This window comes from Macaca fascicularis, chromosome 3 (assembly GCF_037993035.2).
Source record: "Macaca fascicularis isolate 582-1 chromosome 3, T2T-MFA8v1.1".
Taxonomy (NCBI): domain Eukaryota; kingdom Metazoa; phylum Chordata; class Mammalia; order Primates; family Cercopithecidae; genus Macaca; species Macaca fascicularis.
In genome coordinates, this window is record NC_088377.1 from 107,241,443 (window position 1) to 107,385,621 (window position 144,179).

At 37.6% G+C, this 144,179-nt stretch overlaps 1 protein-coding gene across 3 annotated transcripts; it reads left to right on the plus strand.

Annotated features, from left to right (window-relative positions):
* The first annotated feature begins 31,069 nt into the window (after positions 1-31,069).
* On the plus strand, positions 31,070-104,839 carry HYCC1 (hyccin PI4KA lipid kinase complex subunit 1). 3 transcript variants are annotated; one of them, XM_005549998.5, is made up of 12 exons: positions 31,070-31,233; positions 53,995-54,073; positions 61,350-61,451; positions 67,276-67,455; positions 68,299-68,379; positions 68,906-69,021; positions 69,409-69,504; positions 81,102-81,218; positions 84,327-84,414; positions 85,228-85,387; positions 98,706-99,001; positions 99,790-101,452. In XM_005549998.5, the coding sequence occupies exons 2-11, from the start codon at positions 54,023-54,025 to the stop codon at positions 98,972-98,974; spliced, it is 1,260 nt and encodes a 419-aa protein (XP_005550055.2). In that variant the 5' UTR covers positions 31,070-31,233; positions 53,995-54,022; the 3' UTR covers positions 98,975-99,001; positions 99,790-101,452. The 3 variants fall into 3 exon arrangements, with proteins under 3 accessions (XP_005550055.2, XP_005550053.1, XP_073891461.1); XM_005549996.5 differs by lacking the exon at positions 98,706-99,001 and having other exon boundaries at positions 99,790-104,839; XM_074035360.1 differs by lacking the exons at positions 31,070-31,233; positions 53,995-54,073; positions 61,350-61,451; positions 98,706-99,001 and adding an exon at positions 64,634-64,653 and having other exon boundaries at positions 99,790-104,839.
* Positions 104,840-144,179: the final 39,340 nt, after the last annotated feature.

Below are 144,179 nucleotides of genomic sequence, written 5' to 3' on the forward strand. Positions count from 1 at the left end.
ACCTGGTCAGAAAGAAAGGAAAAAAGAAAGAGAGACAGAGAGAGAGAGAAGGAAAGAGGGAAGGAAGGAAGGAAAATAAACAGTGAAAGCAAGAAAGAAAGAAAGGAAGAAAGGAGGGAGGGAGGGAAGGAAAGAGGGAAGGAGGGAAGGAAGAAAGGAAAGAAGGAAGGAAAGATAGAAAAGAAAAGGAAAGAAAAAAAGAAGCTTGGGTGACAGTGAGACAAAAGAGAAAGAAGGAAAGAAAAGAAAGGCCGGGTGCGGTGGCTCACGCCTGTAATCCCAGCACTTTGGGAGGCCGAGGCGGGCGGATCACAAGGTCAGGAGATCGAGACCATGGTGAAACCCCGTCTCTACTAAAAATAGAAAAAATTAGCCGGGCGCAGTGGCCGGCGCCTGTAGTCCCAGCTACTCGGGAGGCTGAGGCAGGAGAATGGCGTGAACCCGGGAGGCGGAGCTTGCAGCGAGCCAAGATTGCGCCACTGCACTCCAGCCTGGGCGACAGAGCGAGACTCCGTCTCAAAAAAAAAAAAAAAAAAGAAAAAGAGAAAGGAAGAAAGAAAGAGAAAAAGAAAGAAAAGAAAGAAAGGAAGAAGGGAAAGATGGAAAGAGGGAAGGAAGGAAGGAAAGGTAGAAAAGAAAAGAAAGTAGCCTGGGTGACAGAGTGAGACAAAGGAAAAGAGAAAAAGAAAGAAAGAAAACGAAAGAGAAGGCAGTCAAGCCCATTTAAAAAAATGAACAAAATATTTGAACATTTTATGAAATGCAAATGCCACATGAACAATGAAAAGATCATTAGTCATCAGAGAAATGAAAACTAAAACCACAAAGAGGGATCACTACATGTCCATTAGTGCTGATGAGTATGCTGTGCCAATGGAACTCATACATTTTGGGGTGGAATGTAACAATGCAGCAACTTTGAAAAACAGTGTGACAATTTCTTATACAGTTAAACATAGACTTATTAGATGACCCAACTCATCTTTTAGATTTTTACCCAAAAGAAATAAAAACATACACAAAGATCTGCACATGAATATTTATAACAGTTTTCACCAAAAAACTGCAAACAACTTAAATGTTCATCAGCTTGTGAAGGGATAAACCAACTGTGGTACTTCCATACTGCGTACAGGTAGATTCCACATGATAGAATTTCATACAGTGCAGTACTACTAAGCGATAAAACGAACAAATTTCAAATACACCATACTAACTGAAAGAAGGCAATTTTATAAAGCCACATGTGATATGTTTGAATTTATATGACACTCTGGAAAAGTTAAAACCACAGGCAGAGTCTTGGACTGGGGATTAACCACAGGGGACATGTGGGAACTTTCTGGCATGGTAGAAATATTCTATATTTTAATTGTGATGGTAATTGTGTACCTGGATGTGTTTGTCAGGATTCCCAAAATTGTGGTATGTCTAAAAAGGGTGAATTTCACTCTGGAAATTGTATCTCAATAAACCTGACTTTTAAAAATGGCCAAATCAGGGAAAGATTCTGAGTAAAAGTTGAAAACCTCCTTGACTTATATTGGGAGAAAACCCAGAATTTGAGCAATAATTTAGGAGAAATCTAGAAGCCCATACAAACATTTTTATGTTCAAATATTTGTATCCATGAAGTCTCAGGGTATCTACCTTGTGAATATCAAGGGTCTATGGCAGACACAGTGAAACACAAGCATCTAATAAGAATCTATTTTCACGTAGGAGATCTATGGGCTTTTAAGGGAGGAAGTAGGTAATTCTGCCTAAAGGCCCAGGCCAGTCCTAATATCATTACCTACAGAGTAGCATCTTGGTGGATGAACCAAGGATTCAATTGAAGAGAAAATCATTCTAGACAGAAGGAACAATGTAAGGTCCTAAGATTTGAGGTAGTAAAGTGCATTCTAGGAAATATAAGTATTTTCAAAAGATTTAAGCACAGTTATTCATTGTATTATTAACTTTCTTATGCTTAATTTGTTTTCTTTATCATTTCACATATTCTTGAGTGCCTACTTTGTGCCAGGTACTAGGTGAAGCTTAAGGAGGCAAAACTAAGCCTGGGAAATATGACAAGATCCCAACTCTACTGAAGAAAAAAAATTAGCCAAGTGTGATGGTATGCCTGTAGTCCCAGCTACTCACGAGGCTGAGGCAGGAGGGTTGCTTGAGCCTGAAAAATCGAGGCTGCAGTGAGTTATGATCACACCACCACACTCTAGCATGGGTGACATAGTGAGATTCTGCCTCAAAAATAACAACAACAAAATAAAAATAAATAAATTTTAAGTAAGTAAGTAAATAAATAAGTCATTATTTCTGTTCTCCAGGAGATCATGGGCTAGTAGGGGAGTCTGAGCGTGTGCATGCGTGTGTACACATAATAATTACTCTTGAGTATCATAAAATTTTTAAATAAGGTATTTGCATGCACATGCAAGTTGCTCAGAGAATAGAGGGTCTAACTCAATATACTGGTTGTGAGCAACTAGTGACAGGCAAATTTCACAAAAGGACATGTGAGCTGAGTCTTGAAGTATGAGCAAGGTTTGTCAAGTGCACAGGGGACAAATGTCTTGCAAGACAGAGGGAATAGTGTACGCAAAAGCATAGCAGCAGAAGAGAACATGGCACTTAAAAACGACAGGTTGTTTAGTAGTATGACTAGAGGGCACAGGACAAGGTGCATATAAATGCACAAAGAGGAGATGTGATTTAGAAAAGTGGATAAAGGAAAATCATAAGATGTTTATATGACATGCTAAGGAATTGGACTTCCATACAGTTGGAATCTACAGAAATATTTTACTCAGAGTAATGACATGATCAGATTTGCATGTTAAAATGGTCATTTTGCCAGCATTGTTGAATATGATTTGAGGAAGGAAGAGACTAGAGATAGGGAGACTAGTTTAATGATTGCTGCAGAAATTGAAATATAGCATGCTGGGGACCTGACCTGAGGCAGTGACCGTGAAAGTATAGTTTAAGGGGGCCGAGTGCAGTGGCTCATGCGTATAATCCCAGCACTCTGGGAGCCCAGACAGGTGGATCACTTGAGGTCAGGAGTTTGAGACCAGCTTGGCCAACATCGTGAAACCCCATCTCTCCTAAAAATACAAAAATTAGCTGGTGTGGTGGCACACACTGTAGTCCCAGCTACTTGGGAGGCTGAGTTCAAGAGAATCGCTTGAACGTGGGAGGCAGAGGTTGCAGTGAGCTGAGATGGCACCACTGCACTCCAGCCTGGGCAACAGAGGGAGACATCTCAAAACAAAACAAAACAAAACAAACAATGTATAGTTTAAGGGACATTCTTAAGGGATATCTGAGACATGGAACTGATAGACTTGGTAATCAATTGAAAGTGTATGGGAAGAGGCCTACTGAGGGGAATCCAGGGACTGAATATATCTACCAAAGTCCTGATTTGGGTAACTGGATGTTGATTACAGGAGAAGAACTGTTATTGCAGGAGAAAGAGCAGATTTTAAACACAGTTGCCTGATAAGAATCTATTTTTCACATAAGACACCTAAAGCAGCACAAATTTAAATTAGAGAAAGATGTCAATTAAAATATATTATAGATCTATGCTGGGTGCAGTGGCTCACTCCTCTAATCCCAGCACTTTGGGAGGCCGAGGCGGGTGGATCACCTGAGGTCAGGAGTTTGAGACCAGCCTGGTCAACATGGTGAAACTCTGTCTCTACTAAAAATAAAAGATTTAGCCAGGAGTGGTGGCACACACCTGTAGTCCCAGCTACTTGGGAGGCTGAGGCACAAGATCACTTGAACCTGAGAGGTGGAGGTGAGCTGAGATGGCGCCACTGCACTCCAGCCTGGGCGACAGAGCGAGACTCTGTCTTAAAAAAAAAAAAAAAAAAAAATATATATATATATATATATATATATATATAATTTTTTATCTTGTATCTCATACGGATTTTTGAGATATATATACTCATACAGACACACACACACACGCACACACACACACAAGATCTAGATTCCATTCTCCTCTTTCCCAGCCAGAGACATATATAGATATAGATTATAGATATAGATATAGAAGATGTATCTGTCGCCAGGCTGGAGTGCACATATATATTTGCTACTTTTCATTCAAATACAAAACAAAATGGACTCAGAGACCTCTCAGACTGTGTCCAATGTTCGCCTGAACTGATTCACTGGTGATACAATGGTTACCTTAGAAATGAGCTAAATAGAAAGTTGTTTCCTTTTGTGTTTCGAATAATTGCCTTGTTGCCTAGGAAGATACATTCTAACCTCAGGCTGTCTGTGAAAGGTTACCACCTCTTCCTCTCTGTTAGTTTATTTCAATTCTGCTTTGAGATTTCCACTGAAATCTTAAGACATGTTGTTCCAGGTTTGTTTGAAATGCCTCTCTTTAATAGCTTCTACAATTATAACAACAGTTACCAAGTGTCTGCTATGCACCAGGCACTGTGCTAGGTGATTTAGTGATGTGATTTCTTTTCTTTTAATTCTCAAAATCCATATGAGATACAAGTTAGTCTGGTCATTTTGAAGATAAGAAGTAGAAGTTCTGTTAGCTTAGAATCTTGCTCCAGGTCTCCTAACCAGTTAGTGAAAAAAAAAAAACAGTATTTATATATTAGGTCCACCTGACTCCAAAGACCTTGAAATTTCCATAGTCATACTGATTAGAGTCACAGATAAAAAAAATAACAATTTTTAATGAAAAAGTTCAAAAATAAACCAAAGGGGAGGGTGTAGTATAATAAATCCCCACATATGTTCACTTAGCTTCTGCAATTATTTAACTCACAGCCAATCTTGTTTCATCTTTGCCTTCTACAATTTCCTCCTTCCCTCCCCTACTATTAAATTATTTTGAAGCAAATCCTAGGCAGTATATCATTTTATTTGTAAATATTTCTCTATGTAGCTTCAAAAGATAAATTCTTTCTAAAACCCCACTAACCATAATACTATTATTGCACCAAAAGAAGTAGGCAATAAATTCCTTAATATCATCATATATATAGTTAGTGTTCATATTTTCCTGGTTGTCTTATACATTCTTTTTACAGTTGGTTGTTTGAATTAGGATAATTAGAGCTAATTTTTACTTGAGGCACATTGTTTAAATTAGTTAAAACCTCATCTCAGTTCAATCTATTTATCATTGTATCTACATGCATAAGAGCTAGGAAAAACTCAAAGAGAAATTGTGTATAAATTACTGAATCAGTGAGTGACCAGCTGGTCTCTATTTCTGATGTAGACCAGGACAGACAAGGCTGGTAGTCAGTCCCATTGGTGATCTGTGTGAAGTAAATAATCATATTGGTTCCTTAACCAATGTGCAAAGTTTCACAGTGTTTGACCAACTATGACACATCAGATTATTGTGTCTTCCTTGGCTAACTGAGATCAGCAGGGGGACCTGTGGACCACACCCCCAAGCATAAATTTTTTTTTTAAAAAACCTTAAGTTCCTTCAAAAAAATTTCAGGCACCTAGCTAGCCCCCAAAAGTAAAAACAATAAACAACAATAAAAAAAATAACAACAGCTTAAAACAATAGCTCCCAAAATAAAAATCACAGGATGTTTATTTATCTCTAAAAAAAAAAAACCATAACAACTTAATATATGTCCCTGATCGTTTTCAGAAAACCAGACCCCCACCAAACAAATCCACTGGCACATAAACTTCAAATTAAACAAAACAAAACAAACAAAAAGCAAAAACCAAGCAAAACAAAACAAAACCAAAAACAAGAACTGAACTCTGACTGCCATTCTTTGTTCTAAATTTCTTCCTCAGGGCCCTATAAAAAGTCACACCCATGAGCCAGAGCTAACATTCTTTTGTGCTGACCCAAATTTGAAACAGAGCTTCTCTTCCTTAACTAATTACAAATCAGAAAATCTTAAAATCTGCCTAGGACCTGTAAGCCCCCACATCAAGATGTTCTATCCTTTTTAGGTCAAACCATTATATAACCTTCATATATTAATAATTTTTGCCTGTAACTTCTGCTTTCCTAAAATTTACCCCTGCCTTTAAAAACTCTCATTTGCGGCTGGGAGCGGTGGCTCATGCCTGTAATCCCAGCACTTTGGGAGGCCAAGGCAGGCGGATCATGAGGTCCGGAGATCGAGACCATCCTGGCTAACACGGTGAAACCCCGTCTCTACTAAAAATACAAAAATTAGTAGGGCATGGTGATGTGCGCCTGTAATCCCAGCTACTCAGGAGGCTGAGGCAGGAGAATCGCTTGAACTGGGGAGGTGGAGGTTGCAGTGAGCCGAGATTGCACCACTGCACTCCAGCCTGGGTGACAGCGCTAGACTCCATCTCAAAAACAAACAAACAAAAACCCTTACTTGCAAGCCATTGGGGAGACAGGGTCTTAAGTGTGAGTTGCCTGATTCTCCTTGCTTGGTGTCCTGCAAATAAACATCCTTTCTCTGGCTACAAATCTTGGTACAGATTTTTGGCCTTACTGTGCCAGGCTAATGGACCCCAGTTCGTTTCAATTACAACTGCTTCAAAAACAAATTAAAGACTTAATGAGCCCAGAATTTGAATGTAGATCTATGAGATTAAAATGTCACATAGTTAAAAATATAAGAGTTACATATATTTAGTTTCTACACAACACTAAGTCATGCCTAGGTATCAAAATCCATTTAATGGTGCTCAAGTTTTTGAAGTAGCTAATGCTTGTCTCTAATGCCCTCCCTCTCCCTTTACTTCTTTCCCAGCTCCATTGTGGCTGGAGTCCGTATTTCCCTGTCTTCCTAGAGTTCCCTTCTAGAACACTTATTTAGGACTGGTCCGACTCCAAATTCACACCTTCTCCAAAACTGGTCATTCTCTACCTCACCCTCCAACCAAAACCCCTTTCTCTCAGGACAAGCTAACGTGGTGGAAAGCTTACGGGCTCTGGAGTCCAAAAAGCATGAGGTGGAATCTCTTCTCCACCACTGTGTGACCTTGATCAAGTTGGTTAACTTTTCTAAGCATCGGTTTACTGACTTGTAAAATAATAAAATTACCCATCCAGGCATAGTGGCTCATGCCTGTAATCCCAGCACTTTGGGAGGCCAAGGTGGGAGGATCATGAGGTCAAGAGATGGAGACCATCTTGGCCAAACAACATGGTGAAACCCCTTCTCTACTAAAAATACAAAAATTAGCTGGGCATAGTGGCACACAACTGTAGTCCCAGCTACTCGGGAGGCTGAGGTAGGAGAATAGCTTGAACCCAGGAGGTGGAGTTTGCAGTGAGCCGAGATCGCCCCACTGCACTCCAGCCTGGGCGACAGAGCGAGACTCCATCTCAAAAAAAATAAAATTACCCATGAGGTTGTTAAAAGGCATAGAAGCATTTATGCATCCTGCAGCTTTTAGCCACCGGCATCCAAGCTCCCTTTTGTATGATGAATCACAAAGATAAGTCAAAGTTCCAGACCCTGAAGGGTGACCCAGTAGATAAAAAGACTAGTGGTGGAGCCTCAGGGGTGGCCAAAGAGGCAACCAGCTATCAGCCAGCCTTTTCCTCTTTTGTTTTTGTTTTAAACAAGAAACAAGACTCATATGCCAACTGTCCACAACCACTTCCCAAAATCACCAAAGCAAAGTTGTCAAAACTATCCTCCACTCCACACACCCCTTTCAGGCCATAGGTTGCCCTTTCATAACTGGGTGTCCCTTTTCAGATCTCTTGAGATACTTGCTGGAGACAGGGGTATAGTAGATAAGAGAGTGGGAGCACACTGTAAAGTCTGCTTCATTTTCAACCATTAGAAAAGGCTCTGCTTAGGTGGGCGCGGTGGCTTACAGGTGGCTCATGCCTGTAATCCCAGCAATTTGGGAGGCTGAGGCGGGCAGATTGCCTGAGGTCGGGAGTTCAAGACCAGCCTGACCAACATGGAGAAACCTTGTCTCTACTTAAAAAACCTATAAAATTAGCCAGTTGTGCTGGTGCATACCTATAATCCCAGCTACATGGGAGACTGAGGCAGGAGGATCACTTGAACCCAAGAGGCAGAGGTTGCGGTGAGATTGCGCCATCGTACTCTAGCCTGGGCAACAGGAGGGAAACTCCATCACAAAAAAAAAAAAAAAAAAAAAAAAAAAAAAAGGCTCTGCTTAGAATTAGCCATTCTGGGAGTTGGAGGAGAGCCTTCTTCTAAATTTCCACAGTTACTGGTGTTGCACAGCATAGCCATGGGCAAGCGGAGGTAGATCCAGGACTTCCTGGGTGGAGTTGAGTGTTGCATGAATTCAGCATGTTCTGGGGGCCTTTCCATCACGTTTGAAATGTGACGTCTCTTGGCAGCCAATCAGTGAGACAATGACGTTCTCTAGTGTCTGAGAGGCAGATTCAAAATGGTACTTTGGGGCGGGGTGTGGTGGCTCATGCCTGTAATCCCAGCATTTTGGGAGGTTGAGGCAGGTGGATCACTTGAGGTCAGGAGTTTGAGACCAGCCTGGGCAACATGGCAAAACCCCATCTCTACTAAAAAATTACAAAAATAAGCCAGGCTTGGTGGTACACGCCTGTAATTCCAGCTACTTGGGAGACTGAGGCAGGAGAATCACTTGAATTCGGGAGATGGGGGTTGCAGTGAGCCAAGATCACACCACTGACTCCAGCCTGGGCGACAGAGAGAGACTCTGTCTCAATAAAATAAAATAAAATAATAAAATAAAATAAAATAATAAAATAAAATAAAATAGTGCTTTGGGAAGCCTGGGGTTCCAATGATGATGGAGAAGGAATAGGAGAGCAGAGGGTCTTGAGGCCCTCTTCACTCCACTTTAGATCTGTCGGGTTGGCTTTGTTCAGTGTCTTTTGTTATTCTGAAGGAAATTTCATTTGGAAAAAGAACAAAAAGCTTTGCTACTAAACACACACACACACACACACACACACACACACACACCAGCAAACCACTATCTTGGATATTCTGCTCAAGGGGAAGTTAAAGAGGAATCATGGGGAGAGGGAGCAGGTGGGCAGCAAACAGCAAGGCCTTGTGTGTACTATAATACTGTATTACTAGTAATAGTTATTCCCAGTGAAGTTAAAAATATATGTGTTCAAGTGTTGGTAGAACCTTTGGATGAGTGATTCTCAACCCTGGATGCACATTGTAATCACCTAGGGAGTGTTAAAAAAATCCTAGTGCCTACGTTTCATCCCATAGTCTCAAGATCATTGGTTATTAAACCAGCTCTGGTTGCTAGTAATTGAAAACATATATCAATACAGTAGCAATAGAATAATTATATATTATATAAATACACATATAGACATAAAATAAACATACAAAAATTGTAGGGAAGTAGCATAATTATAGAGTTGAATTATTAAGAATGTCTACAAATAATGGCATCTTGGGATATCTTCTCAATTTTATGTTCTTCTTTGAACATAAGAAGACACATAAGAAGGCCATTAGCCTTCCTGGTGTTGTGTCAGAGAAACGGAGATCATAAAACAAACTTTTACAATTATGTCTATATTAACCAGAGAAATAATGACATACATTCATCTTCATGATCTATTAGTGGCTCTTAGTTACAACAAAGAACATTTTAAAGGGTTATCCTTCGGGTAAATTATCTGATGTTAAGTACTTGCTCCAAAATGTGACTATAAGAGGGTATTGGTCGTGGTATTGGAAAACACAAGGCCATAAATGTCCACTCTGCTTGAATGATGCTGCAAGAAAGAATAAGCATTAAATAACTTCAGAAACCACTTATTGTAAATTTAATCCAAAGTGTCTGTTATTCTTCAAGATGACAAAATTTAATAGCCCACAACCAACTATAATATTAAAATGTATATTAGGGCCGGGAGCGGTGGCTCACGCCTGTAATCCCAGCACTTTGGGAGGCCGAAGTGGGTGGATCACCTGAGGTCAGGAGTTCGAGACCAGCCTGGCCAACATGGCGAAACCCTGTCTCTACTAAAAGTACAAATATTAGCCAGGTTTGGTGGTAGGTGCCTGTAATCACAGCTACTCAGGAGGCTGAGGCAGGAGAATCACTTGAACCCGGGATATGGAGGTTGCAGTGAGCTGAGATCATGCCACTGCACTCCAGCCTGAGCAACAAGAGCAAGACTCCATCTCAAAGAAAAAAAAAAGCTATGTATATTTTATATTATATTATATTATATATAAGATATAAGAGTAATATAAATATAAGAGTAATTTTATAACATTAAAATAAAAAAATAGAGCTTCTTACTTTTCTTTTCTTTTCTTTTTTCTTTTTTTTGAGATGGAGTCTCACTCTGTTGCCCAGGTTGGAGTGCAATGGCGCAGTCTCTGCAACCTCTATCTCCCAGGTTCAAGCAACTCTCCTGTCTCTGCCTCCCAAGTAGCTGGGATTAAAGGCACCCACCACCACGCCTGGCTAATATTTTTTGTATTTTTAGGAGAGACGGGGTTTCACCATGTTGGCCAGGCTGGTATCGAACTCCTGACCTCGTGATCCTCCTGCATCAGCCTCCCAAAGTCCTAGGATTACAGGTGTGAGCCACCACACCCGGCTGGAGCTTCTTACTTTTCAAGCATTTGAAATGGATGTTTCCTAATTTTCCTGCTTTTCAGCATTAGAAATGGTATGATGATAGAACCATAAAATAAATTGTCCTAAAAAGTCCATAAAAACTCATGGATGTGAAACATGCAATATTTAGAACACACACCCTTCTGAGTTCATAGGGCAAAATTCTTTCCTCCTTGATGCAACTGCTTTGAATGGAGCATTCTTTCCTTGGGAACCATGGCCTTTTTTGTTATGGACCTAATAGCTTTCCTGAAACTCTGTCTGTAGGTGCTGGTACCCCTCCATCACGGGAGCATGGTCTGTGAAAGTGAAGAGCAGACTCCTTACCCCATACAGATGGTTTCATTTTGAGAGTAACACAGGTTAAGATGGGCACTTTTGAAATTTGAAAATGGTGTTCCAGATTCAAATGTGGACCATGTGTGTCCCACTTGAAAAAGTCTCTAAGAAATGATGGTTGGGAGAGAGTGGCTATGGGGAGGCTGATGGAAGGTACTAGAGTGTTCTTGTCCTGGACAAGGTCATCTGTCTGTATTCTTAGGTCTAGAAAAGCTTTAGCCAAGAAGATTCAGGCAGAATTTTTCCATTCCTAGTGGTACTTAACAAAGTCATTTATAAATGCAAGTATTTATTTTGAGAAATAAATAAATGTTCCAAAATACTTCCCTCTTGTGCATCAAATAACATTTTCTACAGGGCAATAGGCAGGGGAAGAAATGAACATTTATTGAATACCTATTGTGGTACACACACTATGTAAGTTATTTTTATATGTATTAGCTCCTTTAATCCTCCTATAATGCCAGGTAAAAAATGTTATTCTATGGTTTACAAATTAAAGTTTCAGAGAAGCTAACTTAACCCAGAGTCAAAGGTCAGAGGAATAGTGATGCCAAGATTCAAATTATAGCCTGAATTCAAAGTTCACATTCTTTAATTTCACCAAACTGCTTTTTTTCTAAAAAGTATAATGAACTAAACCACATGAAAACAAATGAACGACAGAATCAGAGTTTGATGGGGGTTGGGGAGAGGGCTGCAGTATAGTGTAGTGAGTAAACGGACTTGAGGGTCAGACAGACCTGAATCCCAGATTCTTCACTCAGCAGTCCACTAAGTTTTGGCAAGTTATATCCTTCACAGGAACTATTCTAAGTATTAAATGACAGAGCGATAAATAAAATCTTTGGCAGATACCATCACAAAGAAGACAAGAAAAAAAAAATCTTCAGCAGAGCATGGCACATAGTAAGTGCATGATAAATGCTGGCTATAATTGTTTTCATTTTTAGAAATTTAAACACTGTTCCAACACTCTTAAGAAATAAAAACTGAGGTCCAGAGAGTCTAAGTGAATTTCTCAAAGACACAGGATGAACCACTGACATAACTAGAATTGGAATTCAGCCCTTTTGTGTCCTGGCATATTCTTGTTATCTTTCTAAGATACGTGCTTCACAAGAAGATTTTAAGAGTTTTTGAGATAGTCATCTTTTTTCTTCCTTTTTTTTTTTTTTTTTTTTTTGAGACCGAGTTTCGCTCTTGTTGCCCAGGCTGGAGTGCAGTGGCATGATCTTGGCTCACAGCAACCTCCGCCTCCCAGGTTCAAGCGATTCTCCTGCCTCCTGCCTCAGCCTTCCTGAGTAGCTGGGATTACAGGCATAAGCCACCACGCCCAGCTAATTTTGTATTTTTAGTAGAGACGGGGTGTCTCCATGTTGATCAGGCTGGTCTCGAACTCCTGACCTCGGATGATCTGCCTGCCTCGGCCTCCCAAAGTATTGGAATTACAGGCGTGAGCCACCATGCCCAGCCGAGATAGTCAACTTAATGGCCGTGTTTTGCAAACCACATGAAACAGAATATTTGAAACCAATACTATTCTTGAAAAATCCAGGATGTGAACACTGTTATGAGCTCAATAAACATAACTTCCTTTTCTTCCTTTCTAACAGAACCTCAGTTTTCTCCAGGTATCCACTCCTTCTCCATCTCTAGAAGTAAATTCTGTTTAGTCTAAAACAGTAGTCCTCAGACTATACAATATAAGGAGGACTTGTTAAAACTCAGATTGCTGGATCCCACCCTCAGCATTTCTGATTCCATAGATGTTCATTTCTATCAGATCTCCAGGTTCCCAGCAGCTTAAACTGCTACTCTGAGGATGATGTTTTGAGAATCACGGGTTTAGGACCATCAGTGGCAGCTCCCTGTTCTAGGGACAGGCACGTGTAGTAAGTTGGCCCAATCAGACTAAAGGCAAAGATTCGTGTTCCTCGGTGGGAGGATTTCCTCTCTCCTGTTGTAGATGAATACTGAACAATGTTGCTCCAGTCCTTGCAATTGGCCATCTTATCACCATGAGGAGAGAACTAGCTTCCGTAAAAAGCCAGCACTGTAGATGGAAGAGCAGAGAGATGGATAGAGCCCAAGCGTTTGATGACATCATTGAGCCAGTGAATCAGCTAACCTGGAGGCTTGATCTTCCTCTGTACCTTCTGGTATGAGAGGTTGTGCAAATGTCCTAGTTTAAGCTAGATCAAATCAGAACTTCTGTTATTTTGGCCACACTTAACTACCTAAAGTCAGGTAAATTCCTAAGACAATAAAATGAAAATGTGTATTTGAAAATAAGAAGTATTTTAACTTAATGCCAGCTTTTTTTATCCAAATAGCTGGCAACTGTATCTTTCATTAATGAGATAATACACACTTAAATACAAATCTGTTTCTGTGCTTTACATCACAGAAAGTGCTCAATAAAAGCACAGCCCTATTCTTAATGTTTTCTTGATATACTGTGGGCAGGAAAAACAATTGTCTTTTCAAAGACTCACTGTGATTAGTTAGTAGTTGTCAGTGAGAAACATACTTCAGAATATTACTAAATTAGGAAACACTTGAAATTCTTAGACAAGATAAATACATTTTATGTCAGTTGATCCACATAATCTTAAATATTGCCAGCTTGTTAGAGCCTCTATTCTGTTTTATAAATCTAGGTAGGAGTAAATAAGTTAATCCAACTCCTTTATGTTATTATATTGTTACTGTAAATAGCTGCAACTATGGTAAGGATATTAAAAAGAAAAAAAAAAGCTCAAATAACATACTAGGTCCTCCTCCTAACATCACAGAACTGGAATATATATATATATTTACCCAGTCCATTTCTTTTTCAGAGAAACATGAGATTCATTGTTTATGACTGTAAGCAGACAACATTTTTGTCTACGATTCTGATACAATTCCATTTAAGGCTTCTCTGTGTAAAGGTCATTTTATTGTGGCATAAGTATTTGGTTCTCTTTCAGAAAATATATATTACCTGAGGACAGAGCTTATCTACATCTTTAAGTCATTTGGAACGGGATCAATAACAAAGTTTGAGCTTTTCTGTTTCCCCTACACCAAAGAACAGGGTGAGTAGTAGTAACAGCATTTGTTGCTACTTTGCTCTGCTTCAGATATTGTGCTAAGTGCTTCACGGTGACTTTTGTTTCATTCAATCGTTAATTCACTCACCATACATTTTTGGAACACCTAACATTTGCCAGTCTGATTTGTCAGAATGTTCTATAGAACATTTTCTGCTAGAATGTTCATCAGGGTGACAGAGAAGAGCAGTCTAATTTTGGATTCCAGGGCAAGAATCATATTGCCCAGGATGTAGGAGATGAAGAAGATAGGAATCATGTTTCCCTCCTTTTTATTTCCTGAGTTTCTGCTCCCAGCATGATATACTGTGTTTCTCAATGGGTATTCATTGTAATTGCAACAAGATAATGATAATAGATGTTATTTTAAAAGTTGTCTGGCTAAAATTTTGAGGAAGAAACATGGGAGTTTAAGCATTAAACAGGATTCTTGCTACAGTTCTCAGTGCCTTTAATAAGCTTTGGGGCACTCCAAGAAGGAGGCACATTTTGCACTATTTCCCAAACTTATTTGACCATAACCTCTGCACCCACCGAACCCCATGGGAAGGGCTTACAGTGTTAGGGCTTCATGGTACACACTTCAGGAAAGGGCTCATCCAAGCTATTTTTGCTTTTAAAACTTTGTCATTTCTCCTTCCAGAGCTCCTTCCAGAGCACTTTCATGCTCTGAAATCTCAGGGTTTTATTCTCCACTACTACAAACTCATCACCTTCCTGCCAACCTTTCACATCTTTGACATATCTAGTTTTCAGACCTCACAGACATTTCTAGTCACATTTGGGATATCTATAATAGATATTTAGCTATGAAGCAGGAGATGCAGAGCAACAGAGTGAGGAGGAGAGAATCTCAGGGACCAGAGCAAGTGAGGATCTCAGGAGGAAACGAAGAATAACCAGGCCTCCTTTGCACAGTGGGTAACAACCGGGTAACAACTTTGAACAAGCCCCCTATGCTCAATGAACAGAACATTTTGCTTTCAGATCAGAGTCCAATCCCTTCATTTTACAGATAAGAAAACTGAGAACACACATCTTACAAGAGCTATGTGAGCTTTCAGCTCAAGCCTGGCTTCTGGTTCAAGGCTCTTTCCATTCTCCCACTCTGCATCTTTTATAATCTCTCTGAGTCTCCTCATTATCTTACTTCAGCCTTGAAATTCCACTTGCTCAGATCTCTGGTATCTCCTAGGCAAGGAAAAAGAGGGATGAAGATTTCCTCTGCAGGTACACATATGCTGCCAACACTAGGCTATTAATCTGAATAAGGAAGACATTCTCAGTTTCTGCAAACACAATGCGCAAATTGCACAGGAATAAAAATAAGCTTATATTAAAGCCTGGCTATATCTCTTTGACTGAGCTAGATGAATCTGAAGAACTGGCTCACTGAGAGAGGTCAACTTGATCCATCAAACTATGCCACAGGTATTCTGTGTGGCAATCTCAATAGGTGATGGAGGTGGCCAAAATTAGGTTCTATTAGGGTTAGTGGTGGCTTGGGCCACCTGAGGAATGTAGGGCACTTAAGGTTTCCATGCTTCAGGGCCAGCCTTGGGGAAACTGAGAATTTATTGACCTTTCTTTTAGGTGACCTCATACCCACACCTTCTTCCAAGGTCCCTTTGTCCCCTTCCATCTCTAGGCCCTGGTTTAGCCTGGAGCCACTCTCTTTCCTCTTTGAATGAGGCTTCATTGAATGTGGCCCCACATTTCAGACTGTCCTTGGCCCTCTGCTCAGTTGAGGCTTAACTATCCTCTAGGGTTTCCCTTTCAGTGAGATTTCTGGAAAGGATCTGGTGTCTAACTGTTCAGGGTGGCTACTTAGTGTGTAATGTGTTACCCTTCCCAAGAACTTTCCCCATTTTCTCATTCTTGGCTACTCTCTCCACATTTACAATATCTCAATGTAATAAATAAACTCTGTGATGGAATGTTTATATACTTCAGTCAGCCTGTAATGCAGGCAGCAAGGGAACACCCACCTAGCATCCCCTCTTGGTTAAGATGCACAGGAAGGGGAGCCCACCACAGCTCAAGGAGGCCGACCTGCCTCTGTAGACTCCTCCTCTGGGGACAGGGCATAGCTAAATAAAAAGCAGCAGAAACCTCGGCAGAGGTAAATGCCCCTGTCTGACAGCTTTGAAGAGAGCAGTGGATCTTCCAGCACGGAGGTTGAGATCTGAGAACGGACAGACTGCCTGCTCAAGTGGGTCCTTGACCCCTGAGTAGCCTAACTGGGAGACATCCCCCACTAGGTGCAGACCGACACCTCACACCTCACATGGTGGGGTACACCCCTGAGACGAAGCTTCCAGAGCAAGAATCACACAGCAACACTTGCTGTTCAGCAATATTCTATCTTCTGCAGCCTCTGTTGCTGATACCCAGGCAAACAGGGTCTGGAGTGGACCTCAAGCAAACTCCAACAGACCTACAGCTGAGGGTCCTGACTGTTAGAAGGAAAACTAACAAATAGAAAGGACACCCACACCAAAACCCCATCAGTACGTCAACATCATCAAAGACCAAAGGCAGACAAAACCACAAAGATGGGGAAAAAGCAGTGCAGAAAAGCTGGAAATTAAAAAAATCAGAGCGCCTCTCCCCCTCCAAAGGAGCGCAGCTCATCGCCAGCAATGGAACAAAGCTGGACGGAGAATGACTTTGACGAGTTGAGAGAAGAAGGCTTCAGTCAATCAACTTCTCAGAGCTAAAGGAGGGACTACGTAACCAGAGCAAAGAAACTAAAAATCTTGAAAAAAGAATGGATGAATGGATAACTAGAATAATCAATGCAGAGAAGACCTTAAAAGAACTGATAGAGATGAAAATCATAACACAAGAACTACGTGACAAATGCACAAGCTTCAGTAACCGACTCAATCAACTGGAAGAAAGAGTATTAGTGATTGAAGATAAAATGAATGAAATGAAGCGAGAAGAGAAGTGTAGAGAAAAAAGAGGAAAAAGAAATGAACAAAGCCTCCAAGATATATGGGATTATGTGAAAAGACCAAATCTACGTCTGATTGGTGTGCCTGAAAGTGACGGGGAAAATGGAACCAAGTTGGAAAACAGTGCAGGATACCATCCAGGAGAACTTCCCCAACCTAGTAAGGCAGGCCAACATTCAAATTCAGGAAATACAGAGAACGCCACAAAGATACTCCTTGAGAAGAACAACTCCAAGACATGTAATTGTCAGATTCACCAAAGTTGAAATGAAGGAAAAAATGTTAAGGGCAGCCAGAGAGAAAGATTGGGTTACCCACAAAGGGAAGCCCATCAGACTAACAGCAGATCTCTCGGCAGAAACTCTCCAAGCCAGAAGAGAGTGGGGGCCAATATTCAACATTCTTAAAGAAAAGAATTTTCAACCCAGAATTTCATATCCAGCCAAACTAAGTTTCATAAGTGAAGGAGAAATAAAATCCTTTACAGACAAGCAAATGCTTAGAGATTTTGTCACCACCAGGCCTGCCCTACAAGAGATCCTGAAGGAAGCACTAAACATGGAAAGGAACAACAGGTACCAGTCATTGCAAAAACATGTCAAAATGTAAAGTCCATCGATGCTAGGAAGAAACTACATCAACTAGTGAGCAAAATAACCAGCTAAGATCATAATGACAGGATCAAGTTCACACATAACAATATTAACCTTAAATGTAAATGGACTAAATGGTCCAATAAAAGACACAGACTGGCAAATTGAATAAAGAGTCAAGACCCATCAGTTTGCTGTATTCATAAGACCCATCTTACATGCAGAGACACACATAGGCTCAAAATAAAGGGATGGAGGAAGATCTACCAAGCAAATGGAAAACAAAACAAAGCAGCGGTTGCAATCCTAGTCTCTGATAAAACAGACTTTAAACCATCAAAGATCAAAAGAGACAAAGAAGGTCATTACATAATGGTAAAGGGATCAATTCATCAGGAAGAGCTAACTATCCTAAATATATATGCACCCAATACAGGAGCACCCAGATTCATTAAGCAAGTCCTTAGAGACTTACAAAGAGACTTAGACTCCCATACAATAATAATGGGAGACTTTAACACCCCACTGTCGACATTAGACAGATCAACGAGGCAGAAAGTTAACAAGGATATCCAGGAATTGAACTCAACTCTGCAGCAAGTGGACCTAATAGATATCTACAGAACTCTCCACCCCAAATCAACAGAATATACATTCTTCTCAGCACCACATCACACTTATTCCAAAATTGACCACATAGTTGGAAGTAAAGCACTCCTCAGTAAATGTAAAAGAACAGAAATTATAACAAACTGTCTCTCAGACCACAGTGCAATCAAACTAGAACTCAGGACTAAGAAACTCAATCAAAACCACTCAACTACATGGAAACTGAACAACTTGCTCCTGAATGACTACTGGGTACATAACAAAATAAAGGCAGAAATAAAGATGATCTTTGAAACCAATGAGAACAAAGATACAACATACCAGAATCTCTGGGACACATTTAAAGCAGTGTGTAGAGGGAGATTTATAGCACTAAATGCCCACAAGAGAAAGCAGGAAAGATCTAAAATGGACACCTTAACATCACAATTAAAAGAACTAGAGAAGCAAGAGCAAACACATTCAAAAGCTAGCAGAAGGCAAGAAATAACTAAGATCAGAGCAGAACTGAAGGAGATAGAGACACAAAAAACCCTCCAAAAAATCAATGAATCTAGGAGCTCATTTTTTGAAAACATCAATAAAATTGATAGACTGCTAGCAAGACTAATAAAGAAGAAAAGAGAGAAGAATCAAATAGATGCAATAAAAAAATGATAAAGGGGATATCACCACCAACCCCACAGAAATACAAACTACCATCAGAGAATACTATAAACACCTCTACACAAATAAACTAGAAAACCTAGAAGAAATGGATAATTTCCTGGACACTTACACTCTCCCAAGACTAAACCAGGAAGAAGTTGAATCCCTGAATAGACCAAGAGCAGGCTCTGAAATTGAGGCAATAATTAATAGCCTACCAAAGAAAAAAAGTCCAGGACCATTCTACCAGAGGTCCAAGGAGGAGTTGGTACCATTCCTTTTGAAACTATTCCAATCAATAGAAAGAGAGGGAATCCTCCCTAACTCATTTTATGAGGCCAACATCATCCTGATACCAAAGCCTGACAGAGATACAACAAAAAAAAGAGAATTTTAGACCAATATCCCTGATGAACATCGATGCAAAAATCCTCAATAAAATACTGGCAAACCGAATCCAGCAGCACATTAAAAAACTTATCCACCATAATCAAGTGGGCTTCATCCCTGGGATGCAAGGCTGGTTCAACATACACAAATCTATAAATGTAATCCAGCATATAAACAGAACCAAAGACAAAAACCATGTGATTATCTCAATAGATGCAGAAAAGGCCTTTGACAAAATTCAACAGCCCTTCATGCTAAAAACTCTCAATAAATTTGGTATTGATGGAACATATCTCAAAATAATAAGAGCTATTTATGACAAACCCACAGCCAATATCATACTGAATGGGCAAAAACTGGAAGCATTCCCTTTGAAGACTGGCACAAGACTGGGATGCCCTCTCTCACTACACCTATTCAACATACTGTTGGAAGTTCTGGCTAGGGCAATCAGGCAAGAGAAAGTAAGAAACGGTATTTAATTAGGAAAAGAGGAAGTCAAATTGTCCCTGTTTGCAGATGACATGATTGTATATTTAGAAAACCCCATTGTCTCAGCCCAAAATCTCCTTAAGCTGATAAGCAACTTCAGCAAAGTCTCAGGATACAAAATCAATGTGCAAAAATCACAAGCATTCTTATACACCAGTAACAGACAAACAGAGAGCCAAATCATGAATGAACTCCCATTCACAATAGCTTCAAAGAGAATAAAATACCTAGGAATCCACTTACAAGGGATGTAAAGGATCTCTTCAAGGAGAACTACAAACCATGGCTCAGTGAGATAAAAGAGGACACAAACAAATGGAAGAACATACCATGCTCATGGATAGGAAGAATCAATATTGTGGAAATGGCCATACTGCCCAAGGTAATTTATAGATTCAATGCCATCCCCATTAAGCTGCCAATGACTTTCTTCACAGAATTGGAAAAAACTGCTTTAAAGTTCATATGGAACCAAAAAAGATCCCGTATTGCCAAGACAATCCTAAGCCAAAAGAACAAAGCTGGAGGCATCACGCTACCTGACTTCAAACTATACTACAAGGCTACAGTAACCAAAACAGCATGGTACTGGTACCAAAACAGAGATACAGACCAATGGAACAGATCAGAGCCCTCAGAAATAATACCACACATCTACAGCCATCTTATCTTTGACAAACCTCAGAAAAACAAGAAATGGGGAAAGGATTCCCTATTTAATAAATGGTGCTGGGAAAATTGGCTAGCCATAAGTAGAAAGCTGAAACTGGATCCTTTCCTTACTCCTTATACGAAAATTAATTCAAGATGGATTAGAGACTTCAATGTTAGACTTAAAACCATAAAAACCCTAGAAGAAAACCTAGGTAATACCATTCAGGACATAGGCATGGGCAAGGACTTCATGTCTAAAACACCAGAAGCAACGGCAACAAAAGCCAAAATTGACAAATGGGATCTAATTAAACTAAAGAGCTTCTGCACAGCAAAAGAAACTACCAGCAGAGTGAACAGGCAACCTACAGAATGGGAGACAATTTTTGCAATCTACTCATCTGACAAAGGACTAATATCCATTACCTAAAAAGAACTCAGTCAAATTTACAAGAAAAAAAAAAATCCCATCAAAAAGTGGTCAAACCATATGAACAGACACTTCTCTAAAGAAGACATTCATACAGCCAACAGACACATGAAAAAATGCTCATCATCACTCACCATCAGAGAAATGCAAATCAAAACCACAATGAGATACCATCTCACATCAGTTAGAATGGCAATCATTAAAAAATCAGGAAACAACAGGTGCTGGAGAGGACGTGGAGAAATAGGAACACTTTTACACTGTTGGTGGGACTGTAAACTAGTTCAACCATTGTGGAAAACAGTGTGGCAATTCCTCAAGGATCTAGAACTAAAAATACCATTTGACCCAGCCATCCCATTACTGGGGATATACCCAAAGGATCATAAGTCATGCTGCTGTAAAGACACATGCACATGTATGTTTATTGCAGCACTATTCACAATAGCAAAGACTTGGAATCAACCCAAATGTCCATCAGTGACAGACTGGATTAAGAAAACGTGGCACATATATACCATGGAATACTATGCAGCCATAAAAAAGGATGACTTTGTGTCCTTTGTAGGGACATGGATGCAGCTGGAAACCATCATTCTTAGCAAACTATCACAAGAACAGAAAACTAAATACCGCATGTTCTCACTCATAGGTGGGAATTGAACAATGAGATCACTTGGACACAGGAAGTGGAACATCACACTCCGGGTCCCATTATGGGGAGGGGGAGGGGAGGGATGGCATTAGGAGATATACCTAATGTAAATGATGAGTTAATGGGTGCAGCACACCAACATGGTACATGTATACATATGTAACAAACCTGCACACTGTTCACATGTACCCTAGAACTTAAAGTATGAAAAAAAAATGCACAGGAAGGCAATTCAGGGCCTCTTTTTCTAAAACAGAAGGAGCTTCCCATTGGCCACTGTTGCCATCTTTGGACAAAACTCTGACAGATGGGATTTGAGGTTAAGTAAACCGATCTTTGTCCCTCAATAATCGTCATGTTACCAGAGGTTCATCCACATTTTCAGAGAACCTGTTTTTTCTATGAGTTATTCAGAGAAAGATCTTTCTGGAAGATTTTTATATCATGGTATCATCAAACAACTGTTATAGTTCACTTTCCCTTGTTTATAAGAACTAGTGTTATCTGTAGCAGTATTAAACATTATCCTATTTTATGGCTGATAAGTTAAATTATGTAGTTGTAGAAACTGTCATAAACTATTCTTAAGCCAGAAAACTTGAAAATCTAGCTGGTTTTCATTCTCTACACTCAACCCCATTCCTGCCCTCTGTCCCCAGCCCTGCTGAGACATTCTTTTCCCAGAAATGCTCTCTCCACAATGTCAGTGATAATATATCCTAGAGCGAAACCAGCAGGAGTGACCAGAAACCACTTAGTCCAGAAAAAAACTCTCTCACCACCACCTTCAGACCAAGCACATGGAGGCATCTAATGTATGTAGACTCTGACTCACAGTAGGGACTTAATAAATGGTTGTTGATTTAAAATCTCAATACAGCTGAGGAACGATTTACAATGAAACAGACACGCAGAGTTGCTTTAAAATTGCAGAGCACAAAAAAGTCTGTGTGAGTCATCAGGGAAATGCAAATTAAAGCCACAATGAGATAGCACTACACACACACCAGAATAGCTAGAATTTAAAAGACTGATAATACAAATATTGGCAAGGATGTGGAGCAACTGGAACTCTCATATTCCACTGGTGGGTGTGTAAGTGATACAATTTCTTTGGAAAGTCATTTGGCAGTATTATATAAAGGAGAGCATATGCCTACCTTCTTCCCAACAATACCCCTCCTGGATATATATCACAGAAGAGTATGTAGATGTGCACCAAGAGGCATGTACAAGAATACTCCAAATGGCATTCTTCGTAATAGTCTCAACTGAAAACAACCCAAATACCCATCAGCTGTAGGACTGTCAAACAAATCATGGCATATTCATACAGTAGAATACCTTACAGTAATGAAAATGAACAAACTACAATTCCAATAAGAAATATAGTTGGACTCCACAAAACACAATATTGATAGAAAAAAAACAGACACACAAGCATATATCCCATATGATTCCACTTACATGAAATTTAGCAGGCATAGATAAACTAAAGCATCATGAGTCAGAACTGATGTTGTCTTTGAGAATAAGAGACAGGGTGATGATTGGCAGTGGGTCCAAGGGAGCTTCTGGATTGCATCAATATTCTTTTTCTTGATGTGGTTTGCAGTGTTTGCCTGTAAAAATCCACTGAACGAATCATATTTTTGTTGTCTCTACTTTCCTATATGTATATTATACTTTTTTTTTTTTTTTTTTTTTTTTAACAAAAGTTCCAGTTGCAGAGCTTGTAGGACTGATTCAGGTCAACATAGCCTGCCCTCTTTGACCCTTTAGATTCATCTTATTTCCTTCAATGGTTGCTTTGATTCTTCTCAGGCCTGGTTGTGTCTTACTGTTCATGGTCCCCAGAGCTTGAGTCCTCCCTGGATACTGTTCCAGGCTCAGATATCTACATTCCCTCCCACTGCCCTCCCCATTTTTTTTCCCTAAAGCCCCACACTTTCTTAGGGACCTAACCAATAGCTAAGTTGTTGATGACTAATGTGGCTTCTCCTCCTGGTGTAATTCAACTTCGAAAAACACCCTCAAGAGTGACTTTAAAGGTTAGTATCATGGTCCAACCCACAGGGGTAGACGTTTTTTGGATAATGCCCTTTCAGTGACACAGGGTAGCTGGCCCTGGACATGTCTATGCTGAGGACTTGCTTCAGGTAAGCAGAGAAGATGAGAAAATGTGTGCTTTGCCTCTGCTAGCATAACGGGAGTTTTGATGATGGAATGGGTCACTTCCACGTGGTGGTAGAGGAAATGGAAGCCACGCTTGTTCTTATTGAACATTGGTGGTGTACTCTCTTGCTGAATTTTTTTTTTTTTTTTTTTGGCATAAGTATCAGGGTGTGGTGCTGATGACTAAGTAGATGAGAACAAAATTGAAAAAATGGAAGTATTACTCATATATTGGACTCCCTTAGCACAGAGTTACAAACCAGCGAGAGTCAGCTGGCAAAACTCTTTGGGGGTATGCCTCTTTCTGGCATTTCATCCCTCTTCTTGCAGCTGGGCCGAGTTCCCAAACTCACCCTCCCTTCATCCAGTGCTTGTTGAATTGCTTTGTGGGAACCGCTTAGCAAAGAAACCAAGGAAGTGTGTGCCTTGATTGCTGCCTCTGCTCTCTGGGTGAGGGGTTAACACATGGGAAATGATTTTGGAAAGATAAAAGGTGATACACAATGAAGTGTTAAACTGAATACAACGGAAATTCATTGCATCTAATGAATGCAGCCAGTGGTCAGAAAGGGGAGAAGTCACATTTTCCAGTCCTTGGCCTGTATGCCTGTGGACAGGTGTGCCAACCTGAAAAAGATTCAAACTCAACCAATGTTAAGATGGAGGAGGAAAATGACCATCTTTTCATGTCCTCCTTTAACCTGTTTTTTTGAAGCTCCTCCACTGGCCAAACTTATACTATTGCAGGGGGTCCAAAGATGACAAAAAAAGTTCAACTTCTTCTGAGGGAGTCAGTTTATCACATTTACCTATGTATTTTCCCCGTGTTATTTTCTGTTGTCTTGGCCACCATTTGTCAGAGAAAATCTGTATACAAGTTCATGCTTCTATATTAAATACTCATTAGCAAGGTCTTTTGCTTGTCAGCAATAACCAGAGCTTCTCTGTGGAATTTATGAGAACATTTTAAAGAATTTTGAATAATGCATTAGCTAAAAGTGAAAGGAAAAATGTTTAACTGAGGTTCACTTAGGCAGAATTAACAATAAGCAAGGTACAGTCTGCTGTCTCTTCATCTGAAGAAATAAGGTGTACTTCTGTTTTTTTTTTTGTTTTTTTGTTTTTTTTTTTTTGAGACGGAGTCTTACTCTGTCGCCAGGCTGGAGTGCAGTGGCACGATCTTGGCTCACTGCAACCTCTGCCTCCCAGGTTCAAGCAATTCTCCTGCCTCAGCCTCCTGAGTAGCTACAGGTGCCTGCCACCATGCCCAGCTAGCTTTTTGTACTTTAGTAGAGATGGGGTTTCACCATGTTGGCCAGTATGGTCTTGATCTGACTTCTTGATCTGCCCACCTTGGCCTCCCAAAGTGCTGGGATTACAGGCGTGAGCCACCACGCCTGGCCGCACTTCTGTTTTTGTTTGTTTGTTTGTTTTGAGATGGAGTCTCACTCTGTCGCCCAGGCTGGAGTGCAGTGGCGCGATCTCGGCTCACTGCAAGCTGTGCCCCCCGGGTTCAGGCCATTCTCCTGCCTTAGCCTCCCGTGTAGCTGGGACTGTAGGCACCCACCACCACGTCCGGCTAATTTTTTTTTTTTTGTATTTTTAGTAGAGGCGGGGTTTCACCGTGTTAGCCAGGAGGTCTCGATCTCCTGACCTCGTGATCCGCCCGTCTCGGCCTCCCAAAGTGCTGGGATTACAGGCGTGAGCCACCGCGCCTGGCCTGTTTGTTTTTTTAAATAAAACCAACACTTATTTATTGTAGAACATTTGGTAATTTGAAAACATGTATGAAGAAGAAGATAACATTCACTTATGATTTCTCCATGCTTACATATTGCTGATATATCCTCCTGCCATGAACACTTGACAGACTGTGACCATGTCATATACTATGCAGTTTGTAACCATCTGTTTCATCTAACGTGATGAAAGAAATGTCTTTTTCCCATGTCATCAAATATTTTTCAAAAACATGATGTATAAAAGCTGCATAATAATTCTCTCCTGACAGTAATTCTTCTAGAAGACATTGGTTAATAAAATGTCTTAGAAGATAAATGTGGATATTTTTCATTTCCAATCATGTGAGGGTAGCAGTTAGTCATTATGTTTTCCACCCCTATCTATACGACTTGCTCATAAATATGAACCAGGTTGGTGCAGCTATTAAAAGACAAGAGAAAGGAGACTTTTTTCCCCTTAAAATATAACATTATAAAGTTTTCATTTATGTCTTCTTTTTTAAGATGTGAAGAATGTTTTCTTCTTTCGAGAGATGTTATTCCTAGAAAAACCTATAACCAATCTTAAAGGATGAAATTCTCTTCACAAAATGCAATTGGTCCACCTTCTTTCACTGAATGCATGATTCTGGAAATCTACATATTGGTTTATACGGGGTGAAAGATACAATGATTTACTTAGAATAGGTGATGGAGATGGGAATTTTGGGGACTCTGGGAACAGCTACAGTTGGACCTCACAGATGTTGAATGCAAACACTGGAACTGGAGCGATTCAGTGCAGCTGCAGGAAATGGATTATCTCACTGTCCTTTCAACAACAGGACTTCATTGACCCCCATCTTTGTTACCGTGACTCATTCCACTGCCTCTACTTCTGCCGCTCCTTTGTTACCTATTACTTCACCATCCACTTTATACATCTTGACGCTATCTAATGGCTTCAGTTTACTGAAAACTTGCCCTTTTTATAGCTTCTCAGGGCTTCTTTTTGCTGTCTGATTTTTTAGCTTCTGCTTCCGCCATGTTATTTTCTCTTCCCATTTCCAGTTCAAATTCTTGAAAGAGAGTGGGTGCTCATGTCAGGTTACCTCTTGAGGTTGGCTGCCCTTGGGTTATACAGTTCATGAAGGGGGTTGTATGCTATAGATCATGCCTCAGGTTGCTGCTTCAGCTGGGTCCACTGGCTGGCGTAGTTCCCTCAAAAAGGGAATCTGATACAGCAATCCCTTGAATGACCTCCCAGGCATACTCTTTTTGTTTTTATTGCATTTCTTTGATTTTTTTTTTCTTAAAGTATGTTTAACATACCACAAAAGCAACATTTTGATATATTTTTCATGTTTTTTTAAACAAAATTCTTTTTAATTTAAAATAAACATGATATCTATTTTAACATGTTATCTATTTTAACTATTTTAACAACAGCTGTTGTTCAACTGACTTTAATAGAAATATAAAATATTTGAACTAGGTCGGGCACGGTGGCTCATGCCTATAATCCTAGCGCTTTGGGAGGCCAAAGTGGGCAGATCACTTGAGGCCAAGAGTTCGAGACCAGCCTGGCCAACATGGTGAAACCCTGTTTCTACCAAAAAAATACAAAAATCAACCAGGCACGGTGGCACACGCCTGTAGCCCCAGCAAGTCAGGAGGCTGAGGCGCAAGAATCGCTTGAACCCAGGAGGTGGAGGTTGCAGTGAGCTGAGATGGTGCCACTGCACTCCAACCTGGGTGACAGAATGAGACACTGTCTCAAAAACAAAGCAAAACAAAACAAAACAAAAAAAAAAAAAGAAAGAAAAAAGAAAGAGAAAGATATTTGAACTAAATTTTTCTTAAAGTTCCTGAAATCTAATGTCTTAGGGAAAATGTTTATGTTTATAATGTTCAACTGTCACTTTTATACAGTTACTTGCAAGAAGATAAATGCATTTTAAGAGTTAGTTTAGAATTATGCATGTGGATATCAGAGACTAGCAAAGATGAGCAGAAAAGATCTAGAATATGTTGACTTTTATAAAGTAGGTTAAAAGCATTTTCCTTTTGAAACAGAATGTTCTCTTAGGCATTTTTCTGGTGCTTTGTGATTAAAATATAAATGGTTATGTATAAAACTTAACTGCAGACTGTTATTGTTGGAAATTATTTTTATACACACAAATAGTGATGAAAAGGAAAGTAGACTGGAAACATAATTTGTGCTTTCGTTTTACTCTGACTTAGAGGGAAGACAACTGAAATTGCCTTCTATACTACCTTACCACTGCAAAATGGGAAGTGAAGTCAGACAGTAAACTGCTTCCTGTCTTCTTGCAGGAAGGAAACAAATTATATATAAATACACATAGCCAAACTTCAGTTTCTCTCCACTCAATCTATCCTATGCACGGCCCTGATTTGGCATTAGTAAAATGTTATATTATTTCCCTTTTGTCAACCTTGGGTGTATATTAGAACCACTTGGGAAGCTTTTTAAAAAACCCAATGTCTAGCCTCACACCCCAATTTTTTTTATTTATTTAGTGTGGGGTGTGGTTTGAGTACTGATAATTTTGAAAGGCATCCTAAGTGATTCTAATGAGCAGAGAGGAAGCCACAAGGCAAAAGGAGAAAATCTGAACAACTGAGCTTGCCGTCAAGGTGCTCTATTATCTATCTGCAACCTAGCTTGCCAGGCTTGGCTGACCCAAATTGCCTCCCATGCCCTCTGAACATTGCTTGTACTTCCTCTCTTGTGTTATCTCTCCAGGCATTCTAGGAGTTACTTTCTCACACATTTAATCTGGTTCAAATTCCTCCTCATTTTTCTAGACTCAGCCCATTTTACCTCTTTCATGAAGCCTTCCCTGACTGCGCTTGACTGCAATGCTTGCATCCTCCTCTGAAAACACAGTGGTTATTGCCTAGAAAATCATTTGAACAATGAATCAATTATGTACTGCCTTATGTAATCTCTCCACCGTTGCATTAAATAATTACTTTAATCTTTGCTTAACCTTTCATCTGTTTGTTATCCAGCTACCTGTACTGTAAGCAAGTTTCTAGCATTCATCTATATTCTTGACAAGCCACGTGCCTTGTACAGTACAGGAAGTCAATAATGTTTACCTCTCCCTTCCATCCTGACTTCCACAGGTTTGGTTCAAGATTCTCTCCTGGAATCTTGTCCTGGTCTTGGCTGGCCTTCCTGCCACCAGACACTTTGGCTCTTCAAATCAGGTCAACACATTACTGGCACACATGGCCAATGACCTGTAAAACTGATGGGGTGTGTGTGTGTGCATGTGTGCAAGTGTGCACTCTTTTGCTCACTCTTGTTTCTATCTTATGATTTGGCTGACTGGGTTTCTTTCCTTCCTTGGTCCCTCACTGTCCTACTCAATGGGACTTGATGGCAGAATTCAACTTCTCAGGTTTTGACCTCTTGTTTTCTCTCAGGTGAATAACATGCTGCCTGGATCTTCCTGTTCCTATTCCTTTGAGTAAACACTTGTGCTGAACAGGCTCTGGCCAAGGGGACCTAAGTTAAGTCAATCTGATCTGTCAAGAGTTTCCTCTCTACCCTGTATTTTCTTTTTTTGGATTCTCACAATTTAAAAGAAACCTGATTGTATTGTCCACATGATTAAAAGCTGTTGTTGGTCCCTCATTGCCTTTAGAAGAAAATCTAAACCTGAGCTATCCAATATGGGAGGTGTTAAAGTTAAAATTAAAAATTAATGCCAGACATGGTGGCTCACACCTGTAATCCCAGCACTTTGGGAGGCTGAGGTGTGTGGATCACCTGAGGTCAAGAGTTCAAGACCAGCCTGGCCAACATGGTGAAACCCTGTCTCTACTAAAAATACAAAAATTAGCTGGACGTGGTGGTGGGTGCATGTAACTCCAGCTAGTTGGGAGGCTGAGGCAGGAGAATTGCTTGAACCTGGGAGGTGGAAGTTGCAGTGAGCTGAGATCCCACCACTGCACTCTAGCCTGGGTGACATAGGGAGACTCTGCCAAAAATAAAAAATAAATAAAATAAATAAAAATTGAGTTCCAGCCGTCTATGGTAGTTCATGCCTGTAATCCCAGCACTTTGGGAGGCTAAGGTGGGAGGATCACTTGAGCACTGTACCCCAGTTTAGGTGACAGCGTGAGATCTTGTCTCAAAAATAAATAAATAAATAAATTGAGCTCTTCAGTCACACCATGTTTCAAGTATTTGATAGCCACATGTGGCTAATGGCTACTGTTTTGGACAACACAAATATAGAAGATTTTCACCATTGCAGAAGGCTCTGCTTGACAGTTCTTGTCTGAATATCTTAGTGTAGCTTGTGAGGTCTTTTACAATCTCACCTCAACCTTTTGCTCCAGCCCAATTTTTGGCTGTTCCTCATTGTTTAACCCCATCTACTTTCTCAATGTTCCACAACGGCTCTGTGCCCTTTCATAGCTCCATGCCTTTGAACATGGTGTTCTCTCTTTCTGAAATACCCTTTGACTTTCTTCTCTGGCAAAGTCCTATTTACCTTTTAAGATCCAACTCAAACATCACCTTCCTTGTGGAGTTCGCTGACTTTCCTAAACAGTCATTTCTTGTCCTCTGTTTCCATTGCTCATTGAACCAATCTCTATTGTCCTTATCACAGTAGTTTGTTATTATTTACTTATTAATCTGATCCTCCTTTTGGAGGGAGGATCCTATCTGTTTTAGCAATCTGCCCTAATAATTACCTGAAATTGTTTGCTTGATACCCTTTTGATAATCAAGTAACATATCTTCTTCTTTATGTGCTTGTTATTTATAAGTTCAGCATGTTTGAAAAGTTCACTTAGTGTTTCTGGAGAAATCCTGCCCATTTCTAGTGTAAAGCTAGAATGACTTCCTGTTTTCTAGGGTGGAGGTCAGTTTTTCTTCTAATTAATCTTGACCAGACTTGAGAAGGATGTGGTAGGAGGGGTTTCCAAGGTCAAAAACAGCAGGACTGTCTGCAGGAGCAGGTTCAGGTGTTCTCAGGTTCCAGTTATTATACAAAATATTTAGTATATGTTCAGAGAAAAAGTAGGGAGTAATGATGGAAAAAATAAAAACAACCTCCATGGAAAGAAAACCGGGGTATCGTATTTGACTTTTTCCAGGCTAAGCCCAAAAGCAATGATGTAGTGAGGGGGAAGTTTTTATTTCCATTTTGCAAAAACGTAATTTTTTTTTCCTCCCGGGATTTGGTAAGATTTTCATAAATTCTTGTGAATTCAATTACAGGGAAGTAAATCCTACTTACTAGTAAACTATCAATTTGTTTCTCTTTTCTTACAAAAGAGAAACAAATTGATACACTTCACATCACCCGGTAAAGCTTATTTTTTCTGAGAAGGCCATAAGCCCTAACGGCTCAGAATCTAAGAGACCTTCACTGATTGTCATCGCCTAGCGGCCACCGCAAACCTTACAGTCAATCATCTTCCCCCGGGCCCCGGATCACGCCCATTGCTCAGACCACGCCCACTCAAGTCTCCTCAGAGCTCCGCCCCAGGCCCAGCAGAAGAAGATTCTCATTGGTGGAGAAGTTGTTCTGATCCCGCCCCGGAGGACTGCGATAGGCTGAATCGGCGTGGGGCGGTGGTGGTTGGCTGCTTGAGGACGGGTCCCTGGTCGTGCCTGTCAGAGAGGCTGGCGGCAGTGGCGGCTCTCCGGGCTGGGTTGTCAGTCAGTGAGAGGAGGGGGAAGATGGCTCGCCGGGACCCGTTCTGCTAGGAAGAAGGGGAGCAGGTGGTGCTGCTACTCGGGAGGAAGCAGAGCAGCTGCCGTCGCTGTGGCTGCGAGCCTCACGAATCGAGGTCCTGCAGGTGGAGCTCCGGCAGCCGCTCTGGTGAGTCCAGCCGAGAGACCCACGCCGGGCCCCCAGGGCGTCTGGCGACAGATAACTTTTTTTTTGTCAGGGAGGAGCCGGGGCGAGGCGGCGGCAAGGACAGGACCGAGACTTTGTCCCCCGGGCCGCGGCTCCACTGGGAGTAACGGCTCCCGCGCGAGGCGCCACGGGTGGGCGCGAGGCGGCGCCAGGCGCTGGGGGCTTCTGGCGGGCGGGTGGGCTGCGGCCGGCGAATGTTCGCCCCGAAGTTGGGCGCAGCCCGCCCGCTGCCTGGAGGGCGGCAGCTTTGTGCGCGCGATTCGGGTCTCTCCTTCCCGGCGAGGAGCAGTCCAGCCTTCTGCCGTGACCCGGGTGCTGCCGCCTCGGCCCCACCGGCCGCTCCTCTGCGGGATGGGCCTGGGGCGGGAGCCCCCGGTCCCCTCCCTGCCGCGGCGGATGCTCCGGCCTCTGCCTCCTCTCCCATCCGCGCTCTCCGCTCCCGCGAGGCCGCCGCTGTCCGTCCGGTCTGGTGGCCACAGTGGTCACTATCGACCCCCCGCCCCCGCCCCTTGGGAGGATAGTGTTGGCCTGAGTCGTTCTTGGGTCCCCTGCAGGGCGGAGAGGTTCAGACAGCAGCCACGCTTCCTTCATGGGTTATTACGCTGAAGATCTCTTCTTGAGCCCTTGCCCTTTCTTTCTATGAGTTATTCCTCTCCCGAGGCTCATTTTAACATACTCGGGAATCCTCGGGGGTTTGGCTCCAAATGGTTGCATTAAAACACCCCCAAGTTTGTATGCTTCAGAGCGAAATTTGCTGTCCGCCCGTCAGCTTGCACATGTGTGCTTTGTGAGTTTAGACCTTCCTGAAAGATTTTAATTTTGCCTAAGTGGTTTAGTACTGCACAGAATCTGCTCTCTGAGAAATACACTATCACAAGCCTGACAGCCGCGGCGCTCTTCAGGTAGGGGGAATTCGTTCCACCGGCAGCTACTCCTTATCTCAGAGACTGCGCTACAGGCAGTAGGGCCAAGCTGACCTTTTGCAAATTATTTATCCTTGGGTCACACAGTAGTTTTTTGGAGCAGGTGGGCCACCTCTTTGGTTCATGTAACACTTGACAGTTTGAGGTTTTCAGCTTTCATATCTTATTGGCATACAGTCAGAAAGACTGGGAGGCTTGTTTTCCATGAGAACATTCTTCTGCTAACATCCACAGGCACCCCACCTCCCCCGACATTTCTAAGTATTTTTTTTTTCTTTAGGTGAACACATTTTAAGGTTTACAGGATGAATAGTAGTCTAAACCCCCATATTTTTGAAGTGCAGGCAAAGGCAAGGAAGGAAAAACATTTAAGATCTGCTTGGCCAATAGTAGCTTCAAAGTTAGCTATTCAAATAATCAGTTCAATCAAACCAAGTGGCAAGGGGGAAAAGCATCACATATTTAGGAAACAAATTCTGGATTTGACTCGTTTATCCTTATTCAATTTATTGAAATTACCGTAGAGGGATTAGAAGGATTAGAAACCTTCTTAGTCATCGGCATTAGCAGTACCTGGATACAGACACCCGATGAGGCATTAGCTGGGTCAGCGTTTATCCTTGCTGTGCTTCCTTTCTTTGTTGTATTTCTGTTTTATGAAATTTGCTCTGGGTTGTATTTTTTAGACTGGTGTCTTTTTGACAATGTGTTTAATATATGTACTGTTTTATTCAGCATCCTGTTGCCTAATATTTATTTTATAATGGATCTTAAGAAATTTTAAGAAATCAGTATTCAAGACCTCTTTTGGGGTATCGTTTATATTTTATAAATAATTGCAATTATGTCAAGCATAAATTTATTTTTTTCACTCTTCCAGGCTGAGTAGGTACTAGGGATACAGAAATGAATGTCATAGCTCTTGTCTTCAAGGAATTTACTATCTAATATACAAGGTGTTAGTAACATTACAGTAAATTAACAATTATAATACTATGTAGTCAGTGGGAATGGAGATATGCCTAGTGTAGTAGGAGAGTTTAGAATAGGAGATGGTTAACTTGCCTTGAGTGTAGGTGGAGTTGGGAGCACACAGCCAAGTTGTGAAGGATGATATAATTTTGCCAAGTGCAGGAGGTAAGTAACTTCCCAAGAGGAGGATATAATAAATGAGAAGGCAAGGAGGCCTGAGAAACTGTGGCGATTTAGATAAGTCATTGACAATGACAAGTCAGTGTCAATTGACATTGACAGTTGACAAAGTCAGTAACATTGACATTGATGTGGCTTGAATGCAGGGATTAGTAGGGAAATGGTGCCAGATGAAGATAGTGAGGGTGATAGAGGGCCAGATCAGGGAATGGTATCCTTAGCTAAAGTGATTGGATTGAATGTGATAGATGAGAAGCCATTTATTGGATTTGTATTTTAGACCTTTACTGTGGCAGAGTGAGGGAAAAACTGACAGGTCCTAATCACCTATGAGAAGAAAGGAGGACTCAGGACTCTGAAGGTTTGACTTGGGTTCTGTTGATTGGAAATGAGGAACGCATAAATAGAAGGAAGATAATAAATTCTGTTTTGAATTTGAAGAAGCAGTGGAACTTCAGGTGAATATATAGATAGATGTTTGTATCTATGGATGTGAAAATCAGGATTAAAGAGATGATTGGGGGTTGAATTGAAGCTGTATTGATTTGGTTGTGTTGAAATGACTCAGGGAAAGCCTTTAGCATGATGAAAGTGGCAGCTAGAGAACAGACTCTCATAAATAGCAGAAGTAGGGAGAAGAATTGTCTGAAAGTTAGAGGAACAGTAGCTAGCAAGGTAGGAGGACCATCAGGAAAGATGCCAAGGGTGGGGAGATTTTCCAATGGAGGAGGAACAGGTTAACATTTTTGAATGCTGCAAGGAGGTGTCAAGTTAGGAGAGGGCCCCAGTGACCACTGAATTTGTCAGGACTCCATAGGTAACTTTAACAAGAACAGTTTTAACTGAGTGGTTCAGAAACCAGGCTTCAGAAGATTGAGAAAGAATGGGTGTGATAAAGTAGACATGCTTGATTGAGACTTTTTGAGAGAACTGAAATAAAGAAGGGAGAAAATGATAGCTATAGCTTTCATTGAGCAGTGGTTCTCAATCTTGGCTATGCATTTATTTACAATATTGTAATAATAATTTACAATAATCTTAGGAGCTTTAAAGAATTTTGTTTTCCAGAGAGAACCCCTATACCAATTTGGTGTGGGGGGTGTTGAACCCAGATATCAATATTTATTTCAACAGCTTTTCTGTTGAAGTGTAATTGATATGTAATATACTACATATATTTAAAGTGTACAATTTGATATTTGACATATGTTTATACCTGCAAAACCATCACCATAATCAAAATAATATTCACCTCCAAAAGTTTCCTGTGTCCCTTTATAATCTTTTCCTCTTATCCCCAGGAAACCACTGTCTACTTTCTATCACTATTGATTACTTGCATTGATACTTTTTTATAGTTCCTTAAGTAATTCCAGTGTGCAGCCATGATTGAAAACTATTGCAGAGGAATATTGTTTGAAGGAATGTTATGTTTGTTTGTTTACATGCATAAGGAAAGAGAGAGTAGAGACAAGTGGGAAGAGATTCTTAAGCAATTTAGGAAAGATGAGATAATTATTGGAACTAAGACCCTGAGGAGCTAGAAGTGGATGGAATTCAGAGCTTTGACTAGTAAGAAAGGAAGACATTTCTGGAAGCGACATCTCTAAGAATATAATGTTAAAGACAGTATATTTCTTTGTTATCATCATCAAAGTTGGCATATAGTATCCAAATTGGTTCCCTGAAGTACTTCTGAAGTACTTAAAAAAGTTAGAGAGCATGTTAACATTGTGAAAATGGATACTGCTCAGAAAAATTCCTTAAATGGAGCCTGAGATCCCTGGCATCATCATGTAGTGCTTTGTCATTTTTTTGGAGGGGAGCAGATGGAATTAGCAGTTTGACTATTGCTTATTGTTGAGAGCCAAGTCCTGCCATAGACTTTTTGACCTTCTCAGAGTTAGGCTGCATATCTGCACTAAGGGAAAAGAACATTTAACACTTGAAAATCTCCTATTTAAGGTATCTTTGCTCAGAAGAAATCTTGTTTGCTTGCCCTTTGGATATATGCCTTATAAATACATTTGAGGATAAAATCATTCCTCTGTCTCCTAAATGAGACAGAGAAGAGTTTTGACTAGAAGTTCTCAAAGGCCCACATTTTCTATCTTGAGAAGGGTAATAGCTATCCTCACCTCACCACCTTTTTTTTTTTCTTTTTGAAATTTCTGGCTCAGGATTTGGATATAGGTAAAATTGAGTCCTGCTGGTTCTGAGGTCCAGGGCTTGTTCCTCAGCCTTGACTCTAAGCTTTCATAGGGGGCTGAAAACAGAATAGCTTATCCAAATATTATTTGGCCTTGTAACTTGGTCATAAATAAAGAAGAAGTGAAAAGTTTTGTCTGATTGTATTCTAGAGTTCTGAAAATTTCTTTCATTGTGATTAAATAATTAAAGTATGATTCTTTTCTAGAGAGGAAAGTCATCCCTAATTTTGGTGCAGCCTAAAAGAGTGGAAATATTGATGTTAGCATGATTTTGGACATTATTATTATAGTCACAGCCATATTGTAAACATTCTATATTTTCTTAATTACTATTATAATAATCATTGTAGGAAATTTGAAAAATTCAGGAAAGCATAAATGGTAAATAACACTTATAATGTCTCCACCCAGAGATCCTTATTTCTTTTGTGAATTACCTATTAGTGTCCTTTGTCTATTACAACACTGGAGATTTTTAAATACTAAGTTATGAGAGCTCTTTGTATATACAAACTATTAGGTCTTTGTCAAATTACATTGCAGATAATTTCCCTAGTTTGTCATTTTTATCTTAATTTTGTTTTTGATGTGAATTTTCTTTTTAAACAGATTGCTAACATTTTAATATGTTTAAACTTATCAAATTTTTATTTTATGATACCTTGCTACTTAGAAAGGGCTTGTATTCCCAAATTATATGACTGTTCACCTCTATTTCCTTATATTAATTTCACAGTTTTTAAACAAATTTACATCTTTAGTCTGTTTGCAGTGTATTTTAACAGTGATGGTTCAGTTATTTTAATGCTACTTATTGAACAATTATCTTCTTCAGAGGTTTTAAATACCAAATCATGTGTATATACTCTATAGATATGGATATATGACTTTTTCTATTTAGTTTAATTGGGCTATTTATTTTTGCTCTAGTGATTCCAAACTGTCTTAATTATTGTGAGTTTTTAATGTATTTCACTAAATGGTTGTGTGAATACCTACTATTGTCTTTGTTAAAACATTTTCAGCATTTCTCATATATTTCTTTATTCATGTTACATGAAAGGCAGTAAAGATTCTAAAAGAACCTCACTGGAATATCTGAGTGAATTTTCTAGAGAAAGTTGTACTATCTCTATTAATACAATGTTATCATTTATTGAAGTCATCTTTTATGACTCAAAGATGTAGTTTTGAGTTTACTTCTTGTATTTTATAGTTTGTAGTTTTCTTCATGTGAGTTCTGCCTATTTTTCAAGTGGTATTTTTGATATTTTAAAACTTACTGATTCTATTGGGAATGGAACTTTTAAAATTATTTTATAAAGAGGATTCTATGTACCTGATGGAACATAGAAAGATGACTAATTCTCGTATACTGTTTTCTAACTGGTCATTTTATGAAACTCTTAATTCTGATAGTTTTTATTGTGTTTTGTAGTAACTCAATTATAGCACGTGTAAATGGTGATGATTTTGTCTTCTTGCCAACACTTAATCCTTATTTCTTTTTCTTAGGACGTTGATCAGAATTTCTAGAATAATGTTCAGTTATAGCAGTGAACAGTGAGGATCCTTGGCTTATTTCTCATTTAAATGGAAACGCCTTTAGGGTTTCACAGTTGTGTATTCAAAATTTTTATTTGTGGTATGTTAAGGAAAGAGTCTTCTATGCCTTTTCAGGAGGAGCCAAGACAGATACTTAGTTTGCTCACATGCCCTCTTAATGTACCTTGAGATGATCATATAGTTTTCCTTCTTTTACCTATTGGTTGATGAATTGTGTTACATTTCCAAGTAGCTTTCATCAAACAATTGCTGTCTTAGGGATAAAGGCAACTTGATAATAGCATATCTCTTTAAAATAGTGCTATATTTAATTTGCTATATGAGACTGATCTTTAGTGTTCCTTTTATATTACCTTTTTAAGGTTTTGATTTCTGAATATGCCAGCTTTGTGAAAAGAGAGACTGAGAGAGAAGCTTTCCATCTTTGCATGTGCTCTGGCAATTAATCTCTTCCTTGGAAGATTTGAAATAGATTGGCTCTAAAAATGTCTAGGTCTTTTTGGACTGAATACAATTATAAAGATCTTAATATGTGCTTAAGTACTAAGTATTTTGCATAATTAATTTCATTTAGTCCCTATATAACTTTATGAGGTAAAAATTGTTTATTCTACAGACAAACATAGACTCAGAGGTTAAGACAGTTGTTCACGACGGGCGCGGTGGCTCAAGCCTGTAATCCCAGCACTTTGGGAGGCCGAGACGGGCGGATCACGAGGTCAGGAGATCGAGACCATCCTGGCTAACACGGTGAAACCCCGTCTCTACTAAAAAATACAAAAAACTAGCCGGGCGAGGTGGCGGGCGCCTGTAGTCTCAGTTACACAGGAGGCTGAGGCAGGAGAATGGCGTGAACCCGGGAGGCGGAGCTTGCAGTGAGCTGAGATCCGGCCACTGCACTCCAGCCCGGGCGACAGAGCGAGACTCCGTCACGAAAAAAAAAAAAAAAAAAAAAAAAAAAAAGACAGTTGTTCACCATCAATAAAGTACACAAAGTTTAAACTCAATTCCTATCTGATGTAATGCCCATGTTTTCTAATCAGTACCCTAATGTTTTTCTTAATTTCTTCACCCCATATTACTGAGAAGTAAATTTGATCATTTTATTTGAGCATCTTATTAAGTATTTTTCCTCTTTGCACACTGAGTTTTAATTTTTGGTAACCCTATTATAATTATCACTGGTCTGTTCTGTGCTGATGTGTCATATCTTTTGCTATTTTAATAAATACTGTGATCTTGGAGTGAGGTGGGATAGCGTGGGTGAACTTAAAATTGTTGTTCATATAATGCACTTAATATAATTTACATTTTAATTTGTTGAGTGTTCAAGATCAGTTTGCATTATTGAATCCTGTTTGTACCTTGTAAAGAATGTTAAGTGTACCACATACAAGAGATCAAAGAGTTTTGGAAACACAGTACTTTTCCATTTTAGTTTGAATTATTTTTGTTGTGAGCCTTGCATCAGGGTAGCTTTTTAGTAGTAATGTTAAGGGATATTTGTTTGGTGTTTTCTTGAACAAAGAGTCTTTTGCTAGTTGACAAAGAGTTGCTTTCTCATATAAATACATAGAATTCATTCAGTCACTTAAGAATTCATTCAGTCATTTATACTTGACTTAATGAAAACATATATGAATTATTAAACTGTACCATGCAAATTAGGTTCTAGCCTATTAGAATGTTTATATTTACTCTTATGTTGAGTGATGTATAGGCTTGGAAATTTAAGAGAATAGTGTAAGCCTTAAAAGTGCTTAAATTGGGAAAGCAATTGTAAACTTTTTATTTATCTTTTTGAACTCTTATGTTCCCCCCCTTTAAATGTAAATTAACGTTTAATTAATTCAGTTAGGGTTTTGGTTATAATCAACACACCCAGACTGCATTCCCCATGCCCTTCCTACGGGGACAATCTGAACCTCTCAAACCTGCCAGACACATACATGCTCTTTTGTTCTAAATTTCAAGGTTCCTGCTGATTTGTTAATCAGTAGATGTCACAGTTGTGGACAAGGTGACAAATAGCCCCCGCAACAGTGCACCCATTAGTAGTTAAGAAAAGGGAGAGACTATTTTGGGAAATCATGAAACTTCAAGTGAGTCCTGATAGGGAAATGGAGAGGAAGGTGAAAATATTATAGAAATGGATGGGGGAAGAAGGGAAGACAAAAATGTGTAAATCGAATAGATTGTTGGAGAAATATAGAAAATTGGTTACATAGGTGATAGAACCAGAATATTCAAGTCAGTGAGGTCAAGAAGCAGAGTTTCAGAAAGAAAGACTCTTGCTTCAGGTTACAGAAAAATAAAGACCATAGAGAAAGAACTGATAGAGTTGTCATTTATAAGGTCATGGAGAGTGGATGATGAGACCCAAATTTATACTGTAAAAGGGATTAAGGAATAAATTGATGGTGAGCAATTGGAAGTGGTGGTAGTAGATTAAGCTACTAAATCAGAAAGTTAATCAGTGAAGAGTAAATAAGGATGGAGTAACTAGGGCATTAGAATCTGATGAAGCCTTACTCTTGTGCCCCCTCTTTTCAGAACTGTAAGATCATGAAATACATTCTTAATTGTCCAAATGATAAATACTTTGTTAGTGATACCTAGAGGTATAATTCATTGAGTACCTTTTGTTTGCCAATGCTTTATTTGCATTATTTTTAATCCTTAAAACATTCCTAAAAGATAGGTGTTATTATCTGTCATTCACAGTTGAGGAAACTGAGACTTAGAAAGTTTAAGTAACTTGTTGAAAATTGGTATGAGTTTTTTGGACTCCAGAGTCAGCATTCTTTTCATTATGCCATGTTGTTTCCTTTATGTATTGAGCTGTGTTAAAACACTGGGGGCTTATAAGAGGAATATAGGTGGGATTCCTCTGCTTGTAGAAAGTAGTAGAAGAGGCCGGCATGGTGGCTCTTGCCTGTAATCCCAGCACTTTGAGAGGCTGAGGCGGGTGGATAGCGAGGTCAGGAGATCGAGACCATCCTGACTAACATGGTGAAACCCTGTCTGTACTAAAAACACAAAAAATGAGCCGGGCATGGTGGCACGCCCTTGTAGTCCCAGTTACTCGGGAGGCTGAGGCAGGCGAATCGCTTGAACCCAGGAGGCAGTGGTTGCAGTGAGCTGAGATTGCACCATTGCACTCCAGCCTGGGTGACACAGCAAGACTCTGTCTCAAAAACAAAACAAAACGAAAAAAGCAGTAGAAGAGAAATCCTAATTATGCTTGCCATAATTTGTGTTGACTATATTTTTATTTAAAATGTTTTTATAAAGGGAATCCTGGTAAGCTCCCCTACTATATTTATAATATCTGATTTTTAACAATTTTTTACCCATGATAATGATGGGTTGAGAGGAAAGGAAGAACAGGTCAAGAAAAAGCATGTAAAGAAAAGTAAGACTAAAACTTGTTATTTTCACTATGAGAACTTCTAATATGTCATACAATTTTAGGTAGCACCTCAGAAAGGCCAACTCTTCATGGAAATTGTATCGAGCTAGTCACAAGATGGTAATTAGAGCAGATATTCTTCATGTCACCAGATTATAGAGCTCCAAAGAATTTATTGTAATATAGTGTGATTTATTGAATTTAGATTTCATCAATCAGGAATTAGTTATTGGTGAAAGGGTCTAAGCAGATGTTTGATTTTTCTGTAATAAACCTTTCTTCAAAAACAATGTGTAATTGAAAAAGAAATGCTTAAAATACTTTAGGGATTAAACATTCTTATAGGACTTTGAAGTACTTTGGGAGGAACCAGGATAGAAATTTTTGCTGTGCTAATTTTAGCCTCATATTCAGCTACGAAACAACATCTAGGTTACATTCTGCTGTACTAGTATAAGACAGTATTATTGAAAACTTTATTTTAAAAATAATTTTATAATTCAGCCTCTGCTAAAACAAATTGACTCTTAGCCCAGTTAATATGAATCAGCGTGGTCATACTGAACTATTTATTTCTCCTTTGGTTACTATAATATTTTTAAACCAAGAAAAACAACTATATTCATGATATCCACATAGTTTCTGATTGGGGAGAATCAAATAGAATTTTGTACAGTCAAGATCTGTTGTTTTTATTATTATGGCCCTATTAGCACACATGACTACCATTAACTGTGTTTACTTACATTTTCTTATTGCACTTCCCTCTTTGCCCTACTATTTTCTATTGAACACCCGAGCCTCTATTGGCAGACCTCTTTAAAGATTGAAAGTCTCATTCCAACATATTAAAGGGCAGCGACTTCCTCTAAGACTTTAACTCCCAAGTTAATTGGAATTTGATTCTCTTAACATTTCTGTCTTTCTTTGTCCCCAACATTGCAAAAAGGAAAGCACTTAGAATGCAAAAAACTTTAAGGAGTCAAAGTAGAGCTGTGCTTTGGAAACCACATTTCCATATGCTATTATGTTTTGGAGAGAGGAAAGAGGGGTTATTGATAGTAAAATGATTGAAATATAATGTTTACATTGGGCTTTCTTTTACATTCCTCCTTATTTTTTCTCATAGCATTCATTTATTTTATTTTATTGCTTATATTCTGATTTACCTTGGTTTGTTTTTAAAAGAGCTTAAGACACACCCATTTCTGCTGTTTTAGGTTTATTTGTCTCTCCTAATAGTCTGTGAATCCCCTAAGTCAGCCATGTCATATTCATTTTTGTAAATCTAGTATCTAAGACATAGTTGGCATTTAATAGTTTATGAATAAATGGATGATATTTAACCACCTTAATATAAGAAAAAAAAGAGCCAGGTTGGTTGCTGAACCCTAGATTACTGCAGCTTTAGTGGTATTATGGGCTGCACTGTGTCCCATCCAAAATTCATAAGTTGAAGGCCTAACCCCCAGTACCTCAGAATGTAGCATCATTTGGAAATAGGGTCTCTAGAGAGGTAATTAAGTTAAATGGGGTAATTAGGGTGGGCCCTAATTCAGTATGATTGGTGTCCTAGTAAAAACAGGAAATTTGGATAGGCCGTACAGAGGGAGGACAATGTGAAGGCACAGGGAGAAGACCACCATCTACAAGCCAGGGGGAAAGGCCTGAAACTATTCTCAGAGCTCTGAGAAGGAACCAACCCTCCTGAATCTTGATCTTAGACTCCTATGAATCTTGATCTTAGACTCCTAGCCTAGAGAACTGTGAGAAAATAAATTTCTGTTGTTTAAGCCACCCAGTCTGTGGTACTTTGTTACGGCAGCCCTAGCAAACGAATATAGATGGCTTTTATACTTGGATGTAGCAAAATCTCAAATACCCTTAATTTGCCTATTCCCAAGGAACAGTTTGCCAAGGCGAATGTCAAAACCTCAAAAATTTATATACTTCTCCTAGGTAAAACATGGAAGAGAAAGATTTGGATAGCTTAATGAAGAAAGTAATAACTATTTGCTCCTCCTTCATCTTTCCCAATACAGCCAATCGCAAGCAACTGGCTAATTCCTTAATTTAATTGAATTTGTTTAGTTCGGCAAGGAGAAAGTGTTTACAGGGTATTTGTGTTCCTAAGTGTTCAAGAGCCTCTCCCAATAAACCTGGTTCCTTTTTCATGGTAGAAAATGGAAGAGGAAGACTAAATAAAATACTTTTTAATATGATGTTAATTTGAGCTAATGGCTTGTGTATAATCTTAGTCACATTATTTTACTTGAGTTATAGTCAACAGGGGCAAAACAGTATGTCTTTTACATGCCCATTGCTGTGGTAGTTGCTGTACCCTTTGATCATCAACTAGTCATACTGAGTTGCCACAGTGGTTGTCAGCGTTTTTTCATTACATGCTGTAGCCACAAACTATATATATATATATACACACACACACACACACACGCACACACACAATTTTTACTATTATTTCTTCTTGACATTTTTAATTGAGTTATGTATCAAATAGTGCTGTGTTCAGTCAGCTTTTATAGTGCTTTGAGATACTTCACTGAAGAGAAAATTTCAAACATATACAAAAGCAAAACATTTACTCTTTCATCATTTGGAGGCAGTTTTCCCATAGTTCTGAAAGTAGGGTAAACTAAATTAGAGAACTGAACAAAGATCTCAGCCCCAGAATTTAAAAAAAAAAAAGTTTGCCCTAAAGCAAAGGAAACCAAAACCAAACAGAAAACCTCTGACTTAGGGGCACATAAGAATTTTGGTCTAATTTTGGCATTTCAACTTCAGTCACACCCATATGTTTTTGGACCACTTTTGTTACCAGTATGTAGGCACTGTGGTAAATACCAGTTGATAGATTTTTCTCATCTTTTTTTCTTTTCCTTCATTGCAACTGAGAAAAATACTGCAACCACATGCTAACAAGTGGCAGAGCTGGGTCTAAGTAAATTGAATACTTTTTCTCCAGTACCCTACCGTGTTCTTTTACTACCCTGTAGTTCTCAACCTGGCCGCCAAACACAGTCATCTGAATAATTTACTTTTCCCTACCAATTTATTTTAAAATGAAAATATCCTACTTTTCAATTTAGAATGAAAATATTAGGAAGAAGAAAAGAGTAAACAAGAGTAAATTATTTATGAGATAAGGGAAAGGCTTTGAACTGTTTTAGGTGCCGTGGGTAGGGATTGCTGATAGCATGGTGATTAGAATGGGGTCTTTGGAATTCGACTGCATGGGTTCTAACCCTAACTTAACCACTTTGGTAGTGTGTGATCTTGGGCAAGTTATTTCTTTAAGTGTTAGCTTTCTTTTTTGTGAAATAGAGATTATGTTAATTTACCAGCTAGGATGGCTACGAGAATTAAATTAAAATTCCAATAAATCGCTTAGCATAGTGCCAGAAACATAAGTGCTTGAGGAATGTTAGTCATTATCACAACATTATCCATGGACATCTACCATTGCTACGTATGACACATTCGGTCACATTGGATGTTTTCCAGACCATATTCCCAGTGATGCCAGTTGCGTATGGACAGCAAAGGATCCCATGGTCAAGTGCATTTAGGAAAATATTTCATTCTAAATGCATTTCTTGGAGATTAGTAATACAGATTTAGCATATTAAAGGCTCTTAAAAGTCCTTTGATTAAAAAAAAAAAGCTTCTTTAACTTTGTCAAGTAGTTAAATTTTCACAAGGAAAGCCTTTCTTTCTGCTGTCCTCCAGGGTCTGTCTTCATGTGGCTTCTCATGCAGATGTCTGTCCCTCAGCTCTTATAGCATGGTGGTTACCCTCTAAGAGGGACAGTTGAAGAGGACAGGTCCTAGATGGAAGCTCTTATTAAGCTTCTCCTTGCACCATGCTTGCTAAAGTCCACTGGCAAAAACATGTCACTTTGCCAACTCCAGCATTGATGTGGAGGAGGACTACACAAAGAAGTAAATAACAGGAGAGATCATTTGTTGAAGGTCGTAAATATAATAGTAATAGAGTACCACATATTTTTTAAAAAGGTCCATGATGTATTAGGTGAAAAATAATCAAGTTTTGGTAGAATGTGGTTCTATTTTTATGTTAAAATATAAATGGACTATGTATACATGTATGTATATATGTACATATATACATATGTACATGTTTTGATAGAGCAGATATATTTTGTTTTGGTTGAGCAGATGTCTATATAGATATAGATAGGTACCTATATATATATACATGTGTTATTTGGTTGATATATTTTTCTTGGTTGAAAAGATATATTTTGTTTTGGTTTAGATATACTGCTCAATACTTTTTAAGGGTAGAGAGTTTTCAGAACTGCTGATTATATAGTATATGTATAGAAGAAAGTCTGAAATAATATAAAGTTAACAGTATTTTCTTTTGAAGAGTGGGATAACAGCAGTGAGAACGATGATTATTTATTTTAATTATGTGGAAAAGATTTAAGTGCAGCAATTTAAAAAAATCTCTAGTAAAGAAAAATATTAGCAGGGATGGGAGATCAGTTTTCTTCCTAGTGTTCATAGTTTTTGTGTGTGTTTTATTTTCTTTCTTGGTGGAATTTTTATAATCTTTTATAGTTGCATAGTGAGCAGAACCCTTGTTTTAAACTCTTCATTATTGATTTTGTGTATTTCTGATAATTTTCTCATGATTGCCTTTGCAATTATTCCTTTAGAAAATGTAAGATGCTACTTTGACTTATTTGCCTCTCGTCTATTCCCTGCTTTTCCTTTGCCATCTGGATTACAATTGCCTTAAGGACACAGATCATATTTTACTATTCGTTTGCTAATAGTGCACACTAATAGAAACACTTTACATTATGCTCAGTAGACACTCAAGGACTTGCTGAATTATTAATGTTGCAGTTTGAACATATAGTAGTATTGACTTTTTGCATATATGAAAATATTGAATGAGTTACCCCTTAATGTGACCTCCCATTCTATGTTTGTTTTTGCTACTTCTATTGCTTTGTTCTTACTCTGACCCTGCCCAGCCTACTGTCTGCATAAATTATATGAACAGGCTGTCAACTTGACATCCTGTTCTAGTGAATATGTAGAAAGCATTTCTAATCACTATGCTATTTAATATGCAATTGTGTGATAATCATGTCAATGAATGTGATTGAGGTAATTATTATAGTTCAAAATTTTTACACTGATCTCTTGAAATCTTAACATAAACTTTATAATTTGTATGTTATCAAGGCTTACTGAAGTTTGATTCACTGAGGTAATACTTGAATCACTTCGTATGTACTATAATTATATTTTGTAAAAGTTGGTACAAACATTTTGGAAAGCTTTATTTCAGCAATAACTGCTCTTGTAGATTTTTACCCAATATTAAATGTAAAATAATTGGTTTGTGATATTTTTATGTTTAATGAAATATATAACATATTAATGGACTTTTAAGATTTCTTATAAAATTCTAATAAGAGGTTTTCTAAGTCAAGGTTATCTGCATCAATCAGTCTTTAAAATAATCAGATGATGCTGTTGTGTCTCACAGATGCAGTGTCAGTTCTCTCCTGGCAGCTTACCTTGCCAGTGCGTGCATTTCATTAATAAGAGCCCCGGGTTTTTCCTAGGTAGGGTGTAAAAGCTGAGGAGCAAAAGGAAGATAGAGAGGAGAAGCATAGTCAAAGACATGGAGCCTGGAGTGGCATGGAGTATTTTGGAGAATAGTGTTAAGTGAAATTTGGATAAGTAAATTATGACCATATTATAGGGAAAGTTTGATATAGAATATTTGTTAGGTCTGATGTCATGGTGTGTTCAGGAGAAAAGTAATTTCAATAAGATTATATGGCAGCAACATGCATGGTGCACTGGAGAAGGGAAGAAACCAGGAGCCAGAAGGCTGTGTGATCAGCACATGCAGAGGAAATAAAGGCCCAGACTCAGGGTGTTGCTGTGGAGATGGAGAGCAGATGGTAAATTTGACAGGCGTTATAAAGGGTGAAATTTATTCCTCTATTCAATAAATATTTATTAATACTTGCTGTATGTTACTAATGCTTATAATATCTGGACTGAAATTTGCCTGTAATTACTAATACGGTTTAAAACTTTAAAATTATGTTATGTAATTTTTATTTGAAAAAAAATAATGTTGAACCACTGAGTCATGTGCTATATTAATGTCAATAAGAAGTGCTCATCTTAGTGCCGTGGTTCCCAGAGATCTCACCATTCTGTCTGCTCTTATCTCAAAGAAATCTAATTTGTTAATACATTGTACATGATCTTAGTCAAGGCTATTTGAATGCTAGCTCAAAAAGGAGGGAGAATATTTGCAATAGAAATCCAAGAGCAGTAACTGTTGGCCTCAGAAGTTTCACAGCATTGTGTTTGCTGTATTCTTTTGGTCAACATGGTTGTTAAAAAATAGTTCTTCCTAACTTCTCTTATTGGAGTCCAAATCAGATATCCTTTCCCTGGACACAATGTTCTTCTGAAGTCCTGGAGGATCTTGTCTATGGCCATACTACCTTGAATGCGCCCAATCTTGTCTGAAGTCCTGGAGGATCTGAGAAGAATGGGAAGATAGAAATGGGACATGAGAAGAAAGAACTTCTTACCTTCTAATTGTTCTAGCTTTTCCAACAGAAACACACTGGGCTGGTTGCCATAGCACACTGATATCCCAGCATGATCTTATTTGTCCTTGGGGTAGGCAAAAGATGGTTTAGCCAAAAACCATTTTATTGAGTAAAAACCTATGTTCTATTCTTGATAATCGGACACTTGTTTTGTGATTTGGAGGGAAAATAGTCCTAAGTAATAGGCCTTTGGAAAGACTTCCCAAACGTCTCTTACTATGAATTATTTACTTTTCCTGGTGCCTTGAGAGGCAGCTTTATTTACTTGATGACCTAGGTAGGCAGTGAGGCATCAACATCACTTCTTTTTAACCAACAGCACAAATACCCTCCTCCTTCACAGTTGATTGGTCAGTTTCTAAGCAGCAAAATCCTAAAATTAAATTAATTTTATTCTGTAACATAATCTGAACATTTCTCTCCATTCTATTTTCCTGAAATTCACCCAGGAATTCTTGATAATCTTCTGGTAGTGCTTAATTTAACTACAGCAATGGCCTCATTGCATAGGAGAGAAGTTTAAAATTTCGTGATGTGTCACAATCCATTTATAGAAATTTGGTTGCTCTATAAATTTATAGAAACTTGATTTTCATAATGATATATAAAACAAATGGTTATAAAAAGTTTTATAGTAGTTTATAGTTAGTACTTAATGATGGAGGGGATGATTTAAAAAATAGGAATAAGGAAATTTTTAGAGTTTTACAGTGAAAGTTACAAATACTTTAAAAATATTCTTATAAAATAATTAAAATGTTATATGCCTCTGATGACAACACTAAAGGATAAACTTTGGTAATTGTTATTAATAACAATGTGGGAATTGAAGAGTAAGACATTTGACTTAGAAAGGTTTTTTTGTACATTGAAATTATAAAAAATTAGTGTTAGACTAATTGGGCTAGTGAAATACTACATGGACTCCTAGCAAGCCTTCTAATGTAATTTTAAATATTCTCCTACGGAACATGTTTGGCAAAAATAGGAAGTTAGTTACACAGCAGGAAACATGTATTTTAATTTTATCTCTTACCTTTGAGAAGAATAAAGTTTTTAAAAATGCAAGTGGCCAGGCGCGGTGGCTCAAGCCTGTAATCCCAGCACTTTGGGAGGCCGAGACGGGCGGATCACAAGGTCAGGAGATCCAGACCATCCTGGCTAACACGGTGAAACCCCGTCTCTACTAAAAAATACAAAAAATTAGCCGGGCGAGGTGGCGGGCGCCTGTAGTCCCAGCTACTTGGGAGGCTGAGGCAGGAGAATGGCGTGAACCCGGGAGGCGGAGCTTGCAGTGAGCTGAGATCCGGCCACTGCACTCCAGCCTGGGCGACAGAGCGAGACTCCGTCTCAAAAAAAAAAAAAAAAAAAAGAATAAATAAAAATGCAAGTATATTTTGAATATTACTAGAGATGTCTAATTAGATTTATAAAGCTTGCAGAGTTATATAATCAAGTCTTTGGCATAGATGTTAATAGGTTACATATTAGATATGAAATGTGGGGTGGGTTAGCAACTTGTAGAGAGCCTCCTGCTGCTTGCTGGTAGAGAGAAACCGTTTTAAAATCATCATTTTGTGACCAGTTTACTTTTTGTCCTATCTAAGCTTTAGTGATACCTTTAGTCATAACTGTTATTCATCTTGAAGCCCAGGGCTTATGGAAATATTGTTTTTTTTTTTACAATGTTACTGTATGTGGTAAGGACAAAGAAAAGCTTATGTCAGCTAGTAAACACTGTTGGCTTTTTAATTTTTCATTTCTTTAAATACTTATCCTACAATAGTACTTCAAACCTCAGCATCACACACTATACCCATGTAACAAACCTGCTTATGTACCTCCTGAATCTAAAATAACAAAATTATCCTACACTTTATAGAATTCCATTGTTCTCTTTCTTACATAATGCATTGCTATTTCAGGCTTCATTTTTAATGTTTGTATATTTTCTTTTCTTTCTTTCTTTCTTTTTTTTTTTTTTTTTGAGACAGAGTCTCGCACTGTCACCCAGGCTGGAGTGCAGTGGCGCGATCTCGGCTCACTGAAACCTCTGCCTCCCGGGTTCAAGCGATTCGTCTGCCTCAGCCTCCCAAGTACCTGGGATCACAGGCACACACCACCACGCCTGGCTAATTTTTGTATTTTTAGTAGAGAGGAGTTTCACTGTGTTGGCCAGGCTTTCTCAAACTCCTGACCTCAAGTGATCCTCCCGCCTCAGCCTTCCAAAGTGCTGGTATTACAGGCATGAGGCACCGCACCCAGCCATACTTTCTCTTCTAAAAATATTCTTTCTTTTATAGTTAAGAGGAACTTACCAGGGGCCAGGCACGGTGGCTCATGTCTCTAATCATATTGGATGGTACTTGATATTCACATGACATCATGTTGATGTTAGCTTTGATCAAGGCAGTGCTTGCCAGGTTTCACCACTATACAGTTGCTCTTTTCTTCTTTCCATACTCTATTTTTGTGGAAGTGAATAGCTATGTCCAATGCACTCTCAATGGCGAAGCAAGGACTAAGCTCTACCTCCTGGAAGAGATAGTGTCTACATCTATTATTTGGAATTCTTCTGTAAGGAAGCTTTACCTCCTATTGTCTTATTTATTTAATCATTTATTTATATGAGTATGGCCTCATGTATATTTATTTTACACTTTGGGTTATAATTCGATACTACATTATTTGTTCTATTGCTCAGATTGTTCCAGCTTTAGCCATTGGGTATTCTTTCAGGTTGGCTTAATATTTAATAGTATAAAGAGTACCTTACCAAAATGTTTGAAAACAGGTGGTCTAGGCTATGATCATACATTATGATCATAGGATTGAGTAGCTAAGGCAGGGAGGAAGATAATAGTGTAGGAGGAGAAATCTAGGAGTTAAGACTTCTAGGAATTAACACTTCAGGCAAGAAAAAAATCACCAAGATTTAAGCAGGAGTTGTTTGAAAGCATGACAGTGACCTAGGAGCTAAGATCATCCAGAAATGAAGGGGGAGAGACCAAGCAGGGCAAGGGCTTGGGGTGGATTGATTGATAGATGATGGTGACAGAGTTTCAAAGCAGCTTTGGGTGGATGGTTGAAGGAGGAAAAGAATGATCTTGAGTGGTAATAAGAAGGAAGGAGAACACCTACTTTACCTCTAGGCCCAGTGGTTTCTTTCAGGGATGTGTGAGGAAATGCAATCACTATTTGGTAAGGTTGCATGCAGGGAAACTAGTGTCTCATGAAAAGAAGAAAACATTTGAAGAACTGTTGAAGATATAGAGGATTTTGCTGGTAATAGACTCTAAATTCCAGAGGACACAGTAGAAGTATATCCTCCTTCCAGAATTAGGATGGGATGGGGGATGGGAGATCGGAGCAAAACAGAAGATGTACAAAGAGTTATGATGACAGTGTGTGGGAGATGAATGTCAACTAGGTGTCTGTAGCTTCTTGTGGTGCCGGACATAAACAGGGATGAAGGGAATAATGACTTTAGTCCTGGTGGACCTAAGGCAGACAGTGGTGATGAGACTGTGAAACTTTCAGGGTAGGGAGGCATGTCCTAGACTCCCTTTTGAGTTCTACAGGAGACAGAGAAGTTTGGGGAGGAACAGTTTTATTCTGAGCTTGCATGCATGCTAAACAGGTGAGTGTCCATGTGAGCTCAGCTATACAATGAGGGTACCCATTTGATCTCTATCAACTGGAAGATAAGAGACCCAGGGCTGACTGGTGTTACTAATGTATAATATACACACAGAAAAATGTACAAATTATGAGTGTTCAGCTTGGCAAATTTTCACCAAATGTACACACCTGAGTAACCAGCACCTAGATCAAGAAACAGAATGTTACCAGAACCGACAAGATAGGCCCCTCAAGAGCAGCCACCGTCCCAACTTCTAACACAAATGGATTCGTTTTATCTGTTCTTGAAATTTACATAAATGGAATTATATTGTATGTACTCTCTTTTCCTGCATTCTTTTATCCAACACCGTAACACAGATACAGTTTATTCATTCAAAGTTATATTTTGTTGTATAGTCAAGACAGCCCTTGACTGTTCTTGGTTCCTTGTGTATTCCTCTTGATTTCTTTTAATTTAAAAAAAGTTAACCTTAATTTTAATTGGAGAGTTATTATGAAATTTTGTAAATTTTATACTGTAGCAATTTGCATTCACATTAGCTGTGTCTGAATATTGATTGCTCCATATCTTTTCAAACACTTGGTGTGATCTGGCTTTCATTTTAGCTACATGTGTGTGTGTGTGTGTATGTGTGTGTGTCTGTATGCTGTATTTCACTGTGGGTTTTAACTGACGTTTCCCTGATGACTAACAAAGTTGAGCACATTTCATGTGCTAAGTTTCCATTTGAATAAATGATGGTCTTGTTTTTCCTATAGGATTGTCTACCTTTTTCTTAATAATTTATGAGTTCTTTATATATTCTGGATATGAAACTTTTGTCATATGTATGAATTGCAGATATCATCTGCCACTCTATGGCTTTGCCTTTTCATTCTCTTAGTGGTGTCTTTTGGGGAGTAGAAATTCTTACTTTCAAGGAAGTCTGGTTTATCCTTTTTTTCCTCCTTGTGGTTAGTGCTTTTGTGCCTCTTGTTTAAGAAACCTTTGCCTAGACTATATGAAAGTACTCTCTTGCGTTTTCTTCTAGAAGCCTTATGGTTTACTGTTCACAATTAGATCTATGATCCAACTGAATCTGTTTTTTTGTTTTTGCATGCAGCATGATCTCTGGGGTCATGGTTCTTTTTGTCCTCCCCTTGTAGCTATCCAAATAACCTAGCCCCATTTATTATAAGGATCATCCTTTCCTCACTGAATTTCAGTGTTATTTTTGTCATAAATCAGGTGACCATGTATGTGTGGTCTATTTCTGGCCACTCTATTCTGTTCCATTGGTTGATTTCTATCCTTCCGACAGTGCCACCCCAAACACAACCATAGTTTTTGGTAAGTTTTATACTGAGCTTTGCTATCGGAAGTCCAGGTTCCACAGCGCTGTTGTTCTTCAAGACAGCCCTTGACTGTTCTTGGTTCCTTGTGTATTCCTCTTGATTTCTTTTAATTTAAAAAAAGTTAACCTTAATTTTAATTGGAGAGTTATTGTGAATTTTTGTAAAAATTTTACCTCCCCAGCTCTATGTAACTTGATGTAGTGTGGTTCCATTTGTGATAACTTTCTGTCCTAATTTATTAAACAATGTAATTCATACAAAAGAAAATTTTTGTGCATTTATATTGGCTTTGTTTTACAAATATACATAACAACATGAAACAACGTAGATACAGGCAGACAGAAAATAAGAGTAAGACAAAGAGACTCAGTTATGAAACTCACAGTATTCATAATATAAAAACAAACAAGTTACTCCAAAGGAGAGGTTTTCCTGGTACTGCAAACTTAAGATGTGAATTTTCTAGACTCTGTTGGCTTTTAAGGAGGATAAATGTGATCTAGCAGTGCTTTGGTAACATTTTGGACATAATTTCAAAGCCCAGTTTCTCCAAACAGACAGTTCTATAAAATCAATAATACACCACATGTATGTGGTTTTCTGTTAGTCTGACTTGATCCAAGGAGGAATATTTTTTATTTTAACAATAAAATTCATATTACTCAAGTAATCTTTTACGAATGAATGAATGACCAAAAAAATGTTTTAATCATGTATTTTATGAGAATTAGACATCAGGAACCTTAGAATGTATTCTTTGACTAGAACCTGTGTTGTTCATTAAGGCATATCTGGATACTTTGTTAGACAGTTGAGCAGAGTTTATAAGAATTAATAATAATAATATTGCATAGTAATAATACTTTGTTGCCAGAAATGGAAATAACTGCTTTTATTTGCATTTTAACATGTACTCCTCACAATAACTCCTTGCAAATAGGTACTATCGTTATCCCTATTTTGCAGATTAAAAAAAAGTAAGGCAAATATCTTGCCCAAGGTAGTACTGCAAGTAAGTAATAGAATCAGAATTCATTTCTGGCTACTCTGCCTGAGTTTCTACTACGTTATAATGCTGATAAAAATTAAGTAGCCTAATGAAGGATTTGTGACTGAATTTGGAAGTTAGGAAATTCAGATAGAGCTCAACTTTTCCATCAGGAAATAGTTTCCAAGTGTACTCCCATACAAATGGATGGGTAAAGACAAATACATTGTATTTTGACATTTTGCTTGAGATAAAACTGTTCTGCATTTCCTTTAACTTGTTTCTTTAAATTTATACTTAAGTAAATCCCAATCTTCTGAATAACTTTTGTCAAATACGGTCATTTTGAATATTGTCACTTTTACTTTTTAAAAAACGAGTATTACACTTTCATGAAACCAAATGGCTTGCCTAGTTACTGTTGTAAAGAACTGAAATATAAGCAAATTAAATTACTTTAATGCTTTCTATAAAGTCAATTTTGGATGCATGTCTTCTTATATTTTCACGGTTTTGAAATATTTTCTGCCTTTTTTTTAAGTTCAATGATCTTTTTGAAATTATTTTATTGAAACTAGAGAAAAATGTCCAGTATGTTTTGCAGCTGGCATTCCTGAAAACCAAAGGAAAATTGCAGAGCCAATTTCATCATGTTATGATATTTATGCTTTTGTCAGAATTCTTGCATTTTAAGGCTTGTTTGTGCACATTGGTTTTGAAATGAATTTAGTAATTTATGTTTGAAACTCATTTCACAAATATGAAGTAACAACTTTATAGGATTATCTCTATTCATAGTAATCTGACTAAATGTATTCAAAACGTTAACATTTTTCTATGTTAATTTTCAGGTTGAAGGTTTAGAACAGATGTGGAAAAATGTTTACTTCAGAGAAAGGGGTTGTGGAGGAATGGTTGTCAGAGTTTAAGGTAATATTTACTGTTCTACTATAGTAATTATAGTCCAAAGAAGTTTTGTCTGGGGTTTAAATTCCAGTGATTTTTTGTATTTTATATGACTGAAGGGTTAAATATCTGTGGAAGAAGTATTTTCTATCAAATCTCAATAGAGAGTTATTTACACATAGTAATCTTTTCTAGGAAATTGATTCCTTTTTTCTCCCAAGTGGTTCAAAGAGTTTATTCGTTTGTTTATTTTCTTTCTTTCATGGCAATACCACAAATAATTAAAGTCTCTGAATGTTGATGTCATTCTCCAACGACCATCAATGATTCATTGTCAAAATGTTTCTTGCAGTTTGGAGGGCAGTGGAACTGGGCATGACCAACAATGAGGGAAGATATTTGCTCAACTTTATATCAGTGGATCTTTCTCTAGCTGGCTAACCCAGTGGCTATATAAGGGGTGTATAACCTTTGATTAGTTAATGAAGAAAATAAAACTTATATTTTCTTGTCTCATGAATTTTCTCTAGGATAGCTAAAATGGTGTTTCTTTAATCAGCTAATTACTTTTCTCTGTCCTTATATGACACATAATTATGTGTACTTGCATGATCATGAACCACAGGAATGAAGAGTTTGGGCTGCAACTGTCACTTTGATTTTGTCCAGCCCAGTCAGCCCAAGACCTATAAGGACAAAGTTACAGACTGACAAAGTCAGGCTTATTGACTTGTTGCATTGAGAGAGATTGCCCAACAGATACCATGGGACAATCTCAACAAACCAAAGAAAAGATAAAGTTATAATAATTTGGAGGAAGGGTAGAGTTTAGGTAAAATTTAAATGGAACAGTATTCTGGTAGACTCAAAACAAAGCAGGGCTGTTTATAATGGGGTGAACATCTGGTCTGGCCTTCAAAGTAGACCCAGGATCTTGTTGTCTTGAAAACTACAAAGTTAACGTAGATTTGAAATGTTATGTTCAGAAACTCTGTATTTATATCTTTGTACCTGGGTTGAAAATCAAGGCTGCTTCTCTATGTCAAAGTGACTTAGATGCTCTAGGCAAGAGTGGGATGTTTTGTTCTTACTGATACATGTTCAACAACAAACTTTTTTATAATCTGTGATTTTAGGCAACAAGTCATCTTAGTAAGTAAGAATTTAGTAGTCACTCAAAGAAGGAGATTGTTATGACATTTTTCAGTTGCAGTGTGTATTTAGGAAAAGCACCATTTCCTGTTAATTTTACAGCTGGCCTTATCTGTCTCTGTTAGCTAATCCTGATGAATTGCTGGGCAGACTTTTACTGTCTGAGCTTTTGTAGCCATGAATTGAGCATCCTTCTATGGATTCCCTAAGTTATCATGAAGTGACATAGAATGCTACAGAAGTGCTTTCTACATATTTTAATAACTTGTGGCCAGATGTGGTGGCTCATGCCTGTAATACTAGCACTTGAGAGGCAGAGATGGAAGGATTGCTTAAGGCCAGGAGTTTAAGACCAGCCTAGGCACCGGGCGCGGTGGCTCACGCCTATAATCCCAGCACTTTGGGAGGCCGAAGTGGGCGGATCACAAGGTCAGGAGATTGAGACCATCCTGGCAACATGGTGAAACCCCGTCTCTACTAAAAATACAAAAAATTAGCCTGGCGTGGTGGCGGGCACCTGTAGTCCCAGCTACTCAGGAGGCTGAGGCAAGAGAATAGCATGAACCCAGGATGCAGAGCTTGCAGTGAGCCGAGATTACGCCATTGCACTCCAGCCTGGGTGACAGAGTGAGACTCTGCCTCAAAAAAAGAAAAAAAAAAGACCAGCCTAGACAACATAGCAAGACCTCCTCTCTACAAAAAAAAAAAAAAAAAAAAAAAAAAAAAATTAGCTGGGCTTGTTGGTGCGTGCCTGCAGCCCCGGCTACTTGGGAGGCTGAGATGGGAGGATCACTTGAGCCCAGGAATTCAAAGATGCAGTGAGCTATGATAGCACCACTGCTGTCCAGTCTAGTGACAGAGTGAGACTTTTGTCTCTAAAAGAAAAACAAAAAACGAAACAAAAAAACTTTGATTAATCTTGTGTGTGTGTGTGTGTGTTTCCTGCTTGTGTTATCTTTGTGTTTAACATAGTCTCTTATCATGGCTTTTTTTTTGTGGCAGATTGATGGAAATTGTCAAGTTTAACAGTTGAATGCTATTTCTTCTAGGGCGTTCTTATGTTTCATGATGAAGTAAAATATGCAAAAGCAAATATCGCTAGCTATCCATTCTTTAAGATGGAGTTGTGGAAAGAGAGCATGTTAAAGGGTGGGTTGTAGGGGTAAGATCAGCTAGTAAGGCAAATAATGGAAAACCATGACTGATCTCCTTCCCTTCCCATCTGTTCATTTATTCCCTTCCCCTCCTGGTTTGGATATATAGACACCTAGGAAGTGCAGTACCAAGGAGTGAGGGGCAGAGCAGCGGTTATTGGCAGTAGTGTCTGAGGAAGTAGGTGGTTGGGGTGAAGGACTACAGAGGTGGCATGTAGAAGAGTAACCAGAATAGTTACACTGGTAGATTGGTTACATTGAGCAAATAAGTTGATTGAACAAATAAGTAAATACTTTGAAGATAATGGGAGTTAGATTTCTGTCTGTCTAAAAAGGGAATTACAATCATGGAACAGCAAAAGTCAAGAAAGAACTCTAAGGTGTTGTATTGGAATCATTATGAACTCACGGGTTCTAAGTATGCATATGATATATATGTGTGTGTGTGTCTGTACATATATGCATACATTTATCCCCAGCTTTGTTCACTGGGAGGACCTAGAAACAATGGCACCCCGGTTGCAGTGAGTACACTAAGCACCCAGATCTTGTTTTCCAAATACCATCTTCTGCTACAAGAAACCAGAGTATGCATAAATAGAAAATATTATTTAAGTAGTATTTTATCAATATAACATATTATGTGGCTAGCAATATTTTATTAACATTTTTAATAAATTTAATGCAAGCATAGGGAAACTTTTCCTTTAGGAGGAGGGAGTGAAATCATGGCCTACAAGAAATAAAATGTAGTTTAAGAAGTTTCTCCTGCCCAACCCCAAGATTAACTTTACCCAATTTTGAATCAATTTGATACTCAAATGTTTTAAATTATTTTCAAATCTGTATTATAGCCAGTTCAAGGAAGGATATTTCCCATTCCTTGGTTAGTTTGGTAGGCATTCCTGATAATTATTTGGAGTGTTATTCTAAATTGGGTTAATGTGTGTTGAATTCAGCTCTATGTTTGACAAAGAGAAGAAGGTTATCAGGCAAAATCAGCAGCATACCAGAGGTAATAGAATATAGAAAAGTGCTTGGGAACATGTCTGCTAAGTACTTCTAAAATTAGAGTAACATATCTTTTGAAATCTCTGATGTTAAATACACATTTTTGTTAAAATATTTAAGAAAGGTTTTGGTTACATACATATTTCTAGAAAAGCTTCTGCTTGGTTGTTTGATTTAATAACCATGATGCTAATAAGGCCATGATGCTGATAAGGCCACTTACTCATGATTGAGTAAGTAAACTGAAAGTCAGAAACCCTTTGACTTAATTCTAATTCTCCCCTAGGCTGGTTTTATGATGTTGGGCATAACTTCTCCGGGTCTCATATTTTCATCAGAAAAGTTAAAGTACTGTAAGTGGTTTATGAAGATGATTTTTAGCTCTACACTGGTCCACGGTCAGTCTGAACTCCTAACCTCACCCAACATCTCTCAAATGTGTAGAGATGACACAGTTTGCTTTGTACAAATACTTTATTTAAAATTTTTGAAATTGAAAATTTGGTAAAATTATTCAGTGTCTGTTCTAGCTATGGACTCTCATTAGTATTTTCTTTTTTTAAAATTTGAGAGAGGGTCTCACACTGTCACCCAAGCTGGAGTTCAGTGGCACAATCTTGGCTCACTGCAACGTGTACCTCCTGAGTTCAAGTGATTCTCATGCCTCAGCTTTCTGAGTGGCTGGGATTACAGGTGTGCACCACCATGCCCAGCTAATTTTTGTATTTTTAGTAGAGATGGGGTCTTGCCATGTTAGCGAGGCTGGTGTCGAACTCCTGGCCTCAAGTGATCTGCTTGCCTTGGCCTCCCAAAAGTGTTAGGATTACAGGTGTGAGCCACTGTGCTTGTCCTATTTTCTTTATATACCAACTAAATGATTAGTTTAGGACTTCATTATTTTAAGATTTCATGAATAGTTCAAGCTCTATCTTTTCAAAGATTTATTTATAAAATATTATGTTTCAGATTATGTTATTTTTGTTACTGCTGTGTGGTAGATTTATCTAGCAGATTTCCGGACTCCTAATTTTTTAAAATTTTCTGATAGTTGCTGAATCTCAATATGTGACTCAAAATCAAATCTTATGTGTGATGTTGTTGAACAGGGTTGTTTTAATTACTGGTTCTTCACCCATCTGTCCATCTTGATTAATTCTCTGCTACTCAACCCATATCACCTCCTCACATTTTTGAAAAACCATCTGTCAAATGATACTTTAGTATGAGGCATCTGTCTTCAAATTTTTTTTTTTTCTTTTTCGAGACAGAGTCTCGCTCCTTCGCCCAGGCTGGAGTGTAGTGGCACGATCTTGGTTCACTGCAACCTCTGCCTCCCGGGTTCAAGCGATTCTCTTGCCTCAGCCTCCCGAGTAGCTGGGACTGCAGGCGCATGGCACCACATACCTGGCTAATTTTCGTAGTTTTACTAAAGACGGGGTCCCACCTGCCTCGGCCTCCCAAAGTGCTGGGATTGCAGGTGTGAGCTATCACACCCGATGTCAAATTTTGCCAAGAATAATATACCAACATAATTTTCCATTAGGTACTTTTCAACTCGTTATGCCTTCTGAAATATGAGAAAGCTAAGCTGGTATTTAAGAAGGTCAGTACCTTTGAACTAGTACAGTGCATGAAAATTTAAATGTTTTTGCTATAATAGTATTTAAATTCATTTGGCTCTTTTAGATCTTGTTTTTTAAAGCACCATTTATGAACACAACAGTTATATTTTCTCCCTCTCTACAGACAAAATTAACTTTTCCCACATTCATTAAATGAAATGTCAGAATTGTGAATAAAAGGTATTATTACTGCACTAATTTTTAAGATACCCTTCCTTTCATTTATCAGTGGTAACCTGGGTCCATGGTATTTTCTAGAGCTTGTCTTTTCAGAAAACAGCTGTCTTTTTGCCTTTGGGTGTTTCACAGAAAATATTTTACCTCGTGACAGTCAGCTAGTATATAAGCTGAACATTGTAATTCATGTTTTTAATGAATGATCTAGTTTTAGCCTAGATCATATATATATGTATATATAATAATAATCTTTCTATTCACTAATAATTTTTCTAAAGATATGTATTTTGATTCATTTATTCTTTAATTTTATAGTTAGACATATATATTAGACATGTATACTTAGTTACATAAGTTAGACATCAATGTGTTTTAAATATATATAGTGCATTTTATACATAATTTAGATTTATTTTTATTCAGAGGATTAGGAATCTGCTGTTTATTTGACTGTTATTCCCTTTTATATAAATTCCCCAAGTATTAGGTTACTCTTGATCAAATGACGGAAATGGAATGTTGCCTGGAGATCTTTTGTGTCATGCTTTTGAAATATTGAAGAATGCCTTAATCTCTTCTTTATGTAAGCAGTTGCAGTAAAACCTTTTTTTCCCCACTCTGGAGAATTGTGAAAGGTTTCCAAATAGTCCACATTTGCTTACCCTTCTGGTAAATAAAACTCTTATTAAACTTTAAAAAAAAATCTATTCACTTATGTATCCTAAGGTGAAATGTGACCCACTTTTAAAGAATCTACCAAAGTATAAACAATGGCAATTTTTATTTCTTATTTTGTTTATCTGTAATATGTTCCCTCAGCAAAGATTTGTGTATGAGGCCTTGTGGTGAGTGCTGTGCATGGAGAGATGATAAGAGTTCTTGCCCTCAAGGAACTCACAGTAAAGTGAAAATGAATCAAATGTCTTTATTGTAAAAATTTATGCTGTTTAATTTATGCACACATTCACCTATACGCTAATCATAACCCATATTAAATTTTGAAATACTAGGATATGAGACATATAAGGAATAATGTATACTTTAGAGTGAGTTAGGAATATCCTGAGACATGGTATCTACTTCAGGATTGACATTGATTGACGGAAGGAAGTAATTTGGGTGAGATAGAATAATGACTTAGGAGACAGATATCGCTGTCTGTCACAGATATCTGAGGAGGGGGTGTACTCCAGAAGGAAAGGTTTTTATCATTATGATAATGAAATGTTTTTGTTTTCAGATTTCCCTACACTTTTATTCAAAATCATCTGACTTACTACTGGAGTTTTATTTCTTCCCATTCTTCTCTGGTCATGGTGTTCGTTCTGAATAGGTGGTGCTGGCAAGCTGTGACTCGTTGTCCACATTTTAAATGGCATTAGGAAAAGTAGTTTGTTGGTAGTGTGGATATCTTTTTCTCTAGCTCTGAAAGTTCTAAATTTTCCCCTCAGTTGGTAAAGTAGAACAGCCTTCCCATGCTTAACAGTCACAGTATGTAACTCCGGAGTTAATTTGACCCTGTCTCATTCTGTTGCCCAGGCTGGAGTGCAGTGCCGGAATCATGGCTCGCTGTAGCCTTGACCTCCCAGGCTCAAGCCATCCTCCCACCTTAGCTTCTCGAGTAGCCAGGACTACAGGCATGTGCCACCATGCTCAGCTAATTTTGTTTATTTTTTGTAGAGATGAGGTCTCACTATATTGCCCAGGCTGGTCTTGAACTCCTGGGGTCAAGCAATCCTCCTGCCTCAGCCTCCCAAAGTGCTAAGATTACAGGCATGAGACACTGCGCCTGGCCTATATTCTTATCTCTAATCCCAAACTAATCGAAGATGAAGTGTTGATGTTAGTTTATGTCCTTGTTGATAAGAGGATAAAATATATTTTTTGTTTTATTTTGAAGTTTTGTTGAGATATAATTAATATAACATAAAATTTACTAATTTAAGGTAAACATGTTTACCTTGCCTTGGTTTTTGATATATTCACATGTTGTACAACCAATGCCAGCATCTACTTTCAGCACATTTCCATCACCCCAAAAATAAACTTCATACCTGTTGGTCACTCCTAATCTTCCTTTCCCCTCTGCAGTCCTGGCAACACCTAATTTACTTTCTGCGTCTATGGATTTGCCTATTCTGGACATTTCATAAAAATAAAATGTATTTTTTTAAATTTGTTTAGACATTACCAGAAACATCTTTACCAAATTATGCCACAAATTTGAAAGACAAGAGTTCTTTAGTTTCATCTCTCTACAAAGTTATCCAGGAGCCACAAAGTGAGGTAAGTACTTTTATGGTTTATTGTGCTAGTAGTATTGACTTGATTGATTTTTAATTTTTCATTGTCAAATCTATATAAAAGGGTAAGAAAATATATATGTTTAAAGAACAATACTGAAATGAACTTTAGTGTACCATTCCCCAAGCCAAGAAATAGAATTTATTACCATATTCCAAAAGCCATCTCTGAACATTTTCTCTCTTTCTCTCTCGCTAGAGGTAGCTTTGAAAAGTTTATGTCACTACATTTCATTTTATTCATTCAGCAAGTATTTGAGTGTCCATTATGAGCCCTTCAACTATGCTAGGCAATGGAGAATCAAATTGAGTAACACATGGTTTTTATCCTGAAAGAGGAAAGTGGGAGAAAATAAGTAAACACATGGTTTCAAGGCAATCCTTAATCCAGTCTACGGATAAGCACAAGTTTTCCAGGTGGCAAGGTAAAAGAATATTCCATGCAGTGGGGATAGTATACGGAGGCTCAGAAAATGAAAGGCATTTAAAGAATGGCAAATAGTTTAGTCTGGCTATTGCCTTTCCCAGTCTTTCCTCTTGCCCCCACTACCACCCTTTCCTTTTTCTGATGGCTAATTTAGATTTTTTTTTTTTTTTTTTTTTTTGAGACAAGGTCTCACTTTATTTCCCAGGCTGGAGTGCAGTGGTGTGATCATGGCTCACTGCAGCCTTGACCTCCCGGGTTCAAGCGATCCTCCCACCTCAGCACCCCCGTACCTGGGACTTCAGTCATGCACCATCACACCTGGCCAATTTTTGTATTTTTGGTAGAGATGGGATTGCACCATGTTGCCCAGGCTGGTCTCGAACTCCTGGGCTCAAGCGATCCATCCACCTCAGCCTCCCAAAGTGCTGGGATTCCAGGCATGAGGCACTGCACCCCACTAGCTGCCCATTTAGTTTGAAGGTAATAAAATAATCTATACTCCAGATTCTGGTGCTTGTAAATCCTACTATTCATAGTAGAAATAGAAAAAAATTGGAGATAGGATGAAAAATAAAAAGGTACGACTTTTGGAAAAAGTGAATAGGCTAGCACAGTAGTTAACAAGAGAGGGTAAGGCTGTGATAGGAGCTGAAGCTAGAAAGCTAGGTTTAGGACGTAACCGTGGTGGGCGTCAAATTCCATCTTAAGCAGTTTAGACTCTGCACTGAGGGGTTAGGAAGGTGGCTATGTGGAGGATAGATTGGCAAATGAAAAAATAGGTAACACAAGAAGACTAGGAAGCTATGACAGTAGACTAGGAGGGAGCTGTTGAGAACCTAAACTTGAGCAGTGTCAGGGGGAGTGGAAAGAGGTATGGTAGAAGAGAGGGATCTGAAGTACATAATTCCTTTTGTACTTGAGTTTGATGGATGGCATGATAGACTCTAACAGCAGATTCAGTGGTAAAGTAACATATCCTGGAGTCCAGTCCAATATGGATCTACGTATCTCTGGAATTAAACTACCAAAATTGAGGGAGGATCTTCTTTTGAGTAGTTAACCTCTTTTGGAGGGGGTGTCGAATAGCCCACTCCTACTGGTTATACTGTAATGCATATCATGAATTTTAGGTGCTGAAGGGATTAGGGAGTATATATTGACAAGCCAAAAAACTTTAACTGGAATAACTGAATTGAACAATCATATTTGTCTTGTCTCTTCCTTCTCCCCAAAACTTCTTAACTTATATAGAATGCACAGGTAGGCTGTTTTCTTGAAGGGTTTTACTTTTTAAATATTGAGTGAAAGCTGTTTTAAAATTTTGCATGTTTGGTTTAGAATTATTTCACAAAATAGGGTAAGTATAGCCATGTGATTTATGTTTTTTAACAAATTAAATCTTGATGCTCATGTATTATTTACTATTTTGAGAAGCTTAAAAATTATTCCTCTGATGAAGTATGTTTTAACTAGGCTACTTTGGAAAGAGTTTGTAGGATAAATTTATGATTGGCTAGATTAGTTTATAGCATTCCTTTTATTCAGATAATGCTAGTGAATATAGCTCTGATGGTTCAGAGCAATGTTTCTGAAACTACTAGTGATGACGGACCAGTTTTTTTAAAAAATTGTAATCTGTCACAGACAAATATGTGTATCTAAAGTACGTGACAAACATGCAACTCACACCACAGTGTGAGGCACCACACAAATTTGATATTCCATAACTGATGTATACTCTGATAAATCTGATGGCTCACTTGGATGTTGCCACAATATTAAGTTGCTATAAAAGTTTCTAAATGTTTCCTCTCAATTTCTATGTTTATATTGTTGGAGACTGGTAACAGTTTGTGGATGATCCTCGGGACCATACTTTCCTAAGCACTGGTTCTGGTCTTGCATGTTAGTTTGTTTTGTGCTTTTATTCTGGTTCATGTGGTAAAGACAGTGTGTATTCTGTATTCTTAAAAAAAACACTCGCTCTTTCAAATATATTTGGAAGTGCTTCTAAAATACAAAAGTGTAATCTACTTTAACATTGTAACCTCCCTTTTGCTGTTTAGAATATTTTGTGTCTTAATTTGAAAATATTCCTAACAAGTTGATATTATTGTTTTCCAGAATTTTTGAAATTTGAGATATTGTTTCTGGTATTATTTGAAGTTCAATGAATTTGGCATTTAAACTTTACTAATAGTACTTTTTCATTATTCAGTTTTATTCATTTAATAAATATTTATTAAACACATATAATGTATCAGGAACCACTTAGGAATTATGAGAATAAAATAGACTAAATTCTTGATCTTGTAGATTAAAACTTGTTTTCTAGTTAGTGAGATAGACATTAAACAAATAGCTAAACATATAATACTATGTCAGTTAGTGATAAATCTATAAGGATAAATAAAATGAAGGGAAATATATGTTGGGGCTGAGGAAGTTGGTGATTGAATCAAGATCCAAACGAATTAGGAGTTGGAGTGGAATCAGGGGCAAGAGCCTTCCAGGAGAATGAACTGTAGGTGGAAAGGCCCTGGGATGTGTGATGTGTTCAAGAAACTTATAAAGAGGCAGTTTATATGGGTACAGTGCAATTTGCTTAAATGGCGCTTTTAGTTGACTATAACTTTGAGACAGGCATATGAGTAGAGGTTAATACTGCTTAAGTCTGTTATGAAATCAGCTGTTTTTTGAAAGACCTACATAAAGTCCCCTTCGAGTTCTAGGAGTCTGGAGTCCAGAGAAGAGAGAGGTCCGGTACCAGTAGCTGCTGGTTCCTGAATATTAATGTTCTCCAACTTTTCCGTATCCTTTTCCTACCCAATGTTCCTCAGTAATTGTTCAGTACAAAAAATATTACAAGATTTTCCTTCTAAATTTACCCAAACTTGACTCTTTTCCTGCTTAGTCATTAAAGAACATTTTCCTTACTTAGTCACTAAAGAGCATTTTTGAGTCATATGCCTATTACCACTAGAAATCTCTGTTATAATACAGACTTCTTACTTATGAATGGATTGTTGTAAAAATCCATTTGCGGCTTAGCTATTTTAGAACTCAAAATATATTTTACAATGGAGAGATGACACGTGGTGACTATGTTCTCCTTAAACCCAAAAAAGCCATTTAACACGTATAAGTATACTTGAGGTACAGTCTCTCTTAATAGTACTGTAAAACGTAACCACGATAAATAACACAGTTTCCATGAAAAAAAAAATACATTAAAAAATGCAACCCAGACACCAGGAACACAGCAGGTTCTGATGTTCCTTTGCTTGCTTCAAATATAGTCAAATTAGATATGTCAGACACTGTCCATATTTCCCACACTGTATATAATTTTATTCTTCCTGACATTTTTCAGGTATGTTAGTAAAGAAGTCAAAATACCTGGCTCCAGGTCTGACCCTTGTAAGCCATGTGATTTTGGTCATAGCGGATAGCCTCTTTGTCTTAGTTTCCTTCTGTGGAAAGTGTGGATAATGATATTTTACCCTACAGTGTTGTGGGAATTTAATGGGTTTATGTATGTGTAAGTACTTCGCAATCTGGGACACACTTCACAGATATTGATATTTATCTGTATTAATTTCAAATGCATAATTTCATCTCATCTTGTTGTGATATATTTCTACCTCCTCTTTGAATCGGTCTTCATTAAGTTATACTTTTGTACGGCAAAAACTCTAAATTTTGGATTTTAAATGGATTGTAAAGCCTTTTGAGTATGTTTTGATTAAAATTATATGTTCATACAAACTGTCTTGAATAAATTTTCAAGTAAGATTTCATAATGGCCGGGTGCGGTGGCTCAAGCCTGTAATCCCAGCACTTTGGGAGGCCGAGACGGGCGGATCACGAGGTCAGGAGATCGAGACTCATCCTGGCTAACACGGAAAACCCCGTCTCTACTAAAAATACAAAATAATTAGCCGGGCCTGGTGGCGGGCGCCTGTGGTCCCAGCTACTCAGGAGGCTGAGGCAGGAGAATGGCGTGAACCCGGGAGGCGGAGCTTGCAGTGAGCTGAGATCCGGCCACTGCACTCCAGCCTGGGCAACAGAGCGAGACTCCGTCTCAAAAAAAAAAAAAAAAAGATTTCATAATTTTGCAGTGTTTGTTAGACTATCTCAATTGATTTAGCTTTCTGAGGGATTTAGAGATGAGGGATGTTATGCCACAATTCGAGATTATTGATATGGGTCCACAAAGAAAATTTTAAAAACTCCGCCCTGAAAGCTAAAACATCCCTAACCAGTCATTCTTTCTTCCAGCCACCTCTAACCCCCTTCTTTCAAATTCCTGCGCTAAAAACTTCTCTTGCTATCTCTGAATGGGATGACTTTGCCTCCTGCCCCTCTGTTTTTCTGTTGTCTTTCCATGGCCACACTGGACATCTCTTGGCCTCTAAAGACCATTTCAGGAGTAGAAAAAGTATTCCTTGTGGAAGATTAACTGTCAGAAGTTTATTAATTTTTCAATAGGAAAGACTAATTTGACTTAGTCAATGTTTATTGAAGTATAACTTTTGTTATACCTTTTATAAACAATATTGACTTTAATTATATTCAGTTTACATATTTTACTTACTTGAAATCAAAACATCCACTGTAAATTAGTTTCTGTTCATTACCATTATTGGTTGTAGAAAATCTGTTTAGTATATTTATTTAAATTTGTTGCCTTAGTGAAGTGTAGTTCATTGGATATATATATAATAAATAGCCTGAGAATTTGCTTGAAAAATCAGTACCTTGTGAACAGTACCTTGTGAATCTTTTAACATATTTGAGTATGACTTGTGTGTGATCATTGTATATGCTTTAAGAGAATACTTACCTGTAAGAGGGTCTTACCTTGCCTATGTGATTTCTTAAAGCCCCTTATAAAGATGCAGTCAGCTCTGTTAACTGGATAATGTTGAGAGTGTGGTGGGAGAGGAAAAGGTTGTGGATGACTCCAAATTATGTTTAAAATAAAATTACAGCAATTTTTAGACTCTCCAGGGCCAATTAGTCATGGTCACAATAGGGATCTAGATCTAGGGGGGTCTGTAGTTATTTAGCCCCCCTACACACCAATCATTGCTGTCAGATGTTGCCTAATTATAAACTCAGGAGGAGGGAGATAGGACAGTAAGTACCCAGGATTCCCATTTCAATTTCTTCAACCCCATAGTCAAACCTTTATATATTGGCATGTGTTTTACCAGGAAGAAAGGATATTTTAGGAAGAAACTCCCTACAACTTAGGTATTTTAAGAATTTAAAAAGACATGATTTTTACCAATCTGAGAAAACCTTTTATACTTCATATAGTAGTTCCATTCAAATACAGTCCAGTTCTTGAATTAACATTTTGTGTTTCTTCCAGTTGCTGGAACCTGTCTGTCACCAGCTCTTTGAATTCTATCGCAGTGGAGAGGAGCAGTTGCTTCAATTTACGCTGCAATTTCTCCCAGAACTAATTTGGTGCTACCTTGCAGTCTCAGCCAGCAGAAATGTGCATAGCAGTGGATGCATTGAAGCTCTTCTTCTAGGGGTTTACAATTTGGTTTGTATTTAATGGAGTTAACAAAATCTTTTTTGAGAAAATCAAATATATAACCTGTGCAACTGCTTATCATTTTAATGAAGCTAGTGTTTGTTTTTTCATATGTCAAATGACTCATAGCCCATTCTTCCAAATATAACTTTCTGGGAGTTGGGAGACATACAAGCATATAGGTAATTATGTAACTATACCTTTATGGATTAATTGAAGGTTGAAAATCGGACCATTTCATTTCTTTTATAGCGATATCTGAAAATATCAGTGTTGCATTTTAAATTTTGTAAACTTAAAGTTCATTGCCTATAAATGATCTGTTTCTGACCTTCACAGAAGGTTTGGGAGAAAAGATTTACTCTAATATTCACCAATTATAGTTCTATAAAATCTAGACTGTCTCCAGAGTGTACAACATTGTTTTAACATATAGCTTGCCTTACTAATAGAGTTTGTATATTAATTAGTATGGTATTCTAGATACTTAAGTTTTGTACCTTTCAAAATGGAAAAGAAATGTGAGGTCATTTTCTTCACATATTTCATATTTAAATGATCACTTAACAAATATAACTTGTTACATGAGGAAGATCAAGGATTATTAAGACACTATATCTGTATCTCAGCCATCCTGAAAATTATGTTACATATATTTTTTAAGTGGAAGGATGTACAGTTTAACTGCCGGTGTTGATGAATAATAATGGATTATCATGGTTTAAGATTTTAAGTTAAAATTCCTTTCTATTCAGGTCTTTTTAAAAAAATGTTTTAGACTATTTAAATTTAGTTTGTAAATTTATGTGTAAGAAAGTATGTATTTTAATATATTTTCTTTCACTTCTATAGGAAATAGTTGACAAACAGGGACATAGCAAAGTATTGAGTTTTACAATTCCATCTTTATCCAAACCATCTGTATATCATGAAGTAAGTGACATTTTATCATAACAAGTTTATTGACCCTAAGCTTTGACATTGCCACAAGTTATAATCTAGTTATTTAGGGAAAAAAATTGATCAATTTATTAGTACCTGCAAAAGTATAAATACCCGCAAAGTATTTACTATTTCCAAATTGAGATGAGAAATCAAAATAATTGAACATCAAACTAAAATCTGCTAATAAGAGATCTATTGAAAGTATTCTTTTTGAAATATTTTTCACTCCTCCTGATGGATGGCTACTTGTGTGTGTTGGCGGGGGTAGTGGGGGCAATTGTGTATTTCCATGGTAGAATTTTTGAAATTAAACTAATTTTTATTTCTCATTTGTGGTTTGTTTTAAAATTAGTTATTAAATCTTTGAGCAAAAAAATTGGTAGGCATCCTAAATGTGTTTAAGATATATGATGTTCTTCGTGGTAGCTATTTTAGTGGTACATATATATTCTAAGTATCACCTTTTCAGTAGAATAGCTTTTTTTTTTTCTTTATTCAAATGTCTTTTCTCTAGCCTTCCAGCATTGGGTCCATGGCTCTGACCGAGAGTGCACTATCCCAGCATGGTTTGTCAAAAGTGGTATACAGTGGACCTCATCCTCAAAGGGAGATGCTGACAGCACAGAATAGGTATACTGTGGGGATAAAAATTCTTATCTTACTCCACTAATTTTTTAAGAATATTATTTCAGTAGATTTATAAATAATGTTTAATGAGTTGTGTGTGACAATTTATTTGAATATTGAGTCATTTTATACAAGAGAAAAATAGATCTAGATTTGTCAGTGTGCCTTGCTTCAGGTGTCAGCTGGAACATTGAATTTTAAAGACAGGTTTCATATGGCTGTTACTTGGAAAGTCTTTTTTTCCTTGTAGTTTTTCATTATTGGTGTGCTTATACTGTGCAGGTCTGTTCTGTAACATTATATCTCTCCCCAAGGAGTGCCCTCTCCCCTATTATAGTTGACTTCTTAGAATTCTAAAGATTTGGTAATATTCTTTTTGTTTCTCTTTAGGTTTGAAGTGTTGACATTCCTTTTGTTGTGTTACAATGCTGCCTTAACCTATATGCCCAGTGTTTCTCTTCAGTCACTGTGTCAAATTTGTTCAAGGTAAAGTAAAATTCAAGTGTTTCTAATATTGAAATATATGAATCTATGATTGCTAGTCTGGTACATACCTAAGTTATTTTTGTTTTGTGTAATCATTTGTTTAAAACATTAAATAAGTTAATGTAAAGCTCAGCCTACCCAACACATGGAAAGTTCCCTATAATTGATAGTCACAAAAAAACATGTGCAAAGCTCATGTCTGTAATTTCAGCACTTTGATAAGCTGAGGTGGGAGTATCGCATGAGCCCAGGAGTTCAAGACCAGCCTGGGCAACATAGCAAGACCCCTGTCTCTATAAAAAAATTTAAAAAAAAAGATCAGCTGGGCATGGTGGTGCACGCCTGTAGTCCCAGCTACCTGGGAGGCTGCGGTGGGACAGTCACTTGAGCCCAGGAGGTTGAGAATACAGTGAGCTGTGATTGCACCACTGCACTTCAGTCTGGGTGACAGAGCAAGACCCTGTCTCAAAAACAACACAAACAAAAACAACAAAAACAAGAACATGATGAAGAATGTAAAGATGAATAACATTTAAATTGAATAGTTAATCAGAAAAGGATTATAGTATATAGCTAAATGATAGAGCTGTTATGATCTTTCAAGTTTTGGCATGTGGTTGGCTTCTTTTTGTTTGTATTTATATATTTTTACTGTGCTCTGATTTGGAACTAAGAAATAAGTAAGAGATACTGGTTCTTAAACTTTTCTTGTTAAAAATAAATTGAGTCAAGGAGTTATAAACTAAATTATATCCTTGAGTGTAGTATATTCACATTTAAAAAATCCTGATTTAAAACAGTAGTTAATGATACTATATATGGTATTGGTTGAATATGACCAGAATATTAACAATGATTGTCTCTAGTTGGTGGAATTGTGGTTTATTTTAATTTTCTCCTTTGTGATTTTTTTTGTGATTTTCTAAATTTTTGGCAATGTCAATGTTCCTTTTTGAGTTAATAGTTGCAGCACACCAACATGGCACATGTATACATATGTAACAAACCTGCACATTGTGCCCATGTACCCTAGAACTTAAAGTATAATAAAAAGAAAAAAGAAAAAAAAGCAGAAACAAAAATGACAGATTATTGCCCTTGATAATTCAAGTAAATAAGAGATATTATAGAACTAAGGAACTTGTGGAATAATTTCTATTTGAGGAATTTATTTAGAAAATGCAACTTATGGGCCGGGTGCGGTGGCTCACGCCTGTAATCCCAGCACTTTGGGAGGCCAGGCGGGCGGATCACGAGGTCAGGAGATTGAGACCATCCTGGCTAACACCGTGAAACCCCGTCTCTACTAAAAATACAAAAAATTAGCCGGGCGTGGCGGCGGGCCCCCGTAGTCCCAGCTCCTTGGGAGGCTGAGGCAGGAGAATGGCGTGAACCGGGGAGGCGGAGCTTGCAGGGAGCCGAGATCCTGCCGCTGCACTCCAGCCTGGGCGACTCCATCTCAAAAAAAAAAAAAAAAAAAAAAAAAGAAGAAAATGCAACTTATCCTGAGTGTATTAGTCCATGTTCATACTGCTATGAAGAAATACCTGAGACTGGGTAATTTATAAGGGAAAAGATGTTTAATGGACTCACAGTTCTACATGCTGGGGAGCCTCACAATCATGGTGGAAAGTAAAGGAGGAACAAAAGCATGTCTTACATGGCAGCAGGCAAGAGAGCATATGCAGGAGAACTCCCCTTTATAAAGCCATCAGATCTCATGAGACTTATTCACTATCACGAGAACAGCATGGGAAAACCTGTCCCCATGATTCAATTACCCCCGCACTGGGTCCCTCCCGTGACATGTGGAGATTATGGGAGCTACAATTTAAGATGAGATTTGAGTGGGGACACAGCCAAACCATATCACAGAGGGAGGGATCATTGAGCAATACTTAGAAATGAAATGAAAACAAAATAAATAAAAAATCAGAACTTGATACTGAATAGGATAGAAAGCCATGCAGAATCAGCAGAGGAAGAGAATTCACAAGACAAAGGGCTTAGTAGAGAAGATAGAGAAGTGAAGTCTTTCAGATGTTTTCCAAATTAGAGCATAATTACGTTTCCTCACCTTAAAAGATGGTACCAATGGTTCATCTCTCCCACTTACCAAGTCGTTCTAACATGTTTTTTGCTTTAAATTGTTTAAAGGCAGAAATGTCCAGACTTTTGAATTTCACAGATCTGTAAAATCTCAAAAAAGGTGGAACAGCTGGGTTATTTACATACGTGTTACCAACTTTTTATTTTGCCAAGTCATTATATTATAAATATCTACCATCAACATTATTTAACAAAAGGGAGACTATTTTAATATCAAAAAGGTGGGGGGGGGGGTGGAAGGGAAGGAAAATAATTTATAAATTAAATTGGGATAAGTTTAGCTTTCCTGGCTTTTCATTTCACTATGGCCTAGTGAAAACTCTTGTTATCGACTAAAATGGGTATAAAGACCAACATTCAGAAATACTGGTTTAAGGAGTAACAATGCAGCAATTTTCACCTCTAGAACTTAGAACACACTGCGAAGTCCAGATCCTACTCTGAAGCAGTATATTAGGTGCTAGGATCCAGGAATGCCTATATATGTATATATTTATATTTTTATGTATTATGTGTAAATGTATTTTTTGAAGCTCCATAGATGTTCTAATACAATGCCCAACCACTCTTGATGTTTCCCTGAAACTACTGATGGAAAAGTTAGAAAAGAACTTGTGTCACTGATTTTTGTCCTAACTCTAATGTAGCACATTCTAATATAATTACGTTTACATTATGAGTAGAAAATTGCTAATATACCAATTTTACCTGACCAGGGAACTGAATAATTCTTCAACAGAGAATGCAAGTAAAAACTGGCTTTAAAAACAAAGAGAAACAGATTATTTTAAAACTCGCTGTAGGATTTTGGCCAAGGAAGTTTTGGTAGAAATAGATCAATCTGTGCCACAAGAGAAATTAATTTCATATAAATGTCCACCAGATTTAAAAAAAAAAAAAAACAAGGGTGGGGGAAAGATCTAAGTAATTTAAAAGACTTAAGCTATCTAAATAATGCTAACTCTTAACTACAATGCCTTACGTTTGAGGAACTCTATCAAATTTATCATTTCTATCATTTTTAGTTATTTATGTTTTTAAATTTTCATTTTAGATTCCCTATTAACTGTATTCTCAATGATAAAATCCAGTTATTTATTTCTCATACCTACTGGCTTTCTTAATCGTTTATCAGATATTCTAATTAGGAGGTTTTGTACATTTTTAAGATGAGTAGAAAAGAATTAGAAAACACTTTTGTTAATCAGGTTAAGCCTAGTTCATATCTATGGAAAGAAAATTGGTTACAGAACTGTGGTGTAAGTAAGTTAGAAAACGGTTATAGCAGTTAAAGTATAAGAGCTTCTTAATGATCTTAGCACCTATGCTGGTTTTCCTGAAGATAAAAGTGATCCCACTGTTATATGGGCCATCTAATCCTGTTTGCCATGTGATAGTTGTTTTAGATTGCTGCTGAATTTGGTTGATGATTATACCAAAATGATTGGGTCATCTAGGAGGAAGGATACATAAATACAACCAGAAAAAATTCATGGGGTATATGAACTAGATTCAGTGACAAATGTGTTTCATTCTTTTTTTATCTTCTGATTGTAATTAGTTATGAAAATAATTAAAACAATCTTGAACACTTCCCACCCTCCACGTATGCTAACATAAATTCATTCTACTGAGCAAAAATCTGTTTAGTTACTATAAGCTTTGCCTTCCTGATTCAGATTGATTGATGGCCAGCTTGATAGCCTCTTTTCCTCCTACGTATTGTGTGTGAACAACTTGAAGAAGAGATCCGACAGCAAGCAAGAGCTAAACTGAATAAGCTATAGTCAAGAAGCTTTTGTTCTCTGCTGGTACTAAACATATATGGCTCTATGAAAAGAAATATACTTACCAATGCTACGAATAAGTTTTGATAGTATATATCAGAGTCCTCTAAGTTTGAGGAAATGATTTCTTCCTGTTGGATATTTAATACAAGGCTGTTTAACAAATGGCTTATCTTCTTTTTTGATGTGGAATATAAATATTAAGAATGAAACTATGCTCAGCTACTAAGTTGAATTCTCTCCCATTGTCTAAGGGACAGCTCTGATTTTGTTTAGCTAGTGAGTCATCTAACTGACGAACCTGGATATGGATAGCTGTGAGTTCCTGATCAGTGTATTTGTTTCTGTGTACCTGTAATGAATTCCTGCCTCTCTCCTCACTTCTAGGTCAATTTTTCTGACCACCTGAATAGATTGTTTTCTGTCAATTAAGGGCACCTTTGTTACGAGTAAGCCATTTTGCTCCTGACTAATAAAATTTATATAAATATAAAGCACTTAATGCAGCATCAGCCACTTTGTTATCATCTAGTAAATGACAGCTGGCATATTATTGTACTCCATCAGTGAGCACACACATTCACTATGGATGCATATAAGGCATTGCTTTTTTTTTTTCTCACCTGTTTGCTATGACTGTATCAACAATTCTAGAGCATATCTGATATTAGGTCATTTCTAGTTGAAAGAACCTATGGCAAATTTTTCAATTGCTTGTTATTTTGTTTGGAAACTAGTTTTTACCAGTATCTAAATTTTGCCCATCCTTCACAACCCAACTAAAATAATCTTTCCTCCAACCACGTGAGCATGATTTTTGTGTGTGATCTTCACTTGAGAAACATGACAGGAGATGCAGACTTTATTAAGCTCTTAATTTCAAAGAGCAGAACAAGCAGGACAGAAAAGTGCTCATTACTAATCAGGCAATTCTTCCACTTTCTCTTTTCTCCTTTCCCCTTTTTCTATTCTCCTGGACTTTTCCTCTCCACTTCTCTCTGCCCCTCTTTTTTTGAGATGGGGTCTTGCTCTGTTGCCCAGGCTGGAGTACGGCACAATCTCTGCTCACTGTAACCTCCACCTCCCAGGCTCAAGCAATTCTTGTGCCTCAGCGTCCTGAGTAGCTGGGACTACAGGCAAATGCCACCATGCCCAGCTAATTGTTTGTATTTTTAGTAGAGACGAGGTTTCGCCATGTTGCCCAGGCGGGTCTCAAACTCCTGAGCTCAGGCAATACGCGGGCCTCAGACTCCCAAAATGTTTACAGGCATGAACCACCACACCCGGCCTGTTTCGCCTTTTCAGCCAAGTTTCTACTCACTAGCCTGATGATCTGAAGATCCATCTGATAATAATGTTATGTTATATATAATATTATAATTATTTATTTATAATATATTTGTATATTATATATAAATATGTATATCTGATAATAATAACCTTTCTTTTCTACTTTCGGTTCTGGTCTATCATGAATAAATAAACTCACTGGAATGGGTCTTCCTAATCATTGTATGGTTTGTAACTGAGGCTATGTTAACAATCTCAAAAGTTTTTTTTAATTCTAAGAATGAAACACATATCTCTCACCAGAGAATGAGAATCACAGCAAGAGTTTTTCTCACTTACAAATTGATGCCAAGAACTTCTCCAAGAAATATATTGACCAAATACACCTTCCAGAAGGGATTTTATTTTCACATGCCTTGTGAATTTGGCAGAGTAAACTTAATACAGACATGGCTGTTATGGTACTCAGCTGCTCTTTTGTAAGGACATATCCTTATGTTTGGATTTGTGAAGGGAAATCAAAGAACTTCAGGACATAGCCCTGATGAACAGAGGAACCAGGAATTCATGTGGCATATAGCTTTATTGCTTTGTTTTGTTTGGCATTTAAGTTCACTAAAGGGTATATGGGCAAACAATATCCTTGAAGATAGGGATCAGAAAAAAACTTAATTCAGAGAATTCTTAAGTACCAAAATAAAGGAGTAGAGAAAAGAGATGCCATTACCAGTTAATGATGCAGAGGGATAGGACCAGACTATTTTGGGTCTCAGCTCAAATGGTACTTCGTTGGAGAGGCTTTCCATGACCATCATTCCCAAAGTAGAACTTTCCTGCCCTAGTTTATTTCCTTGTAGCACTCATAACACTATAATTACCTTGTTTGTTCTTTTGATACAGCCTGTCAACTGCTAGAAACTTCATGAGGTCAGGAACTTTGTTTTGTTCACTGCTGTATCACAAGAGCTTAGAAGTGCCTGGCATATGATAGAACCTCAATAACTATTGAATGAATGAATGATAGATGAGCTCTTCAGCTCAGATTTATAATTTGATAAGTAGAGTTAGGATTAAAGGAAATAATTGGGTTTTTACTTTTAAAAAATCTTTCATTGGTAAATAAAATCACCAGTTTTAGTTTTCTTAGTTATAAAACATTAACCATTTGCATTTCTGAATAAATGTTTAATTTCAGCCTCGAATAAACGACCACTTATTTCTTCACAAGTAGCTAGTATAGAAAATGAGAGAACCTGGAATTTTATTTCCTTTGTATATCTTTCACGTGTAGTGTTGGTATTTGAGAGAACTGTCTCTGTAATTCTTACATAAAGTAAATTTAAAAGATGAGTGACCATCCTAGAGCCATGCAAATATTTTTTTAAAGTTGTATAGTAACAACAATAATTTATCTATGTTCTGAACCCTATACTATTTCCTTCCTGATTCCTAAACCTGTATATTCAATCCAGGAACTATCTCTGTCAACATGTCCCATAGATACCTTATAAATTTTAGGACTCTTCCTGTGGCAGCCAACTGATATCTACATCAAACTAAATTATACCAAAGGGGCTGGATGCAGTGACTCACCCCCTGTAATCCTAGAACTTTGGGAGGCCAAGGAGGGTGGATCACTTGAGGTCAGGAGTTTGAGACCCGCCTGGCCAACATGGCAAAACCCCGCCTCTACTAAAAATACAAAAATTAGCCAGATGTAGTGGTGGGCGCCTGTAATCCCTTCTACATGGAGGCTGAGGCAGGAGAAGCGCTTGAACCTGGGATGTGGAGGTGGCAGTGAGCTGAGGTCATTGTGCCACTGCCCTCCAGCCTGGACAACAGAGTGAGACTCCATCTCAAAACAAAACAAAACAAAAAAACAGATATTTGAACCTAGGAAGAGCAGTCATGGAATTGGCCTCAGGATGGCCAGATGGTGGCTCACGCAACCTCCACCTCCCGGGTTCAAGCGATTCTCCTGCCTCAGCCTCCTGAGTAGCTGGGATTACAGGTGTATGCCACCATGCTGGGCCAATTTTTGTATTTTTAGTAGAAATAGGGTTTCGACATGTTGGCCAGGATGGTCTTGAACACCTGACCTTGTGATCCATCTGCCTTGGCCTCCCAAAAGTGCTAAGATTATAGGCGTGAGCCACTGTGCCAGGCCCTTACATTGTCTACTTTTAGTGACCTCAGTAGAAAGAGCTTCTCCCAGTTTCAGTATTAAAAACATCCAGCAAAGGGTGTGCCAGCCTGAGACTTCTACATACCCCTTTGGGGCCATGTTGAGTAATATAATTGTAAGAGTACTCTATCAGGTTAAATATTGCTTTGGTTGTATTAACACAGACAAACAATGATAACTTAAATAAAGTAGATATTTATTTCTCTCTCACATAAAAGTCCAAGCTGGTAGGTGGTCTAAAAGGTAGATTGCTTGCATGTTTCCAGTGTGTTCAAGTTCCTTCTGTCTTGGGATTCTGCCATTCCCTATGATATTTCTCTTGTTGGTATGGTCTCAGATCACCACTATTACATCTGCTTTCTATCCTGCAAGCAGGGAGAAAGGGAGTCAAAGGCATGTAGCTGCTTTTTAGGGGTATGACATAGAAGATTTTTAAGGGGTGTGACCTAGAAGTTTCACCACTTTGGTTAATATACCATTGTCTAGAACTTAGTCACATGATCACATCTAAATGCAAGGAAAACTAGAAAATGTAGTCTCTAGTGGAGCAGCTGCCATTCCTAGCTAAAATTGCTGGGGGAAAGGAAGGGAGTGTGACTTATATGTATGTATTATTAAAAATAGATATGGAGGTAGCGACCTCTGTAATAGATAGTTTCATTAGCAGCCTCACCATAATCATGTGATTATTCTTGATTATATAGGGAAAGACTAGTTCCTAAAGGGAAGAGGGATGGCAGTGCTTTTAATAGAAGATAGGGATGGTGGCATGGCAGATAGGGATGGTGGCATGGCAGGCAAAATTGATACTATGTCACGCTACCTAAAAACCAACATATCTGAAACAGTATATTCCCGTATTCCTATTTGTTCTAACTCAGTTAATGATACCATCATGTGGCCAGCTATTCAAACTAAATGTGGAAATAATTATCTACTCTTCTTATTTCTTTGGTCTTACCTTCTTTATACTTCCTAGATATGACTGCAAACCTACCCTTCCTCCTTCTACCCACCATTTTGTCTTGTCTTCAGTCCTCCTTCATCTTACTACTGGGATCCTCATCCCACCCACATCCAGTTTCAGTGAACTCTTCCAATATAGCCAGAGTGATGTTATCAGAAGACCAATCTGATTTTGGTACTCCTTTGCTTAAAACAAAACAAAACAAAACAAAAAAATCTTTAGTTGCTTACCAGTGTCTACGTGGTAAAACCTAGCAGGTTATAAGATACTTATGATCTGGCTACATGATGTGATGAGCTTCTCTAGTATTTCCTAGTGTCCTAGCCCTCCATCCTGCTAAAATGTCCACAGTCTCCTCAATGTCATGCTGTTTCATCCCACCTCTGCCTTTGAACTTTCCTATGTTTTCCACTTGGAAAAATATCACTTTTTCTTCAAGACTCAATTCAAAGGAATCTCTTTTCTGAGAAGTCCTCTCTGACTCTCCACTTCTTCCACCTGAGTTTACCATTCTCTCCTTTACCAGCTCTTGAACATGTTCATTGAAAATATTTGCTTACTACATAGTCTCCATGATTAGATTGTGAGTCCCTGTGGGAGCTACATCCATCATCTATATCTCTAGGGTCTGACACAATATCAGTCTTTAATTAATATTTACAGAATGAATAAATGAGTTAATTAAAAATTTCTTTCATCCATTGGTTCTCTATTATTTACAACCATACAACCATCCCTAGCATAAAAATGTAAGGCGTAAGAAAGTAAAATTTTTTGTTTGCTTCTTTAGTTAATAAGAGTAAGAGGAGTCTCTATTCTAGTTTGGGCATACATTTTTGTAAATTCAAACAAAACTTGAGTTTGTTTTATTTCACATGCAGCTAATTTTTCTATTTCCCTGCTTACTTTTTACTCTTGGTTCTAAAAAGTTCTGGGATCCTCTGATATTAAATGTATTTATGTGGATCTTTTAAAGTTGTCTGAATTAATAACATTCTTGGGGAATATTTTTGAAATGGTCTGTGGCATACTCGGACATTTTAAAGTGAAGGCTTAGATTCATTGAGTAGAGAAAATAACTTTAGTTAGTTACTCTAACTCTAGTTAGAGTAGAGAAAAGTTCTAGGTAGTGAGTGCAGGGGAAGAGTAAGTAAATAATTACAATCTATTGGCTAGCACTATATTAAGTGAAGCTCATATTATATCAAGCATAGAATATTATGTGAAAGCATTTATTTTCTAGTAAATTTGTTTATGAAAAATAAAAATGTACTGTTTATTTTAGAAACAGTGCATGCTGACCAACATGGTGAAACCCCATCTCTACTAAATACAAAAAAATCAGATGGGCATGGTGGCGCAGGCCTGTAGTCCCAGATACTTGGGAGGCTGAGTCAGGAGAATTGCTTGAACCTGGTAGGCAGAGGTGGCAGTGAACCAAGATCATGTCACTGTACTCCAGCCTGGGCAACAAGAGGGAAACTCCGTCTCAAAAACAAAAACGAAAAACAAACAAACAATAAAACAGTGCATGTTGGTCAGAAAGTTAAAAAAATACATGTAAATATAAAGAAGAAAACAGATCTATAATCCCACAGATCAGAGGTAACTATGACTTTTTAATGTTCTTTTTGCAGTGACACACACTGTACACCTATTTGTTTATTGCAAAATGGGATTATGCTGCATCTGTTGTTTTGGACAGTTTTTTCCCTGTCATTTAAATAGATTTTCAAAACATTATGTTTAATTTCTATAGTATTCTCTGAATGATTTATATAATTGGTCTCCTGTGTTGGACTTTTAGGTTGCTTCCTTTTCATTATAATAAATGCTCCTTAACTTTGGTACTCCTTAAATATTCCTCACTATAATACATATTTCTGGAGCTGAGTGTGATACTTGTAATCTCAGCAACTGGGAGGCTGACATGGGAGGATCATTTGAGATCAGGAGTTCAAGACCAGCCTGACAACATAGCAAGACCCCATCTCAAAAAAAATATTTTTTTAAGCAGCTAGGTGTGGTGACATGCACCTATACTCGGGAGGCTGAGATGGGAGAATTGCTGGAACCCAGGAGTTCAAGGCTGCAGTGAGCCGTGATCATGCCACTACACTCCAGCCTAGGCACACAGCAAGACCTTGACTCTAAAAAACTAATAATAATAATAAATAAATATTTCTTTGCTTTTTATTTTTAGTTTCCATGTCTTTTTTTTTATTTTTTAATTTTTTGTACTTTAAGTTCTGGGATACATGTGGTGAACGTGCAGGTTTGTTACATAGGTATACATGTGCCATGATATAAATATTTATTTACATGTCATTTTGTTTATGGTAGTTTCTTGAAAAAAAAAGGTAAAATCTATTGATCTTTCTTTAGGGTTCTACCTTTGGTGTCATGTTTAGGTAGCGTGCAAAGAGTATGTATCTATTTGCCTGTTTTATGTCCATTGTAATTTTTAAACATTAAGAGTTATAATCTATCTGAAGTTTATTATGGTATACTGTATGAGGTTTGAGTCTAATTTATAGATTTTTTTTTGGATCCTACAGTTTGTGTCAAGAACTTTATCAGGAATTGTGGATCATACCACACATCTATTTATGACAGTGCCAAGTTTCTTTTTTCTTTCTTTTTTTTTTTTTTTTTTGAGGTGGAATCTCACTCTGTCACCCATGCTAGAGTGCAGTGGCTCGATCTTGGCTCATTGCAATCTCCACCTCTCAGGTTCAAGTGATTGTGCTGCCTCAGCCTCCCTAGTAGCTGGTACTACAGGCACATGCTACCACGCCCGGCTAATATTTTGTATTTTTACTAGAGACGGGGTTTTACCATATTGGCCAGGCTGGTCTCAAACTCCTGGCCTAGGTGATCCACCTGCCTTGGCCTCCCAAAGTGTTGAGATTACAGGCGTGAGCCACTGAGCCTGGACCATGCCAAGTTTCATATAATAGGTTTAGCGGTACCCAAAAATCATTGATAATTGATTGACCAAAATTACTGAACTAACCAGTGAGTGAATCTGGTTCACTTACTCTATGTATCTACATACCTCAACTTTATATGTTTTTTCCTGGTATAACTTACTCAGGAATATATTACAGACAAATGTTCTGTTTGGAAAGATTCTTTGTTTCATAAGTATTAGGTTTGTTATGAAAGTGTACCTAGTACATTGTTGGCTTATAAATGTTAAAATAACTTACCTAAATTTTTACCAATTTTACAAATACATTTATTTTGGGTTTTCTAGAATCTGTGTTTGTGGATATCCTCGACAACATGTAAGAAAATACAAAGGTATAAGTAGCAGGATACCAGTTTCTTCAGGATTCATGGTGCAAATGTTAACAGGAATTTATTTTGCCTTGTAAGTATCTCATCATATGCAAAGTAATTTGCACCTTTAATTTCTTTGGAAAATTATAGTCTGTTAATCTATTGTCACTATGTTATAATGTCAATAGATAAGTGATTTACATACTTTTTGTGAAAGAATATGAATGAATATCTTAAATAGTTTTATTTAAGGAAGATATTCATTCAAATTCTTTATTTTATTAAATAGTTTTAATACTTTAAAACTATTACCTTAGTTTGAAACATATCTTTTAAAGTTCTGATGAATTTTTAACCAACTAAAACACTTTATCATCTTTCTTAAATTCAAGGATGGAATGAAAATTAGTAACACTTAAATATATTCATAGTCTCTTTCTTCATTTTTTTTTTTGCTATAATTTCCAAATAGCTTTTTTTCCTCAAGAAATATCTTTTCCCATTGCCAGAAACTTTAGCTCTTAAAAAATATTTCAGAGCCTCTTTGATTAGAAATAGTTTATTATTAGCTTTCTATTAGTTTCTAGTATTGGTGCTCAGTCTCAGTCTTACCTAATGACTTGGGTACTAGTATTTTTCTTTGAACCCTATCCTTTACTTTATAATTCTCTTATTATACATGTCTCATTTACTTTGCATTATATTTACTTGATACTTTTAATTTTCTCTAGTAAAGTATAAACTTTTTGAAGGCAAAATTTATAAACTTCGTAAAGGCAGAATTTATCGTCTCTGGGCCCAATCTGGCCTGATGCCTGTTTTTGTCAAGTTTTTGCAACACAGTCATGCTTGTTTGTTTATGTATTGTCTATGGCTGCTTTTGTGTTGCAATGGCAGAGTTGAATAGTTGAGACTGTATGGCCGACAGGCCTAAAATACTTGTTGTCTCATCAAGAAAAATTTTCTGACCCCTGTGTTAGACCATTAATATTGTCCCACAGTTCTTGGATGCTCTGATCTACTTTATTTTATCTTTTTTCTTTGTGTTTCAGTTTGAGTAGTTTCTGTTGGATGTATCTTCATGTTTACTGATTTTTTTCCTTGACTAGGTCAAGTCTAGAAAGGAGACCACTAAAGGCATTCTTCATCTCTGTTACTGTGTTTTATTTCTAACCATTTCATTAGACTCTTTCTTGTAGTTCCCATCTCTTTGCTGAAATCTTCATTTGTTCATGCATGTTGTCCATCTTTTCCACTAAAGCCTTTAGTATATTAGTCATAGTTAAATAAATTTCCCAAATAACTTCAGCATTTCGGTCATCTATGAATTTAGTTCTACTGCTTGCTTTATCTCTTGACAGAGTTGGTCTTGTTTGTTTTGGTTTTTGTGTGCCTTGTAATTTTTGATTGTTCATGATTTTGTTCAGCGGTAGGACAGTAGAGACTGAGGTAAATATTATTTATGACAGGAAATGGGCATGCCTCTTCTAGGCTGCTAGTGGAATTATTATAGGCAGAAGTGAACTAGGATTGGGTTTTGTTGTTATGATTACCCTCAGGGCACCATCTACTTCAAATTCCTCTAGTGCTACCTGGTACTTAGGTGGAGAGCTGGATTGCTGGAGGGTTTTTGTTAATACTCCTGCTTCCTCCTCAACTTTCAGCATTCCCTGTATGCCTCCACTGCAGATAGATTTCTCTCCATGTTCTCACCCCTTCCTCCAGCAATAGAGTTCTGTTGCTTGGTTCTGGGTGTGCACTAGCCTGATGGTGGTTGGGGTGGTGGCTTGGAGGGGAGCACGTGGAAATGGGGGAGGTAATGTTCTCTGTTGTCCTAGTCCAGCCTCAGTTTTAGGCTGATCCCATGTCCCTGCATCTCAGGGATGGGAGTTTCTCAGTGGTCCTGCCCCTTCTTCAGTGATGATACCTCTACTTATCTCAGCATAGAATAAGAGGTTTTTTGCTTTTTTTTTTTCCTTACCCTCAGAGCCAAATTGGTCTTCACTTGTACCCTGGGGGGTGAAAGGGTTTGCTGCTCTTTCCCCAAAGGCTTTAACATTTTTGTTCCACGTGATAAAGGCATCTGGCTGGGTCTTTGTACTTTTCTCATGGAGAGGTTACTCTTTTCCTTCAGGCCTATACCATCAAGGGCAGTTTTCTCTGACCTGTCCTGTTTCTAGTTTTTCTTGTGAGTGCCTAAAGGAGATTTATGGAGAAGAGCCTGTGGTGGATACAAGCTGCCACTCGTATGTGCTTTTGGAGATCCTATACTCTCCTGCTAGCCCATGAGGTACCTTTTAGCAATTTGGCTTCTAGGAATTTGTTAAGAAGATTAGCTAAATGTTTCTTACCTGCTTGTATTGTGGCCCATCTCTCCTTAGAGGCACCTATCTCTCCTTGGGGTTCCGGCTACATGGATGCCCTTGTGACCTCGGCTCTTTGATGGATTCATGAGAATTTATAATTTTATAGATTATCTGGCTTTATCTTGTTTTTATGGTGGGAGTAATATTCTTGCCAGTTTTTAGGCCTCGCTTGCACTCTTGATGTAGTGTATACCTCTTTATTTTGTTGTCAGTTGATCAAGCCACTATATCTCTGTTCATTTTTGTAATTTAGCTGATTTTTAGGAAGGGTTTGGCATATCTTTGAAAATTATGCATACATACACACACACACACACACACACACACATGCACACATACTTTTTCCCTCATGTTGCTCTGCTATTTGCAACATGTAGCAAATACACATCTAAGTGACTATCAAAATGCAAAGAAATAACTACTCAGGCCACATTAGTTGTATATTCTCATTAAAAACTGTGGGAGTTACAGAGTAATTTGGCCATAAAGTGTTCTGAACATTATTCTAAGGTATATAATTTATTATTCCCTGATTTGCTTTGAAAGTATAAAATGCTTTGAAATTGCCTTAGCTTTTTTTATTTCTGTTCTATAAATAGTCATGTTCTTTAGAGAAGAAATGTAGATCTATAAAATTTTCTTTGCTATTAATAGGCATTTAGATGCAATTCGAAGGAATTCAAAGATTTAAAAATACATTTTTAAGAGGAGTAGAATGTTAAGCAATGTGCTAATATGATCTTTTATTTTCTTCAGTAAAGATAATTTCTCATTGTATTCTGTTCAGTTATAAATAATTATAATTTCTTTGTTTAATTCATCTAATTTTATAGTTATAATGGAGAATGGGATCTCGCTCAAAAAGCACTGGATGATATTATATACAGAGCCCAGCTAGAATTATATCCAGAGCCATTGCTGGTAGGTGCCTGACTTATTTATGTAAATTTTATAATTTAAGATTTCTCAATTTAGAACTATACATTGAGAGAGCCATTCATAGTTCATTAATATGTCATTAATACTCAGTGTATTCATGCTCTTGTTATACATGGAAGTTTTATAACTTAGAAAAGTAACAAATAAATTTTTTTAAAAATTTTCTTTGAGACAGAATTTTGCTCTTGTTGCCCAGGCTGGAGTGCAATGGCATGATCTCGGCTCACCACATCCTCCACCTCCCAGGTTCAAGCAATTTTCCTGCCTCAGCTTCCCAAGTAGCTGGGATTACAGGCACACGCCACCATGCTCAGCTAATTTTTTGTATTTTTAGTTGAGATGGGATTTATTCATGTTGGTCAGGATGATCTTAAACTCCCGACCTCAGGTGATCAGCCTGCCTTGGCCTCCCAAAGTGCTGGCATTACAGGTGTGAGCCACTGCACCCGGCCAAAATAAAAATTTTTATTAGACCGACTTCCTAGACACCTAACAGTCTTTTTAACTTATAAGAATTGTTCTCCTTAACATACTTTAGCTGCATTTATTAATCAACATTAGGCATTTGGAAATCTAATTGAATATTTTGAAATTTTTAACTTCATCATTTACATATTTTTTAAACCATGGATTTCCCCCTGAGCCTCCTATTCTTATCTTAGAGGATTTCTGTATCATCTTTTAAAATGCTTGGGAAGAGCATCTTTGTATAAGCCTGTTTAGCATCATGTTTTATCTAAGGGTAAGATAATACATCTGCTCATGTTGATCTTAAACTATATTTTTTCTTCTTAGGTTGCTAATGCAATAAAGGCTTCATTGCCTCATGGTCCCATGAAATCTAATAAGGAAGGTACAAGGTGTATTCAAGTTGAAATCACACCAACTTCCTCTAGAATATCAAGAAATGCAGTAACCAGCATGTCAATAAGGGGTCATAGGTGGAAAAGACATGGTAAGAAATACGTAACTCTTCAAGTCAAACCATTGTTGATTTCTTTACATTTTTCGCTGTACTTACGGTGCTATAACTTCTAACTTCAGTAAATAGTAGTCTGGAAGAAAGAGCTGTGGAGTTGCCCTTAACTCCTAATTTATTATCTAGGAGCAATAGGCAATAAGAAAAATGGAGCCCCTTATGTTACACATATGAATGAAAATTTATTTAAAAATCATATTCATTTTTAAATTGTTATTTCAGTAGGAGAATAAGGAAAATGCATTTTAAAATTACTCATACATTTTGGGCTTGTATTCAAAAGTATTTGCAAATATTCCTTAATTAATATTTCTGATTTCTCAATTAACTTTTAAGCAAGTGAATTTACATATTGAAGTAGAACAACTAATAGGGACTTTAAACACTTTGGACTTTCTGGTAAAGAATGCCATAGTATTGATGCAACACTAGTTATTTGTATTTTCTTGAAGTTAATTTTCTTCCAAGATTCTGTGTGTGTGTGTGTGTGTGTGTGTATATATATCCCTTCTTGTCTGCTTCATTTTATTATTTTAAAATTTTACTGGAAGTCAGTTTCATTCATTATGGCTTTTTCAATGCTTTCCCATTTCCCTCCCTTGTCTTTTAATTTATTATTCTTTATTTAATTTCGTATTCTTTTTATAACTTCCCTCCTATCTAGACGTTATTGTAGTGTCAACAACCAGTCTAAGAAGGAAATTATCACCTTCCTCAGAAGGTAACCATGGTGGGAAGCACAAAGCTACTTCTTTACCCTAAGCAAACATCTATATTAGAAGTAAAACAAAATCCATTCTCTGTTTTCTTCTTCCTGTAAACTGAGGTGAAAATAGTAGTTCCTTTTGGTATATTTAGTTCCGGTTGTGTTGTGGTTTCTATAGAGAAAATGGGAAAGGAGGAGAATGGAGCTATTTATGGTAAACTAGAAAGTTGATGATGAGAACAGTTGCCATTGTTTTCACTTAAAGAATCTAGGTGATTGTATGTCAGAAAAGAATAATGATTATCCAGCTTACCTAGTGATCATTTTTGGTGTTTTTAAAGTGTGGCAATTCTTGAAAGTTCCATAGGAAAGCATAAAAGAGGTGGTGATGTCTGCCAATAGCAAGGCACATTATGCCACCATTTAAAACATACAGTCTAAACATACTTCAGCTTCTTCAGTGAAAATTATGCTACTGAATGGGTCTAAATTACTGGTAGAAAGTCATTTAATTAGATATGGTTTACCCTGAGATTGGTTTTTCTGTTTTGGCATTAATATGTGAAAACAGGCATGGAGGCAAGGAAGCAGATCATAGTGGTTACTGTGGCTATAAGTGCTCCCGAGCTACTGCTACAGGAAGCACAAGAATGAATTTTAATTTCTTTTCCACTTTCTTTCTTGCTATTTAGGTAGACATGTTGGGAATTAGGGAGAGAAATGTAGGTCCTGCAGTTAAAAATGTGAAATATTGATGCTCCCTTGTATTTGTGCATGTGCGTGTGTATGAGAGAGAGTATGTGTGCATGTCCAGGCATACACTTAAACAAGAAGGTTTGTACCCTGCAATAAAATGGAAGCCATTTCCCAGAAATGTTTTATAGGAAAAAAATTACAAAACAAGAGAAAAGACTGCTTGAATGTATTGTATCTAGCAGATTCTTACATATCTTCCAGATTCCATTTTGGCTGCCACTTGAGGGATTAGCACTCTGTCTTAGGATTTTACCCTCGTTAAAGTAGTATTCTTATCACCTGTCCCCCTTCACAATTCTAACACTTGGGAAACTCCTGTTTATTATAACAATAAAATCACAGATGAGAATATAGAAGTGAGTGAACTATAAAAAGTAAGTCACATGCATGGAACAGATACAGAATACAACTTAGCCTTGTTCATCACTCTTCTTTAGTGTGAATTTCTTTTATCCAGTGGACTCTAAAATACTCCTAAGTCCTTCTTATTTGCCTCTACAGGTAGGTTGCAGTCTTCTCCCTTTTTAGGGTAGTCTTGGCTTTCCCTTTTAGAGCAGTAAAGTTACCGTGTTCGGCTGAATTTAAAAGGTTTCTATTTTCCATCCTCATGGTCCTGCTTCTTACTTCTAGGCTCTCTAACAGGCACTGGCTTCCTGTGGGGAAAGTAGATACTTTTGCTGTACTTCTTAAATATATAGACAATTCTCAAATTATAAATAGATTATTAAATTTAATTTTGTTTATATATAAATTACAAATTTCTCAAATTATAGATTTTTAAATTTAATTGTATTAATATATAAATTCTATTGTTGATATTTATATATAAATCAAAACAAAATTTGTTTATACATTTCTTTAGAAACAATATTAAAGGGCTTGTAGATCCCAGGGTGAGCCACAGCAGCCTTTTTATCTCATAATGTTTCTGAAACATAGGACTATAGAATGTTTAAGTTCAGTTCATGGCTGTGTGAAAATACATTTAGAGTTTCTATATTTAATGGAACTCTAAATGTGTTTCCCAGTCTACCCACTCCTATCCCTACTATTCTCTCACCACACCAACTCTCACAGTAGGACGAATTTCTTCCCAAACCCTCAGCTGTATCTATCATACACTAGAAACAAAGAATATCCCACCCTAAGCCAGTGGTCATGAGGGTTGGGAAAGGAGAAGGAACAAGAACCATGAACTTTAAGAAATACTCTTTTTTTTTTTCTCTTTCTCCTTGCCTCTTTCTTTGTTTTCCTAGTTTTTGGAAAGCAGAAAGCAATTGGCCCCCTTTTTTTTTTTTTTTTTTTTTTCCTGTTGGAGCTCTTCCCTTTTTCTTTTACTTATTTGTCTTTATTTATTATTGCATTTCTCCTAATTGCTCCTCTTTCTATCTTTTCTGGATAGAAGAGGGAAAGGAGTGAATGAGGTTTTCTCATGGAAAGAGCCAAGTAAAAGTTTGCTTTTTGCTATTTTTTTCTTTTCCATCTCCCTTTACCATGAAAGAATATACGTAATTAAGCCATGTGAATGTACTGGTGTGTTTGCATATCTGAGTCATCAAAAATTATTACACAGCCAGCAAATACATTAAATTAGAGCAATTAGTGGACATTTATTCTCCTTTATTATCAGTAACAGAAGAATCTTTCCATTTTCTTTACAGCCAATCTCACACTGTAGTGTTTTTAAAATGAATTTTGAAAAGTTTTAATTATTTACATTTTAAAATATTTTAAAGCTATTCTAGAATGTATTTTAGGATTCTCTAATGCTTCATAGATCTACCATTTTTTTCTTAAGGTTAAGAATTATTCACAACATATTTTAATGGAAAGTATTATAATGGAAGTTTAAAAATTACTTTATCCTTAACATTTCTACACATTTCAGAATATGCATTCTTGGCCATGGTTTTGTTGTTGTCAACCCAGGTTTCTAGAATTGCATTTTGACCAGTCCTGTTATTTGCTTGGCTCTGTTTTTTATTTTTATTTTTTTAGTTAACTTTATTTTTTAGAGCAGTTTTAGGTTAACAGCCAAACTGAGTGGAAAATAAGAGATTTCTTAAATACCTCATGACCCCACATTCATAGCCTCCCCCAGTATATCAACATCCCGCACCAGAGTGGTACATCTGTAAGGACCTGTAATTTAAGTTTTGAGCAGACAGTGCATCATCATGTCAACTAAATAGGATGATTTTTAAAGAAAGATTGGTTTCAACTGAGGTATTATTTTGGAGAGATCTGTTTGACAACTAATGGTGTGTTTGCTTGATTTGCCCCACTTTTCAGTTTAAGTTAAACCATTGTATGGACATGGCCTAACTTAATGTGTTTTTCAAATTTTTTAAACTTTGTGTTTAAATCTTTGAGAAAATTCTAATGACTTTATCATTTTATGTCAATAAATATGTTTGGGAAATAAAATTACAATGTAGAATTGCTGCTTTTGACTTCTAAGGAACATAATTTCAGAATTAAAAGCTTTACGTATTGCTTATTCTTTTATGCATATTGTGTTTAATTTAGTCTACAGATGGCGAATAATTCAAGGCAAAGGTGTATTTTTTCAAACTGATTTTCAAGTCACCTACAAATTGAGGGCTATCTAGAAGTCATAATTTGAAAGTAAAACACAGTTGGAGAAAGATAATAATAAAATAAACTTTAAAAAGCATTCAATAAGTTTAGAGAAGACTGAATAGATTATGACCATAATAAAAGTCAAAATGAAAATTCCAGTAAGAAAAATGAGATAAAATTTAGTAAAATAATTCATTAATTTTTCAAGTTAATAATTAAAATTCAATTTTGCTTAAATATTTATTTCCTTTTAAAAATAAAAAAAAGTTAAAGGAAAATAGAAAGTATTTCTTTATAATTATGCTTTAATTCTATAGTCATTCTTAAATGTTGTTTCCAAAGATACCTTTATCATCTACCATTTCAGCTATTTTAAAAAGCTCCTTTTCTTAAGTCCCTGAAAAGTTCTCTTTTCACTCCAGTATTCCACTCCAGTATTCTAGTGTACAGTTTATACTTGTTTATTTCCTTGTGTTTTTCCATTCCTTCCTCCTTTTTTTTTTTTTTGAGAGGGAGTCTCGCCCTGTCCCCCAGGCTGGAGTGCAGTGGCCGGATCTCAGCTCACTGCAAGCTCCGCCTCCCGGGTTTACGCCATTCTCCTGCCTCAGCCTCCCGAGTAGCTGGGACTACAGGCGCCCGCCACCTCGCCCGGCTAGTAGAGACGGGGTTTCACCGTGTTAGCCAGGATGGTCTCGATCTCCTGACCGATCCTCCCATCTCGGCCTCCCAAAGTGCTGGGATTACAGGCTTGAGCCACCGCGCCTGGCCTCCTTCCTCCTTTCTAGAGCAAATCTAATTGCTATTTTCTCTCTGTTCACCACAACTACTACTACCATGATTACTCATTCTTCTTCCACTTTTTAAGAAATTACCTATTCTTGGAACAATGTAAGAGATTTCCTCCTTTCTTTCAAAATAGTTATTGTAATACCAGTCATTTGTTCTCTAAAAGTTCCCTAATTAAGTTATAGTTACAAATAATGAGTGCTTATAATTTTTGCCAACTATCAAAAGGCTTATCCAGTGAAATCTCGATTTTTTTTATTGCTGCCCATCATTCTTCCCACTTGCGCCTTTGTGAGATAATGAGACAAGTGAAAACATTTGGTATACTTTAAAGCACTACATAAAGGTAGATTATTAATTAAGAACAGTTTCATTTGTTTTACTAGCTACACAATAAATATATTTTTAATAAGTTTTTATTAGCTAGTTTGCTATTCAAATTGTCCTGTGAGTCTTTAGTACTTTCCCAAAACTCTTAAGTTTTTGAAATTTGTAATTTGGATTTTCTCAATTTGAGTTAAACTTGTTTAGTTTGAGTATAGCATCAAACACAAAAGTACACATGTTATGTAATAGTAACAATTACTTTAAAGATTTTTTGTGTGTTCTGTGGTACTGGAGTATAGTACTCTAACTTTATTATCTAATGTGTATGTCACTGTTACAGTAAGGATTTTTTAAATGTTGTTATTGTTTCAATCCCAAGTTAACATAAAAATAGAAGTTACATAGACCAAATTTATGTTTCTTATTTATGTACAGTTATAACTGTTTGCAACTAGTAGGTATCAGTAATAAAAGGAATGTTTATAAACTAGATACTTTGAATGTTTCCCTACTTTTGGTCCTGGCATATGTTAAATGGTTTATTTTAATAACAATGCATTGAGTTATTTTCATTTAGGGGATCCAAGAGTACAAAATTTTAAGTAGTAAAAAAGAATTAAAAATAGCAACTGTATATATTTTTAAGTCTTCTAACTTAATGATGCAAAATAAGTACTGTGAGAATTTTAGAATATTTAATTATATGCAGTGTTTACGTGAAAAATCAGACTAAATGAAGTTTATGTAGTTGAAATAAAAAGAAAGTCTAGTTTCATATTGTTAAAGCAGTTTTATTGCATTTTTCAGCATTTAAAATAATTGCTTCTCTTTAATGGATGCCATCATATTTAAATAAAGTTAAATTATTATAACAGAGGTCAAAGAGATATTATTTAAAAAAACAAGAAAGTGATTTGTTTCATAATTTGCTCATTCAGTGGTTTAGTACTAGCTTATTAGATGAAAAAAGAAAAGAAACAAAGATTGCAATTCATATTGGAAAACATGAAAACTGGTTATTGATTTAGAATATGTTAATAAATTTCTACTGTATAATAACATTGATAAAGCAAAGAAGTACTAATTGTTGAACAAATCTGAAAAATTATAATGGATGTATTTTAGTAAATATAAATAATATTTATTTATAAATATTTTTAAGCATTTAAGGTTGTTTTTCTAGATACTACAAAAGGTAAACGGTAATAAATCTTGAAATGGAACATCTATTTTGTAAATCTGATTTTACAACTATGAGGAAAGTCTTCAGTTGAGGAGAAATAAAATTGCTAACAGTTACAGAAGAATTTTGAAAAACAAAGAAATGGTAATAATTTTAAACCCCAAAGTAGTAAACTTTAAAGAATTGTCTATTGGAATAATTTTTACATTGGCAATTAAACATTTTTAATGTGTATGTTTTTATTTCAAAGGTTGTCTATACTTCTTAAGGAAATTTAGGAAATAAAAAATTATCTGGCAGTTTTATTTTTAAAAATGAAAATGCTTTTAGTATCATTTTGAGAAGCTTCATTACTTTCAGATTATAAAATGCTATTTGAGGAACAGATTTTCTTTCCCAATATAGAAGATAAAACATTTGGACAAAAAACATTTATTTCTTACCAAAAATTCTGTGAATTTTAACTGGCATTTTCGATATGGAACTTCCATGGAGGACAAAATAAAATATTAGGAAATATTGGATTACTCAAGGAAAAAAGACATGTTAACCAAAGAGCTGAAATATGTTGATATGTTTGACACATGTGGATATTAAGTTTGAGAGAGGAAAGAACGACTGTGTGCAGAATCCTGACTTAGACTATTTTTGAAGAAAACAAAAAATCTCATTTTATTTCCAGGTAAAATGAAGTTGAAAAATTTTCCAGCCAGTGACAGAATTAATGGTCTTATGAGGCAAAAAAACTTGTTCATAAATTATTGTAGTCTACATTTTTACTAAGGGGGACTTACATAAATCTTGTAGTAGTTGAGAAAGTTATTATTTATTATGATTGTTTATTGAGCACTCCTCCTTTCTCCACCTTTTTATGAGCATTTGCTGCACATTGCACACCAAGGAAGAAATAAGCTTTTATAGGTAGTTTTGTAATAGGTGTTGCTGACCTGTTTTTGGTCTGTGCTGTGTGGTCATGAGGATCTGTAATAATCATAAAGGATTCACCTGGTCCTGCAGCAGCTTTATGTTGCAATTCTCTATTGGATTTTTAAAAAAACTTGAGACTCAATAAAGATGACAAAAGGAGTTACTGAGAGTAATTGAATCCACCTCAATAAGGAGAATTCTGTCATGTACCATGTGTACAACCAAAGCTAAAGATCTGACTGTTTTTACTTATGGAGACTGCTAATAGCTCCTAACTGGTGTGTCTAAATAAATTATCCTGTTTCAGACTGTTTTTCTGTATGCCCCAGGCTGCTCTTTTCTTACCTAGACAGTCTACTTACTGCTTCAGAGCTCAGATTTTGACATCTGAGTCTTTGTTTTTGTCCTTGCTCAGAGTACAGCCCTTTAACTGCGGTGGGGTCCCATCCTGTGTTTCTGTGATAGCTTTGCTTTCCTCTAATCTGCCTTGTAAATACTGGCTCAGGTTGAGCATTGCCCCAGTGCTGTTCTTTCTGACTCAGGACACACTTTATGCTCAGTATTTTGTGTTATGCAAATGTGACTTCTACTGATAAAAAAGGCTAGTAAAGTATGACAGTATGCAAATAGTTTTTCCATGTAGCTGTCAATGGCTATCCACTGTAATCACAATAAAATCCAGACTTCGTACTATGGCATATGTGACCCTGGTGATATGACCTCTTGACTACTGCTTTGACCTCACTTTAAGACCACTCTCACCCTAGTTCATCAGACTCCTTCATTCTAACACTTCAACATACTAAGCCATTCTGCCTTAGGGGCATTGTCCAGTTATTTGGAGTATTTGAGCTGAAATGTGAATAGTGAAACGTACCTTGACTGCCCTTACTCCAGATTGTTGTGTGGCTAGCAGGTTTTCATCATTCACACCTCAGCTTAAACATCTCTTCTTCAAAGAGTTTTTCCCAGACCACCCATCTAAGTACTTTTATCCCCTACTACCCTACTTACTCTTTCCCATCTTATTTTTTTTATTGCATTTTCTGCTATTTAAATTCTCTTGTTTACTTAGTTCCAATATTACATTGTGATCTCTGTTCCCTTATTATATAGTGAGGGCAGAATCTGTCTTTTTGGCTGTTGTATCCCCAGCATCTAAAACAATGTCTGACATATTACAGGTGCTCAACACGTTTTAGTTGAATGCATGAATAAGTGAGTGAATGATAAAGAAATGTATAACATAGGGTGAGCAAGTTGGTCTTTTCTTGTTTTGTTGAAGAACAGTGTAACAACATGATAGTAAACTAGGTTAGGGGATATTTACTTATAATTCCAATATTTAAATAATTTTCATTTTAGTTTTTTCTATGCATGTATGTTTTCATGGTTGTACTCTATTTAAATGTTTTTGGTATTTTGTTTTTGTTTAGTTAATATTGTCAGACATTTTCCCTAGTTCTCCTAGTAAATACAGTTATTTTAATGGCTACATAATATCACATTGAGTTGATATTCCATCATTTGCTTAATCATTTTTCTAATATGTTAAGAAATTTGTTTCTGAGTTTTGCTATTATAAATAACACTGCAAGGAATAGCTTAATGAATATAGATAACATTTTTCTCCATTGAACAGAATATATTATAAACATAAAATGACTATATTAAAGGATATTTGTTCTGGTATTTTATGGCATTTAAAATATCTACATCTCATAAATTGTAAAAGAATGTGTATGACTTTGTTTTGGGGTTTATTCTAAGTTAAAATACTTTTCATAATTCATGTAAAAATTGTATGATGCAGACAAATAATAAATTATATTTTTAAAGCTTCAGCTTATTATTTTCACAAATAAGTTTGTAAGCACCCCATATAGCCAGATGCCTTTAGACTCAAAGTAATCTGAGTACAGAGATGTATAAATTATGAATAAATAAATTATTATTTTATTAAAATTACCACCTTTAGTAAATAGGGCACCCTAAAACAAATAAAAGCAAAAGCTAAAGTGGTTTTGTAAGTGACATAATAGAATAGATATTTGGGATTATAAAATGACATTTGAGAGAAATCACAAATTTTCATGATTGGTTTTAATATTATTTGCAATTTGCTTCACTTTTTTTCTTAAAGCTGGAAGAAATTTTTTAGGGCGAAATAATTTGAGTACCTTTGAGAACTAATTTGGAAATGTCTATTAAAAGTATTCTTTAACTTTCATTTCTACATGTGGAGAGTTTACCTATTTATGCATATAAGAGGTTACACAAATAAAATATATCCTGAGAATTTTCTCTTTGGATCTTTTTTGAGCTTTTTGAATTATTTGAAGTCAAGTTTTTTTTTTTTAAGGTGTGGATTAATCATGACTTCATTTGCATAGATTGTTAAGTTCTGGGGAAAACAAAATCTAGTTTATTGTGCATTTATATTCCCTTGCAGCATCTTCTATATAATTTACTTAAAGAAAGGATTAAGTTCTACTCTTTAGCTATATATGCTATCCTCTGGATAACATAATGCAAAAATAGATTTTAAAAATGACCTTTTTGACCTAAGCATCTTGCTAAACCTACACTTAGAGACGGCTCCTTCACTTTTCCAAAACAAAGAGGCTTTGCTTTTCTTTGCCATATAAAAACTCTTATTAGCATAAGCTATATGTATTTCATTTATCCAGTCAACACATTCACAGCTTACCCTTCTCATATCTTCTGTATGTTTTCTTTCTTTTATTTATTCTAATAATTTAATCTGATAACAGAATATTCACTTAATTCATCAAAAAAAGATTTCTTGAGTGCCTACTATATACAAGCTACTTTTCCAGGTACTAGATATATAGTAGCGACTAGATGAAAATTTTAAAAACTCCTTCCTCATAGAACTTAGGTCTAGTAAACAAGATAAATAAATAATTGTAGGTTAGATAGAGAGTGTTAAGTGCTAAGAAGAAGAAACAAAGAAGAGGGTATGTGAAATGTGGGGGCTATTAAAACTTTGGATGGGTTGACCAAGGGACACTTCACTGTAAAGGAAATTTTTGAAAAAGATTTGAAGTGAGCCATTCAGCCACCAGGAGAAGAGAGCAGCCAGGAGAGCAGTAAGACAGTGTGGGTGGGAGTGTCGGGTCACAGAGTTATACAGGGAAAGAAGTCGGAGAGCTGATAGAGAGCGGGATTAGGTAACAAATGTTTGTTTGGATTACTTAATTATCTTTCTTTATTCTGTAATTCTTCTGAGATTTATGTTTCTGTTCTTTCTAGCTCTGTACAGAATTACTTGCTCTTATAAATTTAATAAGCGGTTTAAAAAATCTGCCATTGTTAACCATTTTTGAGTGATAATAAGTATCAATTAATTAGTCAAAGATTTGTGTTTGTGGGAAAACACATGATCTCGTTTTTCTACTTGCCATTTAATTCCATGATTTTTTTTTAATGTAATATCATTGCTTTTTGGGCTGCGGACGTTGATCACTATTCTGATAAATGTGATTACATTTCAGTTGCCTAGTACTGCTTTATGTAATATTCTCCCTGTCATTTTCTAGTTTTTCTTGCAAAATCCTAAATTTCTGCCACTGAAGCACCATTTTAGGTTAATAGCTTTCTTCGGCATCTTTTAAAAAATTGACCCAATTAAAAAAAAAAAAAAGAACAGACCTAAACTCAAGAGTAATTACTTTCCTAGGATTTCTTCCAGACTTTTATTTTCTCTGGCTCTCTATTCAAAGTAAGTTATTTGCTTTTATAAAATGGCCAGGAGTCTACACAAGTAAATTAAACCTAATTGTGGAATGTCAGAGGATATTTAACTCAAATGGACTCAAATGAATTGAAGAGTTAGAGTTAGTATTTATAGTATGTTAGAATAGACATTTGAAGTTAAAAGATTTTACTGGTTAACTTCCCCTACTGAATAGTTGTGTAGTTCTTCCTGAACTTCAGTTTCCTTGTCTGTAAATGGGAATCAAATTGCCTACTTCAGAGGCTCACTAATAGATTGTTTTGAGATTATAATTGAATAATATATGTGGACACTCTCAAGAAAGTGACTTAGGGCAATTCAATGTAAGTATTGTTCTGTATTCTATGAGGCCACCTATGCTTAGTTTTAAAATTTTGTTAAATTTTAATATTCATTGCCTTTTTTATGTCTGGATAATTTCCGAAGTTTGATTTTTTTTTTTTTTTTTTTTGGACTGAAGATCCCTTCAGTAGATCTTTTGTGAAACAGCTTCTACAATGTAAATAAACAAGTCTTGGCCTTCACAGTGCCATGGTGATTTTATCTCAGTTGCAGTGACCTCTGGCATGTACCTCAATAAGAATTTATTTGCCCTCACTTGGATGACAGTTGTCAGCAATTGGAAACAGGCTTGGTTGGAGCTTTTTAGTTGCATTAAACCTTTATTAGAGAGCACCCAGAAGCAGCAGTGCACTACTACCTCACCAACATTCTGCAGCCTATCTAGGAAATAAAAACTTTAGAGAACCTTTAGTCAAAAGCCTATGAAGCACTAATTAAGGGGAAATAATTATACCAGCATGTTGGCTCAGCAGTGCGAGGCACCGTGAAGCTTTGAGGAGGGGCTCCCAGAAGTGCGTATTGCTGCTGAGTATGGAGTATCCAAGGCACCCGTAACAACTCTTGTCTTAAGTTTTTAAAATTGGAAAATCAGAATAGAGCAGTGGTTCCCAGACTTTGTTACACATTAGTCACCTGGGGCTTTTACAAATCTTATGCCCAGGTAATATCTTACACTAATTATAAATTAGAATGTTTGGGGGTTGGAGCCAGGCATCAGTAGTTTTTAAAGATGTACAGATGATACCAATGTGCAGCTAACTTAGGGAACCACAGGAATATGTGGCTCTGGCCTTCGTTCTTTTACTGCCTATTACTGTTTCTCAGCCTTTAGCATCATTAGTGGGAGTCTGATAATCCTATCACTAAAAATATTTGAAAATAGTAGGTGATGTCCTGTAAGCAGGTTTGTGGTCTACAGTTTTTAAAAAGTATATGCTATTTTACGTGGTCTTATGTTGCTTTGAACTTTGTTTCACTACTGTCACCTTCTAGATATACTTATGTTACTTTTTCCCATTTACATGAATAACTCCTTGACAACTTTAAATAACATTATGCCTTTGTTATTTAAGACCAGAATAAAATAATGTCTACAGGTATTAACTAGTTAGGAGTTTTGTTTCTTTGTTTCATTTATAATGGCTGTTTTCAGATAAAGGGCTGACAGCCAATTTGTTTTTCCAAATCCATTTTTATTTTTCTCCAGTCTCGTAATGAACTAAATTTATGAAATTGATATGGGTCTGAATAAATCAACTGCTTAACTATATCACAGCCACATTAATATTTACTATTAATAATAGATGATATATATCTGAGACAAAAACTATACCTGTGGCATTACTAACCATGATATCGTATGTGAATAAGCATTTTCCCAAATATCATGGTTTATTAAGTCAGTCTCAATGTAGCCTAGTAAAAAAACTAGAATTTTAAGAGTACCAAGGGGAACTTCTACGTGGCTTTGTTCATAATGTTGACAAAAGCTAAAGTTTTGGCTGTAGATCCTTGAACATTTGCCTAAGACTTGACATAAATTCAGGTGGTCACCATATTATCTTAAAAACACTAGAAAATTACCCAAAGAACACAAAAAGAACAATTTAAAAACAAATTTTATTTTGATTTATTAGAAAATTTATCTTTCATATTTCATGTGAAATGTGTGTGTGAAAAAAATGCAGAACGTGAATTGATACTCTGTGAATTTTTTGTTTGTCATTTAAAATTAAAGAATATGACCCTATTGTCTCTGGTGCTATCAGAGTATTATAAATTATGGAAATTACTACAGTGCAAATATTTGGCTTAATTCATAACATTTAGTCATCCAATTTTTGTTTTGAGTCTTTTGCTTTTCTCATTTCACATTTTTGTTTTGTTTTCATCCATCATTTTGTCTTATCATCTTCAATTCTAGAGCAACCTGACAACAATAATGATACTACTGAATTGGGCATCCTTGTCATTCCTGAGATTAGTGTCACAAATGTGGCCGGAGAGAGAACCGGGAATGGGGAAAAAGGCAGAACACTAGGAGAAATTGATGCTCAGCATATACAGGGTGTACAGGAAACAGCCACAGATCCTAGAACTGAGAGCAAAGGCTTGCCAGAGATCAGGAGGCAAAAATCTGTAAGAAAAATGATGGAGGATGGAATAAACTCATCTGGCAGAGTGCAGTTTTAGCAGAGCACTTTATAGCTGCACTCCAAGGTATCTTAAGGCAAAGGGCCACTGATGCATGTTAAGCAGCAGTTGCACAGTCACAAAAATTTTGCATGTAATCTAATCCAAATGCATGAATTATGCACCACATTTCTCAATGACTCTTAATGCTCTTTGGAATGATTATACCTATATTGTCTTTTAGTAAATTGTTATGAAAACTGAGGCAGAAAATTCCTTCTAAAATAGTTTTCTGCTTATGTTTGGAGTTCTAAAATTACTTTTTCAGCTTTGTCTTTTTGCCATCTTTGATATGAAGGGTAATGTGTATAGAATTTTGTATTTGAGCTTGTGATATTTATAGTCTAGATTTTTGAATTTGATAAAATAATCTACAGTATAGAGTGCAACCTTCTAAAAAAGTCTTTAAAGTATTCTAATACGGATTTTTAAAAAGTTCCTTGGTGAAAGCTTTGATTTTATACTGCTTTGCTACTGAAGGAGAGTTCACCCCTAGTTTTACTGTGTGATAATATTTCTAATTGTTTCTTATCTTTTGCATGAATAGGAGAATTCTTTCTAAAAACATAATGGGGTATGGTTTATGGCATGCTTATTGTTTAATACACTATAAATTACCGTCATTTAATTACAATGAACTATTTTTCACGTTTTTATAATGTTTTGATTTATCCTTTGATTTTCTATAATCTGTTGCTTTATAAAATTATGCTAAAGCTTAATTTATTTAAAGTATAACTGATTTGGTGTTAATCATTTAAAAAGATTGCTTAAAATATTTAATGTTAATTAATCTTTGTCATTTCTTTGTTTAGGAAATACAGAATTAACAGGTCAAGAAGAACTGATGGAGATATCTGAAGTTGACGAGGGATTTTATTCCAGGGCTGCGTCTAGTACCAGCCAGTCGGGTTTATCAAACAGTAGTCACAATTGTAGTAACAAGACAAGTATAGGAAAGAACCAGAGACGGTCAGGAGGAAGCAAAACTGGAGGAAAAGAAAAAGAAACTACAGGGGAATCTTGCAAAGATCACTTTGCTCGAAAACAAACTCAGAGAGCCCAAAGTGAGAATCTTGAGCTTCTCTCTTTGAAAAGACTTACTTTAACAACCAGCCAATCCCTACCTAAGCCTAGTAGCCATGGTTTGGCTAAGACTGCAGCGACTGTATTTAGTAAATCCTTTGAACAAGTCAGTGGTGTCACAGTCCCACATAACCCGTCATCTGCTGTTGGTTGTGGGGCTGGGACAGATGCCAATAGGTTTTCAGCTTGTAGTCTCCAAGAAGAAAAGCTTATTTATGTTTCAGAAAGAACTGAACTTCCAATGAAGCATCAATCAGGTCAGCAGAGACCTCCTAGTATTAGCATTACTCTGTCCACAGATTAATTAGTAACGTATTTTTCTCCCATAACCCAGTGAACCCAGAAATACAACTTTGCTTCTTTGTGAAAGTACCCTGGGTCTTTCATCCGTGTTCCTGACAGGAGCCCTGATGTCTTAAATTCTGAAGGCTCCCCTGACTTTATGAAGGGAAGATTGTCTAGGTTGCAGTAAGTTGAAATATGGTTTTTTTTATTTCTTGATTAAGATTTTTTCCCCTTGGTTTGAGTCTTTTTTTTTCCCCCTTCTTATTTGTTATTGTTGCCCTAAGATTATCAGTGACAATAAATTTTGACAGGTTGTCTGATCAAGTTGGTTATGTCTCATGTGAGGTTATAAGGTAGTTTTTCTTGTTTTGGTTTGGGTTTTTAATAGCTCCTATTTTGGTGGCTGTGTGTTTGACCTTCAGAGTCAAAGGGAGTCTCCATGTATGGGAACTGTTTTATAGAGGATGGGGCAGAGGCACAACTCCAGGAATTCTTCAGCTCCTGGTCAGGAAGCCAATCTGAAAAACAGGCGTGTGGAAACACAAAAATGATGTGTATGAAAAGCACCTGATGAAAATATTTGTAAGCAGATCATCTTTATGATTAGAACAATTTGCTCAAAGCACTGGAAAATGCCTGGTAACCCAGTACCTAGAATATTATATGATTCCAGGGGATGGGTAGAGGCATTTCTGTTGTTATCTCTGAAACATTTTTATATCAAAAATCAGATTGCTGGTAGGTGTGTTGTTTTGAAGTGTTTGGACTTAGCAGGTGAAGATCTCTTTCAATTATTAAGGTATAATAGGCCATAAAGCTGATTTACCCTACTGCTGGACTTTAGAAATCCTAGTTAGTTTGGACTCCTGTAATTCAGAGCATACGTCATTGGAAGACTTCCTGGAAATCAGTGTAAATCTTGCAACACAGCTCTCAAGATACCACTGTGTAATATGGAATTGTTTGTATGCAAATGCATTTTTCATCTATAAAATGTCATGAAAGAAAATAAAGATAGTAAAATATGGACAAAGGACATTTATATATTAACTAATTTAGAGTTGTTTATGTTTGTGTTCTTAAATTTAAAATATGAAAAAAAAGAAATGTCTTTCTTGTTTGTGAACAGACCTATTTAAAATATCTTAGTATGATATCAAAAGAATAATCAATTTAGTTACCTCCCAACTAAAAATTAAAAATAAAAAAGATGATATGGCAGAAGTTGAATCAAACTTGTATGTATTTGTATGTGACCTCTAGATGGAAATAAAAGTTTGGTGTTTGCTAGCAGTGTTCCTTTTGGCTATCGTTGGGGTTCCCTTGTAAAGTAAGTGTACTTAAGTCATCATTCAGAGAGAGAGCAGGGCTGAGGCTGAGTCAGTTGACTGTTGAGGAAGTCCTAAGGAGCTGTCCGGTTGGCTCTTTCACTGTGAGTACACAGCGGTTTCCTTCTTCATAGTCCCTCTCTGTGGTCACCAAGAGAGCATGCTAGTGTTTTCCTCTTGTACCTGCTTATGCAGAGCTCAGATATGTGAAAAATTTGTACGCTTTGAAGGCCGCCAAAGCATTTATACTCTGAACATAGTTTTGACCGCAATTGCTTTGGCTACCAGTTTAAACTGAATTCTTCAAAAAGCATGAACTGGTTTTCATTCATTAGCCCTGATTACAATGTGGTTTTTGACATAAATGAATTTGATTTTTTTTTTTAAGCTCCAGTAACAGAATGGAATAAGATCTGTTGCCATAAATTGTAGTTAAGAACTGTAAGGCAATCAGGCAGTGAAACTTGATATTGTATTAACTTAATGGGAACCCTGTATACAGTTTAAAATATTTGTAAAATGTCACTGTGAATTTACAGATGTCTTTTTGTCATTCTTTACCAATGAATTTCCCCTGTGCATAGTTATTAATAGTGTGGGTATTATTAAAAACTAATTTGTAAGATAGGCATTTTAAGCAAGTTGAGGTGCTTAGGAAACATTGTAGAATAAGTTTGAGGAAATGTTAGCTGACACAGCTGAGAGATCAGATTTTCATGTTCTACCACTGTAATGGAACCTCATTTGGGTATTCTTCTAGACCTTTGCTAGCTGTGTGGTCTGAGGACCAGTAAGTAGGATTGGCATTATCTGGTATCTTGTTAAAAATGCAGAATTTCAGTGCCACTCTAGGTCTACTAAATTAGAATTTGCATTCTTAACAAGGTTCCCAAGTGATTGTTATGAGAAGAAAGTATCAGAGTGCAAACAAATTACTTGTCTGATATGTAGAACTACCAGTAGTCTCACAGCTCTAGATCAAATGTGTCAGACACTAGGTCATTATAATCTTCATTGGTTTTGACAGCTAATTAATTAGTTTAATAATATTGACATATGGCTTCTTAAGTATTTGAATTCTAAATTGCTAATGATCCTTATTTTTGCAATAAAAAATGTAACAGTTTATATTTTTCTTGTTAACTATAAATGGAATCAGAGCTGCAAATACCTGAAATTTTAAGTATGAAAAGGGGTGCCACCCTTTTATATACTGCACAACAAATTTGCATTTGTATATTCTTTTAAAAAAATCTCTGAAGGCTTACTCAGTGAAATGGTTCTGATTTTTTGCTTCAAATGATTTGCACTAATTGATTTTCTGGAGAGTGGAGTTACGTTAACAAAATTCTTTTATAGTTCCTTTGATACTATTTCAAATAAGGATTACACATTGAAAGTTTTTATAGAAATTATGAAAATTGGATAATCTTAACTATGGTAACAATGACTATTATCCATACTACTTTCTCCCCACTCAACTTTCAAATTTTAAAGTTGGGGTAGCTTTTGTAGGTCACTTTCTTATAAAGATGCTGATGGTCACAGACCTCCTAAGTATCCAGAATAATATTTTTATCATGAGAAGGATTCCACACACAATTGGGGTCTTGCACCCCATATTTCAGAGGATCTAAACAGAAATTGTGGCTCCATTGCACATTTTAAATCTCTATAGATTCTTGAAATCACCCAACCTCTCACTTTTGAAAACCCAACGGCCTGGAGTATTCTGGTGGCATTGGAGCCAGCACTAGCTTTTTGGAATCCAAGTGGGGAGAGAAACAAAGTAGACTTTTCAAGGGACTGTCCCAGAGTACCCAGGGCAAATGTCTTCCCTTCCCTTCCTGAAGCCACAGGAAAGCACCCTGGAGTCCTTTGTATACCACTATGGAAATTTTTAAGGCAAGCTCTCTAGACTTGAAGAGTTGGAATTCTCAGCATCTAAATGATGACTGAAGTTTGTTTTGAAAAAGCAATATTTCTTTTTTTTTTTTTTTTTTGAGACGGAGTCTCGCTCTGTCACCCGGGCTGGAGTGCAGTGGCCGGATCTCAGCTCACTGCAAGCTCCGCCTCCCGGGTTCACGCCATTCTCCTGCCTCAGCTTCCCGAGTAGCTGGGACTACAGGCGCCCGCCACCTCGCCCGGCTAGCTTTTTTTGTATTTTTTAGTAGAGACGGGGCTTCACCGTGTTAGCCAGGATGGTCTCGATCTCCTGACCTTGTGATCCGCCCGTCTCAGCCTCCCAAAGTGCTGGGATTACAGGCTTGAGCCACCGCGCCCGGCTTGAAAAAGCAATATTTCATTGCCCTTTTCAACTGTGAAGCAACTGCTGAGCAAATATTACTCATTTTTTTTAAAAAAGTTGAATTAAAGGGAAATATATTTTTAAAACCAAAATAGATCAAAATGATCCCAGTTTTAAGGGATGTTGCCTATTTTGGAAGAATAAAACTAAAATGTTAAAACTGTTGAATTATGGAGAACAGATGTAGTCTGAGACATAATTTTAAACAAATATTTAAGGCAGTTAACATTTGCGTCTAGGCACAATAAATCTATATTAAAGGGAAGCACATCAAGGAAATATATATATGTTGAATAATGTAACTGAAAAATATTTTTTAAAAACCACTTAAAAGGAAAAATAACTTGATGGGTACTTTAAGCATTGAGATATAAATTAATGTATAATAGTGTCTTCCCAGTCTTTGTATGAAAAATTAAAACTCTCTAGTCCTTTAATGAGCATGAATTCATACTTCTAGATTTGTTGCTTAATAAAATTATACTCAGTACTTTGACTTATTCAGATTTATGTTTACTATTGTTAAATTCTTCATCAGAGAGCGTAAATATATTGTTTTCTATACTTTGTAACTTGTGCATATCTAAAGAAACTAACAGTGAACATTTTGGGAGATGTTTTTGTGTTTTTTTTATAGTAGAGTTTTAGAGTACCTGTGTCTTAATAGGAAGTTTTTACCATAAACCCAAGATTTTATTTCACGTATTGTTGCTTTCTCTTATATGGAGCTTATTGTGTACCTCTTACCTTTATTTCTAATCATTTGGTGATACTAATCTTTTCATAGTAAATATATTTGTTTCTAATTGTATTCCTAGAGTTTACATTCCTAAAGAATAAACTCTGACTTTGGATATTTTTATGTGTTCCCTCCCTTCTTAAGGCTATGGAAATAAACTGGAGTTTAGTTTTTTGAATTTTTGTATATTTGCGTAAATGTTCTCCATATGCAGTACTTTATACCACAAGTGTTGCCTTTTGTTTTATTGAAATAAAAACTGAAAAAAATATTTTTTCCAGATCAGTTTACTCATTTAAAAAATTGTTATAAAAATTTGCAGAAGTTATGATATGAAGGAAGAGAGTAAAGGAGGAAGACTTAGGTGAGTTGAGCCATTGAGAGCTTTTGGGGGTAAGTGATAAGACAATGACCTCATTCCTGGCTTTGTGCTTTATATGTCATAGGGCTGAGGAGTATGACAGGTCCACTCGTATTCATCCAAAGATGAAGATGAGCTCTATGGGCCATGCACCAGTGGCGGATTATTTGTCATATCAGAAGCACAGGCAAATTTAGGTAACATCACTTTGTCCTTCTAACTTTAGAATCTTTATTGCCAGGTGTGGTGAGTAGTAGTCCCGACTACTCTGGAGGTTCACTTGAGCCCGGGAATTTGAGACCAGCTCGGGCAATATAACGAGATTTTATCTCTTAAAAAGAAAAAAAAAAAGAAGAAGAAGAAGAAAGAGTCTATATCTTTGAGTACAGAGATCATATGCCCCTAGTACCTAGATAGGACTTTGTGCATGGTAGGTATCTAGACATTTAGTGAATACATGAGTTAGGTTGATGTTAGCTTTGGAAAAGAATCAAGGATAAAGTCTTCAGTGTTTTCTTTAACAGTACAATTTTAGAATTTTGTTTGTTGGCTTTAGGAAATCTCAGTGGCATTACATGAATTGCATTATAGCATGCACTTAGAAAAAAGAACCTATGGCTGGGCGCGGTGGCTCACACCTATAATCCCAGCACTTTGGAAGGCTGAGGTGGGTGGATCACCTGAAGTCGGGAGTTCAAGACCAATCCGACCAACATGGCGAAACCCCATCTCTACTAAAAATACAAAAATTAGCCGGGTGTGGTGGCGGGCACCTGTAGTCCCAGCTACTCAGGAGGCTGAGGCAGGAGAATTGCTTGAATCTGGGAGGCAGAGGCTGCAGTGAGCTGAGATCACGCCACTGTACTCCAGCCTGGGCAACAGAGTGAGACTCTATCTCAAAAAAAAAAAAAAAAAAAAAGGAAAAAAGAACCTATTAGACCCTTGAAAAAATTCCTGGCTTGTAGTTGATTATATGTTTGGTTAATTCCATTTCATCTAAGGAACTAAGTAATTTAGGAAATGTGTTCTTAACTACTCTTAGAAGGGTATTTGTAGAGAACCAGAGTGGTGATTTTGTAAGCAGTATTTTGTCCTATGCAATATGCACTCTTCCAGTAACTCCAGTAGTCCACATAGTTGACTCACCTCCTACAACCTTTGTTAATATCAAGATAACTGTTTTATAATTGTAAAGAAAGATTTTTTACAAGCAATTGTAGTTATTTTATTATTTTCTTTATATTATTGTGATAGTAGTGACAGCTAATATGTGTAATTAAAATGATCATCTTATCCTCAAAATCATCCTATAAAGTGCATAGAATCCCCATTTTACAGAAGAGGAAACTGAAGCTCTCGATAGGGTAGAGGACTTGGCTAAGGTCACCTAGCTGCTGAGTGGCAAAACTAGGCCTTGAACACAGATCTTAGGACTCTCACTTTTATATCGCTTGGTAAAAGAAGGTACTAATTAAATCCTACCTAATGGAGATGTATTTAAAATTCACTCACCCCATCTGTCTTATAGGTGATAGTTGTAAGGTAAGATAAAATCAAAGTGTGCTAAAACTAAATCATAATACATTTTACAGAATTAGAGATAATTGTGTTTTAGTGGTCAAACAATGCTGGTTAGTGAAAGCATGGTAAAATGCAAATTAAAATAAGATTTCTTTCTTTTTTTTCCTGTCAGATTGATAAAGATGAAGAAGATTGATTCTAGTATTGACATTGGTATGGGGAAATCATTAGTCACTGAGATGATTAGCAGGACTGTAAATTGGTACAAATGAATTGGTGGGCAGTTCAACAGGATCTATCAGACTTTAAAGTGCACCTCATACCCTCTGAAACAGCAATCTTACTACTCTTCTATATTTCATTCTCTGTATTCTACTGAAAATGTAGCACAAATACATAAACATAAGCATGCAAGGTATTCATTGCAGCATTGCTTGTAATAGCAAAAACAAGCCAGCAAATCTAAATGTCTATTATTAGAGGAATAGATAAATTATGGTACATACATATAGTGGAATATGATGTAGCCATTAAAAAGAATGCAGATCTGTATGTGATGATTTAGACTGATTATATATTGTATGATCCCACTTGCTTTGTAAATGTGTGCAGTAGTTAAATATGAGTGTGTGTATGTGTATAATACACACTTATGTTTGCTAGTATCGGGGAGGAGAGCATTGTGTCTCAAAGTATGGTCTAAAGACAGCCTGCATTAGGAAATTTTTTTTTTAAATGGAGATTCCTGGGCTTTGTGCTAATTTCCCTGAATCAGAATCACTGTGAGTAAAACATGGAAACCTGTATTTCTAACAGGTTCCTCAGTTGATGGCTTATACAAATGTAAAATATAGTCTAGTAGCTGACAGCAATGAATTGGATATCTGGTAGTGGATTGTAGTTAGAAAGGGCAAACTTCTTGAAGAGATCTTGTATTTTAAATGAGGCCTACCTAAGATAAAGCCAGTTGATTAACATTATCAACATAGACCTGTTAATGAAGGTGAATTGGCCTGACATAGAAAAATGATTTTACCGTACAGGAGTACACACCAATTAAATGAGCAAGCCTTTTAAAAAATCCTTGTTGAACTTCCCAAATATCAGATGACCTGTTAATAAAGCACAATTAAATAATAGGACTTATTGTGGTAAGAGAAAGTACCACCTTCATTTGATTAACTGTGTGTCAGAACAAGAAAGTAAGATTATTGGTAGGGCTTTGGGATCTATGTTCAAATGGTTTAAGGTATGTCTGTCAAGGCAGGGAAATGATTGGGATTAGCAAAGTTGATAGTTCAGGATTAGTGGACACAGCAAGCAAGGGTCTTGAAGATTCCTGGTAAGTCAACTGTTGTTTAAGAAACAAGCTGTTTGCCCAAGTGAGCAGGGCTTCACCTGTAGGAATTGTTTTCAACCTTAGGAATTTCCTCGACAAACAACAACAAAAAAATAGGAGTTGTTCTTGTTTTTATTTGCTTTGTTTTGTTTATAATCTTATCTTTTCTGGGCAAAGATTTCCTGGAATAAACAACTAAGTTATGTTGACATACATGGGCTACAGTCTTATCCAAGCTGTGCTGACACTGATAGATTCAGTTTGCTTTTGTTAGTTCTCTCTGTTCAAAGATTGTAAGTCAATATTATGTGTACAGCAATTGACAGGTCATAAGTACTGCATGCTAACTGCTTGTACCACTGGAGCCCCAACAATTGATGGATCTTTGGTGACTTTTTAGTGTTCTGCTGAAGATCTCAAAGATTTCTTTTGAAGCTTCTTGACCTCTATAACACTTGGTTCACACTTGTGAAGTGTTCTAATATAATCCACATCACACTGTGCTGTGGCTTGTCTGTCTTATATCTGTCTCCCTCACTAGAACACAGCCCTGTGGGAATATAATATAACTACTACGTAATGGTGAATAAAGATTTGTTTTACTAGATAGAATATAAATCAAATCCAGGAAATCAGTGACAGCATAGGAGAGACTGTTGCTTCTCTTCCATTCAATAGAAGTCTTTGAAACTCCTTTTATTCTCTAATATTCTTCATGGAGATGAAGATGAAGGTTGTAAAACTTTTGATTATTTTACGCGTGCCTGCATAAAAGTTTTTTGAGAAGTAAATTATGCATCACATTTCTCTTTAGTTAGAGTATGAATGGTGTGAAGAATTTTCTGGGCTAATGTTTGACATTTATTATTCACTCCTGTATATTTGTGGTGAGTATGAATGGCATCTGGACTAATCAGAAAACAATGTAGGAAAGGCCTAACTTCAACACTGTGAGTTCTCACTCCTTGTCTCACTTGCTTCCTTTTGTGGAAACTACAAGTATATTTAACTTTTGTATCCTCGATCCACTACTACCTACTGAGGCCTGTCGTGCATTTATTTTTAAACTTTTACTCTCTTCATTTAGCCAACATATTTCTACTACTGTGTTGCCTGCTGTGCTGTGTCATTTTCTACAAACATTTTCATCTCCAAATCCCTTGAAATGAAACCCTCTGGAAGAGCATCACCACTTTTTCTTCTTCTATTCTAATTCCCCTCTAGTTTCCCTTCTAGTTTAAGACTTTTGTTTCAATATTTATCCTTTCCTTAAGCCTTTTAATTCATTTATATCCACCAAGTTGAATTTGACGAGGCAAGATATGTTTGAAAGAAGGACAAACCAGCCAGGCGCGGTGGCTCACGCCTGTAATCCCAGCACTTTGGGAGGCCGTGGCGGGCGGATCACGAGGTCAGGAGATCGAGACCATCCTGGCTAACACGGTGAAACCCCGTCTCTACTAAAAACACAAAAAAACTAGCCGGGCGTGGTGGCGGCGCCTGTAGTCCCAGCTACTCTGGAGGCTGAGGCAGGAGAATGGCGTGAACCCGGGAGGCGGAGCTTGCAGTGAGCTGAGATCGCGCCACTGCACTCCAGCCTGGGCAACAGAGCCAGACTCCGTCTCAAAAAAAAAAAAAAAAAAAAAGAAGGACAAACCAAACAAGCGAGCAAACCCATGAATACATGTACAACAGGAAATAATATACATTTCCCAGTTCCCTGAAGCGGGTAAAATTGAGACTGATTATACAAGCAGTATTGCACAGCATGCTGATACTAGCTCAACATAGTCTACAGTGTTTCAGCTTCACTCAGAGATAGTTCTGGAGGACAGTGAGGAAATGAACTTTTTCCAGTGAGAATAAATATGAGCACTATTTCTAGTCTGCTTTGCACCAAAAGTACAGATCACCATTTATACCTGGCCAGGTGACTGGAAACATGAACATAATAAGATTGGAGGATGAGTGATAAAAAATGGGAGCTAAACATATTGGACTTCTTAAAATAGGCTCAAAATGCAAGAATAATTGTTTCCTACAAACATATTAAACAAAGGCCCTATGGTGAAGGAGGTGCTAAATAATCAGATGGTCAGGATGACTTTGAGGATATCAGTAAATCTCTTTGGTATTCTAGCCCTTGTTCAACCAGTTTATGAGCAAAGCTGCTATACTGGAAGGATAGGGCTACACATGGACTTCAACAATAAAGGCCTCCTTTCATCATGGCTGTCTTTATTACTGCCCAGAGCCAAATTGGCCAGCAGCAGTGCCCATCCTAAGATATAACATCTGAGGGTGACCAGATAGTGGCAGATTGATTATATCAAATATTTTCTTTCATGAAGAGACAACTATTTGTCCTCATGGAATAGAGCCTTACTCTGAATCTGGGTTTAGGTTTGCCTTCCCGAAGCACCATGCTTCTGTGTGCAATACTAAGCTTCCTGTTCACCATTATGATTTTCCCCAAAATATTGCTTCTAAGAAACTTATTTTACAATGTAATAAGTGAGGTAGAGGTAGAATTACATTTTCAGTCATGGGAGACTAGGTAATTAACATCAAAATCTCCATTGGCAACTAGATAATCTAGCAAAAACTCTTTAAAACATGAAAATCTAGGCCAGGCGTGGTGGCTCATGCCTGTAATCCCAGCACTTTGGGAAGCCGAGGTGGGCGGATCACCCGAGGTCAGAAGTTCGAGACCAGCCTGGCCAACATGGTGAAAGCCTGTTTCTACTAAAAATACCAAAAAAAAAAAAAAAAAAAAAAAAAAGGCCAGGCATGGTAGCCCATGCCTGTAATCCCAGCTACTCAGGAGGCTGAGGCAGGAGAATCGCTTGAACCTGGGAAGTGGAGGTTGCAGTGAGCCGAGATAGCACCACTGCACTCCAGCCTGGGCAACAGAGCAAGACTCTGTCTCTAAATAATTAAACATGAAAATCTAGAGAGGCAAGAATTGGCACAACTTCTTTCCGGAGGTATTGGCTGATTCTAGAAGAAGCATTTAAGGGGATAAGCCGTACTTCTTACTGCTCCAGGATATTAGGAGGACAAAAACTGAATACCAGTGCCTGCCAAGTCATAAAAGAGGGCTTAGGAAATTTCCATGCTTTGGGCTGGGTCCCAAAAAAGCTGCACCATAGGAGTAAGAGCGAATCGAAAGTGCATCAACTCTCCCTCATACACAGGGAATTCAGCACGGATTCAAACCATCCCAATTCCTGAAATCAGATTAAAATAATCCCTTAAATGCTTGGTGATAAACAAATGCTCCATGAAGGAGGAAAAAAACCCATCATAAGCCTCAAGTTCTACAATTTTTCAAATGCAGTCTTCACAAGAGAAAAGAAAAATAACCAGACACTTCTACAGCAGAGCAACACTCATCGAGAACAACAAGCAACTTTGGATAAAATTGCTTAAAACCTCTATTTGAAGCCATTGAAGAAATTTCAGCTAAACAGGACTCTAGAAGACAAAATACCAGAGAGAAGGTGTGCAGAGAAGAGTCAACATAACAGGCTGAGATGCTATCCTTAGCCCTGATTTTAAAGCTGAGCTTTGGCTAGCGTCTGGGAACTTTGATTACCGGAATGTTCCCACCATTCCCTAACTGATAAGGGGGTTTACTCTGTAAATTATATAAACAACATGGTTTATGCTGAATTCCTGCTTTCCTTCTAGGAGTCTGGAATTGTGATTCGTGCTAGGCAGAGGGTGCCTGTGTCACCAGCTTCCAATACAAACTTTGAGCAGTAAGACTCTTAAGGAGCATCCCTGGCAGACATTTCACACCTGTTGTCATGATTCAATACTGAAGTAATTAACCACATCCTGTGTGATTCCACAGGGAAAGGATTCTTGGAAGCTTGTGTCAGGCTTCCTCTAGACTTCACCCCATGTCCATTTCCCCTTTGCCGATTTTGCTTTGTAGTACTTTGCTCTAATAAATCATAGCCATGAGTATGACTGTATGTTGAGCCTTGTGAGTGCTTCTGTTGAATCACTGAACCTGGGGTGCTGGCGTGGTCTTGGGGACTCCCAATACAGAAGTATTTTAACGAGAGAAGTGAGCAGACATTCTGCAGCTACTTCTTCCTTTGTGGAATTTGCCAAATCTGGGTAAAAGGCCCAAGAAGAGAGTTACTGCTAAGAATCAGAGAAGCAAACAAGTTATGGCAACCACACAGGACTGGAGAAACAAAAAGAATCAAGGCCTTTAAACCAACCAGCACTTGGGAGAGCAGAGATCCTAATAAGACAGGAAGTTCAGAGAAGTGAGCCTGACACTTTCCTTGTTTTTCTCTTGAGTATTTGCTGAATTCTTGGATTGCTCAGAGAGGGGGATGGTGGGGGGTGGGGGGGGAAGCAGAAATTTACTGAAAGCCAGAAAAAAGATTTTTAGTTTTTTTGCATCATGGCATTGAGAGATAAAAATGTTATTTCAGGATCCTTCAAGAGGGAAAGGCCCTAGTACATATCCCAGGATCTCATTTAAGAACTCTGTGGAGATACAAACAGGAGAATCGGAGTAAATTATACCTTATAAAAATCATAACTTAGCTTCAAGTCAGCTGAATGATTGATTGAATTAATGCGATCGGCCTGCCACCACTCTTTATCTTCCCACCAGGAATATATCATCCAGATACTATAAAAATGTATCATATCTAATAGTTAACATTGTGTCAAAAATTACAAAGAATGTTAAAAATCTGAACTATGAGGGAAAGGCAATAAAAACATGCACAGATGACCCAGTTATTAGTATTATCAGAGACAGACTTAAAAAATAGCTTTGATTAATGAGTAAAGATGGAGAATTTCATGAGAATCAGAATCTAATTTAAAAATTCAAAATTCTAGAATTAATGCAAAACTTAATATATATGTATTTATGCATATTGAAGAATGGATTAATCAAAAGAGATTGTCAGACTGGATTTTTTTTTCAAAAGATCAAACTATATGGTGATTACAAGAGATATGCCTTGGATTCAAAGACACAAGACACCAATAAGTTTAAAATAAAAGGTTCCAAAGTGCTATACCATACAAACAGCAACCATCTAAGAGAGTCAGAATGGCTACACTAATATCAGACCATTAGACTTTAAATCAAACAAACAAAAAAATGTTATTAGAGATCAAGAGAGAAATTTTATAATGATGAAAATGTCAACTATACAAAAATGTAACAATTATGAACATACATGCACCTAACCCCAAAATACATGAAGCAAAAATTAACAGAATTGAAGGGAGAAACAGACAATTTGGTAGCAGTTGGAGATTTCAAGATTTTACTTTCAGTAATGGATATAATACCTAGGTAGGAGATAAAGATTTATCCCAATAATTCAAGGTTGATGAATTAGCTTCCTAGAACTGTTGTAACAAAACTCCACAAACTGTATGACTTAATACAATAGAATTTATTCTCTCATGGTTCTGAAGGCTGTGTGAAATCAAGGTATCAGCAGGAAAATATCCCCTTTAAGGCTCTAAAAAATAACTTCTGGTGGCTCCTGGCAGGTCTTGGCTTATAGCTGCATCACTCCAATGTCTACTTCTGTTGTCACAGGGCTTTCTTTCCTGTGTATTTTCATATGACCTTTTTATAAGAACACCAGTTATTGGATTCAGGGTTCACTGGAATCCATTATGACTCCAACTTAGCTAATTACATCTGCAAAGATTCTATTTCCAAATAAGGTGAAATTCTGAGGTTTTAGGCCACCGTGTTTTGGGGGGTTATCATTCAATCCCATACAGTCGTCCCTATGGCTCCCCAAAATTCACATTCATCCCACATACGTTTACCCAATCTCAGTGTTCTCCAAAGTCTTAGCCATTCCAGCATCACTTATAAGTTCAAAATCTCATCTAACTATCATCAACTAAAAAAGTCCTAAATCTCATATCAAAATTAGGTATTAGTGAGAATCTGGGTATGGTTCATCCTGGGGAAAATTTCTCATCTGTGGACCTGGGAAACCAGAAAGTAAGGTATCTGCTTCCAAAATACAATGCTGGGACAAACATAAGACAGACGTTTCTAATCAAAAAGGGAGAAATTTGAAGGAATAAAGGGGCCTCTGATACCCAACAGGTTTCCTGATTCCATTAAGATTCAATATCTAAGAATAATTCTCTGTGACTTGATGCTCCATCTTCTGGGCTGCAGCAATAATGACCCCATCTACTGTATCCATGACTCAGTCCTTGGAGTCAGCCTTCTTTCATTTTACCCCATCTTTACTCCTTTTAGTACAGGCTGGCAGTGTTCCTATTGGCACAAAATCCTCAAAAACCTATCTGTTTCCTATGCAGCTCATTCAAGCCATTAGACAAAGGGGTCTTCCATACATTTTTTTTCTAGATAACTCCACCTCTATTTGTGGCTTCTGATAAAATGGTTGATTGTATCTGTAAGTCACATATCTCATCAATAAACTTTTGTCCAGCCACGCCTTTGGTGTTCTCTCCAGACCATATTTTCTCATCTTTTGCTATCTAGATAGGCTGATAATTTTTTTCAGGCAGCAAGTGCTGGTTCCTTTCACGTAATAGTTCCCTTCTCAATTTATCTCACACCTCTTGCATTTTACTGTAAGAAGCAAGGAGAAATAAGATCATATCTTCCACACTTTGCTTGCAGATGTTCTCCACTAAATCTCCAAGTTTATATCTCGCAATTTTTACTTTCCATCCAAAACTACAACACAATTCAGCCAACTCTATTGCCACTTTATAACAGTAATCACCTTTCCTCCAGTTTTTCAATCATATATTTCAGTTCCTTCTGACCTCACCAGAAACAGCTTCAATGTTCACATTTTTACCATCAATCTAATCATGATGACATATGTGTTATCTAAATGATAGAAGCTCTACTATTCTCTTCTTTTCCTTCTGAGCCCTCACCAAAATCACTTTTAATGCCCATATTTCCACCAGCAAACTTTTTAAAGCAATTTAGGTTTTCTATCATGTATGTCAAAATTATTTCAGCCTCTACCCATTAACCAATTCCAAAGTCACTTCCACAGTTTCAGATATTTGTTATGGCAGCACCCCATGCCCTGGTACCAAAATCTATATTAGTTTCCTATTGCTACTGTAACAAATTACCTCAAACTATGTGGCTTAAAACAACAGAAATTTATTCTCTCACAGTTCTGGAGGCTAAAAGCCTGAATTCAAGGCCTGTGCTCCCTTTGAAGAGTCTAGAAGTCTCACCACTTCTAGTGGTGACAGGCTGTTGTTTTATTTTATTTTTTTGGCATTCCTTGTCTTCTAGCTGCCTCATTCCATTCTCTGTCTCTGTCATTACATGGCCTTCTTTCCTGTGTGTCTTCATGTGGCCTTAAAAGGGTACTAGTCATTGGATTTGGGGCTTATCTTAATCCTATATGACTTCATCCTAATTTCATTTGCAGAGACACTATTTCCAAGTAAGATTATATTCTGAGATTCAGTCTTTCACATTATGATGCAAACTGTGGGTTTATCTCACATGTTCTTTATCAGTTTGAGGAAGTTGCTTGATATTTGTAGTTTGTTGAATGTTTTAAAAATCATCATGAATGAATGATGAATTTGTCAAATGTTTTCTCTGTAAGTATTGAGATGAACATGTAGTTTTTGTCATTTATTCTATTAATGTGGGGTAGTACATTAATTTATTTTTTGAATGATAAACCAACCTTGCATTCCTGGAGTGAAGCCCACTTGGTAATGGTGTAAAATTCTTTACACCATAAAAGTTCTTTTTATGTTTCTTTGATTATTTGATTTGCTAGTATTTTGTTGAGGAGTTTTACATCTCTACTCATGAGGAATATTACTCTGTATTTTTATTTTCTTATGATGTTTTTTCTGGCCTTGTGTCAGGGTAATAGTGGCTTCCAATAATGAGTTCCCCCCGCTTTTATTTTTTGGAAGAAATTGTGGAGTATTGGTATGAATTATTCTTTAAATGTTTGGCAGAATTCACCAGGGAAACCACTAGGCCTCCAATCACAGTATTTTCTTTGTGTAAAGTTTTTTGATTACTAGTTTATCTCTTTACTTTTATAGGTCTGTTCTGATTTTCTATTTCTTCTTCTTCTTCTTCTTTTTTTTTTTTTTTTGAGACAGAGTCTGGCTCTGTCACCCAGGTTAGAGTACAGTGGCATGATCTCTGCTCATTGCAACTTTCACCCCCTGGGTTCAAGCAGTTCTCATGCCTCAGCCTCCCAAGTAGCTGGGATTACAGGTGTGCATCACCACACTGGCTAATTTATGGGGTTTTTTTTGTTTGTTTGTTATTTTCTTTTCGTTAAAGTCAAGATTTTACCATGTTGGCCAGGCTGATCTTGAACTCCTGACCTCAAGTAATCCACCTGCCTGGGCCTCCCAAAGTGCTGTGATTATGGGCATGAGCCACCATACTCGGCCTTCTATTTCTTTTTAAATCATTTTTGGTAGTTTGTACCTTCTAGTAACTTGTCCATTTCATCTAGGTTATCCAATGTTTTAGTATACAGTTGTTTATAGTATTTCCATGTAATCATTTTATTTGATTCCTAAATTTCCTTTATTTGGTAAGGCCAGTTGTAATGCCCCCTATTTTACTTCTAATTTGTGCAACCTAAGTCTTGTCTTAATCTTTTTCAGTCTAGCTAAAGGTTTGTCAATTTTACTGATTTTTTTGAAACATAAACTTCTTTTTATTTTCTCTCTTGTTTTTCTATTTGCTGTTTCTTTAATTTCTGCTCTAATTCTTACTATTTCCTTCCTCTTGCTTTGAGTTTGGTTCTCGTCTTTTTACAGTGTACTTAATATGGAAGATTAGGTTATTGATTTGAGATATTTCTTCTTTTTTAACATAGGAAGTTACATCTATAAATTTTCCTCTAAGTACTGCTTTAGCTATGTCCAACAAGTTTGGGTATGTTGTGTTTTCATTTTCATTCATCTAAAAGTACGAATTTACTTGTGCTTTTTTCTTTGACCCATTGGTTATTTAGCAGTATGTTGTTTTATTTCTACATATTTGTGAATTTCCCACATTTCTTTCTGATATTAATTTCTATTTTTATTCCTGTGGTTGGAGAGGATACTTTGTGTTATGTATGTCCTTTTAAGTTTATTGAGACCTGTTTTATGACCTGACATATGATCTATTCCTGAGATTGTTTCATGTGCACTTAAGTATGTGTATTTTGTTGTTGTTGGGTGAAGTGTTCTACCAATGTGTGTTAGGTCAAATTTGTGTGTAGTGCTCTTTAAGTATTTGGTTTTCTTGTTGATCTTCTGCATAGTTGTTCTATCTATGATTGAAAGTGGAGTATTTAAGTATCTCATTATCGCTAAATTGTGTATTTCTTCATTCAATTCTCTCATTTTTTTACTTCATATGTTGTGGGGCTCTGTTGTTAGGTGTATATATATTTCTAATTGTTATAGCTTCCTGATGGGTTGACACTTTTATCATTATAAGATGTCCCTATTTATTTCTAGTGCTTTTTTTGTTTTAAAATCTGTTTTGTCTGATATTAGTATAGCCACTGTAGTTTTTTTTTGTTTGCTGTTTGCATGACGTATCTTTTCCCATACTTTTACTTTCAACATATTTCTGTCTTTGAATCTAAAGTGTGTATTCTGTAGACAACATATACAGGTGGTCCCGGACTTACAATGGTTCAACTTACGACTTTTTAACTTTATGATGGTGTGATGGTGATATGAATTCAGTAGAAATCATACTTTGAACTTTGATCTTTTCTTGAGCTAGCAATATACCATACAATACTCTCTTGTGATGCCAGGCAGTGGCAGTAAGCTGCAGCTCCCTGTCAGCCATGCTAACATAAGTGGTCTGAGCATGTTCAAGGTGGGCTTAACTAAGCTATGATATAGTAGGCTGGATGTATTAAATGCATTTTTGACTTATAATATTTTCAGCTTATGATGAGTTTATCAGGACATAATCCTATTGTAAATTGAGAGCATCTATAGTTGGATCTTGCTTTTTATCAAATATGACAATCCCTGTCTTTCAATTGGATCTTTTAATCATTCACATTTAATATTATTCATAAAGTTAGATTATGTTTGCCATTTGACCTTTTGTTTTCCATATGTCTCATGTCTTTTTTGTTCCTCTATTTTTCCTTTACTAATTTCTTTTGCATTAACTGAATATTGTCTAGAGTAGTATTTTCAAACTCATTTAATGATTTTTTTCACTGTAGGCTTTTGAGTTTTTCTTACTGTTTGCTCTAGAGCTTTCCTATACATATCAACCTATCGGAATCAGCTTCAGATTTATGTTACAGTTGACCCTTGAGCAATGTGGATTTGAACTGTGTGGATCTCCTTGTACATGGATTTTTTTCAACCAAACTTGGCTTGAAGGTTTGTCAATTGAATGTGAAACCTGTGTATATGAAGGGCTTACTTTTTGTATATGCAGGTTCTGCAAGGCTGACAGAATTTTTAAAACTCATATTTTTAAAAATATGAATTTATACTGATATTATTTTTACCCATAATCCTCACTATGTGAGTTCTATGGGATACATGGGTGTGGGGAGCAGTGTGGAGCCAATCCCCTGTGTATACCAAGGGACAGCAGTAACTTAATTCCACTGAGATATAGAAATGTTACTCCACTTCCTCTTTCCCTTTTTTTGGTGCTATTGTTGTTATACATACCAAATATTTATATTCTACAAACCCAAGAATACATTGTTACAATTATTGCTTTATGTAATTTTGTGTCTTTTTCCATTAAAGATGGAAAAAGAATGAGGAGAAAGTATATATTTATAGTGTTTGCTGTATTTAACTTCTTCTTTACCTTGATATTTTTTATTTGTTCTTGTGTGTTTGAGTTACCATCTGGTGTTATTTTCCTAGTCCAAAATTTGCCCCAAGCTACTGCCTTTATTCTGTTTTTGCAAAGTATTCATTTATATGTTTTAGGCCCAAGAATACATACATATGTACATGCAAACATATATACATACATACACGTAGTTTTATATACTTGCTTTGTAAAACAGCCAAGAGAAATGTGTTAGCTCATTTTTGCATTGCTATAAAAATACCTGAGGCTGGTTAATTTTAGACAAGAGGTTTAATTGGCTCACAGTTCTCCAGGCTGTACAGGAAGCATGGTGCCAGCATCTGTTTCTGGCGATGCCTTAGGAAGCTTACAATCATGGCAGAAGGGAAATGGGGAGATAGTGCATCACATGGCAAGAGAGGGAGCAAGAGAGAAATGGGGAGATGCACATACTTTTAAGCAACCAGATCTCACATGAACTAGCTGAGCAAGAACTCATTACCAAGGGGATGGTGCTAAGTCATGCATGAGGGATCCACCCTCATGATCTAGTCACCTCTCACCAGGCCCCACCTCCAGCATTGAGAATCACATTTCAACACGAGATTTGTAGGGGACACACATTCAAACCATAAGTAGAAGAAAAAAGAAGAACTATGCATTTATACTGGTATATATTTTTACCTTTACCCATACTTTTTGTTTTTTCATGTGGATTCACACTTCCATTTGAGTTTACTTGCTTTCAGACTGAAGAACTTCCTTTGGTCTTTTCTGTAAAATATCTCTGCAAGCAATGACTTTTTTTTTCAGTTTTGTTTATTTGAGAATGTCTTTATTTCATCTTCATTTTTAAAAGATGTTTTTGCTAGATATAAGATTCATGGTTGACTGTTTTTCCTTTCAGCATTTTGCATATGTTATTCTATTGCCTCTGTCTTTCATTGTTTCTGCTGAGAAGTCAAATACTAACTTTATTTGGGATCTCTTATATGTGATAAGATGTTTTTCTTTTCTGCTTTCAAGATTTTTTTTTCTTTTATTCTTTTTATTTATTTATTTATTTTTTAAATACAGGGTCTCACTCTGTCACTCAGGCTGGAGTGCAGTGGCACAATCATAGCACACTGCAGCCTTGAAGAGATCCTCCCACCTCAGCCTCTCAAGTAGCTGGGACTACAGGTGTATGCCACCATGCCCAACTAGCTTAAAACATTTTTTTGTAGAGACAGGGTCTACAAAAAAATCACACCACCCTATGTTGCCAGGGCTACTGTCAAACTGCTGGGTTCAAGCTATCCTCCCTCCTTTGCCTTCACAAAGTGCTGGGATTACAGGCATGAACCACTGTGCCTGGCCTAAGATTTCCTTTTTATCTTTGTTTTCAGAATTGTTACTCTCATGTGTCTGAATTTGTATCTCTTTTCATCTATTTTCCTTGGAGTTCACTGAGCTCAGATATGTAGATTAATGTTTTCTTAACATATTTAGAACATTTTATTTTGTCATTTCTTCAAATAGTTTTTTTTTCCTGTTTTCTTCTTTTTCCTTCTTCTGACATTCTCCTTATGTGTATGTTGGTGCACTTAAAAGTGTCCCATATTTCTCTGAGACTCTTTTAATTTTTCTTCATTCTATTTTTCTCTCTGTTCTTCAAGTTTGTTGATTGTTCTGACACTTTAAATCTAGTTTAGTTGAGCCCCTCTATTAAATTTTCATTTCCGTTATTCTACTTTTCAATTCCAGTATTTCCGTTAGGTTTTTTTTTTTTTTAAATAATTCATATCTCTTAATTGATACTCTCTACTTGATGGGACATTGTCATCATAACTTCCTTTACTAATTTTGTTTTTTTGAGACAGAATCTTGCTCTGTTGCCCAGGCTGGAGTACAGTGATGTAATCTTGGCTCACTACAACCTCTGCCTCCTGGGTTCAAGCAATTCTCCTGCCTCAGCCTCCTGAGAAGCTGGGATTACAGGCACGCACCACCATGCCCAGGTAATTTTTGTGTTTTTAGTAGAGACAGGGTTTCGCCATGCTGGCCAGGCTGGTCTCAAACTCCCAACCTCAGGTGATCCCCCCGCCTTGACCTCCCAAAGTGCTGGGATTATAAGTGTGAGCCACTGCGCCCGGCCTCAACTTCCTTTACTTTTTAATGCATCATTTACTTGAGTTCTTTGTACATATGTAATGGCTACTTTGAAGCCTTTGTCTATTAAATCTGAAATCCGGCCCCTCTCACGTGCAATTTTTTTTTGTTCCTGTATATGTCTCACACTTTTCTGTTTCTTTGCATGTCTCACAATTTTTTATGAAAATTGGACATTTTAGGTAATAAATTATTGAGACTATGGATACCAATTTTCCTCTCCCTCTCTGGGGCTTGTTTTTGTTATTTGCTTGAGTGTGTTTTTGTGACTTGGCTAGACTATTTTAATGAAACCTGTTGTCTCCTTGTCATGCACGTCCATGTGAAGAGACCACCAAACAAGTTTTGTTTGGGCAGTAAAGCTTTTTAATCACCTGGGTGCAGGTGGGCTGAGTCCAAAAAGAGAGTCAGCAAAGGGAGTTAGGGGTGGGGCAGTTTTATAGGATTTGGGTAGGTAGTGGAAAATTATAGTCAAACGGGGTTGTTTTCTTGCCAGCAGGGCAGGGGTCACAAGGTGCTCTGTGGGGAGCTACGGACCCTTATTGTCCAGGAGAAGGAATGTCACAAGGTAATGTCATCAGTTGAGGCAGGAACTGGCCATTTTCACTTCTTTTGTGATTCTCCAGTTGCTTCAGGCCATCTGGATGTATAAGTGCAGGCTTGGGCTCAGAGGCCTGACATTCCTGTCTTCTTATATTAATAAGAAAAATAAAATAGTGTTAAAGTGTTGGGGTGGTGAAAATTTTTGGGAGTGGTATGGAGAGATAATGGGCCATGTTTCCCAGGGCTGCTTCAAGTGGCATTAGGGGTGGTGTGGGAAACTAGAATGGGAGAGATTAAGCTGAAGGAAGATTTTGTGGTAAGGGGTGATATTGTGGGGTTGTTAGAAGGAGCATTTGTCATATAGAATGATAGGTGATGGCCTGGATATGGTTTTGTATAAATTGAGAAGCTAAATGGAAGACCCAGGGTCCGAATAAGAGAGGGAGAAAAATCAGGTATTAAAGGACTAAGAATTGGGAGGACCCAGGACATCCAATCAGAGTGTCTAAGGGGGGTTCGGTGTGATTATTTGCTTGGTTGGTGAGTTTTTGGGCTCTATCCTTGAGTTTTTTTATATTGTCATATGCCAGGCCAGATTGATTTGGGTAAAAACAACACTCTTCATTTAAAAATACACAGAGCCCTCTTTTTTTAGCAGTAAGTCGAGGCCTCAGCGATTTTGGAGGAAAGAGAAATGCAAAGGCAGCAATTGTTTGTTAAAGAAGGATAAGAAATGGCTAGGAGAGAGTGAGATTGATAGTGTGGTGGAGATAGCTGGGGAGAGGTAGAGGGTGGCATAAGAACGGGAACGAGAATAAGAGTGAGTATAAAAGTAAAGAATAGGACTTCATCAGGGTGAAAGTGTTGGAGGGTACCTTGCCACTGCAGATCTTTTATCCACTTTAAGAGAGACTTAAGGGTGGCAGTTTGAGGTAAAACCAGGAGCCACTGAATACCAAGAGCCTGAGAAACTGCTTGGGTGATTTGACTAATAAAGGCCAGTCTGTTATCAGACTGTATTATGGAGGTGGGAAGGCCAAACTGAGGAATTATGTCTGACAGAAGGGAAGAAATGACCACAGTGCCCTTTTCAGATCCTGTGGGAAAGGCCTCTACCCATTTAGTGAAAGTGTCTACCCAGACTAAGAGGTATTTTAGTTTCCTGACTTGGGGCATTGTGAATAAAGTCAATTTGCCAGTCCTGGGCGGGGCAAATCCCCGAGTTTGATGTGTAGGGAAGAGAGGGTGTCTGAACAATCCCTGAGGAATAGTAGAATAGCAGATGGAGCACTGAGAAGTGATTTCCTTGAGGATAGATTTCCACAATGGAAAGGAAATGAGAGGTTCTAAGAGGCGGGCTAGTGGCTTATAATTTGCATGGAAGAGGTTATGAAATGACAACAGAATAGAATGGGCCTGCGAGGCTGGAAGGAGATATTTTCCTTGGTTCAAGAACCATTTGCCTTGTGTGGGAAGAGATTGAAGTAGGTGAAAGTTTCAGTGAGGGAGTAGGTGGGAGTGACTGATGAGAAGGAGAAAACTGCCATGAGGGACTGAAGCTGGAACACTAGCTGCTTCTTTAGCCACCTTATCAGCATAAGCGTTACCCTGAGCAATGGGATCTGACGCCTTTTGATGGCCCTTGCAGTGAATGACTCCAGCTTCCTTGGGAAGTAAAGCAACCTTGAGAAGAGTTTTTATTAAAGAGGCATTAATGATGGAGGACCCTTGTGTAGTGAGGAAACCTCTTTCAGCCCATATAACAGCATGGTGGTGCAGGACATGGAAGGCATATTTAGAGTCAGTATAAATATTGATGCATAGTCCTTTCGCAAGAGTGAGGGCCTGAGTTAAGGCAATGAGGTCGGCTTGCTGAGAGGTAGTGGAGGGGGGCAGAATGGTAGCCTCCAGGATAATGTGGAAGATACTATAGCATAGCCTGCCTTTGCTGGTGAGTGGCTATTAGGCCTGGTAGAACTGCCATCAATAAACCAAGTGTGATCAGGGTGAGTAACGGGAAAGAAGGAAATATGGGGAAATGAAGTGAATGTCAGGTGGATCAGAGAGATACAGTCATGTGGGCCAGATGTGGTATCAGGAATAATGTGGGGGCCAGCCTAAAACAGTAAGGTCAAGTTGTTTGTACAGAAAGGCTACAGGGCGCGGTCCCAGCTCTTGTGTAAGAATTTTGACCCCACAGCCCTGTACTTTGCCTGTGGGTCAGCTAGGTTTATCTAGAACAGAATGGATTGTGGAGGGAGGTATTGAGGATAGGAGAGTATATGGGTTTGGCACCATGGGTGGATAGGCAAGACAATTTGGTTGATAAGGCACAGATCCTGAACTAACCTGTAAGACTTGTCTAGTTTTTGGACAGGTAAAATGGAGGAATTGTAAGGAGAGTTTATAGGCTTTAAAAGGCCATGCTATAACAGGCAAGTGATAACAGGCTAAGGGAGAAGAAGGGGGAATAGAGGGTGGAAGGTTTCCCATAGTGAAGGAGGCAAGCCCAGAAAAAAGAGAAGGTAGAGACATGGAGAAGGGGGGTGGTGGGCAGCCAAAGCAGGCGTCCCCGCAATTGACTTCCTACCAAGGGAATGTAGGTGAATGACCAAGGCAGGTGTCCCTGCGGTGATTAGACACCAGTGGAGTGTGGGTGAATAATCAGGCAGGCGTCTCCATAGTGATTAAACACCAAGGGAAGACTGTCTTCCCGAGTCCATGACCGGCTATGGAGTTTTGGGTCCACAGATAAAATGTGTCTCCTATGTCTCTACTAGAGAGGAAAAAGAACTGGAATTGGAAGGACAGGGAGATTGAAGGGTAGCAAGAGAAGGAGATCGAAGGGTAGCGAGAGAGGCTGGAGAAGAGAGGGAAAAGACTGTTTACCCAATTTGAAATTGGTGAGATATTCCTTGGGCTGGTTGTACTGAGGACCTGAGGTCATAGGTGGATTTCGTCACGGAGTGAGGGCGCGGACAGGGGACTGGTCTCCCGAAGGAGTCCTCCTGTCCCGGATCTTTGGCACCAAATGTCACAAGCGTCCGTGTGAGGAGACCACCAAATAGGCTTTGTATGAGCAATAAAGCTGTTTATTTCACCTGGGTGCAGGTGGGCTGAGTCTGAAAAGACAGTCAGCAAAGGGAGTCGGGGTGGGGCAGTTTTTTGGATTTGGGTAGGTAGTGGAAAATTACAGTCAAAGGGGGTTGTTCTCTTGTGGGCAGGGGTGGGGTCACAAGGTGCTCTGTGGAGAGCTCCGGACACTTATTGTCCAGGAGAAGTAATGTCACAACATAATGTCATCAGTTAAGGTAGGAACCAAACATTTTCACTTCTTTCATGATTCTTCAGTTGTTTCAGGCCATCTGGATGTATAAGTGCAGGCTTGGGCTCAGAGGCCTGATACTCCTACTGTGTGGGGTATGACTCCTAGGAGGGTATTGCTTTGGGTGTGCACACAGTGAAGTTGGATGACAGTGATTTTGGCAGGACATTCTTTGACTATCTTTTCCCCTTGTTTCTCTGTTAAGCTGTCTGCCTCATTTGGTATCACACCCCACTGTAGACTCCATGAATTGCCAGCTGATTCCTCTATTGTTTTCAACAATGCCCTGGGGCGTAAATTGCTGTGCAGTCTGATCCAATTAAACTCAGGCAGGGGCAGTTTTTGAGACTAGTCTTTGAGGTTTAGTTTGACCCTAGGAGAGTACTTCTTTTTTTTTTTTTTTTCCAAGATGGAGTTTTGCTCTTGTTGCCCTGGCTGGAGTGCAGTGGTGCTATCTCAGCTCACTGCAACCTCCACCTGCTAGGCTCAAGTGATTCTCCTGCCTCAGCCTCCTAAGTAGCTAGGATTACCAGCGCCCACCACCACGTCCAGCTAATTTTTTTATTTTTGGGAGAGACAGGATTTCATCACGTTGGCCAGGCTGGTCTCGAACTCCTGACCTCAGGTGATCCACCCACCTTGGCTTCCCAAAGTGCTGGGATTACAGGTGTGAGCCACCATGTCTGGCAGAGAGTACTTCTTAGTTGTCAGTTTCCTTGGTTCTCTTTGGTGAAATAGCTTGTACATGCTTTAGCTGGTGCTCTTACTTAAGAAGAGCTGCTGTTTTCTAGAACACCCTTAGGCTTGAACTTTCCCACATTCTCTTTCAAATGGTCAGTTACTTTGGGGAAAGATTGGAACTCTCTTTTCTGATGAACTAACTCTCCCCATAGGATAAATCTCCGAAGCACTATTCTGGGTGGGGCAGTAGTCTCTGATCTTCTTGGCTTCCCTCTCCTTGCTAACTTGAGCAAGCTGAAGCAAAGGTAACTGGGGTCGTCCCAGCTTGGCCTGCTGCACTTGGTAGAGCCTCCATCTTATGTGTGAGTGTTGGGTGGAGGAAGGGAGTTCCCAATCTCCTGGCTGTACTCTCCTGGAATTTTTCCTTCTGAAATTGGAGTTGGAGGGCTTGAGAAATGTTGGCATTCTACCCTCCTGTTGAGATATGGTACCCCTTGATTAGGAGCTGAGGAGAGAGGGAACTCCATCTTCCTGGTTGTATTCACCTAGGGTGGAGCTTCTGTCAAGCTGAGCTGGGTGTATAGAGTTGGGAGATGGTCATGACTCAAATTCCACATACTCTTATTGGTTCTTTCTGAGTTTTAGTAAATTTTCTTTAGTAAATGTTTCTTCATTTGCTGTATGCTTCAGAGAATTTCCAGAGACTTTAAATAGTTGTTTTGAAATAGTTTTTTATCAGTTATACTTGTATGCCAGAAAGTGGGTCCTTGGAGTTTCTCATGCTGCCATACCAGAAGTGGAAACTTAAGTTTAGAAGACAAATGACCATAAACATTGGTTTTAAAAACATTTTGTGGTCTTCTATGTAGCCAATGAATGTACTTTTATGGCAAAATCACTAGCCAACCTTCAAACACATTTGTCTCTTCTTATTCCGTTAATTATTCTTTTTGAAAAGAGGATAAAGATGTTCTGCTAAGTTGGGGCTACATGATCAGAAACATTTAGTTAGAATTCACTTCAAAAATATAGTACTGGGATTAGAAACATTTCAGAGAAGTTGAACCTTTTTATTATTATTATTATTATTATTTGATATGGAGTCTTGCTCTGTCACCAGACTGGAATGCAGTGGTGTGATCTCAGCTCACTGCAACCTCCGCCTCCCAGGTTCAAGCGATTCTCCTGCCTCAGCCTCCTGAGTAGCTGGGACTACAGGTATGCGCCACCATGCCCAGCTAATTTTTGTATTTTTAGTAGAGATGGGGTTTCACCATGTTGGCCAGGATGGTCTCGATCTCCTGACCTCGTGATCCGCCCACCTCGGGTTCCCAAAGTACTGAGATTACAGGCGTGAGCCACCACACCTGGCCTTTTGAACTTTAATGTAGGTATGAGAACAATAAATGGTTTGTCTCTAGGGACTATTTTAGGAGTAAATTATCTTGCTGCCAAAGACATTGCTAAAGTTTTCTTCTAAAACAGTGAGACTGATTATCAAAGAATTGCTTGGTATAAAAACAAAACAAAAATCTAGTACTAGGTCAATTGCTTATGATTAACAATAAACAAATAAGCCAAAACAAGACCAGCCTACACAACGTTGCTCTCATTTACAAGGCCCCTGTTTCCTTGATAGCAGCCACCAAATTGATGGCCATTGCAAAGGTCCAATTTCAGTATTTATCCCCAGATTCTATGATACAATGGTAAAAAGTCCTATATTTCTTCCTTTCTGTTCCTGAAATGAAAAGCCATGTAAATGAGCACTTTACATAGTTATTACTTTAGCCTTGCCATGAAATGTTATCAACTATAGGCTTCATTTAGACTGAAACCTGAAGTTCTCAAAATGCGCAAGTCCAAAAAGATAATCCCTAATTTTTGTATAATACAACTTAATATAATAAAATATAAACATTATGAATAATGAGAGTGACATAGTTTCTGTGGATTTCTGCATTTTTTTTGAGTGAACATATTTCAGAAAGAATAAGCATACTCTTAAAATACTTTCTTACAGTAACTCACTAGAAGTTAACTAAAATTAGTTGCCCCTTCCCCCAAAAAACAGGGAAATGTAATGATATATTTTATGCCAAAAGTAATTGGATTGCTAAAATAGGTCTGCTTATGATTTAGAATATGAAAATTTCCCCATTTTAGTAACATTTTACACATCATATTTTAGCATTTCTAACCTTGCAGTTATACATGTGCATCCTGGGAAACAGTTTTTATTGTAGTGGTCCTACCCTTGTTTTTCATATTAAAAAAGAAATGGCTTCTTTATGCTAAGAAAGATTAATTAATATTATGTGTTAAAAAGACATGTATTAGTCTGTTTTGCATTGCTGAGACTGAGTAATCGTAGGAAAAAGGTATATTTGGCTTCCGATTCTGCAGGCTGTACAAGTATGGCATCCACATCTGCTTGGCTTCTGGTGAGGCCTCAGGAAATTTACAATTATGGTGAAAGGTGAAGGGGGAGCAGGCATGTCACATGGCATGAGAAGGAGCAAAAGCAATGCCAGGCTTTTTTTTAACCAACTAGCTCTCTTGTGAACAAACAGAATGAGAACTCACTCGTTACCATGGGAAGGGCATCAAGCCATTCATAAGAGATCTGCCCCATGACCCGCATACCTCCCACTATTCCTCCAACATTGAGGATCACATTTCAACATGAGATTTGGAGAGGACAAAGATCTGAAACACTTGGCATCCCTTGCTGGTGCTTATTAATAGCCTTACATATTTGTCGCTGAGTTCATTTCATATGTGCATATTTTCTGGTCTGGATTTTTTTCCTCTTTATTTCAAACAGTCATGTCCATATGTAATTCATTCAATTCATACACATGTACTAAAGACCTACTCTGTGTGAAGCCCTCTGCTGGGTACTGAGAATGCAAAGATGTGAGGGCCATGATTATTTGTGCTAGGTGTGTCCTAAGAGAACTAGCATAATGAGAGTGGGATGGGGAATCACTAATTTCGTCTGAAAGAAGGATCTGGTGAGGACTCTCAAAAGAGGTGCTTAACAATACCTACATAAAAGAACAGGAGTTTGCCAGGTAAGTAAGGGAGAGGAGGGCCCTGGGGAAAGGAATATCAGTCAGAGGGAACTACAGGAGGAAAGGTCTAGAAGAATAAAAGACCTTGATGTGTTCAGAACATTGTAGGTGTGCAAACTTAGGGAGTCAGCAAGCCCATCTTCAGGGTTAGTAATCCACTAGAAGGATTCACAGAACTGACTAGAAGCAGTCACGCTCATGGTTATGGTTTATTATATCAAAGGGATATCGATTAAAGTCAGCCTGTAGAAGACATGCATGGGGTGGTGTGTTAGGCCATTCTTGCATTGCTGTAAAGAAATACTTGAGACTGGGTAATTAATAAGAAACAAGTTTAATTGGCTTATGATTCTGCAGGCTATACAGAAAACATAATGCCAGCATCTGCTTATGGGAAGACCTCAGGAAGCTTCCGGTCATGGTGGAAGGCAAAGGGGTAGTAGGTGTCTCACATGGTGGGAGCAGGAACAAGAGGTGGGGGTAAGGTGCTGCACACTTTTAAACAACCAGATCTTCCAACAACTCACTTGCTGTCATGAGGAGAGCACCAAGCCATGAGGGATCCACCGCTGTGATCCAATTACTTTCCCCTAGGCCCTACCTCCAATACTGGAGATCACATTTCAACATGAGATTTGGAAAGGACACAGATTCAGCCCCTATCAGGCATAGCCCAGGAGAGGTCCATGTGTGGTTTCCAGTTGTCCTCCTCCAGCATGGTCATGGACCATGTTAACTTCTCCCAGCAATAATGGGAGACAATCCATCTGGAGTATTATCAACCAGGAAAGCTCATCTGAGCCTTAGTGCACAGAGTTTTTGCTGGGGCTCAGTCACATCAAAATGGTTGACTGCCAGCATAACTGACTTTTAGGCTGTAGCCCCTCTGGAGGTCAAGCTGATACTGCATAGCACCAAACCCCCACAATAAATCACACTGTTAGACTAGCCAGTGGCCCAAGGCCCCCAGGTAAACAAAGTCATTCTTATCAGGCAAGACATTTCAAGTGCTTAGAGATGACCTTTTAGGAGCTGAGGGTAAAGGCCAGACCTCTCTTTGGGTACACTTAATTCTTTACTATACAAGGTATAAGGAGTCCAGTCTGACTGGAGTGCAGAGTTTATTAGAGGCTGGAAATGTGTTCAGGGCCAGATGGAGAATCATTGATGGGGTGACAAATGGAGGGGGAGTAAATGCAAGTAACAGAAGATGTAGATCAAAGATGCATGGAATTAACAGCTATATTTGGGGAATGTGGTTTTCAACATTACCTCCTTCCACATAATGCCTGGAAGACCAGAATAGAGGCATAATAAAACCAAAATCACAAGCAAAAGAAATGCCAAATCGTGTTTGTGTGCTGGAACATTACAGCATGTGTTTCACAACAGTGCCATACAAGAAAATGTAACCAAAGCAAGCCACTTAAATTGAGTATATAGTGGAAGTCAGATCAAAAAGTTATCTATGGGTATCAGGGCTCTTGTTATCTCCTTACACAGAAGAGCACCAACGTCTTCCAAAAGAAATTTGTCAAATGACCTTTTTACCACTCCATTGTATGGAACTATGCCTTGTGCATTTCCCTATTTTTCATCACTTAAGCTTCTCTTATGTTTTGGTCTACTAAAACAAAATTATAAACTCAGAAAATTTGGAGGCAAGAGAGGTCTTAATACTCCTTTAAGTCCACCTTTTGCTTAAGGGCAGCCCTCAGACTGCTTGCATGAGAACCTTCTGGGAAGATTTCTCATTCCTAATAAGAGATTATGGTTCAGCAAATGGGAGAGTGGAGGTGGCAGTGGGAAAGAAGCATATAAATCTGCATATTTATTTATTTATTTTTGAGACAAGATCTTGCTCCCTTACTCAGGCTGGAGAGCAGTGGCGCAGTCTCGGCTCACTGCAACCTCTGCCTCCTGGGTTCAAGCGATTCTCCTGCCTCAGCCTCCTGAGTAGCTGGGACTAGGAGCGTGTGCCACCAGGCCCGGCTAACTTTTGTATTTTTTTAGTAGAGACGAGGTTTCACCATGTTGGCCAGGCTGGTCTCAAACTCCTGATATCAAGTGATCCACCCACCTCAGCCTCCCAAAGTGCTGGGATTACAGGGGTGGGCAACCGCGCCCAGCTGAAATCTGCATTTTAATAAGCATGTCAGTCTGCATCTACCTATGAATCTTTCAAAATATTTTGCATACTTCCTTATGATTATTTGTTTAGATAAGCACCAGGAAAATATTTGGCTCACCCAAGCATCTAATACCTAAAAGGCTCTCAATAAATGGTGTTTGAATAGTTGTTCACTCTCCTAAAAGATCTCCTAGATTCCAGGGACCAGAAGACGGGGCTGAGGGATTCTGTGATGAGGTTACCTGGACAGGCTAAGGTAACGTGCCAGCCAGCCTCAGCCAGTTTTTGGCTAGACCCCACCAGGTGGCAATACTTTTTTGCTTCGTTGTTACCTTTGTTTCATAATAAAGGTTTATTTTTAAAAATCCAGGCATCTTAGTTGAACTAAGTAAGGAGAAAGGGGAAGTTTGCACACACCTCCTAGATAGTTATTCTTTTGTGAGGGCCTGAACCAGCCTGGGCCAGGTGATTGACTTGTACACTAGACGTAAGAACCATTGCTTTTTTTTTTTTTTTTTTTTTTTTGAGACAGAGTCTCGCTCTGTCACCCAGGCTGGAGTGCAGTGGTGCGATCTCAGCTTACCTCTGCCTCCTGGGCTCAAGCGATTCTCCTGCCTCAGCCTCCAGAGTAGCTGGGATTACAGGTGCCTGCTACCATGCCCAGCTAATTTTTTTATTCCCACCTTCCAACCCCAACTTCTGCAAATGAGTGCTTCCAATCTTGGGCTTTTAATTTCATTTCCAATGTTTAATAGATGTGTAATTGTGCCCTAGATTGTACATGTATTAAAGAAACCCAGCCAGGTGTGTATTTTTCATTTTGGTAATTTGATGTCTTTAAGTCTGCATGTGTAAATGGTTTGTCCACCTTGGCTATAAGTCAGGCAGAATCAGATACTAACCTTATATATTTACAATTGTTTTTTATTAGTAGTATATTACACATTTCTCTTTCTTTTGTTACTTTTCTTTTAATATTTTATACTAGTATATTTTATGTATATCTGAAAATGGCCTCCATTTTGTTATGTATCATTCTTTCTTTTTTTTTTGAGACCGAGTCTCACTCTGTCACCTAGACTGGATTGCAGTGGCGCGATCTTGGCTCACTGCAACCTCAGCCTCCTAGGTTCAAGTGATTCTCGTGCCTCAACCTCCCAAGTAGCTGAGATTACAGACACGTGCTACTATGCTTGGCTGATTTTTGTATTTTTAGTAGAGACAGGGTTTCACCATGTTGCCTAGGCTGGTCTCGAGCTCCTGACCTCAGGTGATCCACCCGCCTTGGCCTCCCAAAGTGCTGAGATTACAGTTGTGAGCCATGTATCGTTCTTTCATAGCTGAGATAAATACACGAGTCCATTTTTTCTAGCTTTTAGAATAGTTTTTAATGTTTAATGCTACCTCTTTAGAATAACTTTCAAGTTTAATACATCAGTCAGTGGAGATAGAAATATTAATTGATCTGAGTTAGCAAGTATCAGTGCTGTTCTGGAAAAAAAATTGCCGCATTCAGATGATGATATTATTATAACTAATCATCATCATCATCATCATCACTATCACCATCATGATCATCAGTAATGGCAATGTATGATAGTCTTACTAATCTTTCCGGATGAATTACACTATAAACTTGTCAAGAGAGTGGGCTGGAGACTGTAACTGGTACTTAATGTAATCTAACTTAATGAACATATTAATATTTTACTTAGTCTTCTCACACAAGAATAAGGCATATGTCTTCATAAATTTATTTTTCCTCTATTAGAGTTTTGTATCTGCCTGTAAATAGATTGCAAAATTATAAATCATGTTAAAGAAATCCTCCATAACTTAATATATTTAATTTTTATCAAACAACTTATGTAGATATAAAACATTTGATACTCTATGTGAAAAACCAGAATGCATGATGCCATGTATAAATATAACTGCATCTCAGGAAAAATTAAAAAGAATTATATAAAAATAAAAACTTATGGGATGATAGTAGCACTTTTTTCCTTCTTGGCAAATTTTCTTTAATAATATTAATATTATTAAATCTTTATGAGAAGAAATTAAGTAAAGATGGTGAGATGGTTTGGATATTTGTCCCCTTCAAATCTGTGGCTCATGCCTGTGATCTCAACGCTTTGGGAGGCTGAGGCAGGCAGATCACTTGAGGTCAGGAGTTCAAGACCAGCCTGGTGAACATGGCGAAACCCCATCTCTACTCAAAAAAAAAAAAAAAAATTTAGCCAGGTATCCTGGTGTGTGCCTGTAAATCCCAGCTACTCCAGCGACTCACTACTTGGGAGGCTGAGACAGGAGAATCACTTGAACCTGGGAGGCAGAGGTGGCAGTGAGCCAAGATCATTCCAGCCTGGGCAACACAGCAAAACTCTGTTTCAGAAAAAAGAAATGTAATCCCCAGTGTGGAGGTGGGCCTGGTGGGTGGTGTTTGGATTATGGGGGTGGATCTCTCATGAATGGCTTAGTGCCAACCCTTTGGTGGTAAATGAGTTCACAAAAGATCTGGTTTTTAAAAACTGTGTGGCCCGTCCCTCCTTCTCTCTCTTGTTCCCTTTCTTGCTGTGCAATGCTCTACTCCCTTTCTCCTTCTACCATGATTGTAAGCTCCCTGAGGCCCTCACCAGCAGTCTTGTGGATGCCAGCACCGTGCTTCCTGTATAGCCTGCAGAACCATGAGCCAATTAACAATTAAACCTCTTTTCTTTTCTTCTTCTTTTTTTTTTTTTTTTGAGACAAGGTCCCCCTCTCTCACCTAAGCCTTCTGAGTAGCTGGGACTACAGGCACATACCACCATGCCTGTCTAATTTTTGTATTTTTAGTAGAGACAGGGTTTCACCATGTTGGCCAGGCTGGTCTCGAACTCCTGGCCTCAAGTGATCTGCCCACCTTGACCTCCCAAAGTGCTGTCATGAGCCACCATGCCTGGCCCTACACCTCTTTTCTTTATAACTTACCCAGACTCAGGTATTTCTTTATAGTAACGCAAGAATGGTCTAACACAGATGGTGACTTTTATAAAATATTCTATTTTAAAATGTGACTTATACCTTTATTCTGTTGAAAGCATGATGAATTATGTTTTACTTCACTTTGCTGAGAATTCAGTGCTATGGGTTTCCAAAGACATCTTTTTTTTTTTTTTTTTTTTTTTTTTTTTTTTTTTTTTTTTTTTGAGACAGAGTCTTGCTGTGTTGCCCAGGCAAGAGTGCAGGGGTACGGTCTTGGCTCACTGCAAGCTCCACCTCCCAGGTTCACGCCATTCTCCTGCTTCAGCCTCCCAAGTAGCTGGGACTACAGGCACCCGCCACCATGCCTGGCTAATTTTTTGTATTTGTAGTAGAGATGGGGTTTCACCGTGTTAGCTAGGATGGTCTGGATCTCCTGACCTTGTGATCTGCCCACATCGGCCTCCCAAAGTGCTGGGATTACAGACATGAGCCACTGAGCCCAGCCCCAAAGACATATTTTTTTAAGGTTTCAATTACTAAGTTTCTTTAGGATTTGATAATTTCTACATTTTCAGTATTATTGGTCTTACTATGTTATACATTTTCTTGATTTTGTTTTATCAGCTTGCATATTGTAATATATTTATAGCTATCTACTTCTAGGTAAAAATAACATTTGTTACAGAATGTAAGAAAGTTATAATCCCTTAATTTTTCCTTCCACATTTCATAATAAAAATTGTCAAATGTTACAGAAATGTTGATTCCTAGTGCTTTTTCCTTTATCCAATGATTGCCAACCCCTCTCTGGCCAGGTTATGATATTAAAAAATGTCTCCACATGTTGACAAATTTCCTTTAAGAAGGCAAAATCATGAACCACTACTCATGAGGGATATTAGCATGTCATTTTAAAAAAGAGTTTGACATTAGAGTTATTTTCTCATGAGTGGGCAGTGTTTCCTCCTGCTTTATTTTCTGAAAAATTGTATGTGAGATCAGTATTATTTCTTCCTTCATTGATAAAATTTACCAATGAAACTAAGTGTCCTAGAATTTACTTTGTGGGTAGGTTTCCGGTAACAGATTAAATTCTTTTAACAGAGATAGAGCTATTCAGATTTTCTGTTTCTTCTTGTGTCAATTTTGATAAGTTGTATTTTTCTAGGAGTTTGTTCATTTATGTAAATTATCAAATTTGTTGGCATAAGGTTTTTCATAATATTCTCTTACAATCCTTTTAATATTAGTTGAATCTATAGTTATAATTGTTTTTAAATTCTTGGTTATTTGGATTCTCTTTTTTCTTCATTACAAGGAGTTTGTCAATTTTAGATTGTTTCCAGTTTAGGGCTGTTACAAATAAAGCTGTTATGAACATTTGTGTACAAGTTTGTATGTTTGCATGTTTTCATTTTGCTTGGATATATGCCTATGAGTGAAATTAATGGGTTATATGGTAACTATGTTCAATCTTTTGAGAAACCACTAAACTATTTCCCACTGTGGCTGCATTATTTTATATTCCCCAACTCCAGAAGTGTATGAGTGTTGTAATTCCTTCAACCCCTTTCCAAAATTTATCAACACTGTCTTTTTCATTCTAGCTATTCTAGTGTGTATGAAGTGGTATCTTATTGTGATTTTGATTTGCATTTTCCTAATGACTAATGATATTGAATATCTTTTTATGTGCTTACTGGCATTTGTGTATCTTCCTTGTCTGCTGCAGTTTAATTTATCGTTTCTTCCATTTATGGTCTATGCTTTAGCGTTTCTATCTAAGAAACTATGTTTATCTCAAGGTCACTAAGATTTTATCCTAGTTGTCTTCTGGAAGTTTTATAGTTTTAGGTTTTATATTAGTCTATTATGCAGTTTGTCTTAACTTTTGTATATGATTTGAAGAAAGGGTCAGTGCTCCTTTTTTCCCCATACAGATATGCAGTAGTTCCAGCACCATTTGTTGAAAAGATTTTTTTTTTTCCCATTGAATTTCCTTGACACTTAAAAAAAATAACCATATATATGGCATATTTCTGGACTCTCTATCAAGTTCTCCTGGTACCTTTTGCTAAGGCCAAACTGTTTTGTTACTGTAGCTCAGAGCTTCTCAATTTCAGATTATTTACATTTTGGTTCCAATATTTCTTTGTTGGTAATATTTTCAGAGAACTAGCTTTTGGCTTTGTTAATTTTCTTTGTTGTGTGTTTTCTATTTTTCTGACTTTTGTTGTAATTAATTTTATTTACTTTCTGATACTTTGGGTTTACTTTATTTTTTTTTAGCTTCTTAAAATAATAGATCATTAATTTAAGACTATCAAATTGTTTTCTAATACAAGCATTTAAAACTATACATTTCCCCCTGAGCACTGCTTTACCCACATCCCATATATTTTTATGTGTTCTGTTTTTATCATTGTGTTTAAAATAATTTCTAAATTCCCTTCTGATTTCTCCTTTGACTCATAACATTTGAAAGCTTGCATTTAATTTCCAAATATTTGAGGTTTCCTAGATATGTTACTTTTATTGATACGATTTGTAATTTGATTCTATTGTGGTTGGAGAATATGCTCTACATGCTATCAATTCCTTAGAAGTTACTGAGATTTGTTTTATGGCTCAGCATATGGTCTGTCTTGGTGAATGTCCCATGTATACTTGAAGAGGATATGTATTCTGCAGTTGTTGGATGTAATATTATACAAATGCTGATTATATCAAGATATTTTATAGTATTATTCGAATCTACTATGTCCTGAATTTTGTCTAGTTGTTCTATCAATTGATAAAAGAAGTATATTAAAATATATTACTATGATTGCAGAATTATCTCTTTCTACTTTTATTTTGGTTAATTTTTTTTCTTCATGTATTTTGAGGTTCTGTTATTAGGCACATATTTATAATTTATATGTCTTTCTGATGGATTGCTCCTTTTATATTTCTGATATATTCTCCTTCATCTCTGGTAATATTCTTTGTCTTATTGTTTATTTAATCTGATATCAATATATCCTCTTCAGCCTTCTTAGGCTTACTTATTTTTCCAAATACCATCTTAGTTGGGGCTAGAGTTTTGACAAGTGAATTTTGTGGAAACACAAACATTTAGTCCCTAAAATGTTCTTATGATTCGTATTTGAAATGAGTTTCTTGTAGACAGCATATAGTTAGGCTGTGTTCTTTTATCCACTCTGCCAATCTTTGTCTTCTAATTGGTGTGTTTATGCCAGTTACATTTAATGTAATTATTGATATGTCAGGGCTTAAATCTTTCATTCTATTTTTTTCTATTTTTAGTTTTCTGTTAGTTTCTTTTTTATTTATTTTTTCTGACTTCCTCTGAGTTGCTTAACATTTTTTAAAAAGAATTATTGAGAATTATTGGTGTATCTTTTTTTTTTTTTTTTTTTTTTTACTTTGAGATAGGGTCTCACTCCTGTTGTCCAGGCTGTAGTGCAGTGGCGCAATCATGACTTACTGCAGCTCAACTTCCTGGGCTCAAGCAGTCCTCCCACCCCAGCCTTCCAAGTAGCTGGGACTGCAGGCACAAACCACCACACCTGGGTACTTTTTTGTATTTTTAGTAGAGATGAGGTTTTGGCATGTTGCCCAGAGTAGTCTCAAACTACCTGCCTCAGCCTCCCAAGTTGCTTACAGGCATGAACCACCATGCCAGGCCAGTATATATTTTTTATTGCATGTATTTTCAAACCTATTTGTGTCTTCTTACTTAGAGAAATTGATAAAATAAGTATATTAAAATATTTTAATTAAATTTTTTAAAATTAAACTAAAAATATTTAATTAAAATTAAAATTAAACTATAGTAAAATATCTTACTTAGAGAAGACACAAATAAAGATGGTATTATGTACAGAGCATATGGTTGAGTCTTGCTTTTGTTACCCACTCTGATAATTTTTGCTTTTTAATGTGTTTAGATCATTAGCATTTAATATAATTATTGATATGGCTGAATCTAGGTCTACCATTTCATCATCTCATCATCTGTACCCTTCATTTTTTGTTTTTCTGTTCCTATCTTACTGTTTTTTAAACAATTTTCTGGCCGGGCGCGGTGGCTCAAGCCTGTAATCCCAGCACTTTGGGAGGCCGAGATGGGCGGATCACGAGGTCAGGAGATCCAGACCATCCTGGCTAACACGGTGAAACCCCGTCTCTACTAAGAAATACAAAAAATAGCCGGGCGAGGTGGCAGCGCCTGTAGTCCCAGCTACTCGGGAGGCTGAGGCCGGAGAATGGCGTGAACCCAGGAGGCGGAGCTTGCAGTGGGCTGAGATCCGGCCACTGCACTCCAGCCTGGGCTACAGAGCGAGACTCCGTCTCAAAAAAAACAAAAACAAAAAAAACAAACAAAAAAAAACAATTTTCTTAGTATTCCATTTTAATTTTATCTATTTGATTTTTAGCTATATTTCTTTGTATTGCTATTTTAATGATTGCTCTAAGAATTATAATATACATCTCTAAGCAGAACTTGCCTTTTTAATACAGCGCTTCAAAGGTTTTCCTGGAAGCTTACCTAGCAGATGTCTGTTTACATGTCATTGGCTAAAATTGGGTTTAATCACTACCTTTAGACCAACCATTGTCCATGGATAGTGACTAGGTTAGACAAATTTGATTCACATTCCGGAATTGGAGGATGAATCCATCTACACTGAAACAGGAGATTCTCTTTGTTTGGTATTTGTTAGTAGGAAAGAAGGAGGGTGAATACAAAGTAAACAGTGGTCAGTGCCTGCCATGGTCATTAAGCTTGTTGAATGTACTTAGTGTGCCAACATTTTAACCTCAGCACATTTTTAACACAGTTCTTTTATTTTTTTGTTGTTATTTCCCTTTAATTATCTTATCAATAAAGGAAAACTATCCCCTTCAAAAAATTACGTTAAATGTAGCTTCTAGTATTTGTTGCCCATGCCTCCTATTCCCATTTTGTTGTTTATTTAGGCTAGGAATGCCCCTTGGAATAAATATTGAAAGTCTGTGCAAAAGTGGCCTATAGTAGATAATGCTTATTATCTACAAATGAGTGATTAAATAATGAATGCCCAAAAGTGGCTATTTTCTGACTATAAAAATGAAATTTCATAAAGAATCGGTTTAATTTTATTCTAGCAGATCAGAATTTCTCTTGAGATTTATTTTGCCATAAAGGAGACAACCGTAACTTTTCTTTAGACAAAAAAGCAAAAGAGAAACAAAAAGATTAATTTGGGCCATTGGCTATTTCCTTTCCCATTTTTAAAAGAAGGTAGGTGTCATAAACCATGTTACATGTCATTTTGTTTTTAAAAGCTTAAGTAGTATTTTAAGTATCTTTGACTTAATACATTTTGGTACAATATGGATATACTTGTGGAAATATTCGTAACTCGAGGAAAAAAGAATTGGCATTTGCAAAGTTTAATTACATATAAGATGTTTGGTTTGCGAAAACCAGGCCCATAATTTTGAAAGCACATTGCCCACTTTCTTCTCTAATAGGAAGGTACAGCTACTTATTACTGATGATAGAATTATAAATTCTCTAAGGCAGAGACTATTTTCTGTCTCATTAGCAACTTGTGTGTGCAAAGGGACAGGTTGGTCAGCCTTATGATGATTTACAACTTAATAAATATATATGTACATTATCTTATTGGAGATCCTTAACCTCCCAAGAAGGTAGTGGAGGAAATTTCTCCCATTTTTTGGATATTTCCTCTATGCCAGCATCCCTAGGCGCCCCCCCTCCCCGCCGATGCTGTACAAATTCCTTGGAGTTGGCCCATGTACAACCTGCAAGGAGACTTTCCTGCCTCCTAAGTGTTTTCCAGAGGGACAGCATGGGGAGTCTGGGTGGAAAATCACTGATTGTGCAGGACTGTTTCATTTAACATCCCCAGACCTCATTCAAAGTACCAACACTGCCGACCTGCCATGGTGACATTCAGAAATGCCCCTCCCCACCAACCACCAGATGCCCCTGGAAGCAGTGCCATGTCAGGACTCGCTACCATGCTGCCTCTCTAAGGTCATAAGTGGCAGGATTTATAACCACAGTGAATAAAAATGGCCTTGACAGAGAATTGTGAACATTTTGGACCAAACACATAAACCTTCCTGTATGCAAGCTTTCTTGGACACACAAGGGAGTGCTTGGAGGAGATTAAGAAGTATTTGGACCAGCCTGGGCAACAGGAGGAAACCCTGTCTCTACAAAAAATGCAAAAATTGGCCAGGCACAGTGGCTCACGCCTGTAATCCCAGTACTTTGGCAGGCCGAGGCTGGCAGATCACAAGGTCAGGAGTTTGAGACCAGCCTGACTAACATGGTGAAACCCCATCTCTACTAAAAATACAAAAATTAGCCTGGCATGTTGGTGTGCACCTGTAATCCTAGCTGCTCAGGAGGCTGAGGGAGCAGAATCGCTTGAACCCAGGAGGTGGAGGTTCCAGTGAGCCAAGATCATACCACTGTACTCCAGCCTGGGTGACAGAGTGAAAAAAAAAAAAGAAAAAAGCAAAAATTAGCTGGGCATGGTGGTGTGTGCCAGTTACTTGGGAGGCTGAGGTAGGAGGATGTCTTGAGCCCAGGAGGCAGAGGTTGCAGTGAGCCATGATTGTGCACTGCACTCCAGCCTGGGCAACAAAGCAAGACCCTATCTTTAAAAACGAGAAAGAAGGAAAGAAACATTTGGAATCCCTCAAGCAATATGAGTGTCAAAGCTTAGAAAAGGAGTTGGCATAGAAGAATCACCTCAAAATAATAATCATGGTGATAGCAATAAGAATGCTCAAGCCAGGTGTGGTGGCTCAGACTTGTAATCCCAGCACTTTGGGAGGCCAAGGTGGGTGAATCACTTGAGCTCAGGAGTTTGAGACCAGCCTGGCAATATGACAAAACCCCATCTCTACAAAAATAAATAAATAAATAAATAAAACACACAAAAATTAGCTAGTGTGGTAGCGTGCACCTGTAGTCTCAGTTACTTGGGAGGCGGAGGTGTGAGGATCACTTGAGCCCAGGAGGAGCTCACCCCACTGCACTCCAGCCTGGGCAACAGAGTGAGACCCTGCCTCAAAACAAACAAACAAACAAACAAACAATGCTAACACTGTTATTACTATGTGCTAGGCACAATGTCAAGCTACCTGCATGTACTATCTTATTTAATTCTCACAACAGTGCCATGCAATTGTTGCTACCATTACCCTCATAGATTAGTGAACTACCATCATTCCTTGCCACAGTCATTATTATAAAGTCCTTTCTGGTCTTACTGCTTCCATGGAGTAAGCAGTACTTTTACCCTTCTGGAGTCCAATCTTGACAAAATCAACCAGAGCCAATTTTATAAAACAAAATCAGATCACGTAACTCCTCTGCTAAAACTCTCCAGTTGCTTCCTGTCACTGAATAAAATCAGAAGTCCCACAGTGGTCCACAGGGTGCATATGTCCTGGTTCCACATACCTCCCTCATCTCCTTCTACTCTGTCCCACACAGACCTCACTCCAGCCACACAAGCTTCTTATCATTCTTGGAACAGGCCAACCTTAGTCCCACCTTGGTGTTTGCAATGGCTGTCTCTTCCCAAGATGTGACTCACTCTCTTACCTTAATTGGTCTCTGCTCAGACCTCATCACCTGAAGAGCCTTTCCTGGTGGCTCCATCCAAAGTAACCTCCCTTCTTCACTCTCTACCCTTCCCCCACTCCAACTGCTGACCTTTGCCTCCCTCTGACACTCTATTAAGTGCCTCTTTGTCCTCCCATTCATTGTTTCTCCAATCATAAGTATGTGAGCTTATAAAGTGGGGGCTTTGTCTTGTTCTCCCCTGAATCCCTATCTCTTAGAAAACATAGTAACTCAGTAAATATTTCTTGAGTATCTGTGGCTGCCTGAAGTAAAGTGACTTGTCCAATGTTCAGAGCTAATAAGGAGTGATTCACACTCTGAACTCCCAGACCGTCACAGAAGGCCCTCCTTTGGGAAGAGGGGAAAAAAGTACAAATGGAAGAGAAGTTTAGTGTGGAAGATGGGAATGGGAGAAAGGCCTTTCTTCTCTGCCAGGGAATGCTCGATGGAACATTTTTTTTTTTTTAATGCATGCAGTAACCAAAGGACAATGTATAAAAGGTAAAAACTAAGGTGCAGACGCTGAGACTTCAGCAAGTCAGGAGTTTGTCAGTAAATTGGAACCAGAGTTGTTTCTTTCTGGGCTATGCAGTTGCTAGACAGCTCTCTGCTTTAGCCTTGCTGTCTAATTGTCATATGTAGGAATCATGCAACTGCAGAACTGTGTCTGTTAAAGCAGCTCCATAGTGGTCATTCTGAGCAAATTAATTTAGGATTAGCTCAGAAATAACTAATGCCTCCAGGGCAGCCAGAATTGCAGTCTGCCTATTAACATTTGCTTTGTTCCATTGCTTTAGAGTCATATTCAATTTATCAATTCCCCTCTTCCAGTTTTTGGCATGGTATCCTTTTGTCCCTTTCTCCTTCTGTATCATAACTCTCAGGGAGCCTAGCTCGCTGTGTGTTCAATACTTTAAACATTTTTTTAAGTAATTATGCAATTTTAAAAATGACTTATCTTTTTGGCTAGGGGGAAGCAAGGGAAATCGACAGAATACCACCTCAAATGATGTGGACTCAGTTTCTTGCTGGAATTTGCAAAGCCGGTTTAAATACGATCTTAAGTGTCAGAAGATTGTTTTTAAAATATAGGAATTCAAGAAGACAGACTTTGAGAATGCAAATTTGAAGAACTTGGAATCTTTTCCATTTCAAATATAATATTAACCACGGAGCTTGTCTAGCTGGATGCCACAGTCTGTACAACATAAGGAAATCATCATAATAAAAACAGCTTCACGGCCTTGCTGGTGTTTGGTGCTGTCTTTGCCCTTACACCATTTTTTGCATGTTGTTGGTTAGAAAAATAGCAATGTATGTAGGAGATCTAAAGGGCAAATCATTAAATTATGGCCACTAGCTATGAACCAATGAATGAATGTCAGCAGAGGAAGTGTGATGACTTAAAATATAGAAATGATGCTTCCAAAACTTTCCAAGGTTGTTTACATCACTGTTGGGGGAAAAATAAGGTTTATGTGGAGAAAAAAATTCAAGAATACCTGAAAGTCATATAGCAATTATGACAAAAATTCAAAGCAGTTCATAGGCAGGGATAAAGGTGTAAGGAAGGCAGGGTCTAAACTGGTGCAATTTGTGTGGGGAGGGAGGGGATGATGATGGGAGACAAGGGGAGGGGAAGAATCGCTTAGCCCTCCATGGATTTATGTTTAGCATTCTATTAAAGAACACTGGGATTTAATCCAATGCTAGCTTTACTCTAAATCTGTTTGATGTATGCAGGCAGGGAGCCAAAGGGCTGGAGGCTAAGGATTGACTTGCTTAGTTAACTAGAGAAGCAGATGGGGTTGGGAGGTTCTGTGCTGTGTCTCTCCCTCCACAGACAAGGCTGAACCTGGGAGCAAAATAACGAGTTGGGGTTGGGCATGGTTGCTCACACCTATAATCCCAGTGCTTCAGGAGGCTAAGGCAGGAGGATTGCTTGAGGCCAAGAGTTCAAGACCAACCTAGGCAACCTGGGAGATTCTGTCTCTACAAAAAAATGTTTTAATTAAAAAAAAAAAAAGAAGTGTGGGCGCCCTTCAATCTTGGAGCTCTAAGACCACATCTAAGTGAGTGGGAATGTGGTTGGGGTTGTGAACAAGTCCAGTAGAATGTGGGATGTGGGGCAAAAGACTGGAACTTAGCTTCCCCAAGGGCTCAACCCCAGGGTACACACTGGCAGGTTACGCTACGAACTCTCTAGGTCTTTACAACCTAGTGCCATTCAGAGGAAAAGGGAAGAAGGTAGGAGAATGTTTGCCAGGTCCCCTCTCACCCTCATTCAACACTGCAGCCTTCACAATCCACCTCCACACTCTCCACCCTCGATGACATCACTGCTCATCCACACCACAGTAGGTCCCAGTTTGCCATCTCCTGGTGAAACAACATTTCCTTTTTGGTATCAGTAATGATAATTTTTTTATGTTCCAGCAACAATAAGAGTGATAAAATGAGCTTTGCCAACCACCCTCCTTCTGCACTGATTAAACATTAATAGTGGGGTTAAAGGAAACTCTCATTAAAAACAAATCTACGCTAACAAGCAGTTCTCCAAGGCTTCATCTGATCTCTCTTACAGCAAAGTACATTGGTGATACAGGGGAGCGAAAGAACTGCCCCATAACACAAACACCCTGTGGGTAGAAAACAAGCAATGACTGAGATTTTGGAAGCACCAAGGCTAATGGTCTTCATTCTTCATTTTAATATCCTGGCCACAGGACATAGTAGGCACGCAATAAGTGTTGAAGAAATAAATGATTGAACACACTTTTTAGGATACTCAAATCCCTCCCTTTTAGCACTGACTTCCCCAAACCTGTCTTCTGACATCCTAATTTTATCCCCAATA

Excerpts from the sequence above, each read along its gene's own strand:
- HYCC1 (XM_005549996.5), top strand. The coding sequence starts at position 54,023 with ATGTTTACTTCAGAGAAAGGGGTTGTGGAGGAATGGTTGTCAGAGTTT. Across the intron at positions 67,456-68,298 it reads TTCTAGGGGTTTACAATTTG|GAAATAGTTGACAAACAGGG; the intron begins GTTTGTATTTAA and ends TCACTTCTATAG. Across the intron at positions 69,022-69,408 it reads ATGCTGACAGCACAGAATAG|GTTTGAAGTGTTGACATTCC; the intron begins GTATACTGTGGG and ends GTTTCTCTTTAG.